Raw genomic sequence first — 109,745 nt, 5'->3', positions numbered from 1 at the left:
CTTTTTAAAGAGATCATAAAGCAAGCAACTATTTAAATGCCTTAGACCAAAATAAAAGAATAGACAGTACAGGTACAGTTTTTTAATATATATACACAAATAAAAGTATCTGTACTTTCTATTTTTTGTATTTTATATGTGTGTGTATGTGTGTATAAAAAGGTATGTATTTAAAAACTTGGTGGATAGGACCATTTAATTCCAAGTGTAGTTACATAGGAGTGGCAGTAGGTTCTGCTGGTGGAGAGCTTATGGCATATGCCTAAACAAAAAAACTAACCAAAAAAATGATAAATTTAACTGTAACACTAAGTAACACAAAATCCTCTTAAGTTGAAATCACAGGCCTTGCAGAAAAATAGAAGAATCTGTATCACTAGGCACTGTCCCCATCCTACCTGCTTAGCTGATTGATTTGCTTTAGCATTTCACAGGGATATATCCTAAGGAATAGCAAAGGCATAAAGCCAAATAACAATGAAAATCTTTAGTCATTCCCATATATACTAACACATGCTGACAATAAATGTTTACACACTGTAAAAGTTCATTTCTTGGAGCAGGTAGTCAATCTATGCCAAGGTAAACCTAGTTTCCTGAAAATTAGAAAACTTTGAAGACAATTAACAGGTGCTGCCAAAAAGGTGGAATTCTTGCAGGTATCTTGAAAATTGTTTTAAAACAACTATTACATGCACTAAATAAATATTTATCCATCAAAGAAAAGTTTTTGACAAAGAAAGTAAGGTAGGAGGCTGATTTTAACTAGGGAGAACCTTTACAAAGTAGAAGTTACATCCACAAAAAGAAAAGTGGAGGCACATTGTAACTCATCAAATGTAAAATTTGCTATAAAGTAGGCTATATGAAAAAGTTTCTTAATTAATTATAAATCCTATTTTTAAGAACTATCAGAAAGAGTAAACTTCACAGTAAGTTGGTAGAGTAAATGATCAAACTATAATGGGAACATTTAAAGGTAAGGCAACAAAAGCTGGGATTTTTGCACTGATGTTCATTTTGGAAGTACTAAAGAACCTTTCTTTGCAGGGAGGGTGGGAAGAGCTGTTGTAAACTGAAATGGCAGAAAAGGTCAATGAAATGAGTGTCAGCAAGCTGCCAGGACTGGAGGCTGCTCCCACAGATTCAGAAGTGAGAGAAGAAACTGCTAACTCCCTCACTGTAGCATGGAACTTGTCACTTAGAGCAGTTTTGATGGTCAAGGAGTACAAAGTGACAATTCTGCCATCAGATTTTAAAAAAGACTTCAAGGAGGTCAGCGGAGCTGCAGCCTGGTTAGTTTTATGGAGTATTGGAAACAGTGGGGTAATTAGCAAGAGTAATGAACAAGATTTGCAGACCTATGGATAAATACAGTGTGAAGAATCAATACTTTTTAAAGGCAAGTCATTCTGCTGGTCTTTTTAGACTCTTTCAAGGTGTGAAAGCATGGTTCATCTGACAGCTCATAATAGAACCCAACCTGTCATGGTATAAACATAGATTTGGTCATAGATTATACCTGTTTAAAGGTATATCAAATCACCACAGCAGGAGGAAATTACCATGGGGTTCTGCTAAGATGTGTTACATTCAGCCTATTTGTGTTTTGAGAAAGGGTGGAGGGCGAAGTAGGAAGTTGGTTAAACTATTCACTGTGCAAGTACAACTAGAATGTGGAACAGAAGGAGGGAATTTGCAAAGCAGAAGGTGAGACCCAATCTGAAAAGGAAACACAGAAGAAGGGGTGTGATAAATGCCAATAAACTCGTGAAGTGTGGAAATGGTAAATAGGAGGTGTTGCTCCCTAAGGGGCATCAGGCAGCAGGTTTAGTTACAAGAAGGCACATCTTCCTACATAACCCAATTGAACTTGGATTATGCTATGGAACTGCTGCAGGATGTTACGGATACAAAGAGTTTGGGCAGGTTAAAAAGAATATAAGGTGGAAAGAAGTCATCAAGGATGTGTTAAAGATACTACCACTGCCTCAGGAGTTTTTGAAGTCTAGCTTACAGGAAGCTGGGAGAGTATCCTAGGGGAAGTATCTGTGTTTCAGTAGGTGTCCCTCAGTCTTGCCATACTTTATGTTCATGTTCCATACTGCCAAATTTCCACAGTATATTTACTAGAGTGTCTTGCTACCTGAGATACTATTTCCCCTTCAAAATGTGATGTACCCCAGCTTTTGCTCTGCATCTGCCAGCTTAGGAATAGCTTAAGAGTTGTGTCACTAAATATGACGTGTATCTTGTGTCCACAGATCTGTAGTTATAAAGCTTGTTGAAAAGTGCCATTATTTAGACTCTGCCATTTGATACTAACTTCTGCTTACTTCAGAGTTTGTTAGTATTTCAACTGAAAATACAAGAGAATTTGCAGAGATTTTTGGTACATAAGAGTGAACAATGTACAATTTAATATTTTAGCAATACACACTTTTTTTGAAAGGCGGTTAGTGTCTGTGAGGATAGTACTGCTCCACTAGAGGACAGTAAGGAACTGCTTTTATATGTAAAACAATATAAGAACTACCTTTTTTTTTCCTCTTTAGTTAGCCAATTTTTTAAGACTTCAGTTGCCTTTTAAAATTTAGATCTCTTGCCCAGCTATTCTAATGCCAGAAAAAAATATTGCACTATTGAGAACTAAGCTTCATCTTGACAAGTAAGAGATCAATTAAAAAAAAAAATCTAGAAACAAAAATAGAAACAGAACAGCTGAGATATTCATAGAGTAAGAGAAATTCCTAAAGAAATACCAGAAGTCTGAGCAACTTTTGTGTACCAAAAAAAATGACTGAAATTTATAAATTTATAAAATTCAGTTACAGATTTCTATTTGCAGTAACTTCTAATTGCAATTTCTAATTATTGCTTACTTATATTTTTGGCAAACTCTTGCAATAATGTATTTTTTTGCCCAGAGGAAATGGAAGGAAAGGGAGGCAGTCAAACCCAGCAAGGAAAGTCTGGTAAAACAATAACCTCAGATTGTTACATTTGGAATTGGCATTGGCCATCTTTGTACTTTTTATGGCATGGCAGCATGTTGCGATTGTGGTCAGCTGTGCTGTCAGGGGAGTGGACCATGTTCTTTGAGCTGTTTTTCTCCATATCTGTAAGCAGTGGAGAAGAAAGGGAATTTCGGATAAAAGCCATAAGTTGAAGTGGGTTAGTGTCTTTGGAGGAGATTGGGACAATTAACTAAACCCAATGTTTATGAGCCAAGTATTTGTATACTTTCTTACATGAAGCCACTACTCACAAATTGAGAGAGGGGGGGAAATTTCTTCAAGTGCATTCAGGTGTGAGCATCCAAATGTGAATCTCTGAATAGCAGCACCTGTTGGGTCGTACCTCCACCATCTGGCACTCCTGCCAGGACAGCCACAGCATCTTCTAGTTTCCTCTCCTTGTCTGTGACAGTGTCTTGGGATTCAGATGTATCCACATGCTGCCTCTTCTCATTTTCTGAAATAAGGGGAAACTTAGGGTAATTAATGCTAGGATTTGTGCATCTTTTTTCAGTGAATATGTAGGTATGTAATGCTACCACATTAGCCATGACTGGGAGAATTTGTCAACTTCATGTTCACATGGCAGCCTCATCCCACTTCTATTTATAAGAATCTGTCATAGTAACAACCTGCAAAGAGACACTAACATCTACAAACCCATCCATTTGATATCATCAAAAATGACCCCTGTTGGAAAGGGCTGAAGTAGTTTCTGAAAGTCAGCTTTTCTTGCGTGTATTCAAGTTTGTGAAGTTAAGACACTGGCATGGGGCCAATGATGGTACAGCCTTCGAGGCAGTGGCCTAGTGTCATTCCCACAAACATAAAGATGGCAAGTTGACGGCTTTAGCACATCCAGAGCGCTATCTGTCCAACCCGCAAGCAGATCTCAGCCTGAAAAGCAAGCCTTTGATCATCAACTGTTTCTTGGGCTGCTTGGAGCACAGAAGTCAGACATATTGTTGTTAAAATGTCCACAGGCAAGCTGCGTTTCCTGCACTGCCTGCAAGGCCAACTTGGTCATTAGTTGCTTTTAATTAGTTGTGCTTTTGAACTTTGCCTTTCTCATGCCAAAAGGATGAATGGCTTGTCCCTAATGAAGCAGGAGGAAGACAATGTCTGTCTGCTGATTAATGGAAACTCCTGTCAAAAAAAAACAATACAAGAGAACAAAATTATAGGCAGGGGAAGATCAGAGGAAGAAGAGGGGGGAGGGGAAGAGAGTGGTGAGGTGCTAGTAGTTGATATGTCATGGGGTATCAGTGGACTCTTCTTTTTAGACATAACACTAAAATCAGCCTGGCCTTGTTGACCTTGACCCTCAGAGAAAGGGCTTTGCTGTATTTAAATTAACTAGTTGTGGAAAATTTGGAAGAAAGAACTAATGATACTTTCTCTTGGATCTGTTAGTGCAGAAAGACGGCTCAGTCTGAACAGATTCACTCTTTGCTTTGTTCCTGCACAGAGTGAGCATAAAATTTCCAGGAGCATTCTCTGTGTACAACTAACTATAACAGCTAACCAGCAAGGGAGGGAGCAACACAGTGCAGAAATAAGTCCATTTGACTCAAAGAAGATGAACCAAGCTTCCTTCATGCCCATGTAGAACAGTTTTATTGGATAAAAACTGAAATGTAAAGCTTTTTCCTCAGAATTCTTCTTGCTGCTTTAGTCTGTGCTTTGCGTGCAGTCTTGGAGGGCAATTTGCGTTCCTGTATGTCAGCACATGGAAAAATGATGTGCTGTAGGTGATATAAACAGTGTTGTCTTATGTGAATTATTTTACAGGTTACAAAGTGATGGGTCAGCACAGGTTGGGTTGCTGTGTCTTAGAACAAGGCTGTGCTATAAAAATACACAATGCATTTTGACCATCAAGTTTGAAACTATGAGTGCTGTAAATCTAGATAAATCTCTTCTCCCCTTGATGGTTATATTAATATGAGATTTTTCCTGAGTTGCAATTCTGTCTTTTGTCTCCCACTCTTTTTAATCTGCTTCTCTTTAGAATGCTTTTAGGATACACATGTGGCTAGACATTTGGCATCCTGGGCACAGTGCTTGAGGTGCAAGCATCATCACAGCAGAGCCACATGGACTCCCAGGTGACTGGGAGGAGTTACTGCATCATGTTCATTGTGAAGAGAGGCCCTGGGAGTCTCCAGTCAAGGACAGCGACATCTGTCTCCCACACTTGGCAATGGTGGGAGATAACCCTGTCCAGCAGGAACTTTGAGAAGGACGTTTGAAGACCGCTTGCCCTTGGGTGGTTTTTGTCTGCATTCCAGCTGCAGCCATGAGCAAGGCTAATCACAGTCTCATTTGTAGCCAAGGCTCCTTTTTAGCATCTTGTTAGGAAAATTAGTTGGAGCTTAAGGTCAACATGGGAGAAAAGTTTTTCAGTACAGATGGGAAAGCTGATTTAAGCTAAAAGCACGTATTTATTGGGAAGGCATACCCAAACTAGAATACGTTACCAGATCAGAGCAGTAACTTTTGGTACCTGCTTTCTACACCAGTAAGTGGCTATGCTTGGAACTAGCCAATGCATGAGCAAAGTTTTAAATACAATCTGGTGACACATGAGATATTCAGACAAGAAAAGTGAGGAAAATATCCCCAGAAATAATGGTAGGAAGAGTTCCGTGTCTACCGCTATTCCACCTATTTCTTCTCCGAAGATACCACTTCTGTGTGGTGATGACACATAATACATTTCAACTACAGTACCAGAATAAATATAATTTTAACCACAATTTGGAAATACAGAAGATCTCCCTTTTTTTCCTTCTTATTTCTGAGTAGTTTACGTAGAACAACCTTGATGTTCTTACCTAGGACTTTAAACTTCAGAGTAGAGATCAGTTAGGTCTTTGATTTTTTTGTTTGATATTCACCAACTTTAATTAAACTGTTTTGTGTTAATTCATTTTCACTTACTTAATACCTTACTTGACATTGTTTATACTTAGCCAATAGTTTCAAGTGGAGAAGGCTTTAAAAAAACCCTATAGTGATAGAAAAGACCTTTATATGCCTGTTCTTCAAGGACAGTAGAAATAGCAGGAGACTATGCTGTGGATCAGACACATGTGAAACAAGAAGCAGCAGAGACAAAATTCAGATCCAGTCGTCAGCTCAAATCCATGTGGTGATAAAAGCCGCTCAGTTCCCTCACAGTCAAAATTACCAACTCGATGAGTCTTTTTAGAACAGTTTTAAATAAAGTGAGAATCAAATCAGGCTACATAAGAAAGAAATAACGATTTGGGGGCCTTTGGGAATCTGTTACATGTGCTTTACTCGTGCCCTTGGGTAAAGCAGTTGTGGGAAAAGATAGAGAGATTAAATAGAGTCTTTGAAATGACATTCCTAATGACTCACCATTTCAGAGAGCTTGGGAATTTAAGCTGCAATTGAAAAGAAGCATAAAATGAAAAAAAAATCCTAAAGTTATCTTGGATAATGTGTATCAGATAATGAGTTGATATTCTTTTAATGTTGAACAGATGTCCTAGAAGAGGCAATTATTTTAATTCTAATTTTCTTTTACTTTAGCCAGTTTGCAAAAATACAGGTACTCTATCACACAAGTGTAAGGATTAATACAGTTAGAACCAAGACACTAACAGTTGTAAGTCAGAAAAGCTGATTTCTGATTTCTATTCTGTGGAAACATCCAATATCTCAAATTGTAGTAGCATTGGAAGAAAAAGCCAGAATTTTCCACAAAATACATCTAAGGAGCTGGTTTTGAAATATTAGACTTCTTGAAGTATTTCACTCTGTCCTAATGCAATTCAGTTTATATCATTACTGTCAAATTAATAGAAGCAGGCAAGAAACTCAAACTCATTATGACAACTCTCTCTGAAATCACTGTGCTCTTTATATGCATTTCTAAAGTGTTTTGCTTCCTGGGTATCAACTGAATACTTTTCAGTTGGCTAGCCTGCCAGATACACTCTATTAATTGCTAATAAATTGTTAAATGCTTGGCAAATCATTCAGACAAGCCAATGGGACTTTTGAGGTTTAGTCCTAATAATCTGACACTTAAGCAAGGGGAAAAAAAAAATATAAAAACTTATAAAGAGTATGTTTTTAGCCATACTTCCCTCTACTTCTCTCTTGGTCTATAATAGATAAGCACATGAAATAATTGGAAATATGACTCTGTCCTCAAGCCTGTGTTGAAAGACTTAACTGTTAAGAGGAAGTGGTGGTGTCAAAAAAGCCTTTTTTATTCCTCAACCTCTGAGTATTGACAGAGAGTATTTTCTTAGTGACTCTTGAAAAGTATTATGTATTCCTGAGAAAGGAATTGCATATATGTCTCATCTGCTCCATCTTCGGTCTTAGTTAATGGAGAGCATCGAGCCAGGGGAGTCTTGGGTTAGTGGTGCTTACTGGTAATCCACTCCACGACTGCACTCATCAAGACTTTGTTAAGGCTCTTCTCCATGCTAAGAATAAGCAAAGGAGGCTTTTGTGAAAATTTTGTCAAGACGCTAGATGACCAAACAGTTCTAACATAGCATTATGGAAACTAAGATTTATGAAGTCATTAAATGTGATCAATACTTTTTAAAAAAGACAGGTATGTGCTGCGGAGACTGGTGGTCTCCAGGCTATGCCAGCTGTTTAATGTTGCTGCATATATAATCTCCCAGAAAGGGGTTCATTTATAAAGGCATTTATGTTCCTTAAAGCAAATGTGAACTAACACTGAAATTTTTTTTAACTATATTTCCCTTTGTGATGAAAACTATTTCCAATTCAGTATATATAAAAATGGATCTCATGGGCTTTCTCAGAAGAAAACTTCTGCAGAATCTGTTTATCCTAGGACTGAGCTGGGAAAGACATGAGAATATGAACACTAAGACTTGAGGCATTTATTACCAAGAGACTACGAATGATTATTCCAAATGGGTATGTAAACTTGACATGACCTACTCTAGGGGCTCTCACCCATGTCCCCATAACGCGTGGTAGCCCTTTTTACACCAGGCAGACACCCACAAGCTGTAGTAAGCACTGAGTCATTCTAGAGGGAACTGCCTTCAACATACAGTTACAAGACTCGCAGGAGTCTCCCAAAAACAAACACTTCTTCTTTCTGCCACTCTAATTTACTACCTAGAGGTAGCACCCTGCTTTAATCTGCTCAACTCTTCCAAGTCCTAGATGTACATACCTTCTCAGGAACAAAATTGATGCTTGCCTGCCAAGGGCCATCTTCATTCCTTGTGGTAAAATACTTTCCTCAGCAATTTCCCATCTCTCACGATTCTGGATTTAGGCTTTTGGTTCAGACTAACTTGAAATGTTTTCAAAAGGGGATCTTGTTTCAAAGGGCAAGAGACTCAAGATGCTCTGAAACGTGATGAAGTTCAGCAATTAGAAAGCAAGGCGCTGTAATTCACATCCCATTGCAAAAAGCTTGGCTGTAGGTTGGGGCACTGGCAGAGGGCAAGCCATGTGGAGGGAGTTTTGTGTGAAAATATTCTGTTTCCCCAGAGTCTGGGAAGCATGTTAACATAAGGATGGCCGAGACCCTTTTGTCAGATCCTGGCCTATTTTACAGCCACTTTCAAAACTCACCAATCTGTATTGACCTACCCTGGTGGCTTTCCTTGAGCCATCATACAACTGGTGGCTGTTGAATCAAATATTTCAAATTGGCTTACTGTATTTTAAATCTTAGTCACCTCTTTTTCTGTATTTTTTACCACTCAGGCAGAGGGAACTGCATCTTTTTTATGTATTTATGCTATATACTAATCAAGAATAAATCCTGCAAGTGGAAAAATATTGGGAACAGAGCGTAGAAAAATAAAATTATGTGATTATGTCTGTGCCTGCTGTCTCCACAGACCTCAAGCAGAATGTCTGCTGCTCTGCACATCTCTCATTCGTTTGAAAGGTTAAAAAAAAAGCTACAACATAAAAGACCTGACATTCCTTGGCCATGGTTGATGCTGAAGGGGAGAATTTTCCAGGGAGGATTTCCGAACTGCCCACTCACTAGCCTATTCAATTTTTTAAGGCTTTGGGATAATAGAGACTCATTTATTGCTCAGAAGTGGCCTGCATGTAACTTTATATCAAGGAGGTTTGATGAATTTTCAACACTTAAAATTCCAGGATTTTCCTGGCCTACTGACAGCCCTTCTGAGCTCTTTCGCTTTTGCTACTTACATGCGTGCATTTAGGTATTTTGGTTGTGTTTTCAGACCATTCCCATTTTCCCATTTTCACTGCTGCAATACTTGTGAGGGTCGTGATCTCACCACCAAGCCCCCGTTGTTGCATCACTAAAGCTTCAGCCCCTACAATCAAATGATTGTATACATTTCTGCTTTCATTTGAGCAAAGCTGTCAAAATAACCTGGAAGGGCAAAAAGTTTTCCATATGTCAGACCTAGTGTTGTTAAGTTATGTGACAAAAGGCTCACCCTCCCCCCCACCACAGAGGAGTGCGGAGGCATGACAGCAGGTCAGGAGACCCTAATAACCTCACTGGGGACACGAGTCCCTCCCTGCCCCTTGCAGGGCTGTCCCACGGGAGCCTCAGCACCATGGGACAGGGGTGACATCCATCGGGGTGAGACAACGGGAGAGGCTCTCCCGAGCACCTCCCGGACCAAGGTGGGGTGGCACGTTATGGGACGCAGGGGAACAGCATCTTGGGATTGCACAAACTTATAGGATGTTATGGGGAGGAACCAAAAGCGGTGAAAGGGAGGGATCATGGTGGTTTGGGGAATAACAAGTGTGGGAAAATTAGGGGATAAAAGAGGCCAGTGCACGCCAACAGAATCACAGAATCACAGAATCGTATAGGTTGGAAAAGACCTTTAAGATCATCGAGTCCAACGGTAAACCTAACACTACCAAGACCACCACTGCACCATGTCCCTAAGCACCTCATCCAAACGTCTTTTAAATACCTCCAGGGATGGCGACTCAACCACTTCCCTGGGCAGCCTGTTCCAACAGCGGCTGGACAGTACGCTTGTCTGGCCATGCCCTGTGTCTCATCACTGTCGTCTGTCCTGTCTGCTCATTAAACTCTGTTTCTAACTATTTCCCTGGGTAGGGGGGTCCCTACTGTTGCTGGCAGGCAAGTGGGATAGGTGGCTTGGGAGCCAGGTATCAAAGCAGACATAAGCCCGGGCCAGATGCATGTGTGTCCCTGCCTGTGATACAGCTGGAGGAGTTGGCTACTGGCAGGGCCAGAGGGTCCAGGCCAACCGCAGCGGGGACTGCGGGGTCTGGGGTCCACTGCAAGACCCGTCTGTCCACGTGTGTGTGTGTGTCTGTGCAAAGGGAGATGCGAGCATCCAGGGCCAGCCGCCAGGTAGACTGGGTGTCCATGCCTGGTTACTGCAGGGGTCCATAGCCTCTGTGTGTGTGTGTGTGTGTACACACAAGGGGGTCTGTGTGCCTGCACCTGGAGTGGGGCTGGGGCCCTCGGGGGCTTGTGTGCCAGGGGCCAGCAGCTACTGGATAGACTGCATGTCTGAGGGCAGCTGCTGTCTGCATGGTGTGTATGTATGTGTTTCCCAGTGATGGATCTTCATCCTGATCAGACACAGAGGGGGACAGGACTAAAACTGTTTGTGCTGCTTGTGCGAGTGCTGTGTTTTCTGGGTTTTGCTGTGTGGCCACGTGTATACAGGTTTTGTGTGTGTGCCTACTGGGGATCTGTGCTCAGCCTGGCTACAGGCCATCTTCGCCTGTTGGGCTGCTGGATCCAGCACCCCCCAAAAAATAAAGCTTCATGAATGTCAAAACTGAGACCCCATGTCCAGGGCTCTGCTCTGCTGAAAGCAGTGGGGATGAATAAGTGACCTAAAGTCTGATATTAAACGCGTTTTAGACTATTGGGGTTTCTAAATGAAGGATTTCCCTTAAATAGGGAAAGCTTACAGACACACGGGGTCTGCCCGGTCTCTGCTGGTGGCTGCTCAGGGATCTGTACAGGGGGAAGCATTTTCCGACTGCTGCACTGGCACCTCTAACTCAGCCCCTATGCAAAAATAAGAGAAAGAAACTACAGAGGGAGAAACTTTGAGCTGCAACTAGTGCAGAGGCTGCAGCTTCTCCCATTGGATTTCACTAGCACAGGGCCATGCCTCCAGGATAGCACGTGGGTTTCGTTCTCTCATGCTGTGAGGGATTACACAGCTTCAAGCGCAAGATCATCAGCTACATGACCTGGGGCTGCAGGTCCCTCCCACTATCCAGTTACTAGGAATTTTCCAGTAAGCAAGACCCCATAAGGGAGGTGTCAGTGATAAAAGCCAACCTGAGAAGAACCCTCTTGGCGTCAGCGCTGAGCACACTAATAAATCATTTAGCCCAGCACCTTCTAAATAACAGCCCCAAAGCAGCAATATTTACATAAGTTTCTCCAGCTCATGCACAGATGGTCTCCTACCGCTTATGCTGCATGAGCAAGAAGTGCTCTGAATGGGGGAACGGCTCAGGTTATTCACGGGGACAGTTTGCATGCTTGGCTTCGGGCACTAAACAGTGCAAAATAAAGCAGAGAGTATTTCCTACGAGTCTGGGAATTCTGACCTGTTTCTAAACAAGCATCTGTTTGGTCTGAGCATCAAAGCCATAAACAAGCACAGGAAAAACCTTCTTGCAAAAGCAGAGCGATGGAAAGCTTTCAAACCCTTTAAAATTCCTGAGATCCTTTAAAATTCCCGAGATCCTTTAAAATTCCCTTTAAAATTCCTGAGACGTGGTATCAAGTGGAAACATCGCCTCAGCACGGGCCAGGATGCCTGGCTGGGTTGGCTGTGACACTGCTTGGAACAACCGATCCACTGCCTGACTGAGCAGAGATGGCAAACTTCACAGGTGATGCCTTGTGTCCTCCCACCAGGAAAACAAAAGACACAGCAGGAGCAGGTCCGCCTTATGCACTTGTCTGCCTTTTGGTCCCAAATGAGATGGTTTCACTTTGCAAGCATTGATAAGAGTGAATAGCTGGTCCACACTCTCACTTTCCCCTGCAAAGTTGCTTTTTGAAGTAACCTTTTTTAAGCCATGTATTGATATGAGGCAGTCCCGTCACACGACATGCATGCACAGCTGGGGCTGTGACACCGTCCTGTGCTGAAAGCTTCAGTTGCAGCCCTAGGTTGAAAAAAAGGGTAAGAAAAAAAAAATCCTTCCTGATTTCTAATGCTTTCCATGAAAGAGGCGGTGGGGGGAAAAAAAAAAAGGAAAAAAAAAAGGAGGCAATAAACATGTCAGTTCCAGAGGGCTGCTTTGGAGGTGTCCTTGGGGACAAGCTTGGGTTTACCTGGTGATGTTTGCAAGCCAGGCAGCCAACATCATGGGGCCTTCTCTTTTTCTCTGTATTGTCATCTCCCATTTGCTTCCGTCCAAGCTGTGCTCCTGCAGGTGCTTCGATAGGCAAAAAGCTCACTCAGTCCTGCCTGCAGGATGGGGACAGGCATCCGTCCCCACCTGCATCACACCCTGCTGACATCCACCACCCACGTGCAGGTGTGACCATTGCTACCACAAAGCAGGAACATCCTCTGCCTCAGAGAGCTGTACCAGTAGGAGTGTGGAGCACATCTCAACATGATGGTCCCTCAGCAGAGACCACTTTTCAGCCCCCACTGACATTTTCAGCTCCCAGATGGATGCGAGTTAGGATTTAATTCCACCCAACAGCCTCATGATAAGCAAAAGATTAAAACTTGGAGGAACATACTAATTTAAAAGTCATAACACAGGACTCCATGTGGATAATACACCAGCTCCATGGAGTATGGTACAGAAGCATTCCCAGCCCAGAACAATACTGCCAGGTGCTGATACCACGGTGTGACTTTCCTTGCAAGTCTTGTGTCCCATTCTGCAGCACTTTGCACAGCTTCGCCTGGTCCCCCCTTTTTCCAAGACACCCATCTCCCTGGCTCGTGTCTGTATCCCCAGTCTCCTCTCTAACGCCAGAGCATTTCTACCTTGCATGATCTCTCTTCTCTGGGACTGGGGGGAGGGAAAAGACCCATGGTCCCCTGTCTCTCCCCTTGCTCAGACATGCAGTTCCCTCTCCTTGGGAAAGTTCCTTGAGACAGCAGAGCCACCGTGAACATGGGGTCCCTGAGTCACAGCAGACAGGGGAGGGAAGGGAGGAAGGTGCTGTACAGAGGCAGATGGGCACATGTAGCTTCCAAGGAGACCAACGTAAGAGAAAGTGCACGGGACTCCTGCTACCCCTTCTATGCTGCAGCCTCCTCCACCAGGTAAAGCTGCAGTGCCCAGAAGGATTAGATCAGTGCAGAAATCAGAGTTGACAAAGCCGGCATCCCTGCCCTAAACCACTGATTTCTTGTCCCAAGGTCGAACAGCACTGAAAACAGCCTGTGGCAACGAGCATCCCCCATTGTCACAATAAGGGGCCTTAAAGAAGAGAGGACACACGGAGGAGCAGCCATTTTTTGTAGTGGTGCAAAAAATGTACACTTTGGTAGTCATAAGTGGGCTCAGAGAGGCATATGAGAAGAGTGGGTTAACCCTCAGCCTAAAGGAGCCTGAGATGGGATTTAAAATTCAGGTCTCTAGAAGGAAGACTGATCCCACATCTCACCAGTTCCATGCTATGTGGCAAAGAAACTTTAAAGTGACTGAAACAGCTGGGTGAAGGCAGATGTACATAATGTCATCTATGCTGGAACTGCAAACCCCTCTGTGTTGGGTTTGCGTGGCAAGGTTTTGGTAGCAGGGGGGCTACAGGGGTGGCTTCTGTGAGGAGCTGCTAGAAGCTTCCCCTATGTCCAATAGAGCCAATGCCAGCCAGCTCCAAGATGGACCTGCCTCTGGCCAAGGCCGAGCCATGAGCGACGGTGGTAGCACCTCTGGGATAACATATTTAAGAAGGGGAAAAAGTTGCTGTGAAACAGCAACTGCCCCTGGAGAGAGGAGTGAGAATATGTGAGAGGAACAACTCTGCAGACACCAAGGTCAGTGAAGAAGGAGGGGTGGAGGTGCTCCAGGCACCAGAGCAGAGATTCCCCTGCAGCCTGTGGTGAAGACCATGGTGAGGCAGGCTGTGCCCCTGCAGCCCATGGGGGTTAACGGTGGAGCAGATCTCCACTGCAGCCCATGGAGGACCCCATGCCGGAGCAGGTGGATGCCTGAAGGAGGCTGTGACCCCATGGGAAGCCCGCGCTGGGGAGGGTCCTGGCAGGACCTGTGGACCCATGGAGAGAGGAGCCCACGCTGGAGCAGGTTTGCTGGCAGGACTTGTGACCCCATGGGGGACCCACGCTGGAGCAGTCTGTTCCTGAAGGACTGCACCCCGTGGAAGGGACCCACGCTGGAGCAGTTCGTGAAGAACTGCAGCCCGTGGGAAGGACTCACACTGGAGAAGTTCATGGAGGACTGACTCCCGTGGGAGGAACCCCACGCTGGAGCAGGGGAAGAGTGTGAGGAGTCCTCCCCCTGAGGAGGAAGGAGCGGCAGAGACAACGTGTGATGAACTGACCGCAACCCCCATTCCCCGTCCCCCTGCACCGCTGTGGGGGAGGAGGTAGAGAAAATCGGGAGTGAAGTTGAGCCCGGGAAGAAGGGAGGGGTGGGGGGAAGGTGTTTTAAGGTTTAGTTTTTATTTCTCATTACCCTACTCTGATTTGATGGGTAATAAATTAAGTTAATTTCCCCGAGTCAAGTCTGTTTTGCCCATGACGGTAATCGGTGAGTGATCTCCCTGTCCTTATCTCAACCCACGAGCCTTTCGTTATATTTCTTCTCCCCTGTCCAGTTGAGGAGGGCAGTGATAGAGCGGCTTTGGTGGGCACCTGGCGTCCAGCCAGGGTCAACCCCCCACACCCTCTGACCATGCATGTCTTAGGAAAAGGAGCAAGGCTCTCTCTAGCCTTCACCTAATATTCAGCCTGCTCACTCAGCAGGTAGACATTTCTGGAGCAGGGATTTCCAAAGCACGTACCAGGGAAACAAACAGCGAAACATGCCAGTCAAAGTGAGTGGTCAATACAGTGACCCAAATGCAAAATGGTCTGGCGTGATCTGTTCCACGTCAGCGCACCAAGCATTTGTGTGTGCTGCATGGACAGTCCTCCTCACCGAGGGCCAGATCCTGACGAAGCTCCCCTTTCTCCCATACTGGAATTCTAAAACTGAAAGGCAGCTTCAAGGCTTGGTCCATATGTCTAAAAGATAACCGTGGGAAGAGCAGCACATCTAGTAGGAGCAGAGGTCCACTAAACCACAGCTGTGACTTCAAGAAAGAGTCTAGACAAAGACACAGGTAAAGTATAGCAAGCCGTTCTTCCCACGGCACAGCATCCCAGCTTCCCGCAGTTTGGAGATTTCCTGCTCCAGAGGTTATGTCTGGACCATTGTCTGGACATATAGCTTACTCACAGCCTCCATGGAGGAGGGAGGCTTGTTCCCATGTGAAATAGGCAGATATCCCAGTGGAAGCACTAATGAGCAAAACGTTTCTGTGGGAGAGCACCATCTCACATGCCCCAACACCGAGGGTCGGGAGCATCCTGCCACCCTGCCAAAGCTTGGAGCTGGCTGAAGCTCCGAGTCGGTAACGGTATCCCTGTGCTGGGCATTAAAGGGAATATTTCCATATTTTCCTTTCAGACCATGTTGAGATTGCCTCTGTGCTGTGGGGCTGCCTTAGCAATGCTTGCTTACGGCAGGCAAAATCCAAATCTCGAGTGATGTTAAGTCCCTCCTAGGTCTTGCTTTAAGTCCCATCTTCATCAAGCAGAGGGAATGAGCTGTACACCCAGCAGCAACTCGAAGCCAAGGAGAAGCAGCAGGCCAGCAGAAGTTGACGGTGTCCACATTGACTTGTGACCCAACTGGAAGTCCGAGGATGATCTCAGGAGGCATGGTGGGGTTCAGCAGTAGAGAAGACAGGTGCTTTTCTCCCTGCAGACTACACTGCCAGCACTACGCTTGGGGCATCGCTGCTTTCCGCCGGCTGAGCTAACGTTAAAAGCATAGATTGTCTCTGTGAAAAATCCTCAGGGAAAGCAATCTTCTGCCATTATGCCGAGGAGGAGGAGGATGCAATCCCCAGGGAAGCTCTGCTGGCAGCTGAAGTCTGTGCACCAGCCTTTACTGGCTGGGTTAGGCCAGGCAGGGGAGGAAGAGGGCTTCCTATGGCTCTTTATCCCCTTGGTTCGGCACATGCATGGCTTCAGACACAGGCTTGGATCTATGAAGACTAAGGTTTGGTTTTAGTCATGTCTTTAAGAGAATGTAACAAAAAGATGTGAGCATATTGGGTTGAGGTATGAATACCTAACGGAGCAAAAACCAAAACCGAAACTGCTATAATTAACCACTGTGTAACAGACATTTCAGTTCATCATTACAGTACTTTTTAAAGTAGGGTGTTATCTGCATATAAATCATAAGGGTATTTTTTAAAAAGGTAGTAAGCCTAGGACAACTTGATTTGCTCTAGTAACACATTCTGGAAGTCAAATTTCTATTTATTTATAGGCAACCAAAATGAAAATATTATGTCTATTTTCATGTGGCAGGCTTAGAAAACAAAAAATGTCACAGGAAAAGCATTTGTGATGGAAAGTTACTGTCCTCTCACTGGGGCTGCTCGGTCTGTGAGATGAGAAGGAAAGGGGAGGGCAGGGCTATATATATATGTTTATTGAGAGAGAGATATATATAGTGTGTGTGTGTGTTTACTTTCATATATATATTTATATGTAGAAGTAAGAATCATAATCTCAAGAGAAACCAATATGAATATTTTTAGTTAACATGAGAAGAAATAATACTGTTTCTTAGGCTAGAAGGGAGCAACATGTGCTCCACGAATGCGCACATCCTTGCTGGGAGCTGGAGGCCTGGACATTAGTAGTTTCGGTGAGGGCACGAACGACAGACAAATAAATCCAGGCCCTGGCTCCCACCACCGTAGCTCCTAGGACACGTCCCCAGGACGTGGAGGGTGGCTGGGTATGGAGAGGTGTGCGTGGGGACCTGGGAGCTCCCCCAGCTGTCCTGTGGGAAGCCGCCAGGGAGACTGTGGGCTCCATAGGAGCCTTATATGGTGCATTCTGCATTTGTGAAAAGCAATTATAAGGTCAATTATAATATTTTTCTTCTTTCCCTGTAACGAAAAGCATCCCTAAGAGAGAGCGTCTCATCCAAACTCCTTTGCTCTGCTGCATCCTCCATTTCCCCAGCTTTGGCTGAGCCATTCCGGAACAAACACCGGCCCCAACCCCTCCCCGCTCCATCTGCCCCAGGGGCTCAGCACCTCTGTAAGAAAAGCTGTCATCGCCTTGCATCCCCAAAAATCAGCATCTAAAAATATCAGCTGGTGCTTTTATAAATAAAAAGGGAGGTCCATCAGATAAAATCCATCGGAGACCCGGCGGATGCTCGGTGTCCGCGTGTGTGCACGCGCACCATGCCGCCCGCCCGAGCGGACAGGCAGCGGGCAGCGAGGCAAACCTCACGTGAAGCCATGCCAGCCGACTTGTGGAGAACACAACCCTCCACCAACTCTTCCAGAAATAAAAAAAAGCCTTGAACAAACCAGCCCCAGGCCATTTCAGCCAGCGACAAAGCTAACAAACAAATCAAACAGAGAAATATCCCAGCAGACCTCAACTGGCTGAACAAACAAACGGAGAAACTCAGGTTCCAAAGAGCAGGGGAGCTGGGTTATGAAACAAGATTTTTGATACAAAAGGAAGCTTACAGCTATCTCTGGTGATTAGACATGGAAGAGAAAGGTCGCTCTGGGTGTCAGGCCACACTTCACACGCACGGAGATTATTCAATCAATATTTGTCCTGGAATCACATGCGGTGGAAAAATTTGCAAGTGAATGGTCAGCAGAATTTAATGCTCCTATTCATTCATGTTGTGCTCTTGGATGGACATGTGTTTTTAAATCTAGCACAACCTAAGCTTCAGAATCCAGCAGGTTTTTAACCAAAATACAGGAAAATCTTGGAATTAAACACTGTATTTGTATATGCCTTTCAATTACATCTTCAGCAGAATGGGGACCCCTCACCTACGATTTTAGAAAGAGATCCGTAGTAGGAGAGAGATTATTTGAATCTCCAAGTTCTGGACCTAATGGGAAAAATAATTTAGTTAAGAAAGACAACCCTGTCGACAGAAACCTTCCCAAAGCAGAAGGGTTCCTGCTATCGCTGTGTTCCCTGGCCACGCCGCTCTGCTGGCATTAGAGGTTTTATTTAGGGTCACAGCAGTAACAGCGGGAAGATATAATCCTCTGATGAACAGACAGCTGTTACCCCCTGCCTTCGTGAAAATGATGATCTCAGGTTGAGGATATTGTTGCCTTGAATCATCATATTTTTTTATCCCCTTGTGAGTTCACCACAACAGATTGTTTGCTTTTAACTGTATGTTCGGATCGTAAGGTCGTGACTCAATTCCCCCCCGACCCTGCAGCAAGAGTTAAAGGAAATTTGACCGCAGGGGCTCTAACCATGGACTTTAGAATTTGGCTACAAATAATGATGATTAAAACACAAACAAAACAAAATAAAAACAGACAAAACCCAACCCTCTTGTTTAGTGACTTAATGACAAACTATGTGCAAGGCACAGGACAACATCCAGTTCACTTCAGGTTGTGATATAGCTGATGGGTGGCATTCAGATAACTCTCACAGGGGCAGGACACTTCTAAGTCCTTAAAACAGTGGTTTTGTGTGACTAAAGTGAGGTATTAGTGCTCTCTAAGATTGCGTAGGGGGTAATTTCAGCGGCACAGAGGATAGCCTGAGAGAGGAGAGCCCCATTCAACAGCACAGAGGTTTATAGAAAGAGGGCAAATACAGCGGCAGGGTGGCTGCTTCAAGGCAGAAGCTTTCAGGAAGGAGTTTATTTTAATAGCCTAGCTGGAAATTCACTGGAAAAACAACTCCATCAGCCCTGGTCAGGAAGAGTGAGGGCAGAGATCATGTTCCCCTGGCAGTCTGGCCTGCCGAAGCCCCCGTGCTCCAGCACAAGAGAAAGCGTTGCCATGTCCCGCATCCGATGTGCTTTATTCCTTGTGCAGCTAATGCAAAAGAAAAAAGCCTCTAAGTCGGTCACACTGTGTTAAAGATCGCTTTGATGGACTTCAAACAGCCTGCTGAAATAATCCGCTGTGCACGCAGGGCCGCGCCGCTTCCAGACGAGATGCTGCGGGAGGGCAGGGGGATGAGCGGGGAGCACTGCCCAGGTCAGGGACCACGTCCAGGGGAAAGGCTCCTTGTCCACATGGCGGGTGGAAAACCAGCAAACCCCATGCCAAGGGGACTTGGCGTAGCACCATCCTGGTGCATTCATGGGAAAAAGCAGTCCTGCTTCTCTTGCAAACCATTTCTCTTCCACCTGTGCACCTCCTCCCTTCTAAAAACATTTACCCTCAGAGCAACGCTGACCCACGTGCTGTTGTCTGGGGAGAGGAAACTCCCTATACGAAGCGGGGCACCCTGGCACAAACAGGGTTTATCCTCTGAATGGGGAACAGGGCTGGCACGTTTCACGCGGGGAGTTGCTCTTTCTAGGATTCACCCACACAAGGCTATCGCATTTGCATTTCATAACACTTGCAAGGGAATATTCAAATGGGTGAGGGAAAAGAAAGATCCTCCCTGAACATGATCAGCCCGTTTTCAGAGCTCAGTCTGTTTGGCACCGAGTGTTACAGTGTCCTGCCTCACCGCGTGCTGTCCTCTGGCTCTGAACTGGGGCAAAACTGCAGAGATTTGGGCACAATTAAAACGATGTTTCATGGGAGTCACTCTTAATGCTCTGTAATGTATTCCCTTAAATAGCCACACATTTGGCCTAAAATTACTTGGCTTGATGCCCTTTAAAAATATCCACTTTGGAAACAATTGCATACTGAATTTGAGCATGTGAAGTTCTGGGACAAGTGATCCTACCTGCACTTGTCATCCTCATACCTTCATGGGCCATCATCCTCCTGCTTCTCTCTACGAGGCATACCTGCATCCTCTCCTCTTCTCTGCAGGTATGCCTCGTACAGAGAAATAAAAGCAACATATCCCTCACCTACTTTGTTCCGGTTGGCAAGCAAATACCAAAGGCTCAAGACCAGCAGATGGTTATTCAAACAAATTCACATCTTATCAAGCCTACAAAGGATTAACACACCCATGTTTTCACTGTGTGGTTCTCCTGTGAGCTAGAAGACAGAAACTGCAAACAGATGTTTCCAAGGGCACAGTATGCTTCATGATATATTATCAGATATTATATTCAGTCCACTGAAATGCTGGTTAGGTGTCAGTCAGTTTAAAATTCCTGTACCTTCTTCAGAACAAAAATAGGGAGCGGTGGCAACATGTCATTGCTGTTTAGAGCAGTAGGAAATTTAAAGCGGGATGTTTTGTGAGATTAGAAAGGGGGATTTCAACACTAATTGAAGTTCTGAAATTTTTAAACCTTTCTTTACAGTCTGTTCCTCTTCACTCTTTTTTCTCACAAACATGCTTTCTACCCCCAAAAATAAGCAATCACTCAGGTGAAACTGTAGAGGGAGGTGGGACCTTGTGGCCCCTTGTGAGGTGCTGAGGTGACCCGTAACACCAGTACTGCATAAACCAGTGCAGGCAGCAGACCTCTCCTGAAACGTGCTTCAAGTTTCTCAACACCAAGCCCTTTTCTTGGAGGTTTTTAGCGGTGTCTGAAATCTGCTGTGTCTTAGCACCTTTAGGATTTCTTCTTAGGGTCATCTCACCATCATCTGCCCTATGGATGACAGGGGAACTGGCACACACAAGGTCCCTGTGCCTTCAGCAGGTGGAGTTATCACCCTGGCCACCGTCTGCCCCTCAAGCGAGATGCAAAAGGAGTTGTACTGACACTAGAGCATCAGCGAGGGAGGCCAGGACTATGCTAGCAGAGACAAGACAGACCAACTGAGAACAGAGCTAGAGAAGTTTCAGCAGCAGTTGCAGGAAGGATAAGACCAGGACTGGAAGATACAACTCTGACATCCTTGTTTCATTTCTTTCCACTAGAAAACTGGTATTTCTGGACTCATAGTACCGGATGGGACATGATGGGACCACACTTGAGGTTTCATTTACATCTGTGCCCTTGATGTACAGCACATCTGACTCCATTTAACTGCGTATTTCCCCCAACTTAGAAGCTTGCCTTGAAATTCGAGTCCCAGCCTCCCCGTAACTTCCAGTCCATTCATTCATTACCTGCTGGCAAAGAACTGCAGGTTAAGTTCTGTCTCCTTCATATCACTTACGGGCATAACAGCTACTTTGCCAGCAATTTTAACAGCTTGGACTTAAAAATAAAGCACAGACACATTTGATCAGCTTCAGTTCAGGGAATGAACACTGAGAATATTGATTCAAAGAAGTATGGGGCTAGCTGCAGCAATCATTCTGGTCTCTGACCACCCGACCAGATTGACGCTTTTCTTCCCCAGAATCCCTTCTTTTCAAGTCATATTCGACAGAGCTTTGAAGTTCCAGGGTTTTCTTCTGTAAGCATTGCTCCTGCTGCAAGTCACCATTAAGGAAACATAAAACTCTTACAATATACAACACAAGACCTTGTTTTTCAGAGGAGATACACATTTAAGGCAAACATTAACATCAAGCCAGATTCTAATCTGCTCCATCACAAAGAATAGTGCTTTCAGCCAGCAGTAGTCCCATTAAAGCCTATGGGATTACTCCTACAGTAGGTGCTTTTCAAAAGGGTTATCATCACTAGGGTACATCTCTGGGAAGTAACACCATGGTTGCAAGGAGGGTGCAAACAAGCTTCTACTACTGAGGATCTACTAGTTAGTCCTAACGATGGTTTGAATGTGGCTGACTGCATCTTGCCTCATTGCCAGAGTAGAAAAGAACTCTTCCAATTAGTTTTGAAAATGAGTGAATTTAATCAGAATATTGCAGAATACTTGATATTTACAGAATATTTAGTTTTGTGCTAAACCCCAAGTTTTTAGCCAGGATTCACCTACTCTTGCTATAGAAGCCTCTTGCTTTGAGGCAGCCTGTTCCCATAGGAACACAGTCACGCTGGCATCATGGAGATGGCTAAAACATTTCCAAAAACAGCCAGCAGAATAATTCTGCTACGTATTCCTTCTCCTGCTCTAGTCTGAGCGTATGTATTCTGTCCTATTATATCTAGTTGGAATTACATCCCCGCAGGGCAAAGTGAAATATATATACACATATGCACACACACATACACTCATATATATTTTTATATATCTCTCTCTCCAAAATCTTGTTAATTCCTTTTGGTGTGTATCTGAACATTTCCTTTTTTTCCTGAGGGACTGGCACAAAAACCAGCGACCTCCAAAGACGTTGCAATAAATTATAACTAAACTTTGGAAGGTTTAGTTGCAGTAAATTAGAACTGAACTTAAACCTGCACTTTGGAAGAAGGAAACACCGGTGTGTCAAGCTTCCCAACAGAGAGACCTGCAGAGGCACCAAATATGTACCAAATGCCATGCTAGGAGAGCTGCTCCCTCCTGCTACATTGCCATTTCTTTCAGGTTGCTTTCTGGCCCCTAAGTAAGTTTTAGTTTATAATAAATTTTAGAATGGATCTGACAGACTCCTTCCATCACTTATTTCTTCACAGCTTGATGGATTTATCCCTTCCTTGGGGCTCAAGGAGGCTTGAAATTTAGTCTTTTGATTGGAATGCCGTCTCTCTTGCCTTACTTTCTTCTACACTTGAATGCTTCATTTATTTAAACAGTATCATTGATCTCAACATGAAGATCAATACACCGAGGTGCTATTCAATTTGAGCAGAGACAGCAGAAGACTTTGGATCTGTCTTGCCAGGGGATCGCCTTTCCGTTTATGTCATTTCCATTTGCTGCTTACAAAACTTTCCTGCCAAAACATTCAGAGGAGAAATGTATCCTGTTTAGACCAATTTTTAGCAGCTTTAATTTCTATTGGATTATGTGAGACGTGCATGTGGCAAGCTATGGTTATTCGGGCTGGAGCTGAGCTGCTGGTTTCCCCCCCGATGGCAGCAAGCCATCCCCTGCCCCACAGGCAGCCAGCTGCCCCGGTGGACCCCAGGGCAGAGCTGGGGCACCCGTGGCCATTCCTCTGCAGGTGAATTTGCTGCTCCTCGAGCCGGGGGCTGGACTCCCTCCCATCCCAACAGGAAGGCAAGCAGGAGGATTCGGGAAGCGCAGGCAGCAGCCCCACCTGAGCACCACGGCGGTGGCCCACGGCTGCAGGGAGCCGTGAAAGACCTCCGGAGGGCTGTGGTGGGAAGCCCACGCCTGACCCAGCCCGCCATGAGATCCCCCCAGCCGGGCACACGCCAGCATCGGAGGTGCGCAGCCTTTGGCAGCTTAGAGGTTTTTGGGGAGAGGAGCTGCCTGCCACCCTCCTCCCACCCAGCCCGCAGCTGAGGCTGGCCCCATATACCCCCACCACCAAGGTCACCGCCATTTCACCTTCCTTCTCAGCAGCTCAGTCGTTTGTGCCAGTTTTTCTGGCCACCCTGGGACAGAGGCAGAGCTGACCTGCCTGGGTTTTATTATGCTGGAAATTTGCCGGTGGCAAATATTTACCTGGGAGTATTGCTCAGAGGATCCAGGCAAGACCTGTGCCCCATCCCGGGGGCAAGGAGAAGTGGGTGCAGACCCCCTGGACGCCCGTGCAGGTGGCCCGAGGTGACAGGACACAAGGGTGCAGGCGCAGGTTTTATTTCTCCCCTCTGGTTGCCTGCTTTCCACACCGGCCTGTGATGAGCGCTACCCGCTGAGGATCTCCCAAAGTTAAAAGGGCTCCAAAACCTTCCCTAAAATTTCGGAGTGAACCGAGCACGGCACTCACGGGAGATCATGTTGCACGCAGACCGAAAAATGCCATTGAGCTGAATGCAAAACCCCAGGTCCCGCCGCCAAAAAGTTTTCCGTTTGCTTCCTTCGTTCTCCTTGGAGTCACACTCCCTGAATTTAATATTTTCAAGAGGAGAAAAAAAATCCTTTGAATGTTTTTTTTTCTTTTTCTTGGATATTAAACATTTCCAGTCAAGCTGAACTTGTAGGAGAGTCTCTGAAGTGAAACACTCCACCAGCACGTCCCTCCGGGAACTTCAGTTGCTATTTATTTAATGTTTTTACTCATTGAAGACCGTGTCTGAGAAGGTGTCAACAGCGTTTTCACTCTCACCCAGCTCCTTGGTCTGACTGTCCTGTGAACTGGAAGATTTTCCTGCCCTCAGCAGCCAGCAAACTGAAGGACTTGCTCACATGAATGTTTCAGAAACCTGCAGCCTGTTTTAAAATTATCCCGAGGCGATTAAAAATTAACAGACGCCATGATGAAGACGGACGTTCTTCCAGGCTTCCCTCTGAAATCTTAATGTCTAGTGATTCTGTACTTGATTCCAAATTGTCTCAAAATGGTAAAGAACAGGATAAATCACAGCTGTCACCTAATGAAAACCTAATGAAAAGCTCTTTTTAGTGACCAGTTGTTCTGTTCTACTGCAGTTACAGGTTGCTTTTTATTTACGACGCTGCTTAAGGAGATTTCTAGGCAGACGACATTTGCCCATTCCTCGTTTCAATAAAGACTACTCCATTTTGAACCTCACGCCTACATTAACTTATTATGATACTGGGGAAAAAAAAAAAAGCTGATTTCACAGACGAAAACTGCAGCAAGACAAGGACAAACAGAGACAGGGGTTGTTTTCTGTACAAGTCCCCACAGTTTTTGTTTTTCAAGGGAGGGAGGAGCTATGTGGCCCTGTTCCCATTTAATAACTCCAGTAGGAGCCAGCAACAGCCACATTCCAGTTGCAGTTCCGACATGGCCACCTTCCTTGTTTTGTCTAGTTATCCCGCAAGCTCACTGAGGCATGGGAGAGTGTTTTAGCAGCACCCAGTAAAACAGAGCTCCCGGTTTAGTGTGGGTCTTTAAGGGACCCGATAGCATATAGAGCAAACAAACAACAGCAGTAACAACAAAAAACCTCAAAGCCAGCTTAAGTTGAATGAGGAACTTCAAAAATTCCAGCACGCAAAAAAAAGTGAGGAGGAATTCATGTTGGATGTGCAAGCCCTCAGCCCCGCTCCGTGTGTATGCCTCAGACCCAAGGATGGTATCTTTTCCTCCTGCAGCTCCTTCCCTCTCCACATCCAAACAGGCTGCTCCCTCCTCTGCTCCCTTTGCCCGCTCTGCACCCGTGGTCCGGCAGCTGCCTCCGCCGTGCCCCCGAGCAGCTGGGAACATCCCTCCCAGTGCTCCTGTAGGCCTGGGGACTGCATATGCTCAGCCGGTTCAGCAAACGTGGAAGGCTGAAGTTTGCTCCACGAAGACATATCCTCGCTGGCAGTTTTAGCTGCTAGGCAGGAATAAGTCCCTAGCTAGCATATGCGAGCTATGATTCAAAGGCTTAAAATTGGACAGAGGTGGATGGATTTTGACAGGAAGGGCACCCCCTCCTCCTTCCCCAGCCCCACCTCAGAGACAGAAGCCCACCTCCTGAGTTCTTGTCTCGGTGCGGGGATGCTGGGGTATTTCAAAGGAAAGGTCACAAGGATTTCTAATGTGGGCGAAGCGATGTGTTTTTCTTGGTCTTGCCCTTGGAGCTGGCATAACCATTTTGACCAAAGTTTTCCAAGAAATGCTTGGCCTGAATTGGATCTAGCATGAATCTAGCAATGGAAAATGTTAAGTATTCTTAATAAATGGCAGTTGCCACCAGCCTCACCTAAAGGTACTGTAAGTTGGAGTAGTAATACGGATTCCAGTTTTGACTTAACTAGACTGCCCTCATTTCTCCAAGAGACAAATGACTTGACTTACCAAACTGGCTCTACCACCCGCTTACTGAAGATCTCAGGAACCTTTCAATGCACACTCAAGCACCACACACGCCGCACCTCTAACATCCAAAATAACTGGCAGGTTGGGTGCCCTGACCATCTGCACCTCAGCTGATCTGCAGAGACGCCATTTCATCTTTGCTGAGGGCATCTGCTTCTGCATGTCCTGCCCCCAAGTCACACACACTACTCCAACCATGATGTTAGGTGGGCACAAATCTCTCCCACTTTCCCACTGCCATCTATGAATTTCATTTTACATTAACTTGGTAATGTTGGCACCTACCCTGGAACGATGCAAGTAAACAAAGTTAGGTTCTTCATAGAGAGGCAAGTGTGGACCTACACCTATCCAAAGAACGCTGCTCTTCAAACAAGGTGACACTTGTGTTAGTGTCAAGCTTTTATGTTTCAATTAGCAAAGGCAGCCCTCAACAAGTAAAACACTCCAGCTCCTGAAAAATCACCAATGGGAAGCACAAGTACTTAGCATTTCTGAGAATCAGGCTAAATTTACAATAGACTGAAGGTTAGGGCCTGGCACCAAAACAGGCCTTGCTATCCAGATGCAGTATTAGTCTTTTGTAAAGAATTTGTACTGTCTTTATCCAATTTCCATTCTTAACTATGGCTCTCAGTGAAATGCGTTCAAACTCCCTCTACTTTTTTTCTGCCAGACACTCCTTCTAAGTAGAAGGATCATTAAATTCATATTCCAAGTCTTTCTCCAATGTTACAACTGCTTTCCTCTTTTGAAGTGCAATTCTCTTCCAAAAAGGGACTCTGGGAAGGAAAGAAAAAAGCGTTTATAAAGATCGCACATTTCTTGTTTCTCCAAAGTCTTGCACAGCAAGAGTGCTCACAGGCTACGGGAAATCTGCCTGACTTTGGGGATCTGATAATGACATCCATGAGCACCGGTAATAATGATCTCTGTTCTCAACTACAGGAGCGCAGAAGCATTATCTCCAGACTACATCTTTGCTGAGCTTTGCATAACAGCATTACCTGATTGATCCTGACAGTCAGAAAACAAGCCTGTCAAAATTAGAAGAGACAATTGCATTTACTTTTTCTTCCACTAGCTGCCTCGGTTCTGCAGCTCTAACAAGTATCAGCGACAATAAGAAACTTGTTTTTGTCACTGAAGCAGGCAAGCACTATGCTGAGGCCACTCAAGAACTGACCTGGTGACTCACGCTGGTGACTCAGGACTGGTTATTCCTGCCAAGTTAACTCTTGGTATAATAAAAATCTTGCCTCTAACTCAAATTCGAGGTGAACTTTTTGATTCACCTGCAAAGATATTTTTAAGCTTGGCTTGGCAAGCCGCTCAGGAGCCCAGCTTTAGCTCAGGGTCTGTGGCCTTTCAGACTGGCTCTTCATGTCCTGCTGGCCGCACGCTTGCGTTGCAGCAGGACTGCCCGCACGCTGGTTGCAAGAAAACCAAGACAGCATGAGGCTTCCACACTTGGATTAACTTTCCTCTGAAGGCAGTGCACAGAGGCACCATTTCTACAATATAATTTCTCAGACTGGTAAATTGCTTATCTTTCATTTTTGTCCAAACTCCCTCCACCCTCCTCAAGCTCTTTAAACCCACTCACCTGCGTTGACCAGCCGCTCAAATTCCATGTTGTCTCCAACTGATGTTGTCTCCAACTGAAGCCCACAACTGATGAGCCTCCCTCCCAGCTCTTGGTGCACTGGGTGAAAAAGCCATCATGCTCTACCACTCCTATTACCACTTGTCATCCAACCGCTTACATAAGCCCGTGACCTCTGAAATAAAAACATTTGCTTGCACTTGGGTATTGCTGGTTGGTTGGAAGAGAATTTGGAGAGGGAAAGGATTGAAAAAACAGTCACAGAAGCAAGCTTCCAGAATATGTCTTTTTGGTTTTCCTTTCAACTTTGCTATTTCCTCTAGTCAACCACTGGTTCCTCATCAAAGAAAAAAGTTTCAACTGGCAAAGTCGATTTGTTTTAACATTTCCACATATCCTCCAGCAGACAGGACTACTATAGCACATGTAATCATCTATAGTTTTGCTAAGCACAGATCAAAAAGACATAAGTAACTGGAAAAAAACATTCACCTTAGGTTGTGCACATTCATTTAAATTCGCTACTAAATAGGTCTAGAGAACCTGGTATTTCCAATGTGCCAATTATCTTTGTACTGTGGTACCCCACTCGCTATCAAAAATAGCTTCACTTCAGACTGAAAAAGTCATGCCTTTCTTCTTGTATGTGGCTTTCTCAAACGGGTTTATTCTCACGTGCAGTGGAAGGGATGTTTTAACCCACCTTCAACGTGATTTTTGGAAAAGGCAGTCCGTGCACACACAGTACCCCCCGAGGCGGCTGTGCATGTTAGACCACGGGCACCAGTTTAGGTCCCCTGAGGTAGTTAGGCTGGTGAGCACAGACATGCACTTTGCAGAGGTTGCGCTGGATGACAAGGTGAGCTCAGCTGAATGAGCCAGACTAGCAAAGACCTACAATTTATCCTGACCCCTCTAATTTTGATGCAAGGAGGTTCAATTGGTCCAACATTCACATAAGCATTCCCGATCTCAGAGACAGTATTGTAAAAATCAGGTGCCAAAAAGCACCTGGACACAAGTGTGGACAACGGGGGGTAACGCTTTCCTCTGGGACAGCTCTAGAGGAGCTCTAGAGCAGAGATCGTGGCTCCATTAAAAATAATGCTTACAACAGAGAGTGATTTATCCCATCACAAGAGTAATGTTGTGAAAGGAATGCACACTTCTGCACTCATAAAAATCGTCCCAAGTTAGACTGACCTCTGGAACCCCACCTGGCATTTTGGTGGTGGTTCTCTTTCCCAGACCTATCTATTGTGAGAGACTGGATTTGGAAAATACGCTCCAGCACTCAGTTGCCATAGCAAGCTTTTGAGCTCCAGAGAAAAATACACATTGTGGCTGCTTCTCCTCAGAAATGCAAGAGGAAAAAAAAAATCCCAGTGTATACCTTACTTGGCTGTAATGTGGGAGGCCTGAGTTTCATGACCTATCTACCATCTAGTAGTAGTCCTTGGATCAGAGGTCAGCATCCAGGGAACGTGCTGACCGACAGGCTACAGAGCTGTGACACTTCTCTGTGGCCCAGGAGCCCTCCTCCAAAAAGTCCTGAATTCTTTTAGAAGTGGTACTGTCTCAGGAGCTCCTCCACAGGAGCCGAGTGCATCGTTACCCCAACACCAGACATCCCGCTGGTTCCCACTGCAGGGACAGGGCCTCCAGTCAGAAACAGTCGTTGCCTGCCCCATCAAAGGAAGGTGGCAGGCCTGCAATTCCTTGGACTTCCTCTCTGAAACAGCAGTTTGAAGGACACTTTGCAACCACAGGGGTACAGAGCATCCTCCCAGCAGGAGGGAGATGCCAGATGGGCTCTTCTCTGGGGAGGCGAGTCTAGCAGTCGGGCCGATCCACTTCTCATCCCAATGATCCATCCCTGATGGGCCACAGGGAGAAGCACACCAGTGCCCTCTCTTAGGAAAGACAAGCATCAGCTTAAACCTCAAGAGAGCAGTCTGAAATGAGAATGCCTATCTCAAAATAGCACTTACCTCTCTAAGAAGGTGGGATCTGGGAAACATCCCTTTCCTCCATCATTTCCCCTTCCCTTGCTCAGCGCTTCCTGCTCAGGATGCAGCATTCTTAGCGTGTAAGGAGCCCACTCCAGGAACTTGGCCCCTTAAAGTTCAGCTTTTGTGGCACTCAGTGTCAGTAAAGGCCAAACTTTCAGAAACCAGTTCAAGTGACAGAGCTTGAGCCTAAAGTCACTGAATGCTCAGAAGGTCAGTTTTGAGAGGAACACAAACCTGGGTCCATAGCTTCCTCCAACAATAGAATTAGGTCCCCCTCTCTGACCAAACAATCTCGGTTTTTTATCAAATTAGCAAACTTTTGATAAAATCATAGGGGGCACTACAATATCTGTGACAGTTTGGGATGACTGTAAATCATCCACCAACGGTAACTGGAATATAATACAAGTCATTGTAATGCTTCATGAAGAAGGCACACATCGCTATCTTCCAACAACCATATGTTCTGCTGTTTGTGTGTATCTGTTACCCAACCCTTACATAAGCTGTTGATGAAATTATCATCACACGACAAGAACACTTGTAGCACGGTTGAGTTGATCAAAACAAAGTAATGAAGAAATGAAGGAGCTTTATGCTGAGGTGGGACTGGCCGCTCACCCTCCCCAGCCGCAGCCGCAGGAGGAGGGAGTGTGCAGACCTGCAGTCAGCTGCACAACAGCCATCGCTTCGGAAAAGGCAGGGAATACGCAAATTTTGGGGCTTAGGCTACATACGAGAGGGCAAACCAAATACCTGCACCTTCTCTGGTGCAGGGGAGAGGGAAGGGTTGGGGAGGGGGCTGAGGGAAGGGCTGGGGAGGGGGTTGCTTTTACGGCTTAGAGAACTCGTGAGATGTTACCCACGCACGCCTTACCCTGCAGCAGGCCGCCCGTGCGAGCTGGGGCAGGCCAGGCTTGCCGCCCCGGGGGACGCGCCGCCGGCAGCCAGGCGCATCCCCGGGGGCTGACCGCCCGCCGCCCCCGCCTCTCCCCTCCCGCCCGCCGGGGCGCCGGCGCCTGCCCCGGGGCACTGGCCCCTACCCGGGAAAAACAGCGGGGCAGCACCCGGGCCGCTTGCCAGGGCGCGGCTGCAGCCCGGTGCCGCTCCAGCAGCCGCGGGCGGGCCGGGCCGAGCGGCAGCGCCCGGGTCCGTGCCGCCGGTGCCAGCCTCCGAGGGCCATGTGCCGTGTCCTCCGGGCACAGACTCCACCTTCCCCGACTCCCGCCCGCCCCCACGCATCCAGGAAGGGAAAAAGAGGAGGAGGAGGAGGAGGAGGAGGAGGAGGGAAGGGGGTGAAAGGGAAAAAAAAAGAGAGAGGTTGAAAGGAGGGAGCTCGCTGAGACCCACCCTTCTCCCTTCTTCTCCTCCTCCTCCTCCTCCTCCTCCTCCTCCGGGCTGCTGGCCGGGCTTTTGTTTTCCTCCAGCTCCCCGTTTCCCACACGTGATTGCCGTGTTATTGCACAGGGCGCTCGGCGGCGCGGCTGCACCTATAAATACGGAGCGGGCGGGCGGCGGGGGCTCGGGGCAGCGCGGCGCGGCGCGGCCGGGCGGAGGGCACCCCGCGACACCCCATGCACCCCGGCGGGCCGACGGCACCCATGCCCCGCCGCCCGCCCGCCTAAGAGGGAGACAGCGAGAAGCAGCGCCCGGCCAGCGGGGAGGGGAGGGCACCGGAGGGGAGGGGAGGGGACGGGAGGGGAGGGGGAGCCGGCCGACAATGGCGGCGGCCGCCACCGCCGCCAGCCCCGGCAGTCCCGCCGCCGGGCCCCTGCCGCCGCCGGAGCCCTGCCCCAGGAAGGCGCCGCCGCCGCCGCCGGGGCCGCCGCAGCCGCCGCCGGCGCGCAGCGACCCCCGCCGCAGGCAGGCCGCGCTCTCCTTCCTCACCAGCATCTCCCTCGACGGGCGGCCCCCGCCGCCGGGCAACGACGGCCCCGCCGCCAGGCCCCGCCAGGCCCCGCCGCCGCCGCCGCCGCCGCCGCGGCTGGGCAGCCCCCCGGCGGCGCCCGGCGACCCCCCCCGGGCCCAGGAGGAGGAGGAAGAGGAGGAGGAGGAGGACGCCTTCGCCGCGGTGCAGGTGCCGGCCGCCGCCTTCCTGGGCGCCGCGGCGGCGGGTAGCCGCGGCCGCCTCAACTCCTTCACGGCGGGGGTGCTGCCGGCGCCCTTCGGCCGCGCCAGCCCCCAGGGCCCCGCCGGCGGCGGCAGCGAGCTGGGGCAGCCCGGCCCCGCCGCCGCCTTCGAGCTGCAGCGGTCCCGGTAAGCCGCGCCGCGCCGCGGGGATGATGGGGATGATGCGCGGGATGCGCGGGCGATGGGCTCGCCCCTCGGGAAGGGCGGGCACGGCAGCCGGGCGGCGGGGGGCAGCCGCGGGCAGGTCCGCTGGCCGCGGGGTGGGAGCGCCGGTGGCGCGGAGCCTCCGTCCGCGGGGCCGGGCGGGCGCCTGGGCGCTCGGCTGCCGCCTGGCCGGGGGGAGCGGCGGCACCGGCGGGGAGGTGCGAGCGTGCAGGGGCAGGTCTGCAGGGGTGCCCGAGCCTCCTGGGCGGCAGCAGTCATTCACGCCTGGGCGCGGGTGCCTGAAAGTTTCGCTCCTGCTAAGCAATGCAGGCGCACGGCTGCACCGCCGCCGTCCCTTACTGCAGCCGAGCACAGCTCCGGAGCAGTTGTCAGCCCTTTCTCATGGCTGGTGGCGGATTCAGCCCGCCGTGCTGCCTGTCTTCTAGGCAGCAGGCTGGGAACCAGCCCTCAGCCAAGTGCACCGTAGCCAGCTCTGTAGCCTACAAAAGGGAAGGAAATCGTTCCATCGGTTGTCCGCGGATTACGGTGTACGCACAGGGTGTAAGCAGCGTCTCACTACCTCCCTAAATAAGCTCTTTATTTACAAGCACCTCACGTTCCTCTGGGTTGTTCCTTGCCGCCGGGTACTCTTTTGCCTTTTAACTCCCAAGGGGATAACCTCACCTGTTTGAAAAGCTGAGGCTTTTGGCTAAGAAAGTGCAATCATGTAAAAATGTGCAAATGCATACGGATTAATTGCTCCACGGGTACAAAATCATCTTCCTTCACTTCTTCGACAACATACTTGGATATCAAAGGCTGGGGGGGACCCTGGAAGAAGCTGGAGGAAATGACTGCGCTCCCCAAGCCCACATCGGTCGCCACTCCCACATTCCCCATTTGCCACACTCCCTTCTTGTTTCTCCCTTGGACAAATAGGTAGACTTTGAGTCACGTGTTATTGCAAGGGTTTATAAGGGTAATTGAGCATAGATCGCTGTAGAAAAATCCCTTTCAAAACCAACCAGCTTGGAGAAATTGGAGGTATTCCAGGAGAAACTTGTCTTAGCTGTGTGCCCCACTATTGGGTTTTTTTCCCTTCCATCTGGATTGTATTGGTGGCTTTTTGAGCCCCTTCTCAGGTGCTGTGTTAGGGAGCCCCACCTTCCCAAGTAAAATGCCTGCTGGTGGGTTACCACCCATCTTCTCCCAGTCATGTGTCTCTCAAAACATTTCCTGCGTTGACAACCCTCTAATTGCGCTGTGGATCACCAGCACAGCACCGTGACACACACACGCTTGTGCATTTTATTCTGTGGCATGGTTCTGCACACTGCTGCCCGTGGCCTTGTGAGTTAGGAGTGATCCACAGGCCATGATTTGGGAATTGCTTTTTTACTCTTGAACTTTTTACTTGTTAGTGATAATGCACTTGGCAGTACCCTCTGAGGGTTCAAGAGACTTCATTCTCCTTGGCCTTCTAGTTAGTGAGTTTATTGTTCATGCAGGATTCCTGTGTCATCTTTCTGGATTCCCAAGGATCCTTTTTGGTTTTCCTTGCTTGCACGCTTTGATCCTGCACTCAGTTCTGGGAAGGATGCTCAGATCTCACCTGTATCACTTCTTCCCTCCACCCATCATTGTTTTCTCTTGCCCCTGTTTGTCACTCTCTGAATTTTTCCTTCCACAACCCATGCTTTTTTTTTGTTACATGAGAACAGTGTGGAGTTTAAGGGGGAAAGGTAATTACTGTTTTTGTTTACAGCCTAGAAATCCAGCGTCGTGCAAGTTTGGCTGTGCTGCTAGCATGCCAACAGGCTGAACGGATAGCCCAAGTCCATGGCAAGGGAAATCACCTAATGAAACCTTGTCAGGGTGCTCCTCCAGTCCTATAACAGCCCTCCTTTCTGCTGTATATTTTCTTGTGGTGTAAGATGTAAGAAAAGTGCTGGTTTTCTCATGCTCTTTTGTTTTCTTGAGAGCTAGATTCAGCGGTGGCAGAGACCTTGCATAACTCCACCGACATGTGTGAGACTCTCTATTGTAGCACTTGCTTATGGCTGCTGGTGCTGGTGCAGGAGAGCTCTGAGTTATGCCCCTGCCTTTGCTGACTGCTGTGATGCTGCACATGTGCAGCCTGGGGCAAACTTTGGCCTGCCTTCAATAGATTTGTTTCTGTTCTGGAAAAGGTATATATTTTTAAACATCAGGAAAGGACAGCTGCAGCCTGCGGAGGTTGTATCGAGCGTTTGCTCCTCATCACCTCAATGGAAAGACGTGGTAGGGGCTCTGATTGCTGGGTTCACTCCTAGCCGTACAGAAGATAAATTGCAGGCATGCACAGGGCTGGCACAAGCCCAGGGACGGAGGGTTTGAGCAGACCTTCTGCTGCTCTCCTAACGGAGAGGAAGGAGCCAAATGCCCAGCACATGGCCTGCCCTTTTTGGTGCGACGGGGTGGGAATCACAGCAACTGCCCGGAGACAGGCATTAGCTCACCTGAAGAAGGATGCGGAGAAGCAGAAAGGAAAATCAGAGATTTTGTTGTCTTTCGTGTGTATATCTGCTGTCTCTCCTCCCACTCTTCCGCTCTCCTTGCAGCGGGCTTGAAATTGAAATTGAGTTTGGTGTGTCGTTTGACAGACTAGTCCTCTGTGCTGAGACACGTAAGTTATGTTGTAACGTGAAACCATTTTCTATTACAGTATCAGGCAAGACAGGCTGTCTTATGTTGTTGTTTTTATTTAGTTTTCAGAAACCATTGTGAACATACAATCAGAGTTTCCTGGCTTTTTTGTTTGTGTTAGCAGTTTATATAATTGCGTAGTAGTTTATATTTAACAAGGTTATCATTAATGTGGTTTGGGTTTGTGCTCTATGTGTATTCACAAGAAACAAATGATACAAAAAAAGAACATGGAGCTTCTAGCTGTTCAGAGGCTAGTATGTAATTATATATAAATGGAAAAAAAAACACTTGTTCAGAAGTCAGTTTGTTGATGCCAAAAGCTCCTGTCTAGTGCAGAAGGAGTTTGTTTCAGTTTTGTGGTGAATGGATGGCTGAGGGCATGAGGCTGCTGGAAACTAGGGCCAGGTTCTGCCAGGTTTTCCTTCATGTCAAAGTGTAATTCATTTTAATAGCCTCATCTTAAATTAGCGAGGAGCTCTGTGGAACAAGATTGCAGCAAAGCTGTTTTGAAATAATTTCAGATCCTGTAGATTAGGTGATGATCCCAGGTAGTCATTTTTGTGTATGCCTAGAATTCTTGTCGCCATAGTTTTCTCTGGGAAAAATACTGCTGTTTCCATATGTGAAGTTTCCTTTTCTACATAAGGCCTTTTCCAGTGGGCCGGGTGGTTAGAAACAAGTGCATGCTTTTTTGTGTTGTTGTTGGGTTTTTTGTTTTTTGGGTTTTTTTGCTAAGAAAGCAAATCGGTGATTGGATTTGGAGTTTAAACATCGCTTACAGTTGCATTTGTCTGTGTCGCTGTGTCAGGCTTGAAGGCAGATGGGCAGGAGAATTCCTTCTGGGAGCAGCTGGTGCTGGGAAGGAAGCAGAGAGGAGTATCTGCTGAGTAATCGCTGGGGGGAAGTCCGCTCGAAAGGACATTGAAGTTATCGTGGTCCAAATAGATTTATCTTCAGAATTTATTGGCCTACAAGACAAATCTCATTTCCTGAGTAATTCTAAAACTAATTTATGATTAGTAAAGCTTGTGAAGATTGAGTTTGTTTCTACCCCTTAGAAAATACAGAGCTGTGTATGGCCTCACTATTCATCTTCTGGAGAGATGCAGTGAAGGGGGATGCCGGAAAGGTTGACTTGCCTGGCTTTTGTAGGGCTTGCAAAGTGCGATGGGTTGTTAGTGCTGGAGGAAGCCTCCAGGATGTTGCTGAGGAGCTGAATCCCACCATTTAGTTCTGTGGTGGAGTGCTGTCAGGCCAGAGCCCGGTCCTCCGTGGCCTTGGGCGGGCAGGCAGTGCAGGCTCAGCCCACCACAGAAGATGCCTCCAAACTGAACACACTGGAGACAAAAGAAGAGTCTCTCAGAAGCAAGTGTCTTACAGGCAGAGTCCTGAAAGAGAAGCAACACAAAGAGCTGGGGGCACCGTCCACCCTGTGGGGTCATCCCAGCATCAGGAGTGGGCTTGTGAGCCGCTGGAGGCACATCAGAGCTTTTGTGTGTGACGGAGCCTCTGCTATTCACTGAACCTAAAGCCCTTCAGGCAGCCTGAGTTTCAGAATGATGTATACAAGAATAGCGTGAAAACAGCAATTTAATGGTCTGAGAGGTGAATGGGAAGTGCCCATGCTGAACTAAGTCTTTTCATAGGTGTGTGACCTTGTATACCACTGATGGTTGCTGTCTCTAAAGAAGAGGATGCTTATTGACTTCAGCTGTCACTTCAGGAGGCTAAATGGCCTTCCTGTGCCCCCCTGAAGAGGGGACGTTCAACAACAGGGTTAAGACTCAGGTAATAAGGGCTGTTTCACTGGTCGCACCAGCATCCTGCTGCATCTCTTGGGGCAGGTCCCTCACGGCCCGTTTTCAGTGCTTCAGGCCCTGCGTAAGTCTTTGACGCTGTTCCCAAGGGCTGCCCCCCGAGAAAGGGCTTGCAGTCCCCATCCACACCTGCAAGGTCCTCCAGGAGTCCTGTGAGGGACACTGAGTGCACCCATGTCCCTGAGCACGAGCACGCTGAGGGGCTGGCTCCTCACAGTTGCTTCGAGCTTTGCAGGAGCGGTCACTGACTGCCGGTGGGCTTTCTGAGCTGTGCACGTGCTGAGCACGGCCAGCCCCACATCACGCCGACCATCATCCGTCACTGTTGGTCTCTGCCTGCCTTTTCCCTTGTTCGGGGCATAGGTTTGTGCCTCCCTTTGTTGCTTCCTTTGAAACTTGCGGAAGAGTGGTCATCTTCCAGATTTTAGTTGAAGTTGACCAGTGGTTCCGAAGTCACTGCAATACAATGATGCACAGACAGATGGACAGCCTAGATGCATCAGCCTTGTTCCCTTAATACACAAAGCTTTTAAAAACAAATCCCACAGAAGTTTGCTCTGGCATATTTTAGGCTCTTATACTACTTAGCAAGCATCTCTGGCAGATAAAAAAGGTAATATTCATCAGACAAGGAAAAAAACCTTTGCTGTCAATTCTGAACAGAAGCTGGGACAGAACGTAGCGTTCATGACTACCAGGCAATTAATTAGACACCTTCACAGAGGGACAGATGCTGAGAGGGAGCTGCCTCTGCCGAAGCCTCAGGACTCGGCAGGTTTCGAAGTGAGACGGCCTTAGAGCCGGACAGGTGAGAGGGCTCTGCCTGGGTGGGTGCTCATTAACCCCTGTGAGAAAACCTGAGCCGGTAACATGTGAAGAGTCGTGTTTGTGTTGGCTGCCTTCGCTGGCCAGCAATTCAAAGCTTTCTAGGTCCAACCCCACCTCGGGAAGTCCCGTGGTTATACCGAGCAGGTGTCTAGCTGGTATGCGGTGACCCCTCATTAGCTGTCGGGAAGGCGGAGGAGCGAGACATTTCAGCAGGTTTGCTTATGTGGTCGGTGCATTTCCATTACTCAATCTTTCTGTTCACCCTTTTCTTTACCAGCAAAGCTCCTGTGCAGGCAGCCAGACTGACCCTTTTCCTTAGGAGCCTGCTACACAGCTTTCCTCTGCACAATACTGCTGCAAGCATCTTGAAATGATGAAGATCAGTAGCAACCATGTGAGTCACCAGCCCTCCAGACCATCACAAAAACATAGTTTGATGGTAGATAGGTAGGATAATGACAGATCATAGTTTGATGACAGCTTTTCGATAGGAAGTATGCTTTAATCTGTAATTATTATGACTTTGAGAACTCTTCTGGTGGAGGATATAGCTTAGCTTGGAACAGTTCAAAACAGCTAAAACACAAATATGAGATTCTCAAGTGTGCTCTCTGAAAGGAAAAAACCCCAACCCTCCAGTAATTCTGTGGCTTCCTCATTTCAAAGAAGTAAATACCAGGTGGGCTGTCCAGAGGCTCTGTAGAGTGGTGAGTGTGATAGGAGGTAAAGATGAGAAGGAGAACCAGGTCCTGATTATTTTTTTTTATTTCTTTTCCCCCCTGATTTCAGCTGTTCATAGTCCCTCAGGCAAGATCTCCACTACACGAACATAAAGGCTTATCTTCATAATTTAACCTGAAATGCAGAAGTTTGGTTTTACATGTTGGGACTTCTGTTCATTGAAACTTACGGAGACACCAACTTACCCCATGATAAATATGGGAAATCAGGTTCTATTTGAGCCATGCAAATATCCACTAAATCCACCTCTGGATGTACGCTAATACTTCCAAGGATGTAATCAGTCCTTTCTGACAAACACTCTCTTCTACACCCAGAATTGCTATTGATGGCTGTGGGGCTGCCACCAGATACCAGGCTTAGCAACGCAGCAGGTACCGCAAGACACAGAGCTGGCTCTTTTCATAGCCCAACTAAAAAACCCCTTGCCTGTTTGCTGTAAGAGTATTATTCCTAGAAAATGGGAATGACATAATTTGGCATATGGAGAGTATCTTATCTGCTGGCCTGCAGTTTGCAAATAACACGCTGAGAAATTTAAGGAATGCTATTTGATTTCATAAGAAGGGCTTAGCAGAAGTTTTATTTGCTGCAAGGGTAGAGTAAAGAGCTTGGCAAATCAGTTAGGAGAATAAAATTTCACTGGTGGTTGAAGAAAACACGATGTGCCAGTGGGAAACTTTTAGGACTCTCAGGGTTTGCTTTTCAGGCTGCAGTGTGCAGATTTAGAGGAGTACATATTTAAGGAACTGCGAGGTTCCTTTACAGGGGCTACTGTGTTATATTCATAGCAACTGCTTTCCTGTCATGAATGCTAAATGTATTTTCTGTTCTCGTGATGTATTTCAGAGTCAACACTGCTCTTAGCAGCTACGTTTCAGAGTTTTTGCCTAAGGAAGGTTTTCTGTTGTGGAAAATTTAGAAGTGAATGAAAAGTGAAGCAAAGGCTACCTTCCTTTCTAGAAGAAGTATTTTTTTTAAAAAAGCCTTTCACTCTATATATGAATACAAAGGACAAGAACGTGTTCTTAGAAAGCAGTTGTGCTTTCCTCCATGTTGTTATAGATTATGCTAGCAATTTTGTGAAATTGAGGTTTTGGGAGAAAAGATTCACTAGCCACAACTGAAATGTGTTTTCCCCTGCTTGTCTTGGATGGCAGAGGAAGGTATGTCCTTTCTGACCCAGGATCCTGCAAAGCCCGAACTGTACGTTTACGTATGTGTAAAATTACTCAGTTAAATCAAGCGCCAGTGTATAAAGTTATGCTAGTAAGTAAATCTTTGCAATATCAGCGATTTTACTGTATAATATTGGTGGGATTAAAAAATAGAAAGCTAGATAACTTTATTTATAATAATTTTTCAGACAGCAACGGATTGCATTTTGGTGTTCCTACAGATAATCATATTACCAAGGTAAATATGATTAGGTTTTTAAATCTACATGCTGTCAAGGCAAATCAGACATAGGCACATCAGTTTATGGATAAAGGCATTCAAAAGAAGCATAAATTTTCCTGCAAAGAAAAAAAAATCCCCTGATTTTGTGTAACAGGAAAAATCTGTAAGGTGACTTCTTTCTGCACCACATCATGCAGCTGGAACTGAGCTGCATGGAATGAACAGGGATGAAGCTCTTCAGCTTGCTTTGCCCTTGCTCTGGGCTTCGGGTAGGATGTTGAGCACCAAGAAGTCAGTAGTGCCACTCGGTTTGCAACCTGCTTGCAGGTCAGTGGTTTTTTCAGCCATCCGCATGCCGTCTGCTGTGTGTGGCCTTGCCCATGACCGTACAGGACGTATCTGCACATATTTTTTGCGTAGACACAAGGGACAGAGAAGTGGTACTGGGATGCGGTGGTGGTGCCAGCCTCAACCGGTACCAAGCACTAGGCGCTGTTGCTGTCCTTGGAGTTGAGCTTGTGCCTTCAGCAGTGGGAAGGCTGGTGGTGGATCTCCCTCTGTCCTCTCCCCTCCCTGGGACATCATGTCCTTTCCCATTTCAGGGTGGAGAAGGAGCTCCTGCAGGTACAGCAACTCCCAGTAAGGAAAGTGGATGGGGAAACATGTGGGAGGCTCCAGCATTCCCAGCATAGTTGTTTCTGGTGGGTCTGCCATGGGTGGAAGTGCAGGGAGAGGTCCCAGCCCTCCAACAAGGTTGGCTCACACAGAGGTTAATATACCAGAAGGGAAGAGGAGGAGGTAAGAGACCCCAAGCTGAGCTGTCTCCCTGTCTGACAGGAGGTGTACATGCTGGCATGGTGGCATGGATTTTAATTTCATCACGATGAAAGGGTCAGATGTTATTACCATTGCTTTTTACAGAGAAAACTCCTAGCCCTGGAGCAGCCTGTTCCCCACTGCGGCTGCTAGCAGAGAAGTGGATTATAACCCCAGCGTGGTGGTGTGCCCTTGGAAGGGTGCAAGCAGCAGAGCTTCGCCAGCCTACTTCAGAGGGAGATCTGCTCAGTTTTAGTTTCCTGGGTGCATAGTGCTGGAGGAGGGAAGAGCAGAGCCTCACTGCCCCAGGCACCTAGGATGCCTTCAGCACTCAGGGAGGACCACTGTGTCATCTGGAGGGTTGTCTGGTTTCATCCAATACCCCCAGCACATGTAGGGATGGAGAAGGGGGAACCAGGAGATGAACGTCACATAAGGCCCTTTGCGTTCAGGCCTGCTTGGATCACTTTACATACATTTGTATGTACACAAATACAGTCCATACCTACAGTTCAAGAAGCCCTCATTACTCCTTGCCCACTGGCATGTGCTAGGAGCCTGCGCTTCCCACCCCACTATACTCAGCCTGTCTCAAGCATGTAACATAAAGCAGAAGCTTTATGTCACCTATGGTCTGAAATGTGTCTTGAAAACATCTTACTTTTTTTTTACTCACCAACTTTATTCCTTGTGTCTGTCATACCCCTCTACAGACAAAACTTTTATTTTCCTGTTGCTTCTGCACTTGCGTTAGTACCTACAGATCGGACCGTAAAGGAGATTAATTTCCTCCTTTTTCAGTCGAGGTTGCAATCAGCTACACCCGGGCAAATGCGGGGTGACAGAAGGATTGCCCACGTGTCCGTGGGGTGCGGTGGACTTGCACAGCAGGGGGTGAAGTCCTCGTTAGGTGACAGCTACATGACAACGAAGACTCCATCTTGATACCTGGGACGTGGGCAGAGTTGAGCAGGCTTTGTAGTTACAAGCAAACTTCATAGTTCTCCGAATTTACTTAAGTGAATGATATCGTTTCCGACTGTAAAACAAGGAGGTGGTTTTTGGGTAATAGGAAGAGAGGAAAAACAGCTTTCAGATGCTACAGTGCAAAGTACGGTTTAATCGCTTGGGTAGGTGAGTCGTGCAGGTGCTGCAGCAGGTTATGTAAAAAGGCATGGAAAGCTTGCCATCTGCTATTAATAGTCTTGGATGCGTGATCTTTAAAACACAAAGGTGTAATTACATTTTCTGAAATGGAGTTCACAAAACCTCCCGTCTTCAACCCATTGTGCTTCTTGGGAACCTCCTTAATTTTATGAGGCTGTTTTCACAATTAAAGCAAAACTGGGTCTGATTTTTAATTGGTGGTGTGTACTGTTTTGTAGAATGCCATCTTTTAGCATAACCTAATCCAGAAGAAGTGGCAGCTAAGAGGTGGCTGCTTAAAAAGGCAGAATTATTTACAGCAGAACACAAAGTGCCACTGTCAAGTACCTCCATCATGACCTTTGAGATTTATTTGCAAAATCCGTATTTTTCTGTGTGCATGACTCGCCTCAAGATAAAATGCTTTTCTCTTTTAGAAGGCATTCCAGGTACTGCAGAACTCATGAGCAGCCTCGCAAATAGCAAGCATCTGCGCACAGTTGTTTTAAGGAACAAACTTCATTGTCCGAGGATTTTTGCTTCTGTTTGTTTTAAAGATATTATTATAAATATTGGTTTCTTGTTTGTTCATTAGTTTCCTTATTGATGTAAGGCTATTCAAGTCAAAGATAGCGCTAGGGTGTAACAGGGAGCAGAGTTGGAGCAAATGCATTTAAAAGTAAAAAATGCGAATTGCATGAATTTGCCAGCAGCCTTAAAAAGGCACTTTCAAGGCGGCATTTTCTGTTGGTATCTTCATGCTCTGTGTGAAGGTTGAATGGATGATGTGAACGGAAACGTCTGTTTTCTCACAGTGAGTTTGTGAGCTCGCAAGCTTCCTTCTCTTGGAAGGATGTAACCTTGCAGCAGGAGCGAGGATTTTTTTTATTGTGTGGTACCGATGCTGTGCTCAGTGCTGTACAAAATGCCGTTACTCCTCCGTATCCCTTAGGAGCTAAGCCCCAAGCCCACGAAGCGTTCTGTGCAGGAGGGCCCCGCAGAAGGGTGTGGGTTGTAGCTGGAATTCACTCCCTTGGGGAGGATGGGGTGGGAGCGAAGAGGCTGGGGTGCAAAAGCCCTTGTGAGCCACTGTGTGTTTGCAAAGGTCGAGGCATCTGAAAACGAATGGGCTCTGAATTAATTGCAGGGTTGCACAGGTACAAATGAGAACAGGATTAGGCCTGTCTTTTCTATTTTAGGTGCGGAGGTAATACTTCCAACCTGTTGAGCAATTGCATATCTCAAATATCTTATTGGATAGATGAACGTGATATCAACAGTTGAGGGTGGCACGGTCTTCCGTGTAACTGGCAGTTGTCTTGCAGTTGTTGCAGTTCTCCGTTTTGTACAATCCCCAGGAATATTTCCACATGGTCTTGTCTGGGGTTTTTTTGTGTGTCATTTACATATGTTAGAAGAAATGCAGCTTTTGAGAGGCTCTTGACCCTCACATCCACTTTCCCAAGATGTGAGGTTATGGTAATGAAGACTTGACTTCACTTCTCCGGTGTTTGTTCTGAATTAGATGTCTGTCTTGTGTTATTCCAGCTAAAGAGAGCAGAGCAGTCGAGCAAGTCAAGCTGGGTTTTTTGAAGGACCCTCTGAACCATGAATTTTGAGGAACTCTCTGAGCTCCTTTGAAAATCTCACTTTGAAAAGACGGCATGTGCTTTTCCTTTACGGGTTTTCACAAATTTTGCTTACCGCACTGTCCAGACCTGCTCCCATTTGTATGCTTCTCCTCCCTGGCATTTTTTTGGGGAGCAGTTCGTGGTGTTGCAGACTGTAATTGTGATTCTGCTTTTACTGAAGTTAACAGCACACGTCTGGTTTAATCAGCAGGTCAGAGAGCTTGCTTTGTGCTGATGCATTGATAGAAATGGACAAAAATGCTCTTTGTAAAACTTGAAATGTGACTTTGGAGGCCACAGCACTACTAATCCTTTGCATCTTAGCCAGAGGAGGGACGTGGGCCATAAGAAGCAGAAAATTGAGGTGCAAGTTGTGCTTTTCTAATGCAATGGGATTGTAATTCTCTGATTGCTCTTCAAGCTGTTGTTTCCACAAGCTCAGAACGAGAGCAAAATTGGAATAAAAAGACATCTCAAAGGCTTGGTCAGCTCCTCACACGATGTGCCCATGCCATGCTGTGAGGTGACGGTCAGTCCCACTGGGCTGCACTCTTTCTTGTTTTGCACAAGCTGTTGAAGCATCCAGTGCGCCGAAACAAAGCTACACAAGAACCATGGCACTATGAATTATTTAAACCTGGAGCCTTTGCGAGAGAATTGGGCCTTCTCCATCCAGAAGAGCCGTGCCGTCATGGCCCAGCAGGAGCGGGAGCTTGGAGCTTGGTGCTGGGGACCAGATGTCCACACTATGGACGTTCAGACCATCTCTAGCCCGGACCTGTCGGCTGGACACCCAGCAGTAGTTGGAGGACGGGCGCTGTGCTCCGGCAGCGTTGTCACCTGGCTTCCCGCCGTCGGAGGAGAAGCCTTCGTGCTCCAGGGCTGCTCCATGCTGCAAAGAAGAGCATGTTGTAAGCGGGCATGGTCGGGAGGCTCGCTTCAAAAGTGTGCTTCTGATCCAAAGTCAGACACGGTGGAGATATGCCCGTAGAGTCTCAGTTCCCTGTTCTAGGACAAAGGGGTTCATATTGAGCTAATTTAAATTTCTCACACCCTTCCTTCCACTTGGGTTAATACACTTTTTGTTTAACCCTATAAATTCAGATGCTTTCCCCCTCGTCATTTCCACTGGGAATTACTGACTTCCCTCTTTCCACTGGGGGTTTTAAAAAGATTTTGTAGGGAAAACTTTTTTTTTCCCTCCTTGTTGAATCAGAGCACTGGGCATCTGTTTTCTTTTTACTGGTCAGTTGTGGGCTTTCTAAATCTTCATTTCATAATGTGGTAAATTCTGTGAAAATGGATTTTATTTTTTTTTTTTATTACGGTTATTCACATTAACAGACATCTTTCCCGTCTGTTTATTGGAAAAGGTGAAACAGGAAAACCAAGATTTCAAAATTCTACATCACATGTTGATGGCAGTTTGTGAGCTTGATCAACACAGAGGTCTAATGTCATACCCAGCACGGTTTTACCCTTGCCCTGTGCTGTTTTTAGAAGTGAACATGCAGCGGCTGAGGAAGTAGTGGTTTCTGTTCGTGAGGTCTGGAGAGGAGCGTTCATTTGTTTAATTAAAACAAAGAAAAAACCCCCCACTTCTATACAAAGTATAGCTAATTTCACTTTCAGTGGAAGCAATGAGGCAAAATTTTGCCTGTGACTTCCATGTAAGTAGCTATCAAATGAGCCTTCGTGTTGGGTCCCACCTGAGATTTGCAAGGGGGAACCGCACCGGGGTTTTGCACAGAGGTCAAGGGCTGCTCCTCCTCCGTCCCCGCCGTCTGCAGCTCCTCACGTGCACGTTTGTGCTTCTCCCCGTTCCCAGCCAGACGCAGGCAGCGTTGGGCAAGTCCATCCATGTATCTATCTGCCCCTACCCACCCAAGCACAAAGCTGTTCCCCTCTCCCCTCCACATTAGACAAGCTCATTATTGCTCAGGTCTGAGGAGGCAAAGGATGACAGAAGCAAAACAACACAGGTTTTGTATAATTTGGTTTTTTTCTGCTGCCGTGGGGCCTCGTACAGCGACCCTTAGTTCAAACTTCTTCCTCTGCAGAGACTTGCGGGGAGGAGGAAAATGCTGCAGGTGCTTGGGCAGTCGGAGGCAGCGGCAAAAGTGCTTTTTTGGTTCCTCCGCTGGATGGATTCTTTGTGAAGTGCTGCTGTTTCTAAAGGAAAAATAAAGATGTGTAAGTCTCCTGTTTTCCAAATAGCGGCTAACAGATCCTACCCAAGAGAGGAAATCTTCCCACTTCTCCTTGTAGCTCTGTTACAGGTAACTGCATGCTGCTCTGCTAGCACTTGCATCTCCCATTTTACTTGTCGAACTTGCACAGATGGTTTCCCGCTGTCGGGATCAAATATCCCCATTACCATTGCCGGGAGTGCTGCTGGCTGCCCCGCGACAGCGCCTATGGGAGAAGAGTCCGAGCACTGGCTGCAAAGCCCTGGTCCGCTCCTCTCCCCACCGCCTCCATACACCTCCTTGCTCTGGAAGGCTTTGCCGTGGCGCAGGCATTGCTTGACCATCCTTTCTCTTGCTGACACTGTTCTTGCAGTCTGCAAGGCTGTGTAGTGCCTGCTGGAGAAGGGTGGGATGGCCGGAGGTGTCACTGTCAAGGCTTTAGATGTGCTTTACTTCAAACAATAGCTGTATGTCCACATTATATTTGTCCTTATTAGTACAAGCAAGGGTGTTTATTCTGTATTGATAGCTGTATTTATTCTTTATGAGGTGTAGGGATAAGTTTTTTTCCAGTTGCTAAAACACAGATTTTTTTTTCTGGTCTAGAACTGCAGTGGTTTTATTCCCAAATTTGGTTTTCAAATTTTTTTTTTCTTAAAAACATTCAAAGCATGGTATGCTTGTTGTGGTTAGGTGCAAAATTAGTTCAGATATAAAAAAACAAGGGGAGAGGAAGTACTCAGTCCTAGGGCATCTTTCTCTGTACCCTTCTGGCTAATATTAATACAGAGAAATTTTTGTATGCAAGCAACTCCAAAAGGATGCTAAACAGTTTGTCTTCATACGTTGTAGTATTGTCATCAGGATACTATTTTCAGTGTATTACTTACCCAGATACTACTTTATATAATAATTTGAAAGCTTTAAGTTACCAAAAATACGCTACAAAAGTGTATGCTTCCTGAGCTCCTACTTAAAGCCACCAGAAAGAGATGTGCATTTACAGATAATAGAATGTATTGTTTTGGGGAGGAATATTATTTCTTTAACTGCCTGTCTGATAGTCTCCTTGGAAGATTAAGTATTTCTGGCAGCAGCTTTGCGGTCTATACCCTGTTTGCTTAATATCTGTCATAAAATGATGTGACTGATACTGTCGCAGGTAACACGAGCTTGGGTTCAGCTCCCTGGTAGGGTATTATAAATGGGAAACTGTTGTGTGTACATAATCCCATTAGGCAATATTGTTGTTCAAAACCTTTTTCTTTTTTTCCTTTCCCCTCTCACAACAAAGCTCCTAGGTCTGTGGTGAAGTGTTTTGTGACACATTTTTGAATGGGCCTTTTGCCCTGCTTTCAGTTCTTTAATGCAAGAAGCTTTACCAGGAAACAAGAATCTCTTTCTTCTCTGGCCGTGTGTTTATTCAGCTTGGGGCTGTGATGCTGAATATGCAGACAGACACACAAGTCAGATGATCTAAGATGTGTGATATTGTAAGGCTAGATGTTTCACATGAAAATAATTTGAATCAGTGTTGGAGTTGTTACATCTGCATTTAATGTCTATGCCATCTAAATATGTCTTAATTACTTTTTTAAAACATAGATTTTTGTGTGTTTTCACACCCCCTAAAGCTGTTCTAAAGTAAATCTTCTCTTACATTATATTTAGTTGCATCTTTTGAAAGAGGCGATTAATTTGAAACAAGTATTTCTAAATTAGCTTTTGTCATTGAAAAAGGGCTGTATAAAAATGGAACCTGATCCTGCAAACACTTGCAGATACATTCAGTCTTACTCTCCCAGGTAACTTGCTGCCTTCAGCTTGTAAAGTCATTGCCTAACACAGTCAAAATGAGCAGTTTCGTAGTTTCATTTGAGCACGAGCCCCATCAGCCGAGGTTTCCACAGAAGTGCATCATTAGTCATGCAGTTAGTACCTTCCTTTAGAATATTGAAGTGCATGAGGTTTTGCAGGATCGGATCAAATTATTGGTATTAGTGACTTTTTTTCCATTTATTGGTCTGGTATATTTTAAAATCTTGGAGAGAATGGGCTTTCACTGTTCACCTTTGAGATGTTTCTGTAAATGAATGCATGCATTTAGTTCTTATAATATTAAAAGCTGAATATAACTTATAGCAACCTAGGAGAATACTAGGCACTGAGATTTTTTTCTCAAGGCATTTCACACTTTATATTCTCCTTTATATGCCTAGTCTTTAAAGGAGATGTGATGGGCTGCTGTCAGAATTTTTTTCAGCTGGTTTTTGGTTTTAAGTTTTTTGTTGTCTATCTGATGTTGCTTATAGAACAAAGACTTTTCTGCCTAGATGTGCCTCTAGGTGATTCGGGGCAATTAAAAGGATTACTGGCCCCAAAGCAGAGGCTGGCCAAAGCAAATGTGCTCCCAAGTCCAACATTTATTTCACAACCCAAAGTATCACCTTAAACTGAATTAGCTGCTGATTTAAGCTAACACACAGGTCTGACTCTGCTCTCTTATAACCCCACGCTTAGGTTTTTCAGCTTTCAGAAATACATAGCTTTTTAGATTGAATGGAGTAGGAGAGCCAGGTTCACTGCACCTGTTTTCAGGGACTCAGATGTTTTTCTTTTCTTCCTGCGTATGCAAGTGCCTTCAGCAAAACTCAGTAATCATGTTTGAAAGGTAGTGTATGCATGCACATCACACTCCTGGCTTGGGGAAACGGAGGAGCAAACAACAGATAGTGAGCTGCGGCTTAGCGGTTTTTAATTTTTTTAGTAGCTGTTTTTAAGATTTTGAGTATGTTTTTTCATGACGGTTGAAAGCACTAGCAACATTTCTAAATCACATGATCTGATAGAGGATCCCATGCCCCTTCTCCATCGTTGCTGCAGAGGAACTTACTCCAATATCGCCAACTTCAAAAAGTCTTGCAATGTATGATAGAGGCTTTTTAAAGTTCCTGGACTACTGGGATGAGGTGGAGATGCTCAGCCTAATCTCCTTGTATTCTGTCTTTTTGACAAAGTTCCTATCTTTCAAGATCAAAAAAAGCTTTAAAAAGATGCAGCCTTAAAGACCTACATACCAGAAGGCAAAAATAAGACTCTTTAAGGATTCATAGAAATTCATACATTTTTAATATGTTTTAGCTTTGTGTTTGTTGTTTAAATGGATAATACAGAGTCATAGGTCTCTCGTGCCTTCTGCTTTTGGAGAATCAGCAATGAATACTGGTGGCTCCGTATGCACATGTAGCGTCCTTGCATATATTTTTTCATGGAGATAAGGCCCTCCGAAAAATGCCAAATACCACATGGAAGTGGTAACAACTGTCCCCATCATGACGTTGCTTTTAGTGTCTGCCTTGGGACCGCTGGTCATGGGAAGATGCAGCTTCTGAGGCAGATGTGGGTACAGCACAGATGGGTTGGGACAGCTCAGGCACCTCGGTACCGAAGCGTCCCCCAGAATTAGGACTGTCTGGTGAATGGCCTCTGCGCTGACATCTCCCATAACAGGAGCCAGGGTAAGGTGGATGTGAAACTGGAAAACAAGCCAACACACCCTGATGATCAGCAATGTGGTTCCTGAGTTTACAGGAGGAGGTGTAGAGAAATGCAAGGGGAACCATGCATCCTTCTGGCCGTTTAACTTTGTTCTCGCATCCTCACCCCTCCACTGGTATTTGTGGGAAGGGTCTGGATACGGGGACCCCCTTTGTCCTCTTCTCCCGGAAATTTGTGATACTGAACTCAGTCAGGAGGGACTTCTGATTTTATTTTTTTATTATTACTTTTTGTTTTCTGCAAGCAATTGCCTCCTGTTTCGAAAATGCCTTTCACGTGGGGACGTGACCCGGTGGCACCGTTGCCGGTCTCAACACCACCAGCTGGCTGCTCTGGGACGTGCTAAATCCCCAACAGGTTGTTAACCTGTCACAAGATGGGGCGTCATCTCCTGCTGGACTGAGACGCTCAAATCCAGCTCGGAGCTTTTGCAAAATTACCTGTTTTGCACAAATACGGGTTTCGTAATGGTGTTTTATGGTCACACCGGGGGCGGTGCCTGCGAGTAGCTCATCGCCGGCTCTTGCTGAAACTCGTCCCAACAGCAGCCACTCGCTTAGGTTACGGTGGCTGCGGGGCTGACTGCTGCCGACAATCCTGTCTTTGGGGTATGAAGCCAGCCATGAAGTGTCTGATTAAAATACCCGGGTTTGGATGACTTCACGATTTTTGACAATAACAGGATATACTGGCAATAGTAAAAGTACCTTGAAAACCAAGAAGTGGCACTGCAAAATTGTCACAGCACAGAATGTTGGGATGGGATACAGAGCTACCCCTTGTATTTGTGACCCTTATTTTTAAGAATTTTTCTCCCAACTGTTGTAGTCGGTGAGTTGAAATAACATCATGTCTCCTCCTGAATATTCATGAAACTGGGCAATGCCATGGCCAGCTCCCCAGTCCCTGTGGAACTGGCTGGGGTTGTTGGCTGTAGTAGCTCTGGAGGTTGGTATTACTGAGTTTCCTTTCGGTTTGTGGGGTTTTTTTTAATGTATGTATGGTCTGTGAAATCATTTGCCCGTGCAGTCAGAGGTTAGAGTGAGCATCTTCCAGAGATCAAGATAAATATTTTTAAAATTAAGGGCTTGATTCTGTGAAAAGCTTAATGGGCATTTAGTTATGCTCTGGAGTAGTTCACTGGGCTACAAATGGGAATTAAAAATAAGAAATGCTCGGAGTGAAGGTCGTCTCTGCGCAGGACTCTGCAGCCCAGTGCTGGCGACTGCTCCGGTGCTCCAGCTCCCCAGCAAACCTGGCAGGGACAGGGCGGGATATTTGCAAGAGTAAGGGAGGGTAGGGCTTTTTTGTCCATCTTTTCCTAGGACAGAGGAAAAGAAAATAGCCCCTGTTTTTACTCTATGTGTAAAGGGGAGAGCAAAGCTTTCAGAGGAACTACAGGGTTGGGAAGGGGAAGCAGCCATTTCCTTCTTCCTCCTGCTTTCCTCTTCACATCCCCGTCCCTCCCCCGTTGCTGGGAGGATCTCAAAACACTGCGGAGATTTGGGCTCAAGACTTATTTTGTAGTGAGATGTGAATCGGGAGGCTGGTTGGGGGATACGAGTTCATGTGATTTTTCTGACGTTCTTGTTAAGTACAGAGCTCGAAGCAGTGCTCCTGAGGCCAGCCCTGAAGAGACAGTCTTTTGGGGTGTCAGCCTTTGTGCTGCCTTGGGAAACTGCAATTTCATTGATGTAAAAAAGTGTCTCTTGACTGTTCTCATTTAGGAATAGGATAGATAATCTGGCGTTCCCTGTTTCAGAGAGTTGGTGCTCCGAGTTGCTCAGAAAATTGCCATCCTTTAGCATGTAAACTTGCGGGTTTCGGGTGTGTGAAGCAACGTGCATGCTGTTTGCCTGCAAATGAAACTAAGCAGGTTGTTCAAACGACCATTGGGTTGGTCTCCTCACTCTTTTTTCAAATGCTTGCAGCAAATAACCAGGAGAACTAAATTCAAAGTGACTCCTCATGAGAGAGGTAGGACAGCTCTGGAAATAGACAGTAATACAGGATAAATGTGTTGGTTTAGTGATGCCTTGGTACAGCATCACACTGTGGCTAGATGGGCAGGAGGAGAGAAGCCTCACCACCTCTAAGTGTTTGGACCACTTTGCAAAATACTTTGAAATTCACTTTTTTTCCTTTTCTGCCCTCCGCTGGCTTGCCTGATAGCAGTGGCAGAATACCTCCTGCTCCTCCTGTGGTTACAGCCTGGAAGTAGCTGCTGAAAGAGCTTCTAGAGAATAAAATTTAGGGGTAATAAGGGCATAGAGAACAGCATGGCCACACTTCATATGTTATCTCTAGTGCCTAACAGAGCTTCTTTAATAGAAGAGATTTCTTCTCCACCGTCCTTGTGTTAGTGGGGCACAAGCCTACAAGCAAAAAAAATTGGATAATTGAGTATTAATGAAATTTGTCATTAATTATTGCCAGAGCAGACTCCGGGAGAAGTGGGTTGCATTTTCAGTGGATTTAAATATAACTTTGCTTATGCAATCCTGTTAAACATTGTTGCAGTATGTCACTGAGAAAGCTCATTATATTTGCTATATAAAGATTACGACTTTGGGGGGGGATTAAAGTTTTAGCGGCGGTTGCCATCTTTCTCGTGGTCACCACAGTGAACTGTTAAATGTGGAGAAGAGGGGGGAAGCTGTGGGTAAGCCAGATTTTCTGTCTGCCTGGAAACACAACCGTTAATGCTGCTAAGCCAAACCAGAGGAAACTCTGAGCTTTTTTTCAGGAAGCAAAATTCTTTGGAAAGGTGACATGTTCAAACAGTGGGAAGTGGTTTTTTTCTTAGTATAAGTCTTTTATATCATGTGTGCAGATGAATATGTGTGTGTGTATATATAATAACTAAAAAAATAATTTTGAAGTGAAACATTGGCTTCAGGCAAATCAAAATGTTCCCCACAGAATCTGAGATTTTTTGGTTTTGCTGAGAATCGTGGCTAAAATGAAAACAGAAATTTTTGGGTTTTTGTAACTGAGTCAAAACCCTGCACCCAACAACTAGCATGAGCCTCTGCCCTCCAGTGTTGTAGTCCGTGTTCCTGGTTGCTGGAGCTGATTGGCATTTTCAGCCTGAAGATTTTGCCCTTAGGGCTGTGTTGTCCATTATCTTTGCTCTTATGACCTAAGCGTGTCCCTTTGGCCTGCTCGTTTCTGTTAGCAAAAGTCTCAGCTCGGTGTCAGGGCAAGCAGGTCTGCCTTTGCTCGCAGTGCTGGTGCACTGGGGTATGGCCAAGGGGGCTGATGTTCAGATGCTGATCTGCAGTGTATTTTAGTCACACCACGCAGTGCTTGCTTCAACAAGTCATTTGCTGACCTCAGTTAAAGCGATGTTTGCAGACAGACAGCTCTAATTGGACACAAGGCACCTGGTGTATCAGTGGTTAAAAATAAGAAACATTATAAACTAGTTATTGTACAACTGGCTTGAAACCACTGTATAATGATGGTACATTTGCCATCAGATTAGGTCATGAAGTAGCTTTACTGCAGCTTGGAAAATTAGGATCAAAAATAGTCCTCTGATTAAAACTTGAGCTTTTGAAAGCTCTTCAGAGAAGAAAGATGTGCAAATGCAGATGTATGGGAGAAATTAAGCAGTCTGGATATGCACAGTTCTTGAATTTAAAGAGAATAATTGATTGAACCACTGTGCTAGCTCATTTCTCGAGCCACCCTGTCCTAACAAAATTAAATGAAATATCAGAATGATCTGGGAATAAGTTGCCTAAAATACAATCCATAATGGGTCAATATATTAACATAGTGAATTTAGTAATTTCTGTGGACATGCAGTTGTTCCGCATGTACCAATGTCAGCCTGCAATAGCAGTTGTCTTGGTTTAGATTTATGAATTTCTCCCACATTTAAAAAAATATGTCATACACTTTATCACACATTTATCAGCAGTAAAATAACTTATCTTTGAAACAACATTTGCTTCCTGATATCATCAGGAATTGGTCTCCTCTTCCTCCGCTCTTCGTTGCAGTAGCATGATTCCATCAACCACGGGGCATCCTATGAGTCCCTTACGTCCTGCCAGGCAGTTTTTAAACACCAAGAAAAAAGAAGAATGTTTTAACTGATAAAGAAAAATGATTAGGTTCTTATTTTGCTGCCGTTGTGTTGCTTTCTTTCCTTTGCATCAAGCGGAAGAGCATCAACTGTGCTGGAGTTGTGCTATTGGGTACCTAAAGGCTGAATCTGGTCAGTATTGGCCACAGGCCTATTTGGCGTCTGTATCTGTTGAGCTTGAAGGAATCCAGCCTAAACCTGTTCCCCGTGACTGTTTTAGATGCCTGCTAACTGGCTGATTTGAAGGTGAGACCTGTAGCTGCGATGGAGAAAGGTCTGGGGACAAACCTTGGGAGCTACGGGAGCAGCCGCCAGGGATGCAGGAACAGCAAGTGTGTTGCTGTGATTTGAGGATTGTTTGGGGCTGATCCCGTTGAGGACAGCAGGGCTTTTCCTCCCTCACAAACACCAGTAGGAGCTGATCACGAATCGTTTTTTTTCACTTGTGTGCTTGTTAGCGGGATCCATTCCCTTACTTGGCTGGCTGCAGGAGCCCTTCTGCTGGCATGATGCAGGGGGTGGGTAGACGGCTGAAGCAGCACGGTGCCTTTTGGTCACAGCATAAGTTTATTAGCATGAATGAGGCTGGTTTAAACCAATTATGAAGCCACAGTTTGCAGGAGTTCTATGTGGGGGCTGACCTTTACTTCATTTAATCTTATTTTGGTGTCAGGATGTTCTGTAGGTCTCTGAAGGTTCAGTTGTCCACGAGAACAGTTTCTCTGCACATCAAGCCTCCACCTGTGGGCTATTCTGCTTGTGAGGTACCAGAGTTTGATAAGTCTTAACGGTGTTCACTTTTTAAAACCTCACACCCACCTTAGACAAAATTCAGTATAGTGTGGGTTGGCATCTGTTTAACTGATGTCTGTTTACACCTGGCCCAAGCCTACTTTTGTGTATTAAAAGTGATGCTGCTTTGAAGTAGGTGTTGCCTGTTGTCTATGACGTGGACATGATTTATGGTACTGATAAAGGGTCATGCTCATGCTGAATCCGGTTGCCACCTGCTCCCTCTGCGGCAGCTCCATTAGCCTGGACACACCTACAAGGTATTTGCTCAGTCTTGGAGAGGAGCGAGGAGTAGAGAATTACGGGATAACATAAAATCAACTAATGAGACAAACAAGCAGTGTCAAATACAATGTACCGCAAGCTCAGAGGTTAGCACGAGCCTCATGCCTGTTTAGAAAATTGCCATGGGCTTGGCTGGAAAGCAACAGAAGTGCTCCCGGTGATGAGCACGGTCCCGGCTAGCCGGGGCAGTCAAATTTCCTTGCCTCTTCATCAGTGTTCCCAAGCTGAAAGGCTGATAGAAAGTGCTTCCTGATCAGCATGATAAATGGAATTTTGCATGATAATTATGTTTATAGCAGGACAGATGTACTAATAACACGTCCCCTAAAGACTTCAAATGAGCTATAAAAGAATCAAATCTCTGCTGAAAATGCTGGCAGCAGTAGTATTAATTGTGTAAGTTACAGCTGATAATTGTCTTGTTTCATTTGAATGAGGCAGTCAGCTATTAATGGCTTGCACTCTGTAGTACCGAAACAGCAGACTGCGCAAAATTTGTCAGTCTGGATAATATAGTTATATATTAGCAATGCATCCTAATGGACATACTCCAGTGGCTAGGGAAGGGAAGAAGTGTTACAGTTAATTTCTAATGCTGTTTCATCTTTTATATCAAAATACTTGCTTGTGTGCCTTCAGGAAGATAACTTATTTTTCTTATCTACAAATTGTTTGATGTAAGACAATGCCTGCAGTAAAAAACAAGCTCTCTTTGTGGTTATTGAGGATTGAAATGGAGAATGACTAATTAGCTGTCTTGTTCCACTTATCTCTTCCACACTGGTGATATGAATGAAAATCTTACCCTTGTTTTTATGTATATGAAAGATTCCACTGTTCTGCAAATCTGTTACAGAGCATGCATAAGTGTACAAGTGCATAGAGATACATATAATATAGAAGTGACCTGAAAACCTGTTAGAATAAGTTATCAAGCCTAATTTTTAAAATAGCAGTAAAATGAAGTTCAAATCAGTGATCATACTAGGTATTGTGCCAGGTTTACAGTTAAATAAAGATCTTGTAGGTAACTAACCAAATTTAAAACCCTGCTGGTCCAAATTGAATTCCTTTTTGTGACATCCTAATTCGTTTGGATTCCCAAAGCGTGTTTCATTTCATCTGCGGTAAGTTGAGCTGCGGATAGTATCCCAGAGGAACGCGCTTCTAGCAGTCCTAACCCACATCCTTGCTCTGGCTGATTAATCTGTAAATCCTTCAAAATTTCTCTCCCATGCTATTACATCAAAGCATCCCCAAGTAAAACATGTGAGCAGAATCCTGAAATGTGTTCCCTTAGCATGAGAAGGACTCTTTGTGCGTTTCATTAGGCAATACTTTGGGTTTTTTTATGGGGAAACAGGCGGTTGACTTTCTAAAGAGTGCAAGATGTGTTCGTTGGTTAGCAAAAGAGAGCTGATGGCCTGGAAAAACTGCCTGGAGATGCTCCGTAAAAATTGTCCTTGGTTCCTTGTAACCTTTCATCAACTTAATTCATTGCTAACGAGCTGCAAGTTCATTGCAATTCATTGCAGAGCTTTAAAATTGCCACTGAGTCAGATGACAAAGTGCCTTGTTTTATGGTATCAAGAAAAATCCTCTGATTGATGGAGGACTAGGCAGTAGCGCAACTCTGAAAAAATTCTTAGGCCCCTTGTCTCTAAAGGGTACCGGTGGAAGTGCAGCGATTTTGAGAAGAGAAAGGAAGATGAAGACCAGAAAAACAGAAAATCTTTGTTAGCTTGCATCCGCATAGGTTTTATCCTTATGCCTGCTTTCCCTAGGGAAATGGTAATGTGATTGATTTGTTCCAGGCAGATAGGCAAAGCCTTAAATATCAAATATATCAATTTCTGCATTGGCTTAGTGTTTTTTCAGCCTAAGTCAGGGTACGGCACCTCAGCTTTGAGAGGACCGACCACTGCATCGGCTCAGGTTCCCGTGCCAGGTGTTTTCCAGGTCTGGTGCTGTGATTTGCTCCTGTGTGTCCCAGGCATTTGGAGACAGGCACCTCGGGCAGCCAGCTTTGACTGCTGGGAAGATTTGGAAATGTTGTGTGGTATCTTACACCCTTTTAAAAGCTTTGTTAGTAAAGCTTATGGCAATCCCTTTTGACAAAGGAGAAGTCCATCATCAAATGTGGGATTGTGGAAGCCATCCCTGCCTCTGCTGAGCCACGGAAGCATAGGAGGGAGATCCGCTAACAAACTGGTCCTCCTGGGACTTTACTGTCATTTTTAGACTTTTTGCCTCCACCTCCTATGTGTATAGGCCCCCATCTGCAGTAATGTACAGGGTATATAAACACCATAGGCAGCTTAACGTTTGTGTTAACAATTTGTGATGGGAAGAGCTGGGTAACTCACATCCTCCAGACTTCCCATAGGGTGTGAACCCGTTCTCAATTAATCATCTCTACCAAAAGATGGGTTGCAACTATATTATTATTGATTGCTTTATCTATTTGTTTTCTTATATGCACTGTAGATTAGATCAGGTCAAGGGCTCAAGAGACAATGTCAAGTGGGTGACTTGACATTAGGGGTAGGTCAGCCAACCTCTTCCTTTCTTCATTGCATAATATGAGTGCAACATATCTTTTGGGTGTGCTGGGGAGAGACTGAACACGTCAGGAATCATCACTGGAATTATTTGGTACAGCAGTCAGTGTGCTTTAAGAGGGCTGCCTGCTCTTGCATCTGCCTGAGCTGCTGCCTCTGGTTCTTCTGGCACGGCATGGCTGTACATGGAGATAGCAAACACAGCACTGACATGGGTGAACCAAGGCAGGGAAGCTCACCAAGTATGTAAACATGAAATCTGGGTCTTGTGCTGCCTTCTAATAATGCTGGTCTTAAATCGGCCCTCTAAATTGCACTTTTTTGGCCAAATTTGTCACTATGAGATGCTTTTTATTGCTCTGATAATATATCAGTAGACCCAGTCTAGCAGAGTGCTCTGGCAGCTTTCCTCACTTTTGGTGTGTTGATGAACCTGCTTTTAGAAGAGAACAGAATAAAATATTTCAGTTGGAAGGGACCTGCAACGATCATCTAGTCCAACTGCCTGACCACTTCAGGGCTGACCAAAAGTTAAAACATGTCATTAAGGGCATTGTCCAAATTCCTTGGAGGGATTTTTTTTTGCCCCCAAACTGATTGAAAACTGGTATTTCGGTACTGGATATTTGCTGGCCAACCAACTAGTTGGCACCCAGAAAAATTCAGTCCTCTAATAATTAAGTAACTTACTAAGTAGGAGACTGCTCAGATTACCAGAATAGGCATTTTTTCTGTACATCTGATAACCCAGCACTTTGACAGTATGTGGGGAATATAAGAATATAAAAGACCTTAAATTCGGGACCCTTTCAGGTCTTCACATCCAGCTGTTTCTGGGGTGGCAGAGCAGCGCGTGTTCCCAGAGTGGGGACGGTGCCCTTGGAAGAGGCTTTTTGCAGTAGAGAGTAGAGGGGATGCTTTCTGAGCCTCCGGCCTCTGCTGATTGCGGTGTATGCTCTTGGGGAAGTATTGATCCCAAGAAAGGCAGGTCCCCAGCCTGCAGATGTAGGCTGCGTTTGCCAAGTCAATGAAACGTTCTTTAGGGTGACTGCTGGGTACTCTCTGTTGTGAAAACAGGCGGGGAGGCTTTTTGGCAAGCTTCTTTAAATATTGGACACTACTGTACCACCATACCTTAGCAGTGACCTAATGATACGGCTACACAACCAGATGTTGCCAGTATTATGAGGATCCCCATAATACTTGCTTACTGGGAGTAGGGAGAAGTGAGGGTTCCTCGCAGAGATCCAATCTCTTAAATGTCACCCTCTAAACCATGATTAATCTTTGTGTGTGTACCTGTGATAAGCTTACCATTGTGTTCTCTTCGTAGCTGGTCTTTCACCCTGCGGATCATACGAACTAGATGTTCTGAATGGAGTAAACTGGTTTCTGAAAACATTTAAATTTTTAATAGAGATCTGTACCAGGAGAGAGCAACCTCAGACTGGGGATGTGCCAATTACTGTATGCCATGCTGAGCAAGGGACCTCAACAGAGAGAGAAGAAAATGATCTAATCCTCTGCTACCACCTATCAACCCAGAGCCAGGTAGCAGGAAGATGCCGTGCCCAGTCACAGTGGCAGGGACGGAGGGAAAGAGGAGGTAGTTTGCTTTTCCCAGAGCACTTATGCTGGCTGGCTCCAGGATCCGTCCCTAGCAAGAAGAGCAGGGAAGAGCATAAGCTTATAAGCATATTGAAGCAGTTCTGCGGGACAGTAAGGATCTTCCTTTACCTTAATAATGGATCTTGTTGTACTGTTCTTGAAACGTGTCTCCATTATTGCAAATATGTTTTTAAGTAAAGCATAAGCAAATGCAATATTTTAAGTAAATACATCTTTTTGTACTCAAATATCTTTGGCGTTAAAACTGACTGTACGCAAACTAACAAGCAAGAAGGCATTAATCCCTATGGATGTAATAATATTTAAAATTATGGCACTGGATTGTCTTGCATTATCACAGATATCCAAAAGTATACCCGTATTGGATGTCTAAGCTATCCAACGTTGGACTTCTCTGAACCATATGAATTGGCTTGGACTTAAGCAATGCATGGCCAAGAAAAGGAGGGCAGGGACTCCTGGGTATGTAATAGGATGGTGGGAAAAGCACCTGATCCCAAGGGAATTTGTAGCAAATGTGCCCAGAACTAAATCCAAAGTATGCACCAGTAAACACTCTGATTGCCACCACCTGTGCCAGCATTCATATCTCGTGCATGAAATGCCTCATGCTAGTTTTCACTTGTTCGATTCAGTCTTTGTGTCCTGCTCACATAAGAGACTTCCTTTTTTCCCATCAAAAGAACTTTATCCAGGCAATTCATAGTGTCTAGGATACATTTTTTTAGCAATGAGATTTATTAAGTGTCTGTTCAGATCTCTTCTAAGTCTAATGTTAAGATGTGGGATTGCAGAATATATTTTCCCAGATAGCACATGTGCATCTGGAGGCAAGACAGGGATATGAGGTTGGGCTGTAGGTAACCTAAGAAATACCGCAAATGAAATAATGGCAAACAAACAGGAAAAGGCAGCAGTTTTAATTGCATAGTTATGTATGCAGGCTGGAATTAAAGGCTTTTTTTTCAGATGACTTAGTAGTGCCTGTATGTGTTTCCATGTGTTATGGTATCTGCTGCGTATAGCCTTGACTTGCAAGTGAGTTTCTTAGTTAATTCTAACTAACGAATTAACTAAAAATTAATTATTGGCTGCTCTGAAATACAACATTATGGGATTTGATACTTTAAAAACTGGTCTCGTAATGTAGCTTACTCAAGTAGTATCCTCCACTTGAGTGTTGATTTTTCATTTATTTTCTTAAGGAATAGGTGTCCTTAGGATGTGACTTTTAAGGAGCAACGTTGCTTGTGGACAGACCTAAATATTCATCATTTTACAATGCACGGAGTTTGTCAGGCAGAAGCGACACATGAAGAATCTGTTAGATTAATGTTGATCAGACAAAGGCTATTATGGTGTGGGTTTTACTGTAGAAGAAGGACATAAAGATGGAGAATTTGTATGTTCTTTACAGTGCTATTGCATCTGCTTTGGCAAGCATCCTTGCTTTCATAAGGACAGATGATTAATCTTGTTGTTTGCTCCTTTGCTGGTTTTGAGTGTCTTTAATTAAGTTAGTGCCCATTGATGTCTTACCATGATAATATGTGTTAGGTTATGAGGTAATGGCTGTTCTTTTCAGTTATAGCTGTGGCAGTGTTGGGGCATACTCAGAATAAATCACTGCGCACAAGCCTTCTGAAAGCTAACACGTTGCTGCAGAGTCAGTAAAGTGAAGACAGTGAATCTGTAAATCACTGGTTACAGATAATAGAGGATGTAGATTTTAGGCTCTTCAGGATCTGAGAGAGCTCTGCTGTCTTTAAATGAATCTCACTGAATTGCAGCTGTAGCTCCTCATGATGGCTTGGGTAGAGCCAACAGTAGGAGGATTGGGTGCAGAGGCAGCTGCCCACAGAGGGAAGATGGTAGGTTTCAAACAAGATCCGTCTTCAGTGAATTGGGAATCCAGCTGGGGAAGGTGAAAATGAAAGGGCCCCCAGAATCAACAACATGTGGTGATTGCTCTTCCATTCTCCCTAGACTCAACCCTGTTTTTTTCCTTCACTAGAGATTTCATATCAATGCCTAATTTTGTATGCATTTCCTCCCAGAATCATGTCTTCAAGCAAGGCTCATAATTAATATATCAAGTGAATTGTGCAAAATGCTAAAACAAAAGCCTCAAACCAGTTCTACCATACCTTCTGTTTTTCTGCACACACGCATATACACATTCACACTATACAAATGCTTTGTCAGTAAACAGCTTGCTTCTCAGCAATTCCAGTGTAAGTCCCCTGTCTCTTAGCACTGCTGGTACTCCTGATTTTATATTTGATATAACCAGACCCAGATGATCCCTCTGGGACATTGGGATGGAGCCGTACTAGAATTTTGTGGGCCATTTGAAGGATCACTTGTGTAAAGCTACATAATAATTTGTGAACAGAGCGTTATGTTGCATTGCCACACTATGAAAGGTCAGCGGGATACTTCAGTATTGTCATGTTCTTAATTCTTTCTTACTTCTTTCTTTTTGTACTCTGCATTTGACATGAGTATGATTTGTAGACACAAAAAAATTTCCTACCTTCAGGATGGCAATGTAGGTATTTTTTACACTGAGATGTTACATGCAGACAGGTCAGCAGGCAGCAGTTTGAGTGCTGTGTATTTTGAAGCTTCTGCCTTGGGTATCGTGGGAGGATGAGGCTTGGAGAAGGAGTTGGATGGCAATATAGGTAGGATACTCAGTGCAAGGGGGACATCTGGTTTGGGAGGTGCCTGGCATGGAGGCATGTTTGTACCGTAGCTCTCCCTTCATCCCCTTGTTTTCTGCCCATCTTCCTGCTTACCCCCGAAAGGTTGATGGAGACCGAGGAGGCATTTGGCATGGCATTATTCTCCTAATTATCGCTAGCCTAAGCCTTGAAGGTCTCTCTCCTCACAATACATATCCCAAGAGGAGCAGGGTGTTGGGGGTCCTGCTAGCTCCGGATTTCTGCATTGGAGACTTTCCTTCACAGCCCACTGCAGAAAGCTGTGGTCTTAAACCCTGTCTGCATCCTGCCTGCGTGTAGGTGACAGCTAAATGGAGGTCTCTTGGTATATTCTCTGTGTGTTTGGGCTGGGCTGCTGAATTAACAAAATAACCCATTTTCAGTGTGCGCCAGATGCTTTTAGCTCCCGTTGTGGGCAGCCTTGCCAATACGCTGCGCAGCTTGGAAGTCCTAAATGGAGTTTGATGTTCTTTGCAGAGAATGGCTCTGCTGCGTAATTATGATAGCACACAATTAAATACTGCTTTATATCGGTTTGGGTAACTCCTGGAAACTCTGTTTCCCTTAATAATTTTTAATAGTCTCAGGGTTTGTTTTTCCTGTGTTTGTCTGCATGTGATATTGGCAAAAGATAGGAAGAAAATGAGCTGGAACGTAAGAATCCCAGTAAAAACTTCAGAGGAAGGGTGAGAGGTGACTCATTAGCGGGTCTTTCATCTGCCTTCATGCTGGGTCATGGAGTCAGGGGTCAGGAAGGGAATGGGATTCGTACACAGCTGATGTCTTGTATAATATTTCAGAAGAGTGTATTAATTGATGGCGGCTTAGCCTGGGAGTTTGGGCAGAGGCGTTCAGCCGGCGGGCTGAGGAGTCGGAGAGAAGTGGCTTTTAGGTTTCCCCAGGGTGACGAAGGGGCTGGGGCTGCTGGGACAGGGCATTGCCTGCGTCTGGCAGCTCTCCGCTGACTGCCTGCTCCCCTGGCCCAGGAGAGAGCCGCAGCTGCGTTTCTGTTCATACCCAAATCCTGACTCCAAAGGAGTTGGGGAGGAGAGTGGTAAATGTACCTTATTCAAAACTCAGAGTTGCTTGGAAGATACGTTTGTGGCCAGCATGTGCTGAAGGAACCAGAATACTGAACAGCCAGGGTTTGTTGTGGACTATAGACCAGATCTGTGTTTATATATGTATATATTTACTTGTAATATATAATATCTATATTTACTTTTAATCTTTTTTTTTTTCCATTCTAGCATCTAGAAGCCTGATCTTAGATCTCATTGAATACTCTCCTTGTTTTCCTTTTACTGTTCAAGCCATTTTGGTGCTGGAGGGAGCAATATGATGCACAATATAAAAAACAGCCCTAGGGTTGCTGTTCCCGTAGAGGTAGGATCAAGATGATGCTCTGCCTGGTTTAACCTATGGGAGCTGCATGCCCAGAGTGTCTTCTGGTAACTCCCCAGGGAGTGTTTGCAAAGGACTAGGTTGGCTTTTGGGCAACAGTAGGTTGGTTTTTGGGCAAGAGCTCCTCTTTGAGTCCAGAGCTGGCACCTTTCAGAAGGGTGGATGGATGGCAGAGGGAAACCCTCCACTTAAACCTCTAGGCAGGCCCTGAGCTATCCTTACAGGTATCCTGATCTCATTTCCCATCGCTGCAAGTTTTATAATGACTTCTTTCCAGTCCTTTTGTGTACATATCTAGGGTAAGTCTTCCTGCACGTAGGATACATCTTTTGTGATGAGACACAGTGAAAATAAGGAATTCAGCATTTGGAATTCAGCATTTGGAATTCAGCATTTGGAATTCAGCATTTGGAAGGAACCAGCACAGTGAAAATAAGGAATTCAACATTTTCCAAGTGCCAAGCAGTCTTGTGCTTTTCTGATGCTCCCAAGCCACAATAGCAGAAACGCGGTTGTGACCAGAAGGTGGTAGCCCTGATGTTTCTGCCCCGTGGCTCTTGTTCATGCATGTTCATTTTCCCTGGCCACCTGGAGGGAGGAGGTGACCCAGTGGGCACGTGAACTACCAACAGTCTTCAGCTGCTGAAACGTCTTTGCCCTCCCAAGTTCTCCCATCAGTGTTACCGCAGTCGGCAGATGTTCAGATGATAAGCGCTCGTGCGTCCCATCACCGCTGTGTCTCTGAAGGGATGCAGTTGTCCCAGACAAAGTGGAGAAGCTTGTCCTGAGGGATGCTTTTGTTCTGGGAGCCAGCAGCACCCACGCTACTGGCTTCAGCCATTGTAGGTTTGTAATCTTAACAGAAGCAGGGGGGAACCTACACCCACGACTTTCACAAAAATTGGGCGTATTTAAAATGTAGCTTTTTCTTCCTTGTTTTGTAGCTGTGCTAGAAAGTCATTACACATGGATTTATTTTTCCTTATCTCTTGGATTATCATCAGCTTCCTTCCTTCCTTCATGGATGAATTTATCCATTTCTCTGATTGCAGCTCCATTTTTTTTATCACCTCCTGTCTATGGGGCTTAAGATTTTGTATGTTTAACGTAATTGAGCTGAGTATTTTGCAGCAATTGGCAGTGAAGATAATTTTCCACCGATTGATGAGTTGGTTACAGTGAATCTTTTTGCAGTCTACTACTCACTTCAGCTATTTGCTGTTTTGGTTACAGACCTGCTTTATTTTATTTGTCCTTGTATTTTATTTCATTTTTGCAACTGAGCCACATATTAATCTGACTTTGGAGAGGGAAAACGGAGACAACATTTTAGGTTTTAAAAAACTTCCACAGAGATTCAGACAGTTGGTCAAAGATAAATCCAGTATACAAACAGGGTCATGAATATCTCAGAAAACAGCCATTTAAAATACCGGGGTATCAAATATCTCTTTACTCTCTTTCTTTGGGCTGGGCTTGGAATTTGATTGTAGAGTATTGGTTATTTCTGGGCTCATGTAACAATTGCACAGGGAAGAGGGAGGAAACAGAGAAAAAATATTTTAGATAGGTGTTTAAGGGAAAGTGTTATTACATGATTTTAAAACAAAAAAAAGTCCGTAAGTTGCATGAGACTGTGACTGACAATGTCTTAACGGGGCTGATCATTAGAACTAGGAGGTCGTCATCTTTCCAGAGCTAAACTGCTTTCTTCTCTGTGCATGGGGGTGTGGGGAGAGAGGGGTGGGTTTGGTATACCTAGGATGCGGTAGTTAAACTAGGAGGAATGTTTTTAAGGCTTTCCATGAACTAGGAGGAAATTCACATTTTTACTGAAACATCTTTAATTTTGTTATTAAGGGCAATTGTATTTCAGTGTGTGTTAGCTGGCTGACATTTACTCTGCACAAGTTTTAAAACATTTTATATTGAAAATGCATCTGCCTAAAGACTTATCCCAAAGCCTGGATCCTCTATGGGTCACACAGTGCTATTTTGTTTTGGTCTGCATATAGATACTCTTCTTAATAGAAGGTTTTTCCCCTAATTATTATTGAAATAGGACATTTTTTATTATAAAATAGCTATCAACGCAGCTTTACATCAGAATAATGGTGATGTGTGATATAAACCAGCTTGGGTTATTTGAGTGCAAGTGTCTACGTATACCAGCTGCTATAGCACATTAATCAATTTTTGAAAAAGAACCCTTTTAGAAGTTGTATAGGCAAGCCCTGACTGCTTGCCTGAAGAAAGAAAGATGATAAATTAATTTAAATATTAAACACCAGTTGAGGCAATTAATTTTTAATGAAGACAATGAAAAACCGGTTTTGCTTGTGTTCCCTGGAACACCCTTTGCTTTTCCAAAATTGTTTTCTTCCTATGTGTGTGGCACAGGATGTGACTTGATTCACAGCAGGTAGGTTCATTAGTTGGCATTTCTGGTATAATATCCAGCTGTGGAAAGCTTATAAAATATTGGTATTTAAGTCATCTTGATTAGGCCTCGAAATAAAGATTTAAGATAAAGTGGAATAATTGCACATACTTCATTGCAGCTGAACTTCTTCAGTGAAAAGAGGGTGCAATTCCCGGACAGTATGAACTGATTTCAGCAGAGTTGCTGCAAAGCCGCCTCAGTGGTGCTCCTGTGATTGTGCAGGGAGCTGAATTGGTTAAGACTAATGATTTTGGGGAGAGCTGAAAGATGTTTTCAGCTGGGTTGGGCACTGGGCTGGGTATCCTCGCTCTCACTGCTACCGATGCCAGCAGAGGGAGGGGATTCGGCTGGGGCAGCCCCCATTTATGTCACTGCAGGCTTCTGGGTGACCCATGCTGCTTCATTGCTGGTGATTTGGGGGGGTTTATCTGTTTGCTTCCTTCCTTCCTTCCTGGATGAATTTATCCAGAGTCATGCTTATGTTCACAGTAGTTGAGAGGGAGCTCAGGTATCAGCGTTCCTCTCCTAAGCTTGGGTGAGCAAAGAGCTTCCCCCGCTTCTTTGTGCAGACTCACTTGCCATGTTAGGTCCCCAAAATACTGCAGAATCCCTACCGGTGAAAATCAGTGTGAGCTTTTTTGTGCCAAGAGGGATGGCAGCGATTCCCATCCAGCCTGTGTTGCCTTCAAGGTTAGCAAGCAAAAACCAGGAGGCAGCATCCCTGGTGCTGGGTTTAAGAAGTTGTGACCAGGAAGGGAAGCCAGAGGAATCTGAAAAGTCAGCAGGCAACTGGATGACCAACTTTTAAAGCTGCCCTGGAGCTGACGAAATGCACTTGCGTGTATTTCTGCCAACCAATGCATCTGCCTTAATAACAGATGCAAATGTAGGATCTTCAAACCCATCTCCGCCAAGCCATTGGCAATGAAGTTGAGGATGGTGCGTAACTTTGGGCGAGGAAAGGCTTGGAGGAGGGTTGCAGTGGTGGCTGGAATATGCGTCTGGTGTTGTACAAGGACCTTACGGCATCTAACAGGCATCTAGGGGCAATACTGTCTGACTAATTTGATAAAATTATAGGAAGAAGGTGGCAAGGTTGTACTGTTGTTTATCTCTCTTTGACTAACAACACGCAAAGTACGCTTTTGGTGTTTTAATACCACAAGATGGGAGGGTACCATCATTTAAAAGTGTTATTAAACTAATGACATATAAAGAGGTATTAAAAAGCAACAGCTATCATCTGCTACATCAGTGGTGCTGGTAGCACCACCAGCTGGTAGCACCACCAGCACCACTAGTGCTGGTCCAACTTTTGTTTATGGACCAATGCAACTGAAAATGGAGGGGGAGCTCCTCCTGATCTGAATTTCTTCCTATAAGAGCATCTCTGTGTCCTCTGACTGTGGATGGAGCCGAGGGAGCACCCATGGGTGCAGGAGACAGATGTTTGGTCTCTTCTTCCTTGTCTACGCCAACAAATTCAGCATACCCTGAAATGCAGACTTTATTTTTTCCTTAGCATTTTGAAGGTGTATCCTATCTTGCACCAGATCTTCTAAAAGTCTAGTTTAGACAAAGCCTGAGGGGATTTAGGTTTGCATATTTTCCTAAGAGGATTATGCTTCACACTTAGTTGCTCTATACATTGTTTGACCTTTTTTTTATGATTTTCTAAGTACACGAAAAGCCGCATACACATTCAAACTGTCCTGAAATGTGTTGTCTGGGGGTTAGTGATAGAAATCTGGTGTTTGAACTAGTAATAAACTGAATCACTGAACCTCAGGGTTATTTTGAACTGAAAAACATTTCGGTAATCAGATTTGCAGCATGGCTGCAGGAACAGTTGTAGCAGCACAACTGGAGGGGCTAGCAAATTGCAAGAAGGATTAGAAACTGCTTACACTGGCATCAGAGAAAACAATTTATTGTGAAAATACAACCCAGGAATAAATTAATGAGCACCCTTCCAAGCTTGGGGGTGCTCATAACACATTGAGATTCTGGAAACGCTTTACTTGCAGATCAAGGGAGTAAGGCAGCTCTGTGGGAAGGGTATTAAGGTAATTAGGGAAAAAATAGTGGTAGTCTGTGAGGAGTTCTGTCACTTAAGTTCATACTCATAAAATCACTGCCGAGGTACTGTACACCTCAGCAGTGGTCCCTAGGAGCGATGGGTGCTGACAGTCCTCATGCTAGCTGGGTGCTGTGGCATGGTGCCTTCGCGCCGCTGGCTGTCGCAGCTGCTTAACGCCCACCGACAGGGTCGTCTTGATGATTGCCAGCTTAATTTTTCATTATGTGCCTGTGGGTGGGCTGTATCTTATACATTTATTCTTTGTATTCGTGGTATTTTTTGGAGGGCTGGGTGCAGCTCCTCGTTTTGTGCTGCTGTTGGGGTGTCTGGGGGCTGTGCAGCAGTGGTTGCTGCTAAAACCAAGCCTGTACCGGGGCTTCTTCCCTGCCCGCTGAACAGTTGGAAAAGTTGAAATGCTACGATTTCCTTACTTCGTGTCACTGAAGGTGGAGGAAGGATCTGACTCAGCTGTAGAAAAATGGATTAAAACAGGACTAAACTCATCTGTGCTGCTCACAGGGATGGTCAGAGCTCCCTTTTAAACTGCTGGTTTGTGCCCAGTGCTGCCAACTCTTTCATCTTTCATATCTCTTCAGTCACTCCTCACAGGAGTGATGAGACGGACATTGCTGAGAAACGAGTGGCATTTATTTGGTAAAAAATGCAAGGGGCAAAGAGAAACGTCCCCTGTGGCAGTGTGAATGACAGGCAGTCTCTGTAGATCTACGTCTGCATTATTTTATCAAAGAACTGTACTTGTAGCATTGCAAACTCTACCGCAGCAAATGTGGGACTTGCGTTAGGCGGGCGTTAAGCCCTTGAAGGAAGGAAAGCCTGAAAGTACAAACTGAGGAGGAGCTGCTGGGAAGTTTCAACTTCCGTTTTGCTATAGAAGCTTGTATGGAGTAAGTTTGCTTCTGGTTGGGATCAAATAGATTTAGTAAGATAAGCAGAATGGAACGGAATTTATTAATATCCAAAGGCATGGCTCGGCTAGTGAACGGCAGTTTGTGAGCTTCACTAAATAACAGCTCTGAGGACTTTGTTGTGCCCTCTAACCAGCGGTGATGTTTTGTGTTCTGTTTTCTCTGCAGACGTCGGCTGATCTCCCAGCGATCTTCTCTGGAGACTCTGGAGGACATCGAGGAAAATGCCCCACTGCGGAGGTCATTTTATTTACTTTATCTCTGGTTACTTGTCTGTAAGGCACATGCAAGGACAGACTTGCTGTCCCTCCCCATTTGAAAAGTAGCTGGGTGTTCATGTTAAGATGTTCTTCATAGTGGGTAAAGGTATTGAAACCTCACACGCCCTGCAGGGTGGTAGGTGACATGAATTACATGTTCCCTGGCTTTAGGTTATTAAATAAAAAGTCAGTATTTAAATAAAATGTCAGGAAATAAAAAGTCAGATTTGATTATAGAAAAGTTTAGTTGTCACTAACATGAATGACTATCCCCTAACGTATGTAGTACCTTTAAAAAGTAAGTACAGCTGGTTTAATAAAGCAAGCTTTTGAAGGCTAGTATTTTTAGTATTCTTATTTTTTATGGATTTTTATCGTTTGTTCTCTAAGCACACACAATCTGATTTCAGTAACCAGTGTTACTGTCTTTGTGTGTTGGCTGGTAGGTTTGTGACTGCTACCTCACTAATAAATCTGCCCCCGTCCTTGTTATATCAGCAGCTTCAGTGCGGTTTTATTTCTGCATCCAGGAGGCCGCAGCTTCTCTGGGGACCACAGTAATTAGTCACTAGGCAATCCTCTGGGGTGATGGAAAATGGAGCAACTGCTTAACAGTTCCGAAACGGGCTGATCAGTAATCTGACCAGTGCGCGGTATGCTTCCAGGTCAGCTGTTCGGCAAGGCAGCAGCTTAATTTTGAATGTCTCTTTATCTTAGGACCTGTAATTCAGCTGGTTTATATCGGTGTTTAGCCTATAGCCTTGTTTATCCACATGCAGATTGGCTGTCTCTCCCCACTTCGAAGCGAAGACTTAATAGCAGAAGCTGTGCCAACTGGCCTATTACCAAGGGTTGGTTATTTTTACAAAGCTTACCATTGAATGCTTACCAGCGTGTTATGAAGCGTTCTCATAAATGATTCAAACACGTATAATTGGCAAAAGATATAGACAAAGTATGGTTTGCAAGGAAGTATTTTTACTTGCTAATTTGCAGAATTGGTGGTAGAACCTCTCTCTTGGTGGTATTTTCCCGTGAAAAAGCTAAGAAGGCTAATTGCAACCAGAGGGTGAGGGAATCTCAAGGATTTTACTAACAGGAGAAAGGCAGAAATGGCAAAGTGATGGGGTCCCCCCTCGGGGTGTGCCCATGCAGCATGATGGCGTTTGGGTGCAGCAACGGGGACTGGCAGTCCCTGGTGGCTTGGGACTGGTGGCCTGTGGTTTCAATCCAACAAAAGGACCTCTCAGGGTTGGGAAGCTGCTGAACTCTGCCTATGCATAGGAGAGGATGGGAAAAATAGGTTAGGGAGGCTCAACACAGAGGGACTGTGTGTGCTGGTCCCGTGTGCCGGCGGAGGATGCTTGTCCGTTAGCTCCCACGGAGGATGCAGCAGCTGTGGTCCAGCAGCCCTGGCCGTGCAGCGAGCGCAGGAGTTATCCCCGGTGCCTGCACATTGTGCTGTGCCTTGCAACAAAACAGCACTGAGATAAAACAGAGAAAGATTTCACATGGCTCTGTGGTTTCAGCTGATTAAAAAGAGCAAGGCTGGAAGGGAGGAGGGATATTGCTGTTTGTCTCATCTCTCCTCCCTCTGGCAATTTCTTTCTCTAACTGCAATTTAAAAAGTCCGTTCAGATGTAAAATAGATTTAAGGATTAATGTTTTGAAGAAAGATTCCGCTCCCCCCCCCGCCCCGAGGTAATTTATTTTATTTTCAGTTGTTTTGTATGCTGTCAGGAATGTGAAAAGTAATATTGAGAGTTAAAAGCAAATAGGAATTATCCTTGCAAATGAGAGATTTTAAATCTTTCTAAAATTAAAAGAAGAAAGAACTTTCCTCCATAGCTCCTCTATCAATAGCTGAGGAGGATACAAAAGTGTGGGTGTTGGTGTGAGGGGGAAAATCGCATATTTACCAGGTTTTGTTTTAGTTTAATTTTTTTTTTTTCCTCTGAAAGCTTGGGCTAAGCTGTCACGGCGGATTACAGGAAGTTTTATTTTGCTGAGATTTTTTTTGTGATGTGTTTTTTTGCATGAAGGGAGGGGTGGTGGTGCCTTTTCTTATTATTATTTTAAGTATTTTTTTTAATTTGAGCTGTTGCATTTCTAGACTTACTGTCTTTATTGTTCTTGCTGATTCCTAACACGGGGTGACTTGAATCATTTGTGTCGTCTTTCCTTCCTGCCTTTGTGTAGACGTCTTGGCCGTACAGCAGGGAACTGAGTACTCTTATTTCCCACCCCTCAACCCCCCCACCCCGATTTATTTTTCAGATGTCGGACACTCTCAGGATCACCCAGACCAAAGAACTTTAAGAAGGTTCATTTTATCAAGAACATGCGGCAACATGATACCAGAAACGGCAGGTACTATGCGTCCAAAGGCTGCTTCTGCAAAGGCAATCCATGGGGCGCGGGGGAAAGGGCAGGGTCAGCATCCCTGTGCAAGAGCACAGCGTGCCATTGCCACTTACCCCATACCACATACGTAGTAATGACCTTTAAAATAGTCTGTGAAGGTGCAGGCTGCAATGCACACTCCTTCCTCGGGTGACGTACAAGTCAATGGAAGTGCTAGCCCATGGATTTTTAAGGCCTGTGTCTCCATAATACAAATAACTTGCATAAAATGAAAATCAGTTGGAGGAAATGAGGCATAATCTAGTTGCATTTCTTTGAGGGTAGTGCCAGGTGTTAAGCGTGAGAGGGGCGCATGGCCAAACCTGCCGGGAACAAGTTTAGCAATGGCTGAATGACATTTCAACATCGATTAGTGGGTGTAAGGGTAGACATCAAGCTAGCTGGGTTGTCAGGGCTGCCTGTGGCAGGAGGCTTACTGGACAAGGGACTCAAGAAAACAGCTTCAGGGTAAGGTATTAAGATTATCCTGAGTCTTGCAAGATAAAATATAAATTTGACAGGTCCCGATCGCACTGTTGTGTCCTCCTGCATGCAAAGTGCTGGCTGGTAAACGTGCAGCTGGGGATGGTTGTGGCAAGATGAGGAGTGGGATCCTTGTTTTCAGGGCAGACGCAGGCAGAGGAGCTCCCGGGAGATGTGTGAGGGGTGCAGCTGCGGCCACGGCACACCCCGAGCTGGGTTGTGCGCTGCCTGGATTGCAGCCATAGGCACTGGTGGGACCTACACAGCAGCAGTCGGCAGGGTGCCTGTCCTGCAAAGGACAGTTGTCCTGCAACTTCCCTTACTGCAAAGGCACGGTGCCTGTTGTGGTGTTCCCATCAGCAAAATAGGTTCTTTATTGCAGTATCATCCAGCTCAGAAGTGAAACTAGCTCCTCCCTGCTTATAAAGAAGACACCTGCCCTTTCTGGTTTTTTTCCCAAGGCAATTTCCCCACGTGCCTCATGATTTTATTCTTGTCCTTCCAAACTTGAATAGGTTTTAAATAGACTACCTGAACAGATTGCATATAGACTAAATCATCCCACTGATAGTTGACCCTTGCATATACCTGTTCCGATACAGCTGCTGTGGGCACGAACCACGTATGTTCATGTGGACTGATTTGTGCACATAGCCTGTGGTTTCCATCAAACATGACACCAGGTCAACAGAAATTCTGACATTACATCGAACCGCAGTTTTATGAATTGTATTCTGGTAGGTGTTACTTGGCTCGAGCAAAATTTCCCTTGCGTTTATTCTCACACGTACAATTAAATGAAGTGAAAGGTAGTAATCAACATAAATATTGCAGAAGGTGGCTCTGAGAGGTGACGGCTTTTTAGAAACAGCTTTTGTAGCAAACAGACACATGCAGAACTGTTGACAACTATTGTCTGACTAGTGGCTGGTTATTGTCTTTACAACAAATACATGTGGAATCAAATGCTGAAAAGCAGCCCTCTAATTTTAGTCTGTTTTGTACATAAATATGTGTACACTCTGGGAATTCTAGCAAAAAATACTTATTCATAAAGTATTATGCAAATTCCACAGAGAACGAGTAATTTCTGAGATGCATATATAAAATACATCCATAAACTTGATAGAAATATTACCTGCAAAAAAATGGATAAATATTTGATTCGTGAACTCTTTTCTCCATCTCTTGCAAAAAAGTATTTGTAGGATATATCCTAGCATTTTATCTTAGTTTATACATTAGTCATTATGTCTCATAATATAACTGAATATTTTTCTTGCTAAGAAAACAGTTAGTAAGCTTCTGTCATTCAACTGTCTTCTTATCTTTATCAGCAGACACAGTTTTCCAGAATATTTCCATGACCATAATAAAGATCCCTTCATCTAGAACACAGATACAATAAGAATAAGATACACAGTTTTGAAAATGCTTCTTGTCCTATGGACAAAGAGCCACAGCGATATTAGCTAAAAATAAAACGCAAAGTCAACACTTTGTGTCACCCCTAAGGCCAGCTAAATCTAGCAGTAAGTGAGCTGAGCACATACCCTGTTTTTCAGAGGGATCTGGATGCTGTTGCAGTCAATGAAGTTAATAGGCATTCTGGATGAAAAGGACCTCTGGAAATTCAGGTGGATCAGCTTTATGTGTTCTTCGTAAAATTAACAGAGTTTCTGAGTGCCTTAAGACCTTTAAAGCTGGTGTCCTCCCCGGTTCCCTGTGACACAGAGGAGCACAGGTATTGCAATGGATAGAAAACCCTCCTGGGGCTCCTTCCTCTGCCTGGGACCTCATCCCAGGCGGCTTGTGCGTGGTCGTGCAGGACGCAGGCGCCGAGCTCGGCTGGAGTCAGGCTCTCTGAGCTCTCTCCGAAACCCCTGATCCTTCTGTCGCAGCATGTCAGCCTTTCACTTAACTTGAGGAACCCAGCTTTGAAAACATCTACACAGAAGATATTTTTGAGTGGTGAATTTGATAGCTGGGCTTTAAAATAGCTAGCGCTTTCAGTAATTGTTTCACTGGCTTGTGACTGTGAGTGTCACAGCAAAGAAAACTGCAGTGTGGATGGTAGCTCAGGGCTCCTTTCTCTGGTGACTGCCCTTATTTGCGGCTCTCAACCTGTGACATGGCATGTCCTTGTCCTGCGGCACTGAGAGCTCTTCCCCTCTCGGCCCCGGGGATGGCCTGCGCTGAGCAACGATGCTCTGGGTCCAGCCTTCCAAAGGCCAGCGGCAAGGCAGGACCGGCTGTGGTTAAAATAACAGTTCAGCTATTTAGCACAGAGAAAAACCACCTATACACAGGTTGCAGCTTATCAGCTAGTCCTTGTAAAGCTTCCTGTTGATGGTTCTGTGCACTGGTTGAACCGGTTTCTTCAGATTTGTAGGACATGGCTTATTAAAGGAGCTGGAAAATTAGGTTTCCTAGACTGTATTATCAAAGCAGTCTTGAAAAAGAGCACAAAATAAATTTTCCCATTAAAAGACAAAGACAAGTCAACCCTAACATACAAATTAGCACAGGTAGCCACCGGCGTGTGGTTTCACCCACTTTACTCAGCACGTTTATTGGTGGTATCTTCCATAAACTGTGAAGCAGAAGATTTCCTATCTAGCAGAAACAGGCCACCAAAACAGTAACCTGAGCCAGCTCAACAAACAATTCATGGTGAGAATGGGACAAGAACGTTTCTAGAGTCATCCTATATAGCAGATATAAAGGCAGTAAAACAATGCTCCTCTCCCACCCCCATGCCATTGCTTTCTCAATTTTTTTGTTAGTATACAGATCTAAGCCATGGCCAAACACCACCCATAGGCTATGAAAGGTCTCTTTTGCTGCCCTTTTCATTGTGGAAATGCACACACATGCACTTTAAGAGGTTGACTATTTGCGGCATCCTCACAGTTCTTAATTACTCTCAGCCACCTTCCAATAGCCCCAGCTTGAACTTGGGAGACTCCAGAATGATGGCTGCTACCCAGACAGCATCCATGGTTTGTGTGTTCACCTTTGCTTGCAGGGCAGCAAAGCCCTGGTAGTCAAACATCATCAATCAGGTATAAGAAAAGAGACTACAGTATTCCACATGTATATGGTACATATGATGTATATCACATTGCCTGATCGCAGCATTTTGGTGGAACACAATCAAACCTAGACAGACGCTGAGGAAAACAGACATTATTCTTCAAGTCAAGCAAATTACTGATTCTGTTGAGAGCCTTGTGCTCAGAAAGCTTTTGTAGTTTCGTAGCATACACCTCATTAAAGAAATTGGAAGATTAGCTTTTACAGTCTCAGACAGTTGCACATAGTCAGAGCTCTCATGCAAAATAATGGCTGCTCTGAACCATAGTAATTAGTACAACTTCTTGGTGAAATGTGAGAATTAGAGACTGAAAACCTTTTCATGAAGTGATTTTAAACATGTCTAGGTGGCACAACGGCAATCAGGGCACGTAAACCCATTCTGACTCAAGCTGCTTCTGATGTTGGAGATAGCTCATTCAGAGCTGCGCGGGATTGTAGACGCCCTTTGTTGAAGAGTCGAGATCCAGGAAAATGCTTTTCTCCCATAAACAGTAATTTGATTTTCTTGAACAGCAATGGGCTTCCACCACACCTTCTTCTCCAAAGCATACTTTGCAACAAGTTTCTGGACTTTCTGCTCCAGCAAACCATTGCAGGCCCTCAGAATTTTTCTGTTTTCCATGTGTATCATCAGACCTCTAAATAAACGCTGTTTTATCCCTCTATGGTGAGCTTCTGACCCCTGCCTTCCCTGCTTCTCTTCCAGTCCAGCTCCTGAAACTGTTTTGCACCAGCCCTCCCAGCAGCTCTGCAGATGAGGCTTTGTGGCATCCCGGCAGTGGAGGCCATGGGCTCCTCTCCTGCTCTGCCTGAGAGATCTTTATGTAAAGGGGGTTCCCCAGTTTATGGAAAGAGAGGCAATACTTGGGTCCCAAGGGAAAGAAATCTGAAAAAAAATAGAGGCTAGGCTGGTGCTTTTTATTTCCTTTCTGGTCTGATCCCTTCTGCTACACACAGCAAGTTTTCTGTGGTAACTTCCCACTGTTGTCTCTGCTTGTGGACATGGGAAGGACCAGTTTGTTTTTCTTTAAGTATTAAGAGTTGGGGTTTTTTTTTTAGGGAGGTGTAGGGTGTTGGCGGAAGAGCTGTATTTCCAGAAACAACCAGAGGGAGTGGGGGGAATACACTTAGTGGGTACCATGGTTTTCCGAATTCAGAGATGCTTTCTGATGTCAGCCTTGAAATCTGTGCCAAGTTTCATACATCAGCAAACAAGGCTTCCAGTGAACAAGCAAGCTGTTGTGAGTAGCAGCCATTCAGCAATAAGCAGTGGCAAGCACAAAATTAATCATATGCCAGGTTTTTTTGCTTGTGGATTGCCTTTCTCAAATGTGAAAAAATGATTCCCCCCTGCTCTATAACTTAATGCTGCACCATGAGACCATCTTATAGGATCTGAGATATTTACCATAGGTAAGGGGTGTTATAGCATTCATAGAAACAATGAAACCCTACTTCATCCGCTGCAGGAGATCTTCCTAATGCTGTATGCATGTTTATTATTAGAAACCCTCCTTTATTAAAGGGTAAATACCACTTTGCTTTTAAACATGCTTTTAAGGAAGAAAATAGGATTGCTGTAACAGAATGATCCAGGAGAAGGAAAATTGATCATTCTGCATTTTTCCAAGCATTACATGCAGCAGCTCTCTTGGGGATCTAAACCTTTTCCAAGAACGATGACTAAGCTGGTCCCTTAAGGAAACAGTGTTTTAATAACAGCGTAACTGGTATGAGATTTAAGGTGCATATGGTGGTTTTCGGACAGTAAAGAACAAAATAGCTTGCTAGGGTTTGTTGTCCAACTTTGACCAGTGTAGCACAAAGGATTAAAAATTTGGGTGAAATCCTCACATACAGACCTGTGGCACATGATGTCAGAAAAATCAGTGTTGGAGAGCAGAGCAAGTAAGTACAATAGCCCTGACAACCAGCCTAGCGGTAGGTCCTAGCATTTGGACCACAAGTGGAGATTTTTAGACAGGTAAAACATCAGTAAATTCTAACACCAATCACATTAGAAGATGGCACAAATTGCCATCACTGTGTCTTAGAGGAATTTGAGGGGATGCAGCCTGTTGGCCAACTTCAGGGGGAAGAAGAGTCTTTTTAGTGTACATTGTACAATTATTGGTGTCCTGAAGGTAATAAGGAAAGAGGGTATATTTATAAACAATCAGTTATTTATTGGCATTTTTGTATCTTACATCTTGATCAAGCTTCTCTTGGCTTCCTGCCAATCTGCATCTTCCAAAACTATAATAATATAGCTATTGGCAGTCCACACAGTTTTATGGAAAGTGGGTCTTGACCTCCAGGTGGTTTTGATGTTGCTTACTGATATGTCAGAGCTTGATGGCTAAAGGTAATAGTGTGGCTGTAAAACAGATAGGTTGCTCTAAGGTATTTGATTTAATGCCACACAGTGACTTTGCGGATGATGCAGAGAGTTGGAGACTGGTTAAAAATACAAGGCATTTGCTGTAAGAGTGGCCTGGATTCTGAGATAAGCTCTGTGCAGGCAGATAATGTATGCTTGCATATAGCCAAATGTTGAGCTACCTGCCTGTAAGGAATGAAAGCAAGCCATGCTTACAGGAGGGATTCAGCCCTGCCAGTTAGTGACCAAGGTAGACATGGTGCTGGAGGAGAAGGGGCGAGGAGCTGTGGGGTCGGTCATGCCTGAGTGTCAATGCAGCATCATAACCAAGAGGGCTGATGTGATTACTGGGCACAGAGGCTGGCAGGTCATCAGGGCTAGGCACTGATCTTAAAGGTAAGATGGAAAGATGTGATGTTTATATCTGCCACCTGTGCAACTGCTGAGGCCAGTGATACTGCCCAGAGACCAAGGAGGGTGATGGGAAAAAACTGGAGAAGACTCAAGGAGGAACCTGGAAAACAGTGAAAGGATCTGAAAGCTTATGATAATAGCAAACTTTGACTTCATCCCTGAATCAAGGCTATTTCAGGAATCAGGCTATTTCAGGAACAGGAAGCTGAAAATCAAGGGAGTCCTTTGGTTTAGCAGAGAAGGGTCATGACCAGCAGCTGGAAATTCTTGTCCGATAAGTGCAGACTCCAAGTCAGCCACAGAGTTGTGGTGTGCAGCACAGGTGGTTGTTGGTGTACATCACCTGGGTTGCTGCTGGATTTGTCTGTTTAGTTTCAGCCATAGTGGTGAGTTGTCGGAACAGCTCCTTGCCTCTCTGGGGGGACTCCTTTCACGGGGACTCCTTTCACTAGGACTCCTTTCACTAGAAAAACATCTGTCCTGGATTCCAAGTAATGCATTCAAGCTAGTCTTCCTAGAAAGCCTGTAGAGGGGATGGGACTCCACTGCTCATTCGCTGTGTAATGTATGGCACAGGCTTCAGCACTTCTGTAAAGGCTCAGTAGCACGATACCCTACCTGTGAGATAAAAGAGAGGAGGGAGAAATCATCCGTGATGGAAGTTTTATGATTACAAATTCCTCAACGGTAACGTCTCTTGCTTTGCTTATTGTGGTGGGATTTTTAAATTTTAGTCTTTGATTTCTTTTATTTTCTTTTATATTTTAGAATAGTCCTTATCAGCAGCAGAAGATCCTTCTGTAGCATATTTTCAGTGCTGCCATATCGAGACTGTACCCAAGTCGGGTATGTATATTTATACATGTACTACATAGTCTTTCTGGGCCTGCATGTAGACCTGATAATGGACAACAGCATGATGGAGGCTAATGCTTTTACATATCTGCTCTGAGAAGAGATAAATGCACTTAGATATATTTGCCTTGTGGAACATTACCAGGTTAAAACTACAACTCTCAGTCCCCAGTTTATTTATATGTGTTGTGGTATCTTTGATTATTAAACCGGATAATCAACTACCCTCCTGAAATCAATGTTCTTGAAAAAATGCACTGTTTTTATTGTTTCTTCTGACTTCACTCATTGACAAAACAAGTACTCTGGACAGCACAACTTTTTTTTTATAAGCAGTCTTAGCTTTCTCATTCTCCCACACAAACATGGTGCTACTCTATCTAGATTTCCAGAATTATAGAGAAATACTCGGATTTAAACATAATACCTTCTTATTGTACATTTACCCATTGGTCAGATCATTCAGTCGGGGAAAGCAGTGAGAAGTGTAATACCGTACAGGTTCTTAGCTGGTGTAAGCAATGTCCGTGGAGCTGCCTTGCATCCCTCAATGTGCTGAGACACAAGACCTCTGACAGAAAAGTTTATTTGAATTGAAGCAGCTCTCCAAAGACTGAGAAAGCTTTTTGCTCTTGCACTGAAACTGCAGAAGTGGAAGAAACCAGATTTGGCTAGGAGACGTTGTCTGGCAGGCTCTGGGGCACAGCTTGCTGGGGTGCCTTCAGAGGCACAGCACAAGGCTGGGAAGAGCGGTGCTGGTCGGCCGCAGCTCCGTGCTCCTGGGGCAGAGGAGCAAAGCCTGGCCACCACAGCCGCTCACTGGTGGGCTGAGAGTTGCCTGTAGCTGGGGTCGGCTCAGCGCCTTCAGGGCACAAAATTCGGGGGAAATAATCAGTTGATACACTGAGGTGGGTTCAAAAGACCCACAAGTCATCTAGAGTCAAATTTATCCAGTGCATAAAGGATGAATTTGGCTCGTATTTTTCAACCGTCTATTCAAATCTGGAGAGTGATTTGCCACAAGCTGCTTGTGCATCAGTAATTCAAAACAAAGGGAGATTATTTTTAATGCACAAAGGAAAGGAGGCACCTTTGTAGGAGAGTTGACTTGCTCTCCTGTTGCTTACAGTAAATTTTTTCCCTTAATTGAACTGGGATGACACATCAGGCAAATTCTTGACAGACTGGCAGCTTTGTTCGTTCTTCTTGGGTACGCTGTCATTCTTTTATGGTCGTTGCCCTGTGGAAATTGCCTCTTTATTGAAAACTGAATATATTTTGAAATGCTGATGACTGGTTATACCTTCTAAATTACAGCAGTAATGAGCCCAGCTGCAAACCTAAATATTATTTCAGCATGTAATGTCTTCTACCACGCTTGCGCAGCAAGAAGGGCATGGGATGAGAAGGTAGGAAGTGCCAGTACAAAACAATCCAGCCCTGTTCCCTTTGCTAAAAAGCCAAGGTTAAAAAAAATGCCCTCTGCCTTTCTTCCAGAGCATCAGAGGAAGAGAGAAACAATGCAATGGCACCTCCTTCCAGGAACAGCTGGTGCAAAGAACAGATGAGGCAGTATAGCGTAAACTGTAGCCACTCTGTTCAGGCTGCACAGTGCTTGCTTACTTCGTTGCACATTTTGGACATGTGGTAGGAGGGGGGAGAGACACTGGTACCCTGCTGAAGTACTGTAGTGACAGCATCCTTTAGCTTTGCTTCTCTGAATCTCTGGATTGCTGATGTCTGTCCCCGGGCAAGATGGCCTAACTGGTTTACATTCTGCAAACATTACTGAAGAGTTTAGGAAAAGAAACAAATCGTTGCAGGGAACCTTGGGCATGTCTGCAATTAAGACTGGAGGAAGCCCTGGCAGGAGAGGGGGAGCGGGGTGGACATGCGTGCAGGGGGGACTATTCCATGTGAGAGGAGCACATGGTGGAGCTGCTGCTGCTTCTCCACCTCTGCTCCGACGCGTGGGCACTGTGGCCGGCGAGGAAATCTCCAGGCACAGCTGTGTGCTGGGGAGGCTGCCAGCCCCCGTTGTATTGTAGGCAGCACAGAAGAGCTCTACTGTATCGATGCTGGCAGCTGAACTGTGCTAACAGATCCACTTAAAAAACCGATCTGAAAGGCAGTTCCTGCAGACACAGCTAAACTCTGCGTACTTGGCCAGGGTGGATGGGGCAGCGTCGCCCCTTACCAGCAAGGTTCAAGCAATGTACTCTAGGTTGTGGCCCCTGCTTGCCCACCTTCCATCCTGAGGTCAAGCTACAAATAGCAAGAACCTTCCCCAAGCCCCCAAACTGTGTTTTCAAGTGGTTGTACAAATACCAATGGAAGTCTGGAGAGTGCGGGGAGGAGAGCCATGGAAGTGGATGAAATGAGAGGATGAAAGTTGAGCTGTCCCCTGGAATATCTTTCCCAAACCCCCTCCCCGGCAGCCAGGCAGCTGCCGGTGAGCCAGGGTGCTGCTGGCAGTAGGCTTTGGAAGGGAAATGTACTCCAGAGTGGCCCGGAGGCTGCCAGAGATGAATGGTCATTTTTGCTACCTGTGGTTTCAGAAGGCCCCTCTGGTGGTACTTGCTGGGGCTGAGAAGGAAGGACACCATGTGCCAGGGGAATTACTTTCTCTAGTTTTCTCTGTTACGCTGAAGAGAAACAAAAAGTACAAAGCAAAGAGTGACGTGGTAGGGAGAAAAAAGTCATGAACAGAAGTAATCACTAGAATTCTCTGCCCTCAAAATTTTGTCCGTACCTTGTATCTGATGGAAACCTAATGCTTTAGTTTATAGTGCTTTTGTGCGAGGGAAAAGAGGAGAATTAAAACTAAATTGACAGAGGTTTTGAGATGCATTATCTCCTGCTGGAGTCACTGAGAGGCAGGTACTTTTGTGGATCTGGGCCATAAATTCTCCTCTCTACGTCTGGCTACGTTAAGATTGCCCACATCTTTGGTGGTAGCATGAAGACAGGCACAGCTTCACCTGTTTCCATGGCCAAGAGTAGGGTAATGGGCAGGACCAGAGCTTGTGCTTTTCTTCCCCCACCTAGACCAGCAGAGCAGCTGTGAGAACATACGTAGCCAGGTGAAAGCAATGTTAAGGAAGGCTATACTGCAAGTCAGGAGTTGAAAGAAGTGCTGAGTATCTTGCCTGCTGGGTTCCCGTGGCCCCCAGCATCCTGCAGTGTTACAGCCCAAAGTCATCAGACCCTACGTAGGGTTCAGTGGTGGCTAAGGACAGTGATGAGAGGGTTGCCCTGTACTGAGAGCACTGTAACAGTGTTATTGCCTGTGCTATTAAATTAACAGACACACACAAACTCTTGTTATCATTGCAGGCTGATCTGCAGAAGCAGGTAGCACCTACAGGATTCAGCAACACTGATAACGTTGTCTGAATGCTTTGATTATGTTTTTATGAAATACAAAGTCGTTGTGCAATGCAGAGGTTAGAGGCGAGGCAATTCAAGGGCTGCTGGTGGTACTGCAGGATTGGTTGTGCAGTTGCTACTCTTTTTCAATGTATTGGAAATCTTCCTGGCTAAAGGGTATTCATGATCTGAATTTTTCTGCTGAGCAAGATCTTGCTCACCTGTGAAACATGCTTGCGGTTACCACACAGAGATTTTGCGGTAACATTTACAAACAAAACATGCATGAGGAAATGCAGCAGTGACTACTAAATCTTTTTTACCATTGTGGAGAGATACTTGTGCTTTATAAAAATTGTTTCTCCGCTCCTTTCTCATCATTCACTGATGTTATACTATGGATCATGTTGACACCGCAGTATTCTTTAATAATACTTACAAATTTGAAGCATCGTATGTAATGTTATGCTAATACTATTCTTCAAGTTCCTCTTTCTTATTTAAATATAATACTCCAAAAGATGGAAGAGCTACTTTGTGAAGGGTATTGAAACTGGATTTCAGGTTCAGCATCCACTTTATCCTTCCTTGCAGGAGATGAGAATTAATCCATATCTAGTTCTGCAGATGGGCAGAAAATGGGAGGTTATGACAGTTATCAGAGGTGCACCTTGAGCAACCCCTGAGCTGCTGTGGCTCACAGCTCCTTTGTCGAAGGTTGTCACGGTGGAAGCTCACAGCAGGTGGAGTTGAGCCTTGGTGCTGTGCCTCTTCCAGGGCAGGGGGAGATGCCTCAGGGCACTAGCAAATAGCTGCCCCACCACACACACACTCAGCTCGTGCACGTACACAGGCATACTGACCTGCTGCTCTCGGCCCTCAGAGGGGATTAATTTCATGGCAGACCGAAGAGTGGAGCCACTTGCAGATGGATTAAACAAGACTTGAAGGAATTATTCATTTGGCGATGGGCTCCAGATGGTTTGAGGTGAATTGGATTTCAGCCCTTAGAGCTAGGGATCAGACACAGCAGATATTAGCCTTTTAGCCGTTGCGCAGGTCATGGTCCAGGTGCTGGGATCACAGCGCATGTCCCCAGAGAGGAATTGTTACGGCCAAGCTCTCCCTTGCAGCCAGTGCAGGGAACATGCCTGCAGGTTTCTGCCCACCCCACTCCCCAGCACGGTCAGCGCAAGGGTGCTCTGTGGACCCTCCGTGTGACCCCAGCTGGGATGGAGAAGGACCAGGTTCAGCTCTGCCTCCAGGTAGCTACCCTGGAAAAGGCGTATTTCCTGGGCAGGGGAAGAAGGGAACCCATTCTCTGCTCTTGGAGCTTCTCTAGGCACCTCTTCTCCTTCGGCTTCCAAGGAGATGGTACAACTCTGGCAGTCCTCATGGACTATTGTTGGGGTTGCTCCATGTGGCCTGCAGAACATGGTGGCCTGCAGAAAGGCTCTGCATATGCTTGCAGCCAACTGAGAGCAATCCAGTTCTCGTTAGTATTTTAAGGTGCCTAAGCATTTTCAAAAAAGGCAATGGCAATGTATGTCTGTCACTGTTAGAGGTGTTACAAAGGAGGAAGAAGGTATCGTATTGTCTTTCCCCCCAGGAAAAGAAGGTAGTGCAGTTAGTTGGGTTTATAGTTCTGTTGTGGTTGTGTTGTGGGTTTTTTTCTTTGGCACGCATCGTTATGGTTCATAAATTAAAAAAATGTTTTTAAAAAGGGACTTTTTAGGCTTGTTTTTGTTAATGGCAAAAACATTCACAGATTGAAATCATACCTGTTCTAATGATATTTTATTTTGTGGTGTTGTAAGAACCTTTTAAGAGCTTCCAAGTTCCTGTGAAGTCCTGCCCAGAAGATGAATCTAGAGGACCCAAGGGAGGAGGAGAGCTGGTGGTGTCACGCGGATGCGGCACTGCAACACAGCTAGTCTTAGATTCGATCTCAGCCGCTGGGCTCGCAGCGACTCACTGCCATTGGGGCTGGAGGGGATGAGCTACAGGACAGAAAACCCAGAGCATCAGGCAGTTCATGTCCTTGTAAACGTGGCCAATTCACCTCATCTTTTATTCCTCATGGCAGTGAATTCATTAAGTGATTAGAAACTTACTTGCAGTAGGCATAGCTGCTGAATATTGCTGTCTTGACAAGAATATAGGTATTTATCTGACTAAACTTGCCTCCAGTTAAGGGAAATAATACAATATGAGTAATTGAATGGATTGAAGCCCAGGAAACAGACCATTCTTCTGAAGTAAAGCAGCAAGTCGTTAGACAAAAAGAATTTGTGTCCTTCTCAGAAACACTACAGACCAGCTTCATCCAGTTTCTAAAGATAAATCACTGCTGAATTTAAATTTGAATTTAACTAGATGCTGGCTAGAACACTAATGAATTCAATGATGCTGCAAGCAAGAGGTTTTCAATACCATCACCCCAAATAACATGTAGCCACAACGATCAATGAGTCTATAGGCCAGTCACTCCCAACGGCCTTCGTTATCTAAACTCTGAGATCTTTGTTTGTTTAAACTGGGTAAGAAAGTTGTATGCAAAATGAGGCAAAAAGAAGCATTTAGGTGAGGTTGTCTCGCATGCCGCACCCCTGCTGTCAGTTATTTGGCAGGTCAGGTAACAAGCATTGCAGTGAGTGTGGAAAACTGGGGAATATTTACAGGAAAAATGAGAGCATCTAAATTGCCATAAGGATAGTAGCAATAATTATGCACACAGCAAGGCAAGATACTCTGTTACGTCCTTCAGATTTGTTACCCAGTTCCTTGCTATTCTTCCCCAACAGATTTTTGTATGTGAGGCAATTTTGATTAAGTCATCGATCTTGAGTGCCTTTCCTGAACATTTATCATTCCGTAGGCCTGGGGAAGAATAACTGTCTGGTTTTAGCTGATAATAGGGAAACTGAAATATCCCTGCTTTTCTTTACCATTGCCCATTTTCCTTGCTTCTCCCAAATTGAACAAAACACCAAAACCAAGTGCATATTAGCTTTACAGAAAGACACATAAATCTGGGTTTTTTCCCTACATCAGGACATTTCAAAACTGATCATCTCACGTATTAATTTTATAGAGCCACCATTGTTCATTTTTGTGAGTTGCCCTGTTCCCTTAGGTTGAAATTAAGCAAGGAATCCCCAAAAGCTAATAGGTTTAAATTTTGAACTTTTACTCCATGTTGGGCAAAACATCAGGACAAGAGCTGACGTGCTGATACCTGAATATGTTTGGAGAGAGAAAAAGGATACTGGCCCATTACAGCCATTTTTCCAGGAGTTTTTCCACCTCCTCTCCCTGTAAATTGCTGCTGGAGTTGTTGTTCTAGCAACACTAATGGCAATTAGGATCTGAAAGCTCTCGATCAATTAAAGCAGGCAGTCTCGGGCAGCGGGAGATCTGCTGCTGGACTGGCTGGCAGCACGTCTTTTCCAAAGCTGTCATTGTCCTTGTCCCTATAAACAGAGATGATAAGTAGAAATTATTTACAGTGACGGATAAGAACAGTATCTTTTCTTGATGTCTCATGAACCGACTTTGCTTTTAGAATAAATCTTAACAGTCAGGAATCACTAAGCATAAAATACAGACACAAAAGGCTTACATCTCTAAAAAACAATTATCAGATTCCTTTTTGCAATAAGAGAAGGCTTTTCATGTATCTAGAAATCTCTTTAATATTTAATGGACTCCTAAATTATTCACAGGTTAAAGTGTTCAACTGTTGCTGTCATTTAAAGAGCAAGTGCCCAGCAGGAGTCTTGCATGGGCCTTTGTAGATCACGTCAGAGCATAACGTTTGATTCATTAAAGAAATGTTATACTTCCAAAGGTAATAGCATCCAATTTATATTCTTTTAATCCTGGCCTGACTAATAAAAGACACAGTGAGATTTCCTGTTTTGATTCTTAACTACCTGCTCAGTAAAACTTTTCACTGTCCCACAACAAATTTGGGATCCCAAGTCACCTGGTACTGTTCCAAGAAAATCTGTGAACTCTGTTACGTGGAGAAACTTTTTGTTTTTCTCTGCAGTCCTGGGTAACTAAAACAATATGCTTAGTTTTGAGTGTAGTTTATAACACTGCTCAGTTTTCTGGAAATGGTATGCACAAATACGATAGCTAGAGCTTGACACTGATGTAAATCAGGGTACCCCAAACTTTGTCAGAAACTGGGATCTAGTTTTTTGCCTCCTAAGGAAATGTCATCCCTGATCTTTTAATTTCCTTAAGCTTTCCCTGCTCAAATAAAGTGAAGGTAGTAAAATTAAGTTACCGTGATTTATTTTTGCTTTTTGGTGTCTGCTCGAATCCCTTGAAAACTTTGTTAAAAAGCACTTTTGGAAAATAAAGCAGGAAATTCAAAAATGAGGAAGAGGAGGAAGGAAGTTGTCTTCACTTAAAAGCCTCTTTGGCAAGGACCATCTTTCCTACTCTGCATTTTGTAAGCACCTTTTACTACTGGATATTGGTTTGTACAGTTCCTCAGTCCCATCGGTAATCTAAATAACTGAAACACAGTGAAAGCTTGATTTTTTTTTTTTTTTTAAATATAAAGTGCCTATCCTCCATATGCTCCTGCCCCGCGGGGCCCATTGACTGTGGTGCCACACGAGGGCATGTGTCCTGAAGAACTTGGTGGCGGTGGTTGGCAGCACTGGTGCCATGGCTGTACCCAAACCACCGTCCTGACCGTTCCCTGGGCACGACTCAGCCGTTTGGAGAGGGCAAAGCAGAGGCATCCCCCAGGTCTTTCCTAGTTGCTCTTGGGATTTTGGGGGTGTGGGGAAGAAGCAGCTGTGCTGGGGCTCCCCCAGCAGCAGGGTGGCAGCCCTTGGGCTTGCTCTCCCAGCGAGAGCTTTGCTGAGGCATTCATGAACTTTTTGACTGTAATAGGAGGGAGGGAAAAAAATCAAGGCTTGTCCTGCAAAAACTTGACTAGCTTGCTGTTGATCGTAGCGATAGGGAACTCAAAAGGGATACAGTAAAGTCACATAGGAATTTCTTATTAGGTGTTCACCGAGATCTTTGGCCTGTGAGAGGAGGATGTGTATAAACTAGGATGAGCCTTTCCATTTATATGCTAAGATAAGAAACTGTGCATTGTTTAGTACTGATGTTCCTCAAGAAAGGGAGTTTAATTCTGTTTTCAGGACAGGTTTCTCTCCAAACAGTAGTATTTTATTACTCTGTTTTACAACACAAGCAATCATACACTACCTAGAAACAGCGAGAATATGTAGAGGAGGGGAAGATCCTAAGTAGCCCTTGCAAAACACCTAGGATGAGGGAGAATGACTGCAGTGACCCCTGTTCACAGGGTCCTGAAGGTAGAGTCTTCTTCAGAAACATCAGAAAGATGGGAAAATGGAGGCATTAATGTCCATTGATCTTCAGCTAATGTCCAGGAATCATTCCCGCGTGTGCTCACACGTGCCAGCTGACCCTGCTCCCAGAGCACTGATTTCTTTTCAGTCCCCAGAGCTGCTCTTTTTTTTTAAAGCTGCTGTGCTGACTCTTCAAAGGGTGCCCGATTTTCATTTGATGAATTACAGAGTTATCTGTCCTTGTCTGTTAATTGCATGGAGGAATTTCTCCGTGACTTGTTTTCAAAGTCGTAACAGCATTATTTCTTACTCTATGTCTGTAAGGTTTTGAGTGGAAGGAAACTAAACTGTTCTGATATTATTTCACGTAATTCAGATATTTGTTTTCATTTGGGGGTTTGGGGGCTTCCTCAGGTTGTGTGTTTGTTTCGTAGATAAGACCTGCTGAAATGGTTACTATTTGGCATTTATCTCTATGAGAAATAGTTCCTTTAAGCATGTTCTGTGCAAGAGTGGAGAGGCTAATCCCATGCCTCTGACAGAGGGTTATTTTTACATAATTATTTGTCCAGCCCCTCAGTAACATGATATCAGGAAACAGGAATGATAATGTGACACTGTGCTAAGTGAACCCCAATCAAGAAACTAAGAGGACTTTGTTGGGATTAGAAACTTGATACAGTCTTTTCCTTTGTCACAGAAGTATGTTTTCCAGCAGATAGACATGTTGGATTTTTCCAGCGGTAAGGTACATGATTTACTGGGGACTCGCTGATTGCCATGTTTCAGAGAAATAAAATGAGTGACAGGTTGGAAAGGGAAGACAAGGAAAGAGGGTGTGCAGAGACGCAGCAGGAGATAGCCCAGCCCTGCAATCGGGTGAAGAGCCTGCAGGGCTTCTCCCTGCCTCAGCGTCAGCATCTATCCCACACAGATTTTTAAGTACATACTTGGACCGCAGCGGAAATCAGCCAGGAAAATATTGAGAGATAAATACTCTGGAGTTGTACGCAGCTGTCGTTTGAAGAGCACAAATTTGCTCATAGTCTTTTTTTACCTTCATTCACATTTTGATTGTGAGGCTAAAGCATGGGATACAGCTTGGTTGTCTCAGGCATCTCATCTACCTCCAAGTGTAAGATGCTGAGTGGGTCAGTCCTTCTAAAGTAGATCCCCAAGTTTCCATCCTGAGGCGATGGAGAGCTGGGTTTCTCCTGCTGGCCTCCAGCAGGAGGGTCGCTGGGCTTTGGACACTCTCCTGTGCTCGGAGGAGCAGAAATCCCTCCCAGAGGCTTTCACGGGCAATTAACTCTCTCCCACGGCATAGGGGGACGTGGGTATGCACCCTGGGAGTCTGCTGCGTACATGGCAGTCAAGTGTTCAGGCTAGACTGATGGATCTCACCTGAAGCGTATATGACTTCCAGTTCCTTCCCAGTGCCAGGTTCTGTCAGAGGCACCCAATGATGGGGAACCTGGCTCTGCACTATAGGTGGGGTATGAGGTGCCACCTGGAGCAAAATGAGGATTTTCTCTATAATATATTTTAGGCAACACAAGTGCTGCCCGTAGGAAAAGTTGTCTGGTCTGTGCTTTGCATTGGCATGTTTGGATTAATGCTGCTACCTTATTTCAGCATTGGGTGGTGGAGGGTGAAGAAGGCATGTGTATTAAGAGCTGTTTCTGCTCTGGTTCTATTTCCCAGGGATATGAAGCTGGACGGTGGACGCCAGTGCCATTCTGCTGGAGTGTGTCTGAAAGAGATAATTGGTCTTGAAGGTGTGGAGCTTGGAGCAGACGGGAAGGTGGGGATGCTTCAGTTCCTACTCCCTTAGATTGTATGTAACAAGGGAAAAAATGGCTTAACTAATTACAAGCGCAAATATAAACATAAATTATAACATGCAGTGTAACACAGTAGTGAAAGCACCGTATGTGCAAACTGTAAATAAGCTTAGCAGAAATTCAGGAGGACTGCCCAAGCTGTCAATGCAAACAACTCTGTCTCCTTGAAGAAATTTGCCTCTGGCAACATCTGAGTCTGTAAAGCATTACCGAATTGCGCAGCCTTCCCCTGGCTGTAGCAGGAGGTATCACTGCAGAGTATATTGTCAGGGGCTTGAAAATAATTTCTGGTGAGAGTTGTAAGCTGTAATTCTGTTTGCTCTCAGTTTTATTTAATAAAATAAATGTTGCTTAACAGTATATTTTTCCAAAGAGCAGAAAGACAGTAGTACAAATCTGATGAGTATTTCAAAATCCAAGACTGCATTCACTTGAATAGAATAAGCAATTATGACTCTTTAGGGAAAGTGATCCGTTTTAAACAATACATAGAGGAGAGACAATTTTAATCATAAATTAAAACATTTTTTGCTGAAAGCCTGATTTATGTTTTACAGTTCAGTGTACCCAGTCTGCTGTCATATATGGATTTAAAGGCCCTAGGTCAATGCTGTTACACATGGTGTGCTCACCTAACCAGGTGTCAGGCCAGACCACAGGCTGTAAATTTCTGAGGGCAGTCTGTCTGCATATAAATAAATGAAAGCTCACATGTTTTATTTGATACCTGTTCTGACCTCCTTGTAAACCAGTCTAGAGTCTTGAGACTCATTTTTTTCTTCAATATAATGTTGGTTTTGGAAAACAAACCTGCAAGAAGCAAGGTGTAGCCTATTCCTGGCCAAGGGTACAAGCAGAGAATCAGTACGCTCTAAAAATAATTTTGTCGCAAGTTATTCATTCACACTTAGTCCATGTTGGGAGGTAGTAAATGATCTCCCACAACCCTTGCTATAAACTGGAGCTCACTTAAGACACCAATAAGACTCTGCCAGACAAAATCCTAAAGGAGAAAAATACCAGTGAAAGTGCTTAAGTTTAGCAACATTCAAGTGATTTGCCTCTGGCAGCTCTGTGCTGAGGGACCCGTATAGATGATGCTGTTTCAGTAAAGAAGCAGCTGAAATCTGCTAGAGAAGGTCCACTGAAAAAAACCCAACCAAATTGACTTATTTTTAAATCTGACCCTTGAGTAGGATTTTGTAAATCCAGCGTATTAGAGCTTGTGTGTGTGTGTTTGTGGTTTTGTTTTGTTGAAGAATTAATGCCTTTGCAAAAGCTTTTTTTGCATGGATAAACTGACTGTACTGAAGCAAATGTAGGTGACTGGTGTTTATTCATCTGTGCCTAACTATTAAATCCAGAAAATCCTTCGTTAATTTGGTTTCCCGTGCTTCCAATTGGGATGCACCAAAGGCATACCGCTGCGGCCGAGCTGGCCTGGTAGTAACTGTCTGTCCGTTCTGACTTTCTCTTTAGACAGTTTCTTATACACAGTTCCTGTTTCCCACCAATGCTCTGGGAACTCGGAGAAACACGATAGACTCCACCTCATCCTTCTCCCAATTTCGCAATGCAAGCCATCGTAGCCTTTCTTTGGCAAGAGCTAACAGCACCCAGGGGAGCATTGATGCAGGTAACTTTTCAAGAAGCTTGTTTTAATATCCTCCCCTAGCCTGGTGATAGGCAGCTATTGTGCAGGACGGACATATGTCATGTTTTAGCCCCCTTTTTTGCTTAAGTTAAGCAAAATATAGTCTCATGTTGAGGGTGAAACAGAGCTCGTTCCCTGTTTGTCCAGGAAAGCTGGCTTATGGGTGATGGAAAGTTAAGTAAACAAGACTGCTGGTCATATTGACAGCCCCTGATGGCACTCGGCGTGCCTCCTCCTGTCACCAGCATTGTTTGTTCCTCCTGCATCAGGCTCATCGTTACCTTCCTTTGCTATGGAAAATTTACAGGGTCAACACGGTAGTCATAAGCTGAAGGCGTAAATCATACTTGTGACCTTTATTAGGCTGGAAAGGACTGTGTTTACAAAACCAGGCACAAAACATAAGCCAAAGCACTATATGCTTAAGATATTTTGGCATGTTAAGTGAAACAAATCAAAACATCTGCATAAACAGATGAAAACTTGTTGCTGGGAATAAAAGTCATTGTGGAGCTTTATATAATTTTGCAGTTCTCTAAGCCCTAAATTCACATTTGCCAGGTAATTCATAAGCCGTAGGTCCTCTAGATCTTTGCAAATTGTATTAGTAGATTAGTAGATTTCAAGATTTAGGGAAATCTTTCGACTCTTTCAAAAATCTTGCATGAAGATCATCTTGCGCATTATCTGTGAACTCGTTTGCCACTTCCGTTAAGCCCAGAGATTTCTTGATGTAATGAATTCCTTTCTTACATTTACCATTGTTTTATAGGTAGTGACCTGGGAGACTTTGTTGAATACGACCCAAATCTTTTAGATGATCCCCAATGGCCATGTGGCAAACATAAGCGGGTTTTAATATTTCCTTCATATATGGTAAGTGATATGCAAAATTAGGTGTAGCACAGATAAATGTTGGTAACAATATTTTGAAGGTTGAGGTTACATTTGGCCATATTTTAAGAAGATTATTATTATTTTTAATCTACTAATAACAGCTGTTTGGAATGCTTTGTTCTAAATGACAGTTACTTACTGGGACATGTAAAAACAAACTCATGGAGGTATTACAAAAGTAAATGCTTTTATTACCACTGTATTTCATAAATGCTTTAGATGAAAGGCTTGTTCGAACAATGCGTTCATTCTCTCGCATTCAGAGGAAAATTTATACTTCCTCTAACTGGCATCTATTACAAAATAGGAGGATGCCCATTAGGGTTTTCTGAAGTCATGAAGCTGCATTGTGTTTTGATGCTTATCATTCACTCCTTGTAACAGTGCTTCGGCGTCTAGTAGAGCCTTTGTTTCCCAGGTATTTATTTCACCATGGGATAGTCCTTCCTTTCATTGCAGCAATTACGAGCGGAGCCTGTATATTTTTCACTATATCCAAACCCGTAACAATACAGACACATAACTGTTCCTTGATCTGTGCTCTAACTCAATGTGTTCTGTGGTGAGACTTCTGTAGCCTTTTTTTGCTTGCACCAAGTCTGTAGGCTTTGGTGTGCTATTTTGGCAGGACCGTTGCAAGATGCAGTGCCGTCGTGTGCAGGTGAGCATGTATCTGTCTGAATGATACACCCAAAGTAGTAGCAGGCAGCAGGGAAAAGCTTCTTTTCTTTCTTCCAAAGCGGTGACCTACTACTCTTATTTATACACAAATAGGATAGGATTTGAAACACTGAGGTCTAAAGTGTCATCCATGTCCTCACTTAACTTGGAACACAGATACGATTTAAGAAACTGCTGAAGTATATAAAGATACAGTCTTTGTAGGTTCTTTCTGCCCCCCACCCTGATCTTTATTTGATAATAGGGCTCTTGGGTTCTCCTTCTTCAAAATAAGTGGATTTTACGTGTTCCATGTACACTGAAGCTTATCTCCTTGCTGGCAGGAGTGTTCTGCCTGTTGCACAGAAAGGCTTAATTGAGCTCTGAGGCTGTGTTTGTGCTAAATTTTCAAGTGTGAAGTCCAGTATGTCCTCTGCTTACTTTCAGCCAGTTTTACTTTTAGGGTTGGCAAGTTATTTTTTGGCTGCCAACCTACAAAGCGTCAACTTTTATGGCACCTGCATCTGGGTGGGAAAATATTTGTTAGGTTTTAATATGGTTATTGTCATGGACAGGGAACTGTCTTCCCTCACACAGAAAGACATTGTTAACTGGCATGCAAAGGGAACATAGCTTTAGCAGGCAGGGTCGTGTTTCCAGCCTTCCGCAGGCTGCGAACGTGCGCCAGGCAATCTGAGTCCTCTGGGATCACCTGAGGTCTTTGATCCCTTTTCAACTTGGTGCTGAGATGGACATGGTTGGGCAAGTCAAAATAGGACAGCCAGGACAGTGTCCTGCAGGGGAGGTCTCCGAGGCCCAGGAGCAGGTTTTCGATGCCCTTCTTTTCCATATGCTGGTTAACCACAGCATTCTCGGGCGCTTTTATTGCAATAAGGAGCTGACTGGGGATTTCCACTGTGACAGAGGTACGATCAGATGCTTTAAAGGTGAAAAATGAACTTCAAGGGCAATTGTTAAAATCAGCGTCATTGTTCGTTTAGAGTATATCTGCATTGACAGGGGTCTCCCTGCTTTTTCATTTTCTCTAGGGGTTAATTACTGCTGTGTCTGGCAAAATGCCTTATTTCACATTTTGGGTTATTTTGCCTGAATTTGCCTTCCAGCCATCACTTCTTCAGCACTGCCTGAGGGTCTGCAGGGCTCGCGCCTCCCTCTCTGAAGGCAGGCACTAATCTAAGAAAGGGCTGAAGGACATTAAGTGCTGTGTTTCTTTTGTTGGTGAGAATAACTGGCACGTGCCAAGAGCTCTCTTGTCCAAGGTCCACAGATTTTGCCTGCTCCTGGTCGAAGCAGCATAGCTGTGGTGCCACGCAGGAGCTGCACAGCTTTGCAAGAACCCCAAGAGCAGGTGGTTGTTCTTCAGGGCTTGGCTGAGAGATTTCACAAGGAGCTGGTGCTTTGTTCAGCCGCAAGAAGGGAGAAAAGGTAGAGTCGGAGTGTCCTAGGAGCTTGCAGGTTAAATAGGATTTTGCAACTTGGGCTGCGGGTAGGGAGGGCTTGTGTGTTGAGCTGGTGAATATAGGGCCATATTGGCTATGTAGGAGACTTTACTCACGTCCATATTAGACTTTCCGGACTCAGCTGGCATTCCCCCTCCCTACAGTTCACATCAGTGTGAACAGGAGCATAACAGGCTGTAATTTCAAGTCATTTTCTTCCCCAAATATAAAAATTGGCGTATGCTGCAGTTAAAGCAAATTGCAGTCTGAGGCTGGCGAGAAACCTGTGGTTTTTTTCCTGACGGTGCACAGCCATCGTGGTATTGAGAGATGTCTGCCGAATGACCGCGGAGCTGTAGAGCTGCTGTACAGAGATTGAAAGCAGTCTCTGGTCCTGAGCGGAATATAGCTGTAATTACTGCCTCTCGCAAGTGCTGGAGCAGCTGAGACCAGCTCTGATGTCAGCGCCGAACATTTTGTTGTGTGTGGAGAGCTGCAGCTTGTAATTAAAGTTTCGTTACTTGGCCAGCATTTAGCATTAATGCTTGGCAGCTGCAAGCTTGTAGTTATTTCCCCCCACTCCTTATGGATGTCAGAGCGATTGAGGGGGGGAAGGTGTGCGAGAGGAATGTGAACCCATGGCAGCGTGGATGAGCAAGGCTGGACGGTGGGCTGCGGCACTGACTGCGGAACAGGGCTACACGCACCGGTATTACTCCTGGGAGCCCGGCTCGTGCTTTGCAGGCCAGGATTTCACTGCTGGTAAAACTCCGTGGAGGTCTGTGTGAATGCTGCATCAGTAAACACTGCAGGCTTTATCCTGAGGCATAGGACAGGCAAAATATGTGGTCCTGCTTGGATTTTACTCTGAAATACATGCAGTTAGCACTCGAGCCTATGCGACATGCAGTTCCCTCCATTTTTGTGGAGCCTGAGTTTATCATCACTGACATCGACTTTATAGTCTTGTAACTGTACTGGGCTGACTTAGTCCTGACTTCCAGAGGATTTTTAACTGCAAGTCCTCAGCTGTTTTCAAGGAGTAGCTGAGCTTCCTTCTTGAGGATAGCTGTGGGGAAGGAGAAGTGCTTTCAGTTTGGTCTTTTTTTACAGTGAAGTTCCTAGCTTGAAAGGGTATACACTTCCCTGTTGCATTTCTAAAAGTAATACCCCCAAACAGCCTGTCAGGGGATGATTCTGAAAAAGCAGCTTCAATAATTTCCCAACACAAACTCTGCGGCTTCTATTAATTGTGTTAGTCATATTTAAATTCCGGTCTGCCCCGGAGAAATTATTTTGCTTTATGTTGGCTTTGTAGGAGAGTCTACAATCTCTACCGCAATATAAACAGTAAGAGGTAGAAGAATTTCATGCTGGGGGGCGGGGGGAGGAGGGAAACATCATGTCACGGTTAACAGATGTCTTCCTGGCTGATACTGCTAAAACAGGAATTCTTGCAGATTCTTAAATCTCTTTAGAACGGGAACTTTATCTGCCAGACAGAGCAGTAATTTCTGTGTTCGAGTCTCGCGTTGACCAGGGTACATCCAAACTCGGCACTGTCTCCCTGCCCTCCCTGCATTCTGGCCAGCAGAAACAAACTCCTTCCGTGCAGAAGGAGAAAACGGCAACAGGCGCGAGGCTGACCCCGCAGTCCTGCTTTTGTTGGTAACGCAAAAACACAGGAGCATGTTAGCTGGCTGCTGTGCGCTGCCAAAACTTGTAGCAAAAGAAGAAAAGCCCAGATCAGTAGCATCTTCACTTTGAGTGACCCTTGTGTAATAACATCCCTGCAATATCCGTCTATCCATGCCCAAGGGATACACTTGGAAATTGGTTTGGGTACTTACTTGCAATTTGAGTGCATTAATTGACATCTCTACACCACTAATAAAAAAGCATGTCACAAAAGTCTGCAGCCCTCTTACAGCAGGCTGACTGTCAGCCTCCATTTGCCAGGACTAGTGCCGAGCACAGCCAAGGTGCGTTATCAAATATTAGTCCTCCAGTGTGATTTTAAAATTAGAACTACTTGCTGCCCTGGCCGTTTAGTCTAACAAAAGCCCTGCATGACGATATAGCGCATTCGGTCTCTCACTCTCCCGCTCTGTCTTTCACAAGGAGCATCAAGGTCAGGAGTACTCTGCTACAGCCAGCGTCCTTTGGTGCTGTCACCCTATTCTTCAAGCCGCTTCCGTAGTTGTAAATTAAGCATCTCCAGACTGCTTTTTTATCAGCTGCTGACCTTGTACCCAAAAGCCTCAGGGAGCAGAGGATCACAGGGGTGGTATATAGTCATATTTAAACCCTGTGCTGTATGCATTTGATGCTATATTTGGCTGAGACTTCAATAAACACGTATTTTGTAACAATGACAATTACTGTATTAGCTGAGAATTATTTCAGTGTGTTAACCATATAAAATAAACTGGCATCCTTCCATGTACTTTAATTCAAAGAGGCAGTTTTGAGATTATTTGCTTTGTGAAATTCTAAATCTTTCAGTTTAAAATCCTTGAATATTAACTTTCTAACAACGGGAACATCTTTTAGCCTTCCTTTTCCTTTTTTTTTTTGGTGTGGGTTTTTTTTTTTATTATAAAGAAGGAATCTCGCCCATTTTCCATCACTGTTTTAAGCCTCTGCTCTAGCAGCATTTCACATACATATATATGCATCTTCAGCCATAAGTACATGCATTAGGTTACTGGCAGTTTATGGTTACTGGTCACCTATGGTATGCATTAAGGTAGCCAGGCAGTGCAGAGTCATTGACTTCTTTTCATTTGTTTCGTGGTTGAGAACTTACCATCGACCTACTGAACGTCAGTTAAAGGTATCAGTCTTCTGTCTGCTCTCCGTGAAGCAGATTTGTCAAAGGGTAGACAGTAACGACAGCTGAAGAAAGCCTATCATATACCTTTCATTTTATTCACCTATTTTATTCTGATTTTATCCTTCTTAAATGGAAGATAGAGGCATCCAAGGCTAGATCATCTTTTACTGGTAGCATGCCAAAGCAGGATTTATTTTGAACAATTTTTCATCTTGCCAGTCTTTCCAACCATTTCAGGCATCCTCCCTCCTCCCGTATTTATGAAACTATATATACAGCTTTCCTATGAGAAAGCAGCTGCTTGAAAATGCTTGTGAATAACACACAAGCTAACCTCCAAGTTCAAAACTGCCAGCCATGCAAAAAGCGTGCAGAGTACAGACTTCGGCTGAAGCATTCATCATGTTGTCCAGGCATCTGTCAGCTACCATATATCAAGGCTTTCATTTGTCTTGTGCAACTTCCATTGCCAAACTAAAATATACATACACAGATTTGTATACAGAGAACATGAACAGAGCTCACGAAGGAGTATTGCTGAATGCTGAAGTGAAATCTGTTTTGTGCAAATAAACTGTGAGAAACAAAACAGACGTTTCTGGATGACAGAAGTTACAAACATTTGAGATTAGAGTATGAGAGAGACAGTTTGGTAGTTCCCAGTGCCTTGCTCGTGTGTCTGACAGCTCTGGGAATGCAGAGTGCCTGCCTGGTAGGGAATAACATTATGTATAAGAAAGCACGTTTGGGTAGAAAAACGCTGTGCTCTTTTTAGGGAAATACTTGCAAACCCTTCATAAAATTTGGTGCATCGGTGTGGAACGGTGCTCCTACACAGGCAGGACCAGAATTGTTCCAGTCAGAGAAAAGTCCACACCGTTTACAGTCACGTCTTCTCCTCAACATGGCGGCTTCGTTTGGGACTTGCAGGCGGCTCAAGCGCAATGAAATGGCCTAAAACAGAGAAGAGAAACATAAACGCTGAGCAGAGAGCAGGCAGTGAAGGATGACGTTAGGTCAGAGCCCTCCCGTGTCAGATCCCAGCTGGTCCGTGTGGGCCACTGGGCCACCCCAGAGGTTTCTTCTGCTCCAGCGCTCGTGGGCAGGGGCAGCGGCGGGGGGTTGCTGCTCGGTGCCCAGCCGTTTGCGGGGTGCAGGAGGTGCCCCGGGCAGGAGCAGGGTCGGGACCGGGATTTCTACGTAGCCTCGTGGGTGCTGTGCCCCAGCCATGGCGTGACAGTGAGAGGGGTGCTCGGGTTCCTGGTCAGAAACCGTTAGAAGGGGTAGCTGATTCGATCACTCAACAGACAGTAATTCAGCATTGCTTTTAAATTACCTGTCAACAGATATTCTTTTTTTTTTTTGCTGCCTGCCTCTCTGCTGGGCAGGGTCCCACATGCACCCATTTCTATAGGCACCAGCTGGGCAAACAGCATCCCACTGCTCAGATGAAGTTGGGCTTCTGCAGCAGCTACGAAAAAAAAAATCAAGGCGGGGGGAAAGAAGTTGCACAATTCCTTTTCTTGAGAATAAGGGCAGTTAGCTGAGCTCTCTAGCATGGCACTGACAAGATGAGACAGCTGCCTTAGAGCCAGTGTGTTCAAACATGCTGCCGTTATCCTGTTACATGAATCAAAACCAGCACACACCAGCTTTCATCTGGATTTCATTATTGTGATTTATATCGTAGAGACTGTTGTCTCGCAGGAAGCAGCAGTATACGGAGTTGGAGGGGGAGATTCTTATCAACGGGACAAAATTGACAAATCTCTCTGATTAAAAATAGCCGTACCTCCTTACCATTTTCAGTTCTAAGCTGTCTGTTTATTCTCAAGCCTCTGAGTGCTTTGCTTTAAATAAAATTTTTAAAAAGAGCTTTTCTCCTTCTAAAGAGAATTTAGCTGAATTCTGGCAAATCTCCCATGGGCTGGAGGAGTCCCAGGTAAAACAGACGGTGCCTGCGGAGCAGCTGCGGGGAAAAGTGCACCCCGGGGGGCTGCTGCTGCTGGGTGGCAGAGCCCAGGGCTTACTCCCCCTCTGTGCAGTCGCCCACGGAGCTAGGGTCGTGCCGGCACCTACTTGTTACAGGTGAAAACAACTGAAACTTGCTGTCCGGCATAATTTCTGTGCAGCTGAGTCTGGAGGATGGTCGGGCCCTCCCTCCACTTCCATGCACTTTCTGCAGCCACGTGGTTTCTGTCGTGCAGGCGAGGTTCATGCGTGATTGCATCCTCCTCTGTGCGAGGGAAGATGGTTACCTGGAGAGAGCCAAATGCAAGTCTGCCAGAAAAACCCATGATCACTTTGAGGGAGATAATTAAGATAAAACTAAGGAGCTCCATGGTAATGGAGAGCAAACAACAAGCAGTGAAGTTTGCAGTGAAGCACGAAATAAGGTGTGGTGTAGCTTTGCACGGTAGCACCGAGCTCATTCTTTCTAGGATTGCCCAAGACAACCAAAAAATGCTGGTAGGAACTAAAATCATCTTTGGATTTAATAGCGGGTGACCTTTATGTGCTCAGTGTCTCTTGACTCTGTAAGTAAGAGCAGCATGGACCAATGCTTCTGTACTTTGAGTAGCAGATGGCACTGGTCTAAATTATGTTACGTGGCTTGTTTCAATAGTCCTCTTACAGCTGTACTAAGAGGAACACTCTTAATAACACATAAAACTCTCAGCGTATCTGTGTGTCAGAAGCACCCAACTTGCTGATGATCTTCTGGCAACACAACCAAGGAGTAGGTAGGCAGGCAGTGACATCCCAGGGAAAGAAAGGAGAGGAGTAATTGGTAAGATCTTCGTTCTTCTGCTTCGGAGGGCTGAGCCCTGCCAGCTGAGATGAAGCACATGAGAAGTTGTCTGTGACGAAGAGCCATGGCCGCAGAGGTGCGTGCGTACGTCCTTGCAACCTCAGCAAGATTAAAACCAGGCAGACCCGCACATTCAGCTGAAGCCTTTCCCTCCGACCCCGGGTAGGGCAAGGGTTCTTCTCCCTGTCTTTTCCTCTCTTCCTTTTATTCGGGCATGGTAGTGCGTTGCCTGCCTCAGTGTATGCATTTTTAACCTCAGTGGCACTGCAGTGTCTGCCCGGACCTGTGCTGGAGCTCGTCCATACGCATGCAGGGCAGCAGGGCTGGCTGAAGAGGGTTGATGTGGCTTTCTCCTTTTTGAGGATTTCTTGTAACTGGTAGCTTTCTGTAATAGGACTGAATTTCTTTAATAAATTATCCCCTTTATTGAGCAAAATTTGGACTGGTCCCTAACACGTAACTGTGTTGGAGGGGGCTCACAAGCATTTATATGTAGGAAAACACCAGGCAACTGTTGTGCGTGACGTGCCCAGCAGAATTACCTGCCAGGTTGTAGTGGGGAGAATTTATCTGAACAGATGATGCTTCTCACACTGCAAATCAGATAGCAGGATGGCCCGCATTTTAAAACGTGTGTATGACCATAACAACACCCTGTGGCAAGAAGTTGGTTTTTTCCTCTCTGTTACAGTGTGTTTACCTCAAATACTGCTGTGCACTATTCAGGGGAAACACATGCTCTGCTTTCTTTTAAATTCCTATAATTATCCATTATTTCAGTACTGTATCTCCTAAATAAAGTGCAGGAAAAGTTAGGTGTGTTTTATTCTCCTTCATGCTCATTTCGGATCCAGACAAGAACATGATCAGATAACAGGAGTTGTCCAATTCCTCTCTAGAGCCATTACACTCTCTCCTCCCCAAGCCCATCCGTATACTATTTTAATTATTGAAAAAAACCTGCAAGCATATGCAGTCAGTCTTTTTGGCTGATTTAGATTCCCATGAGGATATAATACAGCAAGGCTTCATCTTCTGTAAAGGCATAACATGCAACAAGTGTTTTGCATGCCTCTTCCCACGTCTTGTTGTTTAGCATTAACAGCCCTTTGACATAATATGGGTTAATCATAAACAGAAATTACAAGGGAAAAATTATTTTACTGGAAGGAGAATGCACTGCACTGCAGACTGCTGCTCTCCCACTGCCTGTGCTTGAAGCTGGCCGGCAGCTGGGTGCCTGGGGACCAGGTTGTCCCCTGGCTGCCCAAGCTGGGGCTCTTCTCTGCTTCTGTCCAAGGGGCAGAACAGCCAAAGCCAGGAAGAGAATTGACACATGCCCAAAATGAAGGTTGGTTTGTTGTTCAGCTGATAGATTTTGGCCAGGTGAGTGATGACAGAGGATTTGGGTAAAATGCTTCCTGAATGAAGAGTGAAGGAACAAGAGATGTGCTGCACACCCATAGATGCAAGCGCTGGCATTGCAGTACTGGCCAGGAGGGCCCTCTGCTACCTTGGGGAAATTCTTTACATTGTGACAAAAAGGAATAGCAAGCTCAATGTAAAGGAAACAGACTGTAGACTTTGAATGTTGCGCTAACTCAATATTTTTGTCCGCTCATTGCCTAACTTATGACAGCATTACTATCTTGCACTCTACTGAATGACCTGCCATGCAGGCTAATTACCTATTTTATCACAAATGTATGCTATGGCAGTCAAGAACTTGTACCAGCAGTTCCTTTGAAGAATCAATTTGAGACAAACTCACAATATGTCTCAGAACCGCATGGAGATCTGCACACAAAATCTGGTCATCAAATCAGTTATCGTGATTTTTTTGTTGTTGTTTAACAAGACTTCTCAGCTAGGTTTTATCCACCCACATTTAGCTTAAACTCACTCTTAGCAATACTTGGAGGATCCTAATAAGGTATGTGTTGTTCGGGGCTTGTGCTGAACAGTCTTCTCAGATTTCAGGTCACTTGTTCTGACAGAGCAGTCACAAACAAATTGTTGCCTTAATTCAGACTTAATATTCCCTTCTACTGAAAGCATTGGGACTGACTGGCACTTGTTTGGTATTCCTTGCTTTTGGGAATTGAGTGGTCTTGTTTGTTACAAACTAAAAGAGCAATTCTCTCTTGACCATGTGTTACAGACCACAGTCATAGACTACGTGAAGCCATCAGATCTCAAGAAGGACATGAATGAGACCTTTAAGGAGAAGTTCCCTCACATCAAGTTAACCCTCAGTAAAATAAGAAGGTACGTTGCAAAGCTTGGTGAGGCTGCAACGTGATGCAGCTGTCTCACATTTCAGTGCAATTGCTGCTGTACATGAGGGGAAGCACAGCGCTGATGGATCTTCCAGGAGCAGTGACCAGCAGAGGTGCAGAATAAGTCAGATGATTGCTTTGATTAGTGGGCTGAGTAAACAAGATAGGGGAATGTACAAACACGCACCGGTCAGGTGTCAAACACGGCATCTAATGGGATGAGGATGTGAGCTGGGCATGCGCTATATTAAAATATCCAGAAAAATAACAGAGTCTCTAAGCTCATGGCACTTAGCTTAAAAAGAGACTGAGGAAAGAGAAATGCTGACTTTTGTGCCTTGTCCAGAGAGCGTGGCCAGAAGCAAAACAAGTGGTCAGCTTTACGGCAGAGTTGTAGTATTTCATCACTGTTTCCAGTGTAGCAGGCTAGACATATTGCTACACTGAAGTAATGATAATTTCATGTGACTGAAGTGGCCAGAAGGATACTGAGTCGTCTTGCTCTGTAACCAGACAATACTGCAGTACGTGGAAAGGCTGTCGGTTTGGATTTAACCAACCATAACCAGCAGCAAAGCTGCATATAGAGCACAAGCAATCAAGCTGTTGTTACTAGATAAATTGTATGCAGCTTAAGGCCTGTGATGAAATATTGTTTCTAAAAATGTCAAAGCTTTTCAGTTGCTTTTATAGTTTGACACAACTATCTGTTGGGGGCAGGTGAGGTCAAAATGTGCCATGGAATGTGTCCCCAAAACAGAGCATAAAGATATCTGCCCAGTATATTATGTTTTCCTTTTCCCCTCCATTTGACTAAGCAGAAATCTCTGAAAGTATGACTTTTAGGGTGAAATGAGAAATGCTTTAAAACGCAGCTCACAGCATACTTGTCTGGTCTCTTTACTCAGCTTGAAGAGAGAAATGCGCAAGCTTGCTCAAGAAGAATGTGGTTTTGAAGAGCCCACAGTGGCCATGGCCTTTGTCTACTTTGAGAAGCTCGCTCTCAAGGGGAAGCTGAACAAGCAGAATAGAAAGCTTTGTGCTGGAGCCTGTGTTCTTTTAGCAGCCAAAATTGGCAGTGACCTCAGAAAACATGAAGTCAAGCATCTTATAGATGTACGTATCCATAGGTTTCCAGTGTTCCTTCTACATGAAGTGCCAGGGTGTGATCCTACGCAAGCCTGCTTGTCAGCGGTCACCCTCTCCTCTAGGTTTCCAGCTGTACAGCCAGCTAAATACCTTTTTTTGTTATACATTTATGTGGAAGTAGTGGTGATCAATGTCACTGCAAAGGTGTGGGAAGCTTGTTTGATATGATTGAAGACCCTGGTGTCAGATACTGTGAGGTCTGAGAGGTATCTGAACACCATTCTGTCAATGCAAGTCAAAAGCTAACCCTCAGGAAATTAATTTTGCTTTTAATTATGTTTTCAAGAATTTCAATAAGGACTCTCCTTTGAGAGATAAATGCAGATACTAATTTCAGAGGGAGTCTAATAGACTACCAAGTTTGTATTTCTTCCATCAAGTTAAGCTTTTGGGCAAGAAAACCTGAAGAAGCGTTCCCATTAGAACACCTCACCCCAACTGTTTATTTGTAGGGTAACGTGTTTGGTCTTCCACCTACTCCATATGAAAGAGTTACCAGAAGGGAGTGTTATTCCATAATCTGTTTGCAAGCTCTGAGATACCAATCATCTGATTTAACGCTACAGAAAGTTAGGGCAGGTATAACCAACTCACTTAGGTCAAGAGACATGGAAACTTGGTTGGGGGGCAGAACTGGACTCATGCCCTTCTGGATCGACAGTCAGTTTGTTAGAAAGCCCTCTGAATAACGAGAAAAAAAATCAACCCAGTGGGAGTTGGAAGATCTGGCCTCTCTTGCTATCCTGAAACATTGGTCCATCCTTAAGGCACATTGAGCTTTTCAGTAGACCCAGTGGGCAGAGAAGTAGCAAGCCAGGGAGATCATAAGAAGAGGACGGGGGGGAAATATCCCTGGACAGCTGTTTGCCTACTTGTAGCATCCAAATCCAGTGAAAATGGCAGAGCAGATGGGAGGTTTAGTACATTACAGCAGAAAGCCAACTATGAAACCCATCTCATCCCCCCCGAGGATAGTCGTTTCTATTACTCACTGTTCTTGTGGTTGTTGCAGATGACACCTTCTGCCTCTGAGGTATTAAGAGCAAATGTATCTAATTGTAGCAGAAATAATTTCCCCAATAGGGTGTTGTAAACACAGTCTAAAGCTGGAAGGAAAATTAGTGATTTCAAGCAGCGCAGGAAGTTTGTGGGCATGTGTTCCATTACACAAGTGATTTCGATGTTTGCATGGAGGCAGGAGTTTCCTCTTCCTGCAGTGGTAATCACTATGATCATTAGAAGACGTATCTGCTGGAGATGGAATGAGTGAAATGACAAGCATGTCAGAAATAGCATGGCTGGCTGAGCTTTGTAAGTTCACCTTCACAGTAAAGAATCAGAACATCCAGTTCATCCTGCTCTCATTTTCTAAACCTAAAGCCATGCAAGTCCAGCAGGGCAGAGGTTTAATGACAGCAGCATGCGTGGTTTGAATAATGTCATCTGTAAGAAAGCACTAGAAAGTCAAATCCTCATTCGCAAAGACTTTTTTTTATTTTTTTTTTCCTCGACTGTCATTGCAGAAACTGGAAGAGAAGTTCCGGCTGAACAGGCGAGAGCTGATCGCCTTCGAGTTCCCGGTGCTGGTGGCCTTGGAGTTTGCTCTCCACCTTCCCGAGCACGAAGTGATGCCGCACTACAGACGCTTGGTGCAGAACTCCTAGCGCTGGCTGCCCTGCGGGGAAGGGGCTCCCGACTGTTCCCGCTTGGCTCTCCTGAGCCGCAGTTACTACTGGAAGTGCAAAATCAGACTCCTAACACTTCACTCTCTCTCTCCCCAAAACAGTTTTTCCGGAAACGTATAGGAAACACTGCGTCGACGTAAGACTCTCAGCTTTGACAAATTTACGTGTCGTTACTTTCTCAAAGCAGGTGAAGACTGAGCTGTTGGTAAATGGTTAACGTGCTGAAACTGGGTGGTGACTGACCCTACCTGTGGGGACTACAGCTATAAAAGTAGGCAAAAATTTGAAGGGCAGCCTCCGTGACCACCCCTCTCTCCATCACACAAACCCTGGAAGCCCACGCGAGTGCATTCTCATAGCGCTTTTTCTATAGACCTGCTGCAACTTCCAAGAGGACTTCTTAACGTGAAAAAGCTTTTAAAGAGGATATCTTCACTGTGTCAAAAAGAATGTGCCAATCTATTTTTGTATCAGCAATTGAAAGTGCACTTTTTCCTGTGGGGTGTTTGTGTGTGTATCCATGTGTGTGTGTGTGTGCGACACCGAGCTGATCTCAGTCCAGGTGGTTGGCTTAGCTGTTTCCGAGTGTATCAGTTACCGATGGCGAAGATCAAGGTGACCTTACGTGTTTACTTCTTGAAAAACATAACTACTGGAAAAGTGGTAAATGGGATCATTTTTGGACACTTGGTTTTTTTATTCTCTGATCTTTCCAACGTTGTACCTTTGAAAGGATTACACTACTACTATGAGAGGAGGATCAGCAACTGACCTTGAGTTTTCAGTCATGTTTGTGATAAAGATGAAAGCATTAGTATGAGATTTCCATGTCATGTTTTTTAAAAATATCTTGTGTTAAGCCACATGCATATTTTTAACCTTCGCACTTTTCCCACTGTGGAGATGGTTAGACTTGCACTCTGTAGTGTTGTATTTCTGTGCTCTATGTTAGAGTGCGTAATAAGCACATTTATTGTGCTGTATCTTAAAACAGTGTTTTATTAAAAAAAAAAAAAAAAGAGTAGGGCTCAGCAGTATAACAGGTGTCTTAAGGCTCCAACAGCAGGGGCATCAGCTATCGTTAAAGTTTTGGGTTTTTAACTAGAATTGACTGTGCAAAACCTAAAATCAGTGCCCATTGAACTGAAGTTAAAGGCCCAGTTCCTTTAGACATTTCAGTACTGGAGTTTTACAGTAAAACTTCTTGCAGCTTCCCTGGTTCTGACTGGACACCCAGAAAGCTGGAGGGTTTCATCCAAGCTCCCCAATGCTACATACACACTAAGCTAGCACCATGCTTACGGACATCGTTCAGTTGTTATCCTGTGAGATTACACCCCTGTCCAATCTTCTCCTGTACTGGTTCACTTAACAAGCCTTGCCCTCAACATGCCCCACACGGATCCGGTAAAGTCAAATACTTACAGTTATGGTATTTATTAAAAAAAATTTAAAATCTCAAGCATGAGATTTTAGCTGAAGCCTTACCTCTCTAAGTTTGGGAGTGCTTGCTCAGAGTATGGAAAGGGCTTGTGAGCAGAACATAGAGAAGTGGGACATACCAGAGGATGTAAACACACTAATGCTTACTTTCTTTCGCTCTTACTTTAATCAGTTTTATTATTTCCTTCAGTTAGGCCAGGAAACATCCAGTTTCTTTACCAGCTTTGACTCCTTTAAATTCTAGTATGAAAAACGCCTGCGTATGATTGCTCTATAGGATCTGGAAAGGTTACACATGTCAGGACAAATGGGAATTTGTTTGATGCTGTTGCTCTCCCTCCATTTTAAGGGGGCGGGTGACTGTGCTAGCTTACAGTTGTTATTAATACTTATCTAATTACTGATTAGATACATTCCAACAGAATTGGGGAGGAGGGGGTAAAGAGAAAAGCATGCACTTACCTCCCTGGTGCAACGCCCCATGCCGCTGCAACCCACGCATCACTCGGCTGGCTGCGGAGCGAGGGGAGGGGGGCCCTCGCCGGTGCTCCTGCTCCCTCCTCCTCCTCCTCCCAGCCCCCACACAGCCAAGGAACAGAGGAGCCAAGAGCCTGGAGTGTGCCTAACACCTACAGCTGCCCTGCTGGTTTATTCAACCCAAAACAGCAGTGTAGTGTTGACCTACAAGCCAAAACGGTCTGCGGGTCTTCCAGGAGCGCTTCCGTCCTTGGCTGCATCCCTTCCCACCGAAATTGTGTATATACGTTCAAGGTTTGCTTCTGATTGCAGAGATCTGTTTCCAATAGCGACCACTCAAGGCTAAGCAGAAGCTTTACCTTTCCATAAAGTCTTCTACCTTTTGCTTTTGAGTCTGATTTTTTTTTTTACGTTGCTTTATAGTATTGCAGGGAAAAAGCAAATTGTGATTGCGAGATGCAGACTAAAGAATGACAGTCTTACAGTAGTCTTTAGAGACGCTATTGAATCATGCTGTCACATCTTTTGTCTTCTGTGCTGCTACCCAACCCTGATCTACAGTTTACACAGATTTCTGGGATGAAATCTGATTGCTGGAGACTTTCTGCTTTTCGTTGTTGTTCTCGTTGTTGTTGTTTTTTGGGTGGGAAAGGGTTTTGGAGTGATGTTCAGTTACAGTTTGAATGTGGAATAAACACTTTAGATGGTGATGATGTTGCACTGTTCACTTAGGAACGTATATAAAGCCATATGATGCTAGATCTCAGAGCACAAAGCTTGGTCAGTACAATTATGGTTAGGACAATGGGCAGGATTTGCCCCCCTTTTCTCCCCAACCCTCGGAAAATTCAGGCTGAAGTGGTAGAGGAAATCTGTACCAAACAAAAAATATGTTGATTGTTTGCCTTTGTCTTACATGGTAATGAGTGTTGATTTACAAATGATTTTAGGTTCAACTTAAATAGTTTGGGAAAATAATCCATTCCATATCACTTGTTCTGTTTTGAAATTATATACCGTACACTCTACCATGCAGAGTTTATTCCTTTTCTAAAAAAATAAATAAAAGTTTTAAAAAAATTGAAAAATGCAGACTCTTTTCCACCAGTGACAGTGTGCAAAATTATTCTGTTCTCTCATCTGTATGTGCCAAATGGTTTTGGTTTTGTCTTCCTCTGGGACATAAAGCTGCTTATTAATAAGCCAGTGGTGGGATTGCCCGAGGGCCCTTGCTATCTCCTGGCATTCGTCTCCCTGTAAAGCCCTCACTTCCAGGATCTTTGCACCAGCCAAGATCTTAATCTTCTTCTTCCCAGACTGTTGTTTTGGGTTTGTTTTTTTTTTCTTAAGCCCTTCTTTTTGGCACCAGCTCTTCCTGGAGCTGCCAGGCCCTGGTTCTCCCAGTCCAAACTGTCGGTGTGCAGAAGGGTGAGGTGCAAGCAGGCTCCTCAGCATTGCTCGTGTCTCACGACCCCTTGTTCACTGGAGAATTTGGGATACGCCACTTAGGTTTAGTCCAGGTGGTAGTAAAATTTACAACTGGCCCCCGTACCAGTTGTAGTTCACAAGCAGCCGCTTCTGCTTGGGAGGTTGAAAGTTCAGTTTTGGACATTCATGCATGCGCACACCCAATTATCCACCACCTATTGGCATTCAAGCTATTTTTTTCCACCTACGACACCCCCTAAATCCAACACCTAGCTAGGTGGTCTCACCAAACAACACCCATTTATTGTGCATTTTCATTCCACATCAATGAAGTTATGCGAAAGGTTTGGCTCCCTACCTCCACCCATCACTGGCTGGGTTCTCTAGAGACCCTCAGCTGTAAATCGTATTTGTGGCAATACAAACATTAGCTGGATTTACACAGACCCCAGAACATACCAATATACAGAAAGATGCTTTACTAATCATTTTCCAAAACTACTCGCTAACAGGCAATGGCTTCTTTGGGATAGTCTGTAACATCATTAAATGATACAACTTCAGCTAATTGCTGCAGCCTCCTAAAATACGGAGCCCACAGTGTAAGTCTTCTCTGGAAGCAGTGAGGAGTAGTTTGTTAGGAGATGATAACACCTTCCCACGATGCTTTTGGCACCAGGCCCCACATTAAACATTTTTTTAAAAAAAGGTAAAAGTAGTTTAGCGAGGTGAGAGACTGAGCAATCACAGCAGCAATGCCACCACCACTAGCTGAGCCTGAAATCTGTCCCAGATTGCACCTTTGGGGAGGGGAGGAAGGAGCGTGGGAGGCAGATTTGAACTTAATTTGTTCATCTTCCATTGTAAACTTCGTAGTCAAGGGGGGGGGGGGGGGAAGAAGAGGAAAAAGAAACTTCAGGTGCATCCCTTCAAAGCAAGTTGCACACAAGCAAAAAAGCCTTTCTGAAATCCTAAACCTTGTTCCTTCCCACCGACTTCCCTATAAGCCCATACAGCCAGAGACTCCCTGCCTCAGCCTGGAGCCTGCTGGTCTGGATGAGCTCAGAGGAGAGCTTTTCAGTCACTATAAACAAAAAACCTTTGCCCAAACCCCAACAGCAAATACCAGGACCAACAGTGAGAGGAGATGCAACACTTACAGTGTGCCACTGGGAAAGAGCAGGAACTGTGATCCTGGAAAATAGCCTGTATAAGTCCAAAGCAAGGCAGGGGGAACCAAGAAGTTGCTGAAGTTGCTGCTGACTTGAGCAGCAAACACTTCCTTCCCTTGGCGAGAGCTAAATATTGGCTACTACCAGAAGTTAATTTACCCCTTCTACGCATTCCTCTAGCCTGTCATACACCCCTTTCCATAATCTTGCTTAGCATCATCTTAAACCAGCTAGGACCCTTGCCTCTGCTACACTGTTTAGACAGATGCGCCAGGACTTAATTCATCAAACCAGAAGCAGCCTTCCAGTTTGCAGTCAAATTTCATTGGTGACTAATTTATAACTTTTTGAACTCATGTCCGTATTTCATCTAACTTGAAACTGAAATCTTTCCCCTATGAGAACTCTGGGATGAGGGGGGTTCCTCAGCAGCAGCAGATATTCTTAACAAAGTTCTGCTATTTGGTTAGACAAGATACTAAAAGGAGAGGCAAGAAAATAATCTCTTCCAAGAGCTTCCAAGTGCAGTGAAGTGTTGCCTTGGCTAACATCAGTGGGTACATCGGTCGAGGAAGAAGTTGTGCAAGCCAGGTTTCCAGAACCACTGACGCGAGGCCTAAAGTTTCCTTATTTTCAATTCACCAGCATCCATGAGCTGGCCTTTATACTCTTGTCCCCTTCCCAACACATACAGACACAAAGGAAAAGTTTTAATCTTCCCCATTGCCTCCCTCTACCAACAGCTGGAGGGGTTTTTTGAGAGTTGACTGGGAGAGAGAGAGGATGAAGAGGCAGAAGGGGAGAATTTAAAGCCTGGTTTCTTTACAAGCCAGTATTAAAGCCTCTCTGTTCACAGAGACTGGTTTACCAGGAATGGATTCTGTTCATTGATTTAAGAGAGAGCATATTGGGACTTTTCTTTCCGTTTTTAGACTAAGCTTTAGACAAGCTTTTCTTCAGCACTTGTAGAGGCTGGAGCCTTACAGCAAGGAAAGGTTTGGAGACATCTAGACTGCCTCAAGCCACCTGTTTCTCCTCTGTTGCCACACCAATTATTTACATTGCCCGCATGGCTGCACTGTGCTGCGTTTTTACAAAGGACAAAGGCATCGTGTCGCAGCACGACAACGGCGGTCGCAGCATCGGCTTTTAGTCTCTCACACCAGAAGACAAAAGGTTCCCCATGCTGGTCGCTAAATTTCTGCCCATCTGTTTGTGTATTGGGAACCCCTGGGAGCACACAGGTCTCAGCTCTTTCTCCTCTCACACTTAGCCAATCATCACACATACACAACTTAAAATAAAAAGCAGGTAAGAAGGCAAATCTCAACATACTTATAGAACGCTAAAAAAAAAAAAAAAAAGGCAAGCTTACCAAATGGTAAGCACAAGCGATGCGTTACATGCTGGTCTGCTGCCCCCTTGCAAGGAGCTCAGGCGGCAGTCCCCGGCTGGTAAAGCAACACTCGTGACGGCCTCTCCCACCCTTCCACACTTCACCATTGCCTTGACTAAGCAGCCACTCTGGATGGGGAGGGGAGATAACGCACCAGGAACAGACTCAGAAGAATTGCAGAGCTGGACAGCCTGACACGCTGTGTGAGGGAGGGAGGAACCGTTCACGAAATTATAAATATGCAGAAAACAATGGGAGTCTGTGATTTCCGGCAGTATTTTCTGCTGGCAACTGCAGAAGCCCAATTGTTGGGGGGTTTTTTTTGGTAAAAAAAGATAAAAACCTAGAAACACAGTAGCTGTA

General features: G+C 45.0%; 1 protein-coding gene across 2 annotated transcripts; it reads left to right on the top strand.

The window, feature by feature from the left end:
* The first annotated feature begins 31,268 nt into the window (after nucleotides 1–31,268).
* CABLES1 (Cdk5 and Abl enzyme substrate 1) lies at nucleotides 31,269–106,446 on the top strand. 2 transcript variants are annotated; one of them, XM_072852635.1, is made up of 10 exons: nucleotides 31,269–31,804; nucleotides 67,748–67,819; nucleotides 70,117–70,209; nucleotides 77,387–77,464; nucleotides 87,895–87,994; nucleotides 89,514–89,670; nucleotides 90,461–90,564; nucleotides 100,515–100,621; nucleotides 101,541–101,748; nucleotides 103,305–106,446. In XM_072852635.1, exons 1-10 carry the CDS (start codon nucleotides 31,269–31,271, stop codon nucleotides 103,443–103,445), a joined length of 1,596 nt encoding a protein of 531 aa, XP_072708736.1. In that variant the 3' UTR covers nucleotides 103,446–106,446. The 2 variants fall into 2 exon arrangements, with proteins under 2 accessions (XP_072708736.1, XP_072708737.1); XM_072852636.1 differs by lacking the exon at nucleotides 77,387–77,464.
* The last annotated feature ends 3,299 nt before the right edge of the window (nucleotides 106,447–109,745 follow it).

Source organism: Ciconia boyciana, chromosome 2, assembly GCF_034638445.1.
Source record: "Ciconia boyciana chromosome 2, ASM3463844v1, whole genome shotgun sequence".
In the NCBI taxonomy this organism is placed as follows: domain Eukaryota; kingdom Metazoa; phylum Chordata; class Aves; order Ciconiiformes; family Ciconiidae; genus Ciconia; species Ciconia boyciana.
The sequence above is the reverse complement of the archived record's forward strand: the minus strand, read 5'-3'. Positions and strand labels throughout refer to the sequence as shown.

Excerpts from the sequence above, each read along its gene's own strand:
- CABLES1 (XM_072852635.1), top strand. The coding sequence starts at position 31,269 with ATGGCGGCGGCCGCCACCGCCGCCAGCCCCGGCAGTCCCGCCGCCGGG. Across the intron at positions 31,805-67,747 it reads TTCGAGCTGCAGCGGTCCCG|ACGTCGGCTGATCTCCCAGC; the intron begins GTAAGCCGCGCC and ends TTTTCTCTGCAG. Across the intron at positions 90,565-100,514 it reads TAATATTTCCTTCATATATG|ACCACAGTCATAGACTACGT; the intron begins GTAAGTGATATG and ends CATGTGTTACAG.